Source organism: Mobula birostris, chromosome 20 (genome assembly GCF_030028105.1).
Source record: "Mobula birostris isolate sMobBir1 chromosome 20, sMobBir1.hap1, whole genome shotgun sequence".
Classification (NCBI taxonomy): domain Eukaryota; kingdom Metazoa; phylum Chordata; class Chondrichthyes; order Myliobatiformes; family Myliobatidae; genus Mobula; species Mobula birostris.
Genome location: NC_092389.1, coordinates 63,353,037 through 63,497,215, shown reverse-complemented (window position 1 = coordinate 63,497,215; position 144,179 = coordinate 63,353,037). Strand labels below are relative to the sequence as shown.

Genomic DNA, 144,179 nt, shown 5'->3' with positions numbered 1-144,179 from the left:
CTCCCTTCCTTTCCAGTCCTGAAGAAGGGTGTCGGTGTGAAACGCCGACTGTTCACCCCTCTCCACGTTGCTGCCGCCCCCCTGAGTTCCTCCAGCATTTTCCGTGTGTCGCTTTGCATTTCCGCATCTGCAGATGTCTCCTGTTTAAAAAAACGCGCATGCGTGGTCGCCGCGCTCAGACCCGAATACCGCGCATGCGCTGACTGGACGAGCGGCTCACAACGAATGGACGCAGGTAAGAGCACGCTCCGGGCGGGCTGTCAATCACCGGCGTCTGAAACGCGACCGAAGGACAATTACTGTGATTTCCAGCCACACTGGTACTGCACCCCACGACAGTCCTGGTCCTTTCCCCCTCTCTCAGCCCCACGATCCGTACCCAGGCCCCAGGGAACTTTCGACTCGGCGCCTCCGCCGCCAGTTTGGCGGCGCATGCGCATTCCTGCATCTTTCGATGGCTGATGGAGAGGTTTCTCATCGTGAGGGCTTCTGGGTAAAGAGGCAGCCATAGGCGACAGTTGTCCCCTACAGTCGAAGGAAATGCGAGTGGATATATCTCCCAAACACTGCCGAGCTCCAGCTATGTAAATCCGAGAATTATGAACTCGGAACAAAAATATAGTTCCCAGTTAATCCCGGTTGAAGAGTTTACCTTCCAGTCAGTGGGAATGTCAATTAGTGCTGTATGGAAATGAAACCTTCCGTCAGATTTAGTTCTCGCTGGATAAATAACGATATAAAACATCTTTGCCTCGATGACGAGTGATTTGGGGCTTTCACATCACAAAAGTGCTGCACTCCAATAAGAATAACCACTGCCCTCCACTTTATATTCATTGGCATTGCCATCGATGTGATCATCACTGTCAATCAGCTGGTGGGAGTCCATAGGACCATAAGACAAAGGAGAAGAAGTCGGCCATTCGGCCCATCGAGTCTGCTCCTCCATTTTATCATGAGCTGAGCCATTCTCCCATTTAGTCCCACTCCCCCGCCTTCTCACCATAACCTTTGATGCCCTGGCTACTGAGATACCTATCAATCTCTGCCTTGACTTGGCCTCCACTGCCGCCCGTGGCAACAAATTCCATAGGTTCACCACCCTCTGACTAAAAAAAAATTCTTCGCATTTCTGTTCCGAATGGGCGCCCTTCAATCTTTAAGTGATGCCGTCTTGTACTAAACTCCCCCATCATGGGAAACAACTTTGCCACATCCACTCTGTCCATGCCTTTCAACATTCGAAATGTTTCTATGAGGTCGCCCCTCATTCTTTAAACTCCAAGGAATACAGTCCAAGAGCGGACAACTTTACCAATTTCAATACAAGTTGGGGGTACTCAACTTGAGATATACCCCAGGATATTGTGGGAAGTGAGGGAGGAAATTGCTAAGCCTCTGGCGATGATCTTTGCATATCAATAGGGAGAGGAAAAGTACCAGAGGATTAAAAGACACTGTTCCCTTTTCAAGAAAGGGAGTAGAGATAAACCAGGAAATTACAGACCAGTGGTTCTTACTTCAGTGGAGGGCAAGTTGTTGGAGAAGCTCCTGAGAGGCAGGATTTATGAGCATTTGGAGAAGCTTCCTTTCTAACTCCTGGAAATCTCTTTTCAGGACCTCCTCCTTTGTCCTGTCTATGTCACTGGTACCAACATATACCAAGACAACTGGCTGCTCACCCTCCCCCTTCAGAATATTCAGCACCCGATCCGAGACATCCCGTCCTCTGGCACCTGGGAGGCAACACACCCTGCGGGTATCTCTGTCAGGCTCACAGAATCTCCTGTCTGTTCCCCTGACTATGGAATCCCCTATGACTACCGCATTCCTCTTCTCCTTCCTTCTCTCCTGCACAACAGCGCCAGGCTCAGTGCCAGAGACCCGGTCACCGTGGGCATCCCCCGTCAGGTCATCCCCCTCAACAGCATCCAGAACAAGATTTTGTTGCTGAGGGGGGCAGCCACAGGGGTGCTCTCCACTATCCGTGCATTTCCCTTCCCTCTCTTGACAGTGACCCAGTTTTCTGACCCCTGTAGCCTCGGGATGACTACCTCCCTGTAGCTCCTGTCTATCACCTCTTCACTTTCCCTGATAAGCAGTAGGTCATCAAGCTGCAGCTCCAGGTCCCTAACACGGTCTCTGAGGAGCTGCATCTCGGTGCACCTGGTGCAGATGTGGCCATCAGGGAGGCTGGAGGTCTCCCAGGATTCCCACATCTGACACCCTGAACAAAGCACTAACCCTGCAGGCATGCTATCTAATTCTACAGGAAAAATAAGTCAACTCACCCACTTACCTCGCCAAACAGATGAACTTTTTAAACCGTTAGCTGTGAGAGCCCTGCTGTTCCTGTCTGTCCAGGCCGATTCGCGAAGGGGGGGGGGGGAGAAAAAAAAAGAGTTGGTGTTTCGCTCTTGCCTCTTCCCGTTTACCGCCGAAGCCCGTTGAAGCCAAAGCCCTACACTCTGCTCCCACTCACTCCGCTGCCCGCTGTATAGGGTGGTCTCCTTTTTAAACTTTCCGTGCCGTCCTGTTGACGTCACGCGCCTGCGCAGTCTCGTCCTCCTTGCACTCGAAGAAGTTTTTTAAAAAAACTGTCTTCCTTCAGAATTCAGCTCCCACTATGCTCTGTAGTCCCGATCCAAAAGACAGCTGTTGGCAACAACCTGCCTTTTTAAACTCTCTGCGCTGTCCTGTTGACATCACGCACCTGCGCAGTCTCGTTCTCCTTGCACTCGAAGAAGTTTTTTTTAAAAAAACTGCCTTCCTTCAGAATTCAGCTCCCACGACGCTCTGTAGTGGATGCAAGGAATTAGTAAATCTCCAGGATCATACATGTAGTAACAAGTGCTCTTTGTAGTGTTGTGGAACACGGCCAGAACTTGAAATAATACCAAAGGACAGAGACGAATTCAGCCAAGTCACAGGTTGATTGAAGTCAGAAATAGCCCATTCTCACACAGACAGGAATACAGTCAGAGAATTTGATGGTCAGTCAGAATGTCTGCTCCGTGCCTTGTTCGAAGATGAGTGCATATAGAAACATAGAAATCTACAATATATTACAGGCCCTTCGGCCCACAGTGTTGTGCCGTCCATGTAACCTATTCTAGAAACTGCCTCGGATTTCCCAACCACATTGCACTCTGTTTTCCTGAGCTCCACGTACATATCTAACAGTCTCTCAAAAGACTCCATGGTATCTGCCTCTACCATCATCGCTGGCAGTGCATTCCATGCACCTACTACTCTCTGTGTGAAAAACCTACCTCTGACATCCCCTTTAACCCTACTTCCAACACCTTAAAACTACACCAATTCAGCCCTAGGAAAAAAGTCTCTGGCTATCCACACGATCAATACCTTTCATCATCTTATACACATCTGTCAGGGCACCTCTCATCCTCCGTCGCTCCAAAGTTCACTCAACCTATTCTCATAAGGCATGTTCTCCATTCCATGCAACATCCTTGTAAATCTCCTCTGCAGTCTTTCTATGGTATCCACATCCGTCCTGTAATGAGGTAACTGAACACAAGACTCTCAGTGGGTTTAAAGAAGGTCTTATATAGCTATAACATTACCTCACCGATCGTGAACTCAGTTCCATGGTTGATGAAGGCCTTCTTAACAACATTGTCAATCAGCGCTGCAGCTTTGAGTGTAAAATTGACATGGACCACAAGATCTCGCTGATTGTCCACCTTGCCAATAGTCCCAACATAATATTGTGTTCTGTCTTCAAATTTGATGTACCGAAATAAACCACAGCACACTTATCTGGGTTGAACTCCATCTGCCAGTTCTGCATCCTATCTGCATCCTGCTGTAACCTCTGGAGAACTGTCCAGACTCTTCACAACACCCTCAACTTTTGTGTCATCAGCACCCTTCTCCTTCCTCATCAAGATCATTTATAAACATCACAAAGAGAAGGAGTCTCAGAACACATCCCTGTGGAACACCACTGGTCACTGACCTCCATGCAGGATACAAACCATCTACAACCACCTTTGGCTTCTGTGGGCAAGCCAATTCTGGATCCACAAAGCAAGGTCTACTTGGATCCTTGCCTCATTACTTTCTGAATGAGCCTCACATGAGGAATCTTATCAAAAGTCTTACTGAAAACCATGTACACCACATCCAATGCTCTACATTAGCGGTCGCCAACCAGTCAATCACGATCGACCGGTCGATCTTTGAGACTTTCCCAGTAGATCCCGAAAAAAATAAATAAATACACAAATACATTATGCCTGATAAACCTTCCGACTCAAAAGCAGATTTCACCCCTAGAGCGCATAAGTGAGTCGTTTTTAACCCACACTTCGTTGCTTTCCCTGGTTTTTGTGTTTCTCTTTTTCCGCTGCGCAGTGCTGTGCGTCACGTGTGTGCTGACATCATGTGACTGTTGCTGCTGTCTGTCAAATTCCATGGAGCGTGGGAGAGTTTTGTTTATCCTGAACATAAACGAACAAACGGGCAAACTGTTCAATGGCAAAAGAATGCAACACGTGTGGGTAAAAATGACTCCCTTCTGCAGTCATGACTTCACTGAACTTTGATCAACTTTAATCAGTTTTGACTCTATTACGCTGCTATTTATATTACGTCAGTTACGCAGAAATTTGAGCAGTTGTACCACTCTTTCTTTCTTTTGAATTTTTTGCCTTAGATAGCGTGAATTCATGTTTAGCATTTCAGATAGTGTGCTAATAATTAGCATTAATTTTAGTTTTAACTGAAAAGTTAGCGCCTCTCTCTCTTTTGATTTAGCTGTTGTATTTTTTCAGCATAGCTTGTGCTGTATCAAAGTGACCAATTAGATTAGATAAGAGTGCAGACTGTCGCAAACATCAATATACGGCACTCACTGGTGATATCCTGCAAGTCGCTAGCTAGCATGGTGGAGGCTCCACGAAAGAAGGCAAAAACGTACAAATTCCATCCAGAATGGAAGAGGAATTTCTATTTACCTTGGTGAGAGACAAGTGTGTATGTGTGTTGTGCCACCAAACACCAGCGCTGACTAACAGAGGGAATCTGGAGCAGCACCACAACACCAATCACCAGAAATTTAAAGACACCTACCCCCCAAATAGAGCACTCTGTGTCAGGAAATTTGAGGAGCTGAAATCGGGGTTGAAGGCCCAGCAATCGTTTTTCACAAAACATGCTGCTCAAAGTAAGGATCGACAAGTGTTAAAGGACTTGTCACTCTGTGAATATTTTTCACTACAGTTTGATGAATCCCTGGATGTAATGCGAACAGCTCAGCTTGTTGTATTTGTCAGAACGGCTTTCCAGGATTTTACAACAAAGGATGACTTCCTGACTCTTTTGCAGTTAAAGGAGAGAACGAGAGGTGAGGATATTTACACTGAGTTTAAAAATACGTCCGTGAAAATGACATCCCCATTCATAAACTGGTGGCAATTACTACTGACGGGGCCCCAGCAACACGCGGTGTGTGTGTTGGTTTTATAGCACTGTGCCGCAATGACTCTGATTTTCCCAGCTTCCTGGATTATCACTGTGTGATTCAGCAGCAGGCCTTGGCTGGGAAGGTCGTGGACTTTTCTCATGTAATGACACTGGTGGTCAAACTGATTAACTTGATTCGAGCAAAAGCGCTTCAGCACCGCTTATTCAAGGTGTTATTGGCTGAGCTGGATGCCGCTTACCGAGACATAATTCTTCATGCTGATGTTCGGTGGCTGAGTCGCGGGAAAGTGCTGCAACGATTTGTTGACTTGCTGCCGAAGATGAAGACTTTTCTGTCAACAAGAAACAAGGAGCATGAGGAACTGTCCGATGATGCATGGCTACTGGATTTAAGGTTTCTGACAGACCTAATGGCTAAATTAAACGCACTTAACAACGAGCTCATGGGAAAAGACCCGACACCTTGCCCCACATGATAAGCCCAGTAAGTGTGTTTAAGGCCAAGCTCGGTGTTTGGATTTCAAATTTAAAGAACGGGAGACTGACACACTTTCCCAACTTGGAGAAAATGTTACAAGCCATCAAGGAAAAAAGTGCTTTTTGCCCTGAGCAGTACTGTGCTTACCTAGACCAACTCACAGTCGAGTTCGATCAGTATTTTGGAGAGTTAAACGTCATGAAAGATATTGCTGCATTTATTTCAAATCCATTTCTGCTGATCGATATAGAACAGATGGCAGCCAGATTCCAGCAAGTATCTGGTGTGCCAAGTGATATTGAAATGGAAACAATTGATTTGAAAAATGCCATCAATCAAGGGACAGTGACTTCCGGGGGCTTGTCAGCAGGGAGAAGTTTCCTTATCTCACCACGTGTGCACTAAAAGTCAGTGCCTACTTCGGGTCAACTTATCTGTGTGAAATTGCAGTTTCACAGATGAAAATTATTAAATCTAAGTACAGGAGCTGTCTTACTAACAGACGTCTCACAGACTGTCTCAGACTGGCTGTCTGTAGTTATGACCCAAATTTCAGGGGACTAGCAGAAAATGTTCAGCCCCAGTCATCACACTGAGTGCAACAGTCAATTTTTATTCATTTATTTTTTGCATTGAAATAAAATTAAATAATGAAACTTAGAATTAGAGGTATGAAGTATTGTAATATTGAATTGAATTGAATGATCTTTATTGTCATTATACATAGGTACAATTAAAGCAATACACATCAAAGTTGCTGGTGAACACAGCAGGCCAGGCAGCATCTCTAGGAAGAGGTACAGTCAACGTTTCGGATGGAGACCCTTCGTCTCGGCCTGAAACGTCGACTGTACCTCTTCCTAGAGATGCTGCCTGGCCTGCTGTGTTCACCAGCAACTTTGATGTGTGTTGCTTGAATTTCCAGCATCTGCAGAATTCCTCCTGTAGGTACAATGAAACTTTGTTTGGCTTCCTCTCAGGCAATTAAATAAATCGGTAGATAAAAAGAAGACAGTGATAGAAAAACAGTATTAAACAGATAAGTAGCAGAAAATAAGCTGCAGCAGCTCCAGAATATCACAGTAATGCACAAAGTGCTGTTAGTGCAAGTATTTGAGTCCTTGTGTGTGCACGTGTGTGCTCACAGTTTCAGTCATTGTTCTGTGGAGTGGTGTGATGGAGGCCACTGCTCTGGGATAGAAGCTGTTCTTCGGTCTATTTGTTCTGGCTTTTAGTGTCCTGAACCTTTTGCTGGACGGCAGTGGGTCACACAGGGAGTGGCCGGGGTGTGTGGTTTCTCTGGTTATGCTGATTGCTTTCCTCCTGAGTCTGCTGGAATAGATGGTGTCCAGTCCTGGGAGCTCCCTCCTGACAATTTGCTGGGCCGCCTTCACCACGCGATGCAGGTCTTGTCGCTCAGCGGCCGTGCAGCTGACATACCACACGGTGGCGCTGTTGGTCAGGACGGTTTCAATTGTGCTTCTGGAGAAGTTCAGCAACAGTTTCTGTGGGAGTTTGGCCTGTTTCAGCTTTCTGAGGAAAAAGAGTTTTTGTTGTGCCTTTTATACAAGCAGCGAGGTGTTGGTGGTCCATGTCAGCTGTTTTGACAACATGGTTTTCCACACTTTCCACTGCCTCTCCATGTATATGGAGGGGGGTGTGTACTCTGTCCTTCGATCTCCTGAAGTGAATGGTCATCTCTTTTGTTGTAGAAGTGTGAAGGACCAGGTCGTTGTCCTTACACCACTCCGTCAGATAGTCCACCTCAAGCCTGTAGGCTGTTTCATCCTCGTCCGAGATCAGACCAACCACTGTGGTATTGTCCGCAAATTTAATTATGGAGTTGGAGGTGTAGACGGGGGTGCAGTCATGTGTGAAGAGTGTGTAGAGCATACGGCTCAGCACACAGCCCTGCGGGGTGCCTATTTTTACGACAAGGGTGGTGGAGGTGTGCTGACCAATTCTGACTTGCTGTGGTCAATCTGTGAGAAAGTCCATGACCCATGATCACAGGGAGGAACCAAGGCCAAGAGTGTTCAGTTTGCTGACCAGTTTATGGGGGATGACTGTGTTAAATGCAGAACTGAAGTCCACAAATATCATCCTCACATAAGTGTTTGGTTTCTCTGAGTGAGTCAGAGCAATATGAAAGAAAGACTTTGATAACGTCCCACATAGGAGATTAGTGGGCAAAATTAGGGCACATGGTATTGGGGGTAGAGTACTGACATGGATTGAAAATTGGCTGGCTGACAGAAAACAAAGAGTAGCGATTAATGGTTCCTTTTTGGAATTGCAGGCGGTGACTAGTGGGGTACCACAGGGTTCAGTGCTGGGACTGCAGCTGTTTACAATATATATTAATGATTTAGCTGAGGGAATTGAAAGTAACATTAGCAAATTTGCCGATGACACAAAGCTGGGTGGCAGTGTGAAATGTGAGGAGGATGTTATGAGAATGCAGGGTGACTTGGACAGGCTGGGTGAGTGGGCAGATGCATGGCAGATGCAGTTTAATGTGGATAAATGTGAGGTTATCCACTTTGGTGGTAAGAACAGGAAGGCAGATTATTGTCTAAATGGAGTCAAGTTAGGAAAAGGGGAAGTACAACGAGATCTAGGTGTTCTTGTACATCAGTCACTGAAAGCAAGCATGCAAGTACAGCAGGCAGTGAAGAAAGCTAATGGCATGCTGGCCTTCATAACAAGGGGAATTGAGTACAAGAGCAAAGAGATCCTTCTGCAGCTGTACAGGGCCCTGGTGAGACCACACCTGGAGTACTGTGTGCAGTTTTGCTCTCCAAATTTGAGGAAGGACATTTTTGCTGCTGAGGGAGTGCAGCGTAGGTTCACAAGGTTAATTCCCGGGATGGCGGGACTGTCATATGTTGAAAGATTGGAGCGACTGGGCTTGTATACTCTGGAATTTAGAAGGCTGAGAGGGGATCTTATTGAAACATATAAGATTATTAAGGGATTGGACACGCTGGAGGCAGGAAGCATGTTCCCGTTGATGGGTGAGTCCAGAACCAGAGGCCACAGTTTAAGAATTAGGGGTAGGCCATTTAGAACGGAGTTGAGGAACAACTTTTTCACCCAGAGAGTGGTGGATATATGGAATGCTCTGCCCCAGAAGGCTGTGGAGGCCAAATCTCTGGATGCTTTCAAGAAAGAGATGGATAGAGCTGTTAAAGATAGTGGAATCAAAGGTTACGGGGATAAGGCAGGAACTGGATACTGATAATAGATGATCAGCCATGATCACAGTGAACGACGGTGCTGGCTCGAAGGGCCGAATGGCCTACTCCTGCACCTATTGTCTATTCTCTATTGTCGATATGGAGGGCTGTTGTGATTGCATCCTCTGTGGAGTGGTTTGCCCGGTAGGCAAACTGGTGTTTGTCCAGATCAGGTGGGATTATAGTCTTAATGTGTGAGAGCATGAGTCTCCCAAAGCACTTCATGTCTATGGGTGTCAGTGCTACAGGGCGATAGTCGTTCAAGCACTTCACAGCTGATTTGTTGGGCACTGGGATGATGCTGGAGGTTTTCAGGCATGTTGGAGCAACAGCTTGTTGCAGTGAGACGTTAAATATACTTGTAAACACCTCAGCAAACTGGTCGGCGCACGCTTTCAGTACCCGGCCGGGCACTCCATCTGGGCCAGCTGCCTTACTCGCATTCACTGTCCTCAGATTGGATCTCACCTGATGTTGCTTAAGGACCCGTGTGGACTCATCGTCAGGTGGGTGGATGAGTGGAGCAGCCTCCTCCCTCTGGGCGAAGAACTCGTTCAGGACATCAGGCAGTGTGGCGTCGTCATCTGGCAGCAGATTATTGGTTTTGTAGTCTGTCAGCGCCTTGATGCCTTTCCACACACTGCGGGGGTTGTTGTTATCAAACTGACTTTCCATGCGCAGTTTGTATTTGTGCTTTGCATCCCTGATGCCCCTGTGGAGATTCGCCCGTGCTTCACTGTGGGCTTGTTTGTCTCCTGACCTGAAGATTGCATCGTGCTCCCTGAGTAGTCCCTCACATCACTGTGAATCCATGGCTTCTGATTCGCAAACACCTTAACTGTCTTTTGTGTTATTCCGTTTTCTGTGCAAAACTTAATATTCTTAAAGAAAGACAGCCATGGCCTGTTTGATATGCAAGTTACAGTGTTTTCTTGGTTGAATTAATTTGACAATTTGACAAAAGCATTTTATGTAATTCAAACACAATTAGCCCAAATGAAAGGACTCAAGTTGGAAGTACAATCTGAGCTGTTTTTTCTCTGAATGATTTAGTAGGTCGATCTTGTCTTTAAGTAAGGCCGAGGTAGGGGATCTTGGTCTTAAAAAGGTTGGCGACCACTACTCTACATTCATCAGTGTGTTTGGTTACATTCTCAAAGAATTCAATCATGTTCATAAGGCACGATCTGCCCTAGATAGAGCCATGCTGACTATCCCACATCAGATTATGCTTCTCCAAATGCTCATAAATCCTGCCTCTCAGGAGCTTCTCCAACAACTTGCCCTCCACTGAAGTAAGAACCACTGGTCTGTAATTTCCTGGCTTGTCTCTACTCCTTTTCTTGAAAAGGAAACAATGTCTTCTAATCCTCTGGTACTTTTCCTCTCCCGATTGATGTGCAAAGATCATCGCCAGAGGCTCAGCAATTTCCTCTCTCACTTCCCACAGTAGCCTGGGGTATATCTCCAGTTGATACCCCCAAATTGAGTTGAAATTGGTAAAATTGTGACGCCAGAGCTCACATTCAGAGGAGATCATACAGAAACATGTAAAATTATGAAATGAATAGATAATATAGAGACAGGAAACTAGAGGACATTGCCTCAAGATTTGGGGGAAATTGGGATGGAGATGATGAGGAACTGCTTTACTTGGAGAGTGGTGAATCTGTAGATTTCTCTGCCCAATGAAGGAGTGGAGGCTACCTCAGTAAATATATTTGAGAAAAGGTTGGATAGGATTTGGCACAGTAGTGGGGTTAAGGGTTATGGGGAAAAGGCAGGTCGGTGGAGATGAGTCCATGGCCAGATCAGCCATGATCTTATTCAATGGCAGATCAGGCTCAAAGGGCCAGATGGCCGACTCCTGCTCCTATTTCTTATGTTCTCACCACAGACTGAAATCCCTCCTGAAATATTGTCCTTCACCCATTGATGTCTTTTGCAAATATTTTCACAGGTTTGAAATGGCAGAACACTTGTGTACGGAAATCTCAAACACAACAAAACATCAGTTTTGCTGACTCTGTCTGGATATTTAAGGAGCGACCAAATATTTTCTTTGCAACGCCAACACATTTGTTGTCGATCCTTGGAGATGAAGAAGTATCTCATCCCAGCTGGTAATTTATTCTGTCTCTGAAATGAAGTTTTCTGTTTTTACTCTGTGAAATTCACTGGAACCAGGAGCTGAGAACGCACCAGCATTTGTTCACTGGAGATCAGTTCTTCAACTGCATTGATCGTACAAGGCATTCAAACATCTGACTTTCTGAATTGCCAGAGAATTGTTCGCAGTGAGATATCATTCTTCTTCTCTCAGTGTGGGAAGAGATTCACTCACAGGCTACCCACAGACTCGCCAGTGAGTTCACAGTGTGGAGAGGCCATTCACCCGCTCTGTGTGAGGGAGGGGAACCACTCAGTCATCTAGTCTGAAGATACATCAGCAAGTTCACACCATAGTGAGATGCTCCACCTGTTCTGCAAGCGGAAGCCATTCTATTATTGATGCTAAAGGTATATCAGAAAATCCACCAGTGAGAGGACATTGACCACGCCACAGTGACACCAGCGAGTTCACACCGGGGAGAAGCCATTCGCCTGCTCTGAATGTGGGAAAGGGTTCACTCAATCATCTCAACTGAATGAACACCAGCTCGTTCACACTGAAAAGATGCCATTCACCTGCTCAGACTGTGGGAAGGGATTCACTCAATCGTCCACACTACATAGACACCAGCGAGTTCACACTGGGGAGAGGCCATTCACCTGCTCAGACTGTGGGAAGGGATTCATTCAGTCAAATCACCTGCTACAACATCTGTTAGTTCACACTGGGGAGAGACCATTCACCTGCTCAGACTGTGGGAAGGGATTCAATCAGCGTTCTCAGCTCCTGACACACCAGCGAGTTCACACTGGGGAGAGGCCATTCATCTGCTCAGACTGTGGGAAGGGATTCACTCACTCATCTGACCTACAGAGACATCAGCGAGTTCACACTGGGGAGAAGCCGTTCATTTGCTCTGAATGTGGAAACGGATTTGCTCGGTCATCTATACTGAAGTTACATCAGCGAGTTCACACTGGGGAGAAGCCGTTCACCTGCTCAGACTGTGGAAAGGGATTCACTCACTCGTCCGACCTGCAGAGACACCAGCGAGTTCACACTGGGGAGAAGCCATTCACATGCTCTGAATGTGGGAAGGGATTTGCTCGGTCATCTCGTCTCTTGAAACACCAGCAAATTCACACTGGGGAGAAATCATTCATCTGCTCTGAATGTGGGAAGGGATTCAATGATTCAGCCCACCTGAAGGTACATCAGTTTGTTCACACTGCAGAGAGACCATTCACCTGCTCAGACTGTGGGAAAGGATTCATTCGGCATTCTCAACTACTGACACACCAGTTAGATCACACTGGGGAGAAACCATTCACATGCTCTGAATGTGGGAAGGGATTCACCCATTCAGCTCAAATGAGGGAACATCAGCGAGTCCGCACTGGGGAATGGCCATTCACCTGCTCTGAATGTGGGAAAGGATTCACTTGGCCATCTGAACTGATTGAACATCAGCGAGTTCATACTGGGGAGAGGCCGTTCGTTTGCTCTGAATGTGGGAAAGGATTCATTCGGCGTTCTCACCTACTGACACACCAGCGAGTTCACACTGGAGAAAAGCCATTCACATGCTCTGAATGTGGGAAGGGATTTGCTCGGTCATCTCATCTCTTGAAACACCAGCAAATTCACACTGGGGAGAAACCATTCATCTGCTCGGAATGCGGGAAGGGATTCACCCATTCAGCTCAAATGAAGGTACATCAGTTTGTTCACACTGCAGAGAGACCGTTCACCTGCTCAGACTGTGGGAAAGGATTCATTTGGCATTCTCATCTACTGACACACCAGTTAGATCACACTGGGGAGAAACCATTCATCTGCTCTGAATGTGGGAAGGGATTCACCCATTCAGCTCAAATGAAGGAACATCAGCGAGTCCACACTGGGGAATGGCCATTCACCTGCTCTGAATGTGGGAAGGGATTCACCTGGCAATCTGAACTGATTGAACATCAGCGAATTCACACTGGGGAGAAACCGTTCATCTGCTCTGAATGTGGGAAGGGATTCGCCCGGTTATCTAATCTGAAGCAACATCAGAAACTTCACACTCGGGAGAGGCCATTCAAATGCTCTGAATGTGGGAAGGGTTTTGCTCGGTCATTTCAACTGAAGGTACACCAGCGAGTTCACACTGGGGAGAAACCTTTCAGCTGCTCTGAATGTGGGAAGGGATTCACTGAGTCATCCAAACTTGTGAGCCACTACCGAATTCATACTAGGGAGAAACTGTTCACCTGCTCAGATTGTGGGAAGGAATTCACTCGGTCATCTGAGTTTAAAATACATCAGCGAATTCACACTGGGGGATGCCACTGACCTGTTCTGAATGTGGGAAAGGATTCACTCAGACATCTCAATTAAGACTAGAAGATATAGGAGCAGAAGTCAGCCATTCGGCCTTTCGAGGCTGCTCCACCTTTCAATCATGGGCTGATCCGATTCTCCAGTCATCCCCACTCCCCTGCCTTCTTCCCAAACCCTTTGATGGCCTGGCTAATCAAGAACCCATCTCTCTCTGCCTTAAATGCACCGAATGACCTGGCCTCCACAGTTGCTTATGGCAATAAATTCCACAAATTTACCACCCTCTGAGTAAAGTAACTTCTCCTCATCTCTGTTCTAAATGGATGTCCTTTGATCCTGAAGTTGTGCGCTCTTGTCATAGACTCCCCTACCATGGGGAATAACTTTCCCATATCTACTCTGTTCAGAGCTTTTAACATTCAGAATGTTTCAATGAGATTCCCACCCCCCCCCGACCCCCACCATTCTCCTGAACTCCAGGGAATACAGCCCAAGAGAAGACAGATGCTTCTCGTATGGTAACCCTTTCATTCCTGGAGTCATTCTTGTGAATCTTCTCTGAACCCTCTCCAATGTCAGTATATCCATTCTAAAATAAGGAGCTCACTGCTCCCAATACTCCAAGTGTGGTCTCATGAGAGCCTTATAGAGCCTCAACATCACATCCCTGCTCTTATATTCTGTACCTCGAGAAATGAATGCCACCATTGCATTCGCCTTCTTCACCACCGACTCAGCCTGGAGGTTAACCTTTAGGGTATCCTGCACAAGGACTTCCAAGTTCCTTTCCAGCTCTGCATTTTGAATTCTCTCCCAATCTAAATAATCATCTGCCTGTTTATTTCTTTCACCAATATGCACGACCATACACTTTCCAACATTGTATTTCATTAACTACTTCTTGGCCCATTCCCTGAATCTATCTAAATCTCTCTGCCAGCGCTCTGTTTCCTAGCACTACCCGCTCCTCCACCTATCTTTGTATCGTCGGCAAATTTTTCCACAAATCCATTAATCCAACAGTCCAAGTCATTGACATACATCATAAAAAGCAGTGGTCTCAACATCGACCACAGTGGAACTCCAGTGGTAACCGGCAGCCAGCCGGAATAGGATCCCTTTATTCCCACTCTGTTTTCTGTTGATCAGCCAATGCTCCAACCATGGTAGTAAATTCCCTCTAATTCCATGAGATTTATCTTGCTAAGCAGTCTCATGTGCAGCATCTTTCAAAGGCCCCTGAAAATCCAAGTATACCACATCAACTACATCTCCTTTGTCCACCCAACTTGTAATTTCCACAAAGAATTGCAGTAGGTTAGTAAGGCAGGATTTTCCTTTCAGGAAACCACGCAGGCTTTGGCCTATCCTGTCATGTGCCTCCCAGTACTCCGTAATCTCATCCGTAACAATCGATTCCAGCAACTTCCCAACCACTGAAGTCAGGCTTTCAGGTTTGTAGTTTCTTTTCTGCTGCCTCCCACCCTTCTTAAATAGCGGAGTAACATTTGTAATTTTCCAGTCATCAGGTACTATGCCAGAATCTATCGATGCTTGAAAGATCTTTAGTAATGCGTACGAAATCTCTCCAGCTATTTCTTCAGAACCCGAAGGTGCATTCCATCAGGTCCAGGAGATTTATCCACCCTCAGACTTTTAACCTTTCTGAGCACCTTCTCAGTTGTAACTTTCACTGCATGTGCTTCACTTTCCTGACGCTCTTGAATGTCCGATATTCAGTACTGCAGATGTCTTCCACCGTGAAGAATCATGCAAAATACGCATTCAGTTCCTCTGCCATCTCTGTGTCTCCCATCACAATATCTCCCGTGTCATTTTCTATTGGTCGTATATCTATTCTCAACTCTCTTTTACCCAGTGGCAGCCATCCTTTAGCCAAGTCTCAGATTTGGCCACAACGTCATATTGCCAATCTAGCTGAATTTCAAGACCATCCACTTTATTTCTTATGCTGCGAGCATTCAAATACAGCACTGTGTGGTGCACCCTCTCCAAACCTGTCATGCTACGTTTTGGAGGACAGGAACCCCCGAACTTGCCGGAAAGTCTGAGGAATGGAAATGAAACTTAACTGAGAAGATGCTGGGACATGAAAATGCATTTTGGACCGATGAGGCTGATGTTTGTTACTCCAGGATTACTTACAACACTATTGGAGCGGCCAAGGATTCCCCTTTCTGAGAGAGGTCTCGCCGGTCATCCAGTATTGAATGAACTCCGCACGTATACACAGGGGAGAAACTGTACAACTGCTCAGACTGCGGGAAGGAATTCACTCAGTCATCTCAACTGAATGAACATCAGCGAGTTCACACTGGGTAGAAGCCGTTCACCTGTTCCAACTGGGAATGAATTCACACCTTCATCACGCCTGTCTACACACCAGACTGTTTTCAGCAGTGAGAGGACGTTGACCTGCTCAGACTGCGGGAAGGCATTCACACTGCAGAGACAGTGGTGGGTTCACACTATGGTGAGGGTGGTCACCTGCTCTGAATGTGGGATGGGTTTCAATCAGTCATTCATCCTTGTGTCACTCTGCTGGGCTTTGACCCATTGTTAATCGGAGAGATCAGAAGCTTGAGAGGACGGAATTCACTCAAGTTCGCCAGCTGAGCATTAAAGGCAGTGGTTTCAGGGCAGGTTATTTTTGAGCTTTCACCAGGGGCCAATCAACAGTCAGGCAGCAGCAAATGGAGTGGCCGATGCTGGACTGGGCAGAGTTGGAGTGGAGACTTTGAGGCTTTACCTCTTTGAGGGTTCAGTCAGGACAGCCTTCGCACAGAGAAGGCAACATTATACTGGAGGTGGAAGTGTTTTTGCCCCCTTCCTCACATTTGCTCAGTTAGAACAGTCAAGATGCCAGGCAGGATAGTGGAAAGCTCCTCTTGCTGGATGTGGGAAGGCAGGAGACCCTCCTGTGTCCCTGATAACTACACCTGTGAGAAGGGCATCCAGCTTCAGCTCCGAACAATCCACATTAACGAGTGGGATCTGGAAGTGGATGAACTCCAGGTCATTCGGGAGGCTGGAGGGGTGATAGGTCGGACATATAGAGAGGTAGTTGTAACCAGGCTGCACACCACAGGAAACTGAGTGACAGTTGCGAAGTGGAAAGGGGTGGGGGGACAGCAAGTGCAGTGTACCACTGTGTCCATCCCCCTGAACAACACATATATCACTTTGGTCACAGTTACAGATGGTAGGATAACCTGGCAAAGGAAGGTCACAGCAGGAGGGTCTCTGGCACTTAGTCTGGCTCTGAGACTGAGAAGGGGAGGGTGGAGAAGAGGCGAGCTGTGGTCATTGGTGAATCATTAGCTAAGGGAACTTACTGGATGTTCTGTTGGCGAGAATGAGATTCCAGGATGGTATGTAGCTTCCTGTGTGCTCCAGGTCTGGGTTATCTCCGGCCGAGCACTCAGCTTTGCTCAGGAGGGTGAACAGTGAAGGTCGTGATCCATATCATTGGTACCCATATGGGCTGGTAGAGTAACGAGGTTCTGCAGGAAGTGAGGTGCTAAGTTAAAGGGCAGCTCGTCCAGGGCTGTGACCACAGGTCTGTTATCTGTGCCACATGCCAAGAATAGGAAGATTATACAGTTTAACATGTGTCTAAGGATTTGGTGCAGGAGGGAGGGCATAATGTTATTGGATCATTTGAGCCCGCAAGGATTACTGTATGTACAGGAGTTTGCATTGGGGTAGAGGGGACATGGTTGCTGGAAGGTGAAGTGGGCGGACAGGTCTCTCTCTCTCTCTCAGACACACACAAACATTGGAGTGTGAGGGAGGGGACTGGGGAGGGATAAGGGGAATGAGGAGGATGGTGTTAGGGCTCATTCACAAAGTCTCAGACTCACCCAACCGTCCCCCTCTGGAATTGGTCCCATTCCCTACACCAGGCTGGGGGTGAGCATTGAGTTGCCTTGCCAACAAGAAACTGAATTGTTGATAGCATCTGGTTAACATCAGTAATAAATTTAAGTTGAACTTGAACATTGAAACGTATTGTTTTTAAAACTTGTACTGATGAGAAATAATCTCTGTGAAGGTCCAGGAGTGGAAAATCAACCGGTGTTCAGCTCCATTGCTCTATGCCAGACAAGAACCTCTATCTGAGTCTGTCCCATCTGTCTGTGCTTGACACGCCTCCCTCTAAAGTTTCCTTTTTCTGTACCTGTCCCAGTGTCTTTTATTTTCCTTCACAACCTCATTCTCCTGCCTGCACCCTTTAACCTTTGATGACTTTACTAATCAATGTATGTTTTATCCAAACAGGATGACTTGGCCTCTGAGCCGTCCGTGGCAATGAATTTCACAGGTCCCTCATCTGTCTAAATGCATGCTCTCTGGTATTTGACATTGTGACCCAGAAGATTAAAAGTGGCAGTTATCTACTCTATCGAGATCTTTCGTTATCTGATCAACTTCTATCAGGTCACCCTGAGCTCCTCCACTCCAGAGAAAACAGCCCAAGTTTATCCGAACTCTCCTTACACAGTAGGTTAGGATTCCAATCCACACAACATCCTGGTGAACCTGTTCTGCAATCTCCTCATTGCTGACCCAAGCACCAGTGGCGTAATGGACTTTAACTAAGTAAATAGTGAATTGTTGATTAATAAGGGTGTCAAAGGTGACTGGTAGAAGGCAGCAGCGTGGGGTTCAGAGGGGGCATCCAATAGCCGCGATCGAATGGTGGAGAAGACTCAATGGACGGAATGGGTATTTCAGTTTCTACTGAATTGATGTATAGTGTTGAGATGCGAAGTGGTGGGGAGTAAGGTGCGGGTGCAGGTAAGAGTGAGTGTCCAGGTAGGAGATGGTGTTAAGCACCTTTTCACCATGTCTGGTAACGAACAACAATTAACTCAGAGTGGATCAATCATAAGTGCTTTTATGTTTATTTGCAGCAAGGGAAGACTAGCACTGCCCAGGTGCTGGTAATAGCTTTATCAAAAAGAGACAATACCATCACCCCTTTGGACACAAGTTGAAGGACAGGGTGCATTCTGTTGTCTGCTGAATCAACGTTTGGCATTCTTCCAGTAACACAGCTGTGGTTCTGCACTCAAGTGCTCAGGTACCATCAGCATCATGTTGCACGAAGATTATTAGCAAAGCACTCCGATGCAATACAGGTTCCATTTTGTTACAGAAAGAAATGCCATTTTGGTACAACAAGTGAAGTACGTTTCCCTAGTGGTGGAGAAGCATTCCTTCACACCCCCTTACGTCACTCCCCATTTCTGTTCACACCTCCGATCCTTGTGGCCTTCACCCTCTGTGAAAACCCTTACATCACTCCCCATGTCTGTTCACACCTCCGACCCTTCACACCTCACCCTCTGTGAAAACCCTTACATCACTCCCCATTTCTGTTTACACCTCCGATCCTTCACACCTCGCCCTCTGTGAAAACCCTTACATCACTCCTCATTTCTGTTCACACCTCACCCTCTGTGAAAACCCTTATGTCACTCCCCATTTCTGTTTACACCTCCGATCCTGGCGGTGCTCACCATCTGTGAAAGCCCTTCTTACCCTACACCCATCGTCATTTTGTAACCCCGCCTGACCCCTACACCATTTACCATCCCTGTAAAGCCTCCACCATCCACACTGGCGCAATAGCTGACAGCTGACCTGAGAAGGACACCGACCGTGGCAGGTAGCAGGGCTCACAAAACACACTCACACCAGCTGACATTTTTTATAACCCGACCGATTTGCATGGTTATCTTGTCTAAACCGCTTCCTACCTTCCTATCTTTACCTTACCCCGGTCCCCCCACTGATCTCCGTCCTGAAACATATCCTTGCCAGCGAGGGAAGTTCTATACGCTCCCATTTACTTCCTCCCTCAGCTCCATTCTGGCTCAGAAACAGTCCTTCCAGGTGAGGCAACATTTCAAAATTGGGTAAGAATAGGATGATTCGGCAGATGAATGTGTGGCTGAGGAACTGGTGCAGGGGCATTGCATCAGATCTCTGGGTCATTGGGATCTCTCCTGGGGTTGCAATGATCTGTACAACAGGGACGGGTTGCATCTGAACCTGGCGGGGTCCAGTATGCTCGTGGGCAGGTTTGTTAGAGCTTGTGTTTAAAATAACTTGTCAGGGGGATGGGAACCGGAGTGTGAGTGCTGGGGATGAGGTAGCTGGTTGGCAACAGAGGTAGCGTGCAGTGAGAGTACTAGCAAGCACCATGCTGCCCTCATGTTATGAGAGACGGCACACCACACGATCAGCTTTATCTGTGCCTGCTCATGCTGTGTCTATGCCTGATACGAGAACCTACACACTGAATAGAAGCTTCCTTCACTGTGCTATCAGAATTTGGAACAGCCTTCCAGATGCTGTGGTTGGAAAGATCAGCGACGATGGGTTCCAAGCCTTCAAGAGTCAAGTGCACAAACACCTATCATCTCTGGGAGGGAAGGCACATGCTTCTTCATAAGATATGATGAAGGGGACCAGGATGGCAGTGCTTGGCTGTTGGCAGGTAGGGTTAATACCTGACTTTCAAGAGCACTTTGAGTTATGTTCCGGCTGGACTTAGTCCTTAAACTGCTAGAGAACAGTGCGTAAAGAACAGATACTGTTTTCTCCCAGTCGTGATTAGTTTTTAGTTCCAAGTGCTTCTGTCACGTTTTGTCACCCTGCAACCTTATTCTTCAATCTCTTTGAATAATGGAGGACAGCGGGTGTATAAATGTCTCTCTCCAGCAGACTTCATCATGACTCCAGTATTTCTACTATTTTTTTTAAATGTTTCTTAATTGTACATATGATTTTCTTGTGTTCTATCGCTGAGCAGCGGTGAACCATCTGATTGGCCTGTCAGAGCTCTCTTTGGGAACTAGTTGACTTGATCAGCGTTTCTGATCCTGGCTATTGTTCACGATCACACGTAATAAACAAAAATGCAGAGGCTGATATCAGGTGAAAATTGCAGTCAACGGAATGAGTTGCACCGTTAAAGTGAGACAACATCTATAAGGGTGATGAATGCAGGACTGAAGGAATGTGCGCAGTGTACAGAGTAACAGAGGTGAACTTGTAGCACAGTGTGATTTGAGTACATCTCCGTGTCGTGGCTGAAAGAAGATTACAACCCGGAGCTTAACGTCCAAGCAGACACGTTGTATCTAAAGGACAGGTAAGTAGGCAAAGGGGTGGGTGCCTCTGCTGGTAAATATGAAATCAAATCATTACAAAAAAAGGGGCGGCAAAGGATCAGAAGATGTAAAATCTCTGTAGGTAGAGCGAAGGATCATTAAGTGTAACAAGACCCTGCGAGGATTTATATGCAGACCTCCAACCGTTGTAAGGATGTGGTCTCCGAATTACAATTGGAGACAAAATGCATGCCAAGAGGGCTATGTTACGATAGTCATGGGGGATTACAATTAGGAAAATCAGGTTAGTGTTGATTACAGAGGGGAAAATTTGTAAAATGCCTACGAGATGTCAGTTGAACACGTTGGGGATCAGCTATTCTGGATTGTGTGTTGAGCGATGAACTGGAACTGAGTGCTGATGAAATCGCAGAGCACACTCGATGGGCCGAATGGCCTGATTGTGCTGTATCATGTGGAGTTCTGGTCTAACAAACCCCTGCAATGCTGAGTGACCAGAGTTCAGTCCTGGGTGTGAGGAACTGCTGCAATATCTGCAGAATCTGACATTAACAGTCCCTCGTCAACTTGCAACTAGATTTAGTCACCATCTGACAGTGACTGCAGGTCAGGGTAGGAGACAGGGGAGAGACTACATTTGCTGTCCCATCTGACAGTGGCTGTAGGTCAGGGTAGGAGACAGGGGGAGAGACTACATCTGCTGTCCCGTCTGACAGTGACTGCAGGTCAGGGTAGGAGACAGGGGGGGAGACTACATCTGCTGTCCCGTCTGACAGTGACTGCGGGTCAGGGTGGGAGACAGGGGGAGAGACTACATCTGCTGTCCCGTCTGACAGTGACTGCGGGTCAGGGTGGGAGACAGGGGGAGAGTCTACATCTGCTGTCCCGTCTGACAGTGACTGTGGGTCAGGGTGGGAGACAGGGGGAGAGACTACATCTGCTGTCCCGTCTGACAGTGACTGCAGGTCAGGGTAGGAGACAGGGGGAGAGACTACATCTGCTGTCCCGTCTGACAGTGACTGCGGGTCAGGGTGGGAGACAGGGGCAGAGACTACATCTGCTGTCCAGTCTGACAGTGACTGTAGGTCAGGGTAGGAGACAGGGGGAGAGACTACATCTGCTGTCCCGTCTGACAGTGACTGTAGGTCAGGGTAGGAGACAGGGGGAGAGACTACATCTGCTGTCCCGTCTGACAGTGACTGCGGGTCAGGGTGGGAGACAGGGGGAGAGACTACATCTGCTGTCCCGTCTGACAGTGACTGTAGGTCAGGGTAGGAGACGGGGAGAGACTACATCTGCTGACCCTGTCGGTATCAGCTCCAGGGTACTGAAGGCCTGTACGATCCTGTTCTCTGGTATTTTGCAGCACCATTACAATCTGAGACTGAGTCAGGAAAAGATAACGGTGCTGGGGAAGACTTCCTGCTTGGTTCCTTTACCCAATACGGTGACTCCATCTGGACTTAATGACAACAGACCAATTGCCCTCATGTGAGGAAGGTGATGCAGAGGCCAGTCCAGACTTACCTCGGACCCTCTACAGTTTCCCTACCAACCTCATGAGGGAGCGGATGATACCATCATCTCTCTGTTGCAGCGAGCTCACTCCCACCGGGATGATGCTGGTGGCATTGTGAGAGTCACTGTTTTTGATTTCTTTAATGCCTTCAATACAATCCAGCCACGTTGTCTGAACAAGGGTGGCCGTAGACAAATTCACTATCTCCTGGATTACTGCCTTCCTGACAGACAGACCCCAGTCTGTACCGCTGGGTGGTTCTCTGCCTGAGGTGGAGATGAGTGACACTGGAGCCCCACAAGGGACTGTCCTGTCTCCGTTTCTGTTCACACTGAACACCTCAGACTTTCAGTGCGACTCTGAGTCTGGCCACTTAAAGATGTTCCCTGATGGCTCTGCCGTAGTTGGGTGCATCAGAGATGGGCAGGACTCAGGGTACAGAGGGCTGGTTTAACAGGATTGTGGAATAGTGAGGGAAGAATCACCTGCTCCTGAACGTGGTCAAAACCAGAGAAATGGTGATAGATTTTAGGAGGGAGAGGACTGTGATGAGTCCTGTATACATTCTGGGAGAAGAAGTTGCGATGGTGAAGGAGGACAAATACTTGGGTGTTCGCCTCGGCGAGAGACATGACTGGAAAACCAACACCAAGACTGTTTAAAAGAAGGGGATGAGCAGACTCTATTTTCTAAGGAAGCCGAGATCCTTGAACACGTGAGGCAGGATTTCGCAGATCTTTTACCAGTCTGTTGTAGAGAGTGCAGTCTTCTTCGCTGCTTTACGTTGGGAAAGAATAATAAACTCATCAGAAAGGTTGGATCCATCCTTGGCCACAACCCGGACTCTTTCGAGTGAGTGGTGGAGTGGATGTCACTGATCAAACTGTTATCGATTATGGACAATCCGGAACATCCTCTCCATGACCTACTGAACAGGCAGCAAAGCCCCCGAACCCTTTTCAACAAACTCACTCAGCTCCGCCCTCACAAGGATCGTAACAAAAATCTTCTGTGACAGGTGAACACACATCATAGTTCAATAGTCTCTGCATTGTTGTTTCATACATTATTATTGCACTCTGATACAGTGTTATTGTGTATATTATTATTCTTCACTTTATTTTCAGTAAAGTCTGCCCGCTGCTTGCTGTGCTTTTAGATGTTGCTGCTGAAACGAATGAATTTCCCACTCGGAATCAATAGAGTATTAATTATTATTATTGTTATTATTCTCCAGCCCTTTATCTCTCAACAATCAACTTCCCAGCTCTTTACTTCACTCCTCCCCCTTTCCCGGTTTACCCTATCACCTCACCTGCCCCAGATTCTGACTCCCTCCCTTCCTTTCCAGTGCTGAAGAAGGGTCTGGGTCTGAAACGCCGATTGTTCACTTCTCTCCATAGTTGCTGTCTGCCTCCCTGACTTTCCTCCAGCATTTTCCGTCTGTTGTTTGGGATTTCGGCATCTGCAGATTAACTTCTGTTTGCTCACACGCGCATGCGCAGAGGTATGAGGTCATCCCAAATATCACGCATGCGCTAAGTAGACGAGAGGCTCACAAAGACCGGCCGCAGGTAGGAGGGGTCTCCGGTGGGGAATTAATCAGCGGCGTCTGAAACGTGATTGACGGGCTATTACTGTGAGCTCCTGGCGCACTGGTCCTGCACCCCAGCACAGTCCCGGTCCGTTCCCTCTTTCTCAGCCCCACGATCCGTACCCAGTGCCGCCAGGCTTTCGGCTAATGAGTGGTGGGCCGCCGCCGTTTCTGCGGCGCATGCGCATCGCTTTATTGTTCCGTGGCTGACAGACAGGTTTCTGGTTCGTGGGGCCTTCTGGGTAAATAGGCAGCCATGGATCACACCACCAAGCGTTGTTCCCCGACAGTCGAAGGAAATGGGAGCCAATGTATCTCCCAAACACTGCCGTGTTTCAGCTATGTAAATCCAAGGATTAGTAACTCGGAACAAAAATATAGTTCCCAGTTAATCTCGGTTAAAGAGTTCACCTTCCAGTCAGTGAAAATGTCAATTAGAGCTGTATGGAAATAAAACCTTCCGTCAGATTTAGTTCTCTCTGAGTGAATAACGATATGAAACACCTTTGCCTCGATGACAAGTGACTTGTGGCTTTTACATCACAAAAGTGCCGCACTCCAATGAGAATAGCCACTGCCCTCCACTTTATATTCATTGGCATTGCCATCGATGGGTTTATCAATCAGCTGGTGGAGGGTATCTGAGTAATTAGTAAATCTCCAGGATCATACATGTAAAAACAAGTGTTCTTTGTAGTCTTGTGGAACATGACTAGAACTTGAAATAATACCAAAGGCCAGAGACAAATTGAGCCAAGTCTTAGGTTGATTGAAGTCAGAAATAGCGCATTCTCACACAGGCAGGAATACAGTCAGAGAATTTGATGGTCAGTCAGAATGTCTGATCCGTTCCTTGTTCGAAGATGAGTGCATATAGAAACATAGAAATCTACAATATATTACAGGCCCTTCGGCCCACAGTGTTGTGCCGTCCATGTAACCTATTCTAGAAACTGCCTCGGATTTCCCAACCGCATTGCACTCTGTTTTCCTGAGCTCCATGTACATATCTAACAGTCTCTCAAAAGACTCCATGGTATCTGCCTCTACCATCATCGCTGGCAGTGCATTCCATGCACCTACTACTCTCTGTGTGAAAAACCTACCTCTGACATCCCCTTTAACCCTACTTCCAACACCTTAAAACTATGCTCCTCGTGTTTGCCAGTTCAGCCCTAGGGAAAAAGTCTCTGGCTATCCACACGATTAATGCCTTTCATCATCTTATACACATCTGTCAGGTCACCTTCCATCCTCCGTCGCTCCAAAGTTCACTCAACCTATTCTCATAAGGCATGTTCTCCATTCCATGTAACATCCTTGTAAATCTCCTCTGCAGTCTTTCTGTAGTATCCACATCCTTCCTGTAATGTGGTAACTGAACACAAGACTCTAAGTGGGTTTAAAGAAGGTCTTATATAGCTGTAACATTACCGATCTTGAACTCAGTTCCATGGTTGATGAAGGCCTTCTTAACAACATTGTCAATCAGCACTACAGCTTTGAGTGTAAATTTGACATGGACCACAAGATCTTGCTGATCCTCCACATTGCCAGTAGTCCCAACATAATATTGTGTTCTGTATTCAAATTTGATGTACCGAAATAAACCACAGCACACTTCTCTGGGCTGAACTCCATCTGCCAGTTCTGCATCCTATCTGCATCCTGCTGTAACCTCTGGAGAACTGTCCTCACTCTTCACAACACCCTCAACTTTTGTGTCATCAGCACCCTTCTCCTTCCTCATCAAGATCATTTATAAACATCACAAAGAGAAGGAGTCTCAGAATACATCCCTGTGGAACACCACTGGTCACCGTCCTCCATGCAGGATACAAACCATCTACAACCACCTTTGGCTTCTGTGGGCAAGCCAGTTCTGGATCCACAAAGCAAGGTCAACTTCGACCCTTGCCTCATTACTTTCTGAATGAGCTTCACATGAGGAACCTTATCAGAAGTCTCACTGAAAGCCATGTACACTACATCCAATGCTCTACATTCATCAGTGTGTTTTGTTACATCCTCAAAGAATTTAATCAGGTTCGTAAGGCATGATCTGCCCTTGACAGAGCCATGCTGACTATCCCACGTCAGATTATGCTTCTACAAATGCTCATAAATCCTGCCTCTCAGGAGCTTCTCCAACAACTTGCCCTGCACTGAAGTAAGAACCACTGGTCTGTAATTTTCTGGCTGATCTCTACACCCTTTTTTGAAAAGGGAAAAATGTCTTCGAACCCTCTGGTACTTTTCCTCTCCCTATTGATATGCAAAGATCATCGCCAGAGGCTCAGCAATTTCCTCCCTCACTTCCCACAGTATCCTGGGGTATATCTCAAGTTGAGTACCCCCAACTTGGGTTGAAATTGGTAAAATTGTGACGCCAGAGCTCACATTCAGAGGAAATCATACAGAAACATGTAAAATTATGGAAGGAATAGATAAGATAAAGGCAGGAAAGTTGTTTCCACTGGTAGATGAGACTAGAACTAGAGGACATTGCCTCAAGATTTGGGGGAAATTGGGATGGAGATGAGGAGGAACTGCGTTTCCCAGAGAGTGGTGGATCTGTGGATTTCTCTGCCCAATGAGGGAGTGGAGGCTTCCTCAGTAAATATATTTAAGACAAGATTGGACAGGTTTTTTCAAAGTAGGGGTATTAAGGGTTATGGGGAGAAGGCAGGTCGGTGGAGATGAGTCCATGGCCAGATCAGCCACGATCTTATTCAATGGCAGATCAGGCTCTAAGGGCCAGATGGCCGACTCCTGCTCCTATTTCTTTTGTTCTGATGTTCTCACCACAGACTAAAACCTCTCCTGAAATATTGTCCTTCACCAATTGATGTCTTTTGCAAATATTTTTACAGGTTTGAAATTGCAGAACACTTGTGTACAGGAATCTTAAACACAACAAAACATCAGTTTTTCTGTCTCTGTCTGGATATTTAAGGAGTAACCAAATATTTTCTTTGCAACGCCAACACATCTGTTGTCGATTCTTGGAGATGAAGAAGTATCTCATCCCAGCTGGTAAATGTATTCTGTCTCTGAAATGAAGTTTTCTGTTTTAACTCTGTGTAATTCACTGGAACCGGGAGCTGAGAACACACCAGCATTTGTTCACTGGAGATCAGTTCTCAACTGCATTGATTGTACAAGGCATTCAAACGTCTGACTTTCTGAATTGCCAGAGAATTGATCGTAGTGAGATATCATTCTCCTTCTCTCAGTGTGGGAAGAGATTCACTCACAGGCTACCCGCAGACACGCCAGTGAGTTCACAGTGGGGAGAGGCCATTCACCCGCTCTGTGTGAGGGAGGGGAACTACTCAGTCATCCAGTCTGAAGATACATCAGCAAGTTCACACCATAGTGAGATGCTCCACCTGTTCTGACTGTGGGAAGCACATTCTGTTATTGATGCTAAAGGTATATCAGAAAATTCACCAGTGAAAGGACATTGACCTGCTCGGACGGTGGGAAGGCATTCACACACTCAACCACAACACAGTGACACCAGTGAGTTCACACCGGGGAGAAGCCATTCACCTGCTCTGAATGTGGGAAAGGGTTCACTCAATCATCTCAACTGAATGAACACCAGTGAATTCACACAGAAAAGATGCCGTTCACCTGCTCAGACTGTGGGAAGGGCTTCACTCACTCCTCCAAACTACAGAGACACCAGCGAGTTCACACCGGGGAGAAGCCATTCACCTGCTCAGATTGTGGGAAGGGATTCGCTCAATCGTCCAACCTACAGACCCACCAGCGAGTTCACACTGGGGAGAAGCCATTCACCTGCTCAGACTGTGGGAAAAGATTCATTCAGTCAAATCACCTGCTACAACATCAGTTAGTTCACACTGGGGAGAGACCATTCACCTGCTCAGACTGTGGGAAGAGATTCCTTCAGTCATCTGACCTACTGACACACCAGCGAGTTCACACTGGGGAGAGGCCATTCACTTGCTCTAAATGTGGAAAGGTATTTGCTCGGTCATCTGTACTGAAGGAGCATCAGCGAATTCACACTGGGGAGAAGCCGTTCACTTGCTCTGAATGTGGAAAGGTATTTGCTCGGTCATCTCAGCTCTTGAGACACCAGCAAATCCACTCTGGAGTGAAACCATTCCTCTGCTCAGAATGTGGGAAGGGATTCACCAATGCAGCTCAGCTGAAAGATCATCAGTTTGTTCACACTGTGGAGAGGCCATTCACCTGCTCAGACTGTGGGAAAGGATTCACTCGGCGTTCTCGACTACTGACACACCAGTTAGACCACACTGGGGAGAAACCATTCATCTGCTCAGAATGTGGGAAGAGATTCACCCATTCCGCTCAACTGAAGGAACATCAGCGACTTCACACTGGGGAATGGCCATTCGCCTGCTCTGAATGTGGGAAGGGATTCACTTGGTCATCTCGACTGAAGGTGCATCAGCGAGTTCACACTGGGGAGAAACCTTTCAGCTGCTCTGAATGTGGGAAGGGATTCACTCAATCATCCAAACTTGTAAGCCACTACCGAATTCACACTGGGGAGAAACCGTTCACCTGCTCAGATTGTGGGAAGGAATTCACTCGGCATTCTGAGTTTAAAATACATCAGCAAATTCACACTGGGGGATGCCACTCTCCTGTTCTGAATGTGGGAAAGGATTCACTCAGTCAACTCAATTAAGACTATAAGATATAGGAGCAGAAGTCGGCCATTTGGCCTTTCGAGGCTGCTCCGCCATTCAGTCATGGACTGATCCAATTCTCCAGTCATCCCCACTCCCCTGCCTTCTCCCCATACCCTTTGATGCCCTGGCTAATCAAGAAACCATCTCTCTCTGTCTTAAATGCACCCAATGACTTGGCCTCCACAATTGCATGTGGCAACAAATTCCACAAATTTACCACCCTCTGACTAAAGTAAGTACTCCTCATCTCTTTTCTAAATGGATGTCCTTCGATCCTGAAGTTGTGCTCTCTTGTCCTAGATTCACCTACCATGGGAAATAACTTTTGCATATCTAATCTGTTCAGAGCTTTTAAAATTCAGAATGTTTCAGTGAGATTCCCCTCATGACCCCAGCCCCCATTCTCCTGAACTCCAGGGAATACAGCCCAAGGGAAGCCAGATGCTTCTGTTATGTGTAACGCGCTGTAAGGTTTCACTGCTAATGTAATGGCTTCTTTGTAATGTTCACTGCTGAAGTAACAGTTTCTCTGTAGCAGCAATGTTCGTGTTATGGCTGGCGATAACAGGACAGTGGGATGCATGTCAGCCAATCAGGATTTTGTTGCTCTGTTTCGTGAATCTGGGAGCGGTTGATTTTGTCAGAGAGAGAGATGGAGAGAGAAGACGCGAATGGAGAGATTTGCCAGACTGCCAGACAGGGTGGACTCGGAGCGCGGGTCCGAAGGGCAGTGATGATCGGAGGAGACCGATGGGGACCGATCGGCCTATCAGTGAGCTCCACTTTTGCGCACAGACTGTTTAATAAGATCGCACCCTTTTTTCAATTTTGTTTCTCTACTAACCATACAGTCAAAGTAAGAGTTATAAAGCTTAATCATTTAATCGCAAAGTGTGTTCTGTTTCTTATTTCTGGGCACTAATTTGTAACAGGGGACACATCGGGCAGCATCCATCCAAACGAGATTTCTTCAGTTTGGCCGGGCAGGGGGTTATCACCCCCTAGATTAAGCCGCTAGGCAAAGCGAGATTTACAATTGTGGGGGCTACGTTCGGGATTGATTCTGTTGGATGCTGTGTAATTACCCTGAGAAATGAACCAGTGGGGCAGATATTTGTACTCCGGATGAATTGTTAATTCCACTGTTAAGTTCTGTTGAAGTTGCGATTGTGAGCGGAGCCTTGATAAAATGGCGGATGCAGCTCTTGTTCTCATGCAGACCAGCGCTGAGGTAGCTGGCGGCGGAGATTTCAAAGACAGGGTTCTATCATTTCTGAGGAGTGAGGGGAAAGAGTGGTCGGAGTTGGAAGGTCTAATTAGTCCACGTCCCCTGGTGAAGAATGAGAATTCTGAGGTAGTAGCCGCCCTTACTTCTCTGGCGAATAAATGGAAAATTCAGATTCCAAGTCCCAGTTATGGCAGGCTCCACCTATTCTCTGGAATAACACCCACACCTAAAGGGGAGGAGGAGTATGAGACGTGGGCGGAACGGACCTCTCAGTTGTTAGATGAGTGGCAGTGCTCGGATGATGAAAAGTGACAGTGATTGGTTGAAAGTTTGAATGGGCGGGCCGTTGACGAGAGAGCTGTCAGGTTACATTATCCCGTAGCGACAGCTGTCAGTTATCAACAAGCACTGGGCAATGACTTTGATCCGACTGGAAGCCCAGTGGAGCTCCTGGTGGCGTTTCAAAGCATACGTCAGGAGAAGTGGGAGAAGGTTTCTGCTTTTATTTTACGGCTAGAGAGGCAGCTAAATTGCTTGCGGCACAGAGGGGTCATTCAGGCGGCTGAGGTGGATCGGTTAAGAATGGACCAGATAGCCATGACCCGATTGTGTGGGGTCTCTGACAGTCTCGTAAGACGCGTCCCCTCCATCTTTTGTTAAGCTGATCAGAGAGGTACGGGAAGAGGAGAACGCGGCGGAAGCACGGGAGGACTCAGTCAGCAGGGTACAGTCCTCGGTAGTGTCCCCTGCGGTGAAGTGACCACAGATAGCCTACCCCGGGGAGTGGTAGAAGAGATTGTGGCAGAGTTCAGATCGGAGATACGTCGGTTGTTATCAGCGGGTGTGACTCCCCCCCCCCCCATATGTTGGGGCTGTTGTGGGCGGGGGGGGGCGCTGCAGATTCCCCAAGGGGATGAACAGTGCGGAGGGCTGCTGGCAGCAGGTGTCACGCCAGAAGGAGAGTGAGCCCCCGGGTACCTCAGCAAGGAGAGTCGTTGGGGAAACCTAGAGGGGACCCAGTGAGGGGACGGCCTGGTGTCTCTGGGGGAACACGTTCCCAGCAATGTACCAAGGTACTCCCGAAAGTAAAAGACCCTATTCCTGAAGGCTTAGTGGGACCACACTCCAGTGTGTCGCTGCGGATAGAGAGTATTTACGCTAAAGCCATATTCGACACGGGATCGCAGGTCACGTTACTGTACCATTCGTTTTACAACCGGTATCTGAAGCATTTACCCTTGACACCATTCAGTGCACTGGAGATTTGGGGTCTCAGTGCTGGTGATTATCCATACGACGGTTACTTGTCAGTGAAACTGGAGTTCTCGGAGGCCGATGTGAGAGTGTCTGAGGGTCTTGATATAGAGGTGCTGGTTTCCCTGTTAAGAAAAGCTGCGTTTCAATTCTGGTGGGGACCAACATCCCTCTGGTGAGGAGGCTCATGGGGGCCTGTAAGGAGAAGGCGGGTGAGAGATTTTTGGGGACCCTGTCCGTGCTCCCAGTGTATCAAGATGATCTTGAGGAAGTGCGTGGCAGCATTGGGCTGGATACCAAATTTAAACGAGGGACCGTGTGGTTCACCCAGTCGAAACCAATGGTGGTATGGCCCGGGGAGGTAGCGAGAGTGATGGAGACCCACCATATTTCCCGGAATGCCTGAGGGAGAAACCCTCTTAGTGGACGCTCCGGAAGACCACGAGGGGGAGTGGGGATTTCCGGCTGGGCTACTGGTGATGCCCGAATTGCAGAAGCCCTCAGTTGTACAGCCGAGCAGAATGGCAGTAATCGTCAGGAACATTACGAAGAGGGAGGTCACCTTAAAGCGGGGGGTGCCCCTGGCGCATTTGTTCCCGGTGACGGTAATGTTTAGCGCCCCCGTGAGGCACGCCGGGGAGAAACTATTGGAAAAGCGGGGGAAGTTGACCGCTGAGTCATTCAACTTCGGGGACTCCCCGGTGCCGCCGGGTTGGAAGTGGAGGCTGGTAGAGAAGTTGTTGAAATTGGAAGGCGTATTTTCCATTGTCGAGTTTGATGTGGGTTGTTCCAAGAGCACGCGTCACATTATCCGGGTGACCGAGGACACCCCGTTTAGAGAGAGATCGCGGCGAGTAGTAGACATGGAAGACGTGCGGTAGCATTTGTGTAAGTTGAAGGAAGCTGGGATCATCACTGAGTCCCAAAGCCCCTGTGCGTCCCCAATAGTCGTGGCCTGGAAGAAGAACGGGAAGGTACGCATGTGTGTGGACTATAGGACTCTGCACAGGCGCACCGTCCCTGACCAGTATACGGTCCCGAGGCTCGAAGACACGCTGGCCTCTCTGAGTGGTGCGAAGTGGTTTAGTGTGCTGGATTTGCGGAGTGGATAGTACCAGATCCGCATGAGTGAGGCCGACAAATAGAAGATGGCACTTATATGTCCCCTGGTATTCTTCCAGTTCGAAAGGATGCCCCAGGGCATATCGGGAACCCCTACGAACTTCCAGCGGGTCATGGAGAAGACGGTTGGGTATATGAACTTGCTTGAGGTGTTCATGAATTTGGATGACCTCACAGTATTTGGATCCACCTTGGAAGAACACGAAGCGAGGCTACTGAAGGTGCTCGGCTGCCTGAAAGCTGCAGGGTTAAAACTTTCCCTGTCTGTTATCTAAGTCGGACACATAATCTCACAAATGGAGTAGCTGCGACCCGGCTAAGATAGAAGCGGTGTCCACCTGACCAAGGCCCCAGGGTTCTGTGGTTATTATCGGAGATTCCTGATGGAGTAGCTACAGACCCGGCTAAGAAGCGTGATCACTTGGCCAAGGCCCCTGACTGTGAGCGCCCTGCGCTCGTTCCTGGGGTTCTGTGGTTATTATCGGAGATTCCTGACGGGCCACGCCAAAGTGAGTCACCCCTTGAATCAGCTTCTGTGTGGTTACCCTCCCCTGGGGAAGAAAGGGAGGGGAGGAGGGACAGGAGGGTGGAGAATATCTAAACCCGTCAGAGACTTTTGGACAGAGGTGGATGATTTCAGCCTGAAGCACCGGCCGGGGAGCCGGAACATTGATGCGGATGCTTTGTCCCGACACATGAGGACTGGACAGGGACGAGGAGTGGGAGAGCGCTCCTGCCCCTGGGGTGACAGGTGCATGAGGGACTGGACAGGGACGAGGAGGGGGACAGCGCTCCTGCCCCTGGGGTGACAGGTACATGAGGGACTGGACAGGGACGAGGAGGGGGAGAGAGCGCTCCTGCCCCTGGGGTGACGGCCCTGTGTCAGTTTGCCATCACCGTGAAGGCAGAGGAAAAGGAGCGGCCGGATCGAGCAACGGATCAATGGGCGGCTTCCGATGACGTCATTCCCCAGGTTCACTGTGACCTCACTGCTGCCGGAATTGAGTTCTGGGGAAGTGGCGGCTGCTCAGCGGGATGACCCGGGCAGTGGCACTATCTGGTCCGCGGTAGAAAATTGAGACACGGCTCAGACAGAGAAGAGAAAACAAGCTTCGGTGCCTCCATTACTGAAAGAGTGGCCTCGACTGCAGTTGAAGAGCCAGATCTTATCCCGGGTCACGTCATGACCGGTCCGACCCGGCGTTGCCAGCTGGTTCTGTCCGAGAAGTATCGGAGGATTGCTTTGAAGTCACTTCATGATGATTCTGAATATCTGGGGGTGAAGAAGACCGATGGATTGCTCAGCGACCGGTTTTGCCTGCCCCGAATGAAGTCGGAGGTTGAAGAATACTGCAAGTCGTGCATTCGCTGCATACGCCGGAAGACACTGCCTACGCGGGCAGCTCCTTTGTCCCACTTACAGAGTGCAGGGCCCCTGGACCTGGTGTGTGTGGAGTTCCTGTCCATAGAACCCGATGCCAGCAACACGGCGAATGTCTTAGTCATCACTGACCACTACACCAGATATGCTCAGACTTTTCCTACCGAGGACCAGAGGGCGACTACGGTGGCAAAAGTGTTATGGGAGAAGTATTTCGTTCATGATGGCCTTCCCAGGCGGATACATAGTGACCAGGGATGGTACTTCGAGCGCAGACTCATCTATGAGTCACTGCGCATGCTTGGAGTTGAGAAGTCGAGGCCCACGCCCTATCATTCGCAGGGCGATCCCCAGCCTGAGGGGTTTAACCTGATCTTGTTTGACATGCTCGGTACCCTGGAGGTCAGCAAGAAGAGCAGGTGGAGTCAACATATTGAGCATCTGGTTCATTGTTACAACTGTACACGAAATGAAGTTACTGAGTACTCGCCATATTATCTGATGTTTGGGCCTGAGGCGACGTTGCTCATTGACCTTTGTTTTGGGACTGACGAGGATGAATTATCACCGAAGACTTTTCTGAAGTATGTGTCTGATTATAGGAGAGAGCTGAAAAGGGCTTATGAATTAGCCGGGGTCGCGGCTGCCAAGCAGTATTGAGGAAATAAGAGGAGGTATGATCAAAAAGTGAAGTTCTCCCAACTCCTGCCGGCAGACAGAGTCTTCATAAGCACAAGTTGGCTGACCGCTGGGTGGCCACACCCTATGTGGTGGAGAGTCAGATGCCAAACCTACAAGTTTTCCGGGTGAGACCAGAGGAGGGGAAGGGGCCCGTCAAGATTCTCCATCGGAACCACCTGCTGCCCCTGGGACAAGAGGTGCGGGTTGACCCAGAGCCCGACTTGGAGGATACACCTAGTAAGAGGACTCTGCGAAAACGCGGGGCGACTGCAGGGCCCACAGCGGGAGAGGCTGGGGGGCGGGGGGGGGCACCCATGAGAGGGATACTGTTTCGAGGGATGAGGATCTGAATGTGTGGCATATGCTGCCTTTCGCGAACTCCCCATTCATTGAGGCAGAGACTCCTGGCCCTGCTCCCACTGTGTCAGGTTAAGTGGGGTGACGGGCGGGGTGGGGGGAGAGGTTGATATCTGTGGGCAGCCTGGGTTACAGCGGGACCCTGAAGGAGAGGAAGCAGGGCCTGGACACGTGACAGTGGGCTCCGAGTTGCAGAGGGACACGAGTGATAGATAGGTCGAGGGAGGACTCACCAGGTGGACCAGAAGTATCACCAGTAGTGTCTGAGCCTGAAGAGTTAAGTGAGGTGGTACGGATGTCTCAGAGAATTAGGAGACCACCGGATAGGTTGGCCAATGTTGCGTCAGGGGAACAGCGCGTGATCTCTACCGTTTAAGGAGCTATGCCACTGCCTTTTGCACCTGGCTTGGGCTTTGTGTTTTGCAGGAAGGGTTGGCGAATTATTTCAACGTCATGAGGACAGGAATAAATTCGGTGGGGGGACAGTTTATCGCGCTTTAAGAATTCACTGCTAATGTAATGTCTTCTCTGTAATGTTTCACTGCTAAGCCGAATGAAATGGCTGTTCTGTGTATGTTCACTGCTGAGGTAATGGTTTCTCCGTAGCAGCAATGTTTGGGTTATGGCTGGAGATAACAGGACTCTGGTATGCATGTTAGCCAATCAGGAGATTGTTGCTCTGTCTTGGGAATCTGGACGGAGATTTTTCCCGGTTTTTTTTGGTCGAGGAGAGACGAAGAGGGAAGACGCGTGTGGAGAGAGCTGGTAGATTACCGGACGGGGTGGACTGCGATCTGAGAGCCCGACGGTCAGCGATGGTGGAAGAATGGGGACTGAATGAGCTGCAACGTGTACTTTTGACTTTTCCTTGAAACGGGCTCTCTTTGACTTTTATTACTAACCCTATATTCAGATTAAGATTCATAAAGTACAACCATGTAATTGCATAGGATGCACTGTCTGATATTTTGCGTTGGGGGTTTGTGACTGGGCGGTACATTACACGGCATCCACGCAAACGTGATTTCTCACTTTGGCGGGGCCAGAAGTTGTTTTCCCCTAGGCGTTCACGAACTTGCCGATGATTTCTCACTTTGGCGGGGCCAGAAGTTGTTTTCCCCTAGACGTTCACGAACTTGAGGGTTGCAGATGATCCGAGCTTCCTTCAGATTTCACAAATGCTGCCGAACGTCTTCCACCTCTGCAGGGGCCAGTCGCCGCGACGTTTATCTCAATGAGGGTGATCTGGGTCACCCGGAGAGTGTGGCGAGTGTTCGTGGAACAACCCACATCGAACTCACCAGTAGAAAAGATACCTTCCAGTTTCAACATCTTCTGTATCAGCTTCCTCTTCCAACCCACAGGTACCGGGGATTCCCAAAGGTGAATGACTCAGCATTCACCTTTCCCTCCTTTCGAACAGAGTTTCTCCCTGGCTCGTCTCGCAGGGGCAGTAGACATTCCCGTTACCGAGAAGAGGTGCGCCGGGTCATCCCCCGCTTGAAGGTGACCTTCCTCTTCATTGTGTCCCTGACAGTCACTGCCATCCTGTTCACCTGTGGAACCGAGGGCTTCTGCAGTTCAGGTCTCACCAGCACCCCAGCAGGTCAGCCTGACTTCTCTTCGTGGTCTTCCGGAGCATCCACCAAGAGGGCCTCGGCCTCAGGCATTCTGGGAATTAGGGGTTTCCCATCACTCTCGCTACTTACCCAGGCCGTCACACGATTGTTTTTGACCGGATGAACCACACAGTCTCTCGTCTAAGCTCATTACCCGGCCCAGAGCGGCCACGCAGTTCGAAACCCCTGGTAAATTGACAATGTTTTCTCAAAGCTCTCTCCGTGCAGCCTTGCATTAGCCTCCGCACAATAGGAGTGTTTGTCCCCACAAGAATTGAAAGTCGCCCTGATGAACAGGTCCGGACAAACTAGCGGTAATGTGCAAGGACCTCAGCCGCTCCCACATCTGTCTCCGAGAACTCCAACTTCAATGACAAATAATCACCCCTCACTAAGCCCCCAGATCTCTAGTGCACTGAGTGGCGTTGATGGTAAATGCGTCAAATACAGCAAGGTGACCTCCGAGCCTGTGTCAGGTGTGGGTCGAGCGTAAATACCCTCTAGCCGTAAAGATTCACTGGAGCTGGACCCCACTAAGCCTTCAGGACTAGTTTATTTTTGCCTCAGGGTGTTCCTTGATATATTTCTGGGAACGCGTTCCCCCGAGACGCCACACTATTCCCTCACTAGGTCTCTTCTAAGTTTCCCGACGCCTCTCTCTCGCTTAGGTACCTGGGGGCTCACTCTCTTCGAGGTTTCCCGTCATTGATACTCCCGCCTGAAGTGTCCCTCCACCACAGTTAAAACAGAAAATACCGGCCGCTGTCCTCGGGGGACTCCGGCCACCAGCAGCGCTCTGCATAGTCCGTCCCTTAAGGTGGTCAGCCTCGCTATCAGCTCTATCGTTTGGGGGGGGGGGGAGCGCACCCACAGATGACAACTGGGACATCTGAATTCTCAACTCTGCCATGTGGTCCCTTACCCCTCCCCGGGGTAGGCTATCAATGGTCACTTCAGCGCAGGGGACTACGACCGAGGACGGTACAGCTCCACCCCAACACCACCATGGCTCCGAAGCATTATCCTCCTCTCTGACTTCTCTGATCAGCTCAACAAGCAACGGAGTGGGGAGCGACTTACCAGAGAGCCGGAGACCACTAGCGTTTGTGTCCTGTGACTGTGCGCCTCTCGCTATTTGAGCCTATCTTAACTGATTCACCTCCGCTGTTTTGAATGGTCCGTCTGCGCCACAAGCAACCCAGCTGTATCTCAAGTCGAAAAATATAGACAGAAAGTTTCTCTCCCTTATCCTGAAACATTTTCTAAGTTCCTAAGTTCCATCGGGCTTCCCGTTGTGCCAAACACATTTTCTATAGCGCTTAAATGTAGCGCGTAGAAGTGGCTAACGGGCTCAGTGTGTTTACAGATCTCACCACGTCAGCAGCCGGCCCCCTCAAACTTTCAACCAATCGCTGTCTTTCTACGTCATCACGGCACTGCCACTCACCCAGCATCTGAGCGGTCCGCTCTGCCCGAGTCCGATACTTCTCTTCCCCCTCGAGTGTGGGCCTCGCTCCTGAGAACATTCTCGGCTTTTGATAGCGAGGCTCTGCTGCTCTAACGGTGTTTAAAGTTCGAATTAACAACTCGTCCGGGTACGAATGTTTCCCCCAGTCAATACTCACATATTCGGTACCGGTAACCGTGTGGATTCGCACCAGTGATCAACCCCTGCAGCATCCACAGCCTCACACCGTAATCATTTTACCGGACAGTAGTTTAGCACAGACTTAAACACACAACCCACTGGATCAATGCTCAGGGCTATCACACAACATCCAACGAAATCGATCCCCGACGAGACCCCGACGATGAAACACTCTGGTTTCGTCGGCTGCGAAAGTCCGGGGAAGACACTGGACTAGAATAAGTAGCGCCAGACTCGCGAGACCGAGATGGCTTCCAGCCCCGGACCCCAGTTTGTGTGGATGTGTGTAATTTGCTACCCGTCACAAATTAGTGCCACGAAATGACGGACAGTACCCTGCATACGATTAAAGGAAGTATATTTATGAATCTGAACTTAACTAAAGGGTTAGTAAAGAAAAACAAATAGAAATGTACACAAGTTGGAGCTCAAAGTTTCACCATATTCACTGATTATAAATCGATCTCGGCCCCTGGCTTCGTCGAATCCCGGTCCCACACTGGGTCAAATCCTACGACCTGTTCTATCCAGCGTCTTCTTTCTCCATCTCCCCCCGAAAAAAGCCCCAGGCCCGACCTCAGTGTTCAACAGAAAGGAAAACGTCCCCAAAGTTCTCCCATCCTAATTGGATGCCACACATTCCTCAACATCCCTTATCTTCAGCAATAAGCCAGACAGGCTGAAAGCAAAACAGACTGCTCTTACCGAACTGCTGAATGAAATACATACAGTATAACAGTGAAGATATGAACCAGGGAATTAAATTGGTTTCATTAGATCTGTTCTTTATTATGGCTGTGGGGCTTATAGATCAGCTTCATTTTCAACTCTAAACTACTTGAATGTGACAGAAAAACAGGCTTTAAGATTGTATGGTGGTGCAGTAAGGTCGTCTCCTGTTTCGGTTTTACTGGCTGAAATGGCAGAACTGTTATCAGAATTGCAGATATTGCAGTTATGCTAGCATAGGATTAATTTGAGGAGGCAGAGAAATGATCTTCCGGTTAAAGTTGTGTTCGAGGACTATTGGGAACATTATACGCAAAGTGTTTTCCTGTTTAGGTGGCTGGGACCTAATCAGGCTGGGAAGATGGGATTGTTGGATTATGCAATATACCGCACTGTCACGTTCTCTGAAACGCCACTTTGTTCTGTCTGTGACTACTTGATTTTAGGTCTCACATTTTAATAAAGTACAAGGACTCTGTTATGCCTGAGGATCTGCTGGTTCATCAAAATATTAAAGACAATTATTTTGATATGTTAACCATTGTTGCAGAGGAATCAAAAGGCAATTTAACTGGGGATGATGGTGTTTGTTGTGCCCGGATTAAAGGTAACGATAAAGAAACAGCTTACCGACCATTTATGTGTAAAAACTGCAGAATATGTGGCCATCATTCTAGACCTACAGTGTTTGGAGGAAATTCGTCCATGTAAAGTTGTAATTTGTTCAGATGTTGTTTTCGGTTTTGATGAATTTTAAAACGGATCGGTCAGTCTGGGACTAGCTGGACACTAGCAGTCGGTCAGAGTTACTGTTGGAAACTCATCAAACATTATTTCATACGCAAAGTATTGGATTATACATTTTCTTCTGAGGGGTCTCCACACATGGAGGTACTGAAGGGAATGAGCGGGTTGACTGTTTAGTCACAAAAGCTGTTAAGAGTTCGACTGTGGATAAAGACCTTCCACGTTGCAAATCAGAACCTGTTTCAGGGTTTGCAGGGTTAAGAATGAGGGGTTTATGGGAAATCTAGTGGGACACTGGGCACAAGGGGAGGCACCTTTACAGATATCGAACAGTGTTGGGTTCATGGGAGAAGTGGCTACAAACAAGAAGGGAAGGAATTATAGTGATACGACCTGAATTGGCCATACTATAAAGAATTATTCCCTACGTTGTGTTTGAAAACTTCATACTGGGCTGTGTAGATTTTGTCATTATGAAGCATTTCAACACACACTGTTTCAGGGTGAAGCTGATCAAGTAGATGGAAATCAAATGCAGATTTAATTACAATCGTTGAGGGTGGATATCTTTCATTTTAGTTGTGGGAATGAGTTTAACTCGATTCACTCTATTGGATTTCATTTTGTACAATCTATAGGATTTTTTTTTGGGGGGGGTAATTTAGCTTTCATTAGAAAAAAAATAAGTACGAGGGTTTTATTTCCCATTTCTCTGCACCATATTCCAGTCCAGTTAGTGGCGGGAATGCGCATTAAGTCGGAGCGTCAACCGACATGTATCCAAAGCCCGCCCCATTCATTCATGTTAGACAATCATTTAAAAGCTAGGCGGAAACTGGTGTGTTTGACATTGGATTAGCCAACCAGCATAAGACTAGAACTCCCGCTGTCTTGTGGTAAAGTCGGACTGTGAGGTTGGTGGGCGGGATTGGGGATAGATGGGCATATCCATAGACCAATCAGTTGGTGGCATTCCAGTGTAGTTCGTTGACTGATATCTGACGAGTCCAGGACAGTGTTTTGACCCTCCCCAGAAACAGACTATCCTAATGTTCCAGACTTGCCAGACGATGGGACAGTCAGTCCCGGAATAACAACTCGGAGATCAGGCAGTGAATATGAGGAGCTGGCGTCCCGACTGCAGAAATTGTGGCCACCTCCGTCTTGTGCTCAGGACGCGGTTTTATTCATGAATTGAAGCACGGAGGGGACAGAATATTTCACCGCACTAATTATCTGCTCCCTGAATTTTGACCGAGTCACCGCGTAAATAAATGTGTTTGTGCAGCAGTTGAAATCACTCAGCAAAATCCCGACGTAGTTAAAGATCCATTCAGAATCATTGAAATTGAATCTTTTCCCTAAGACCTGATAATACATGACATTTACAACCAGTGTCATCCACAGGAGGATGAAGCTGCCGGAGAGGGTGAAGAGTAAAACCACAGACCTCCTCCTGCTCTCCATCTCCGGGTCACTGCGGTTCTCCCCCTTGCTCTGACCCTTCAGCCCCTTACGGACCCGACTGGCCACTAAAATGTGCCTGACGGTCAGAGCGTTGAGCAGCAGGATCACTGTGAAAGGAAGGAATGGATTTAAAACTGTATCAAGCCAGTCATATACTACCCAGCCGGGGTCAGCGAAATACCTGTCCATGAGTACACAGAACCAAGGTATATTGTCGATTATCATGCTGGGTTCCCGTGTGAAGAACCGGGGGATGTTTTTTCAGACAAGACAGTACGCCGGTTGTTGTCAGAACCACAGCCGCAGTTTTCCCGGTGCAATATTTTGTTTTCAGTTTCTGGCAGCAAATGGCGACAAACCGATCAAAGGTGAAAGTGACGGTGAACCAGACAGAACAGTCTGTGGCTGTGCACTTCAGTACATCGATAACACTGCACACAGGCGTGATGTCCAGAAAATTCATCGGGAAGTAATACTCATTGATTTGAGACAAAATGACCTCGGTGACGATGGTCAGTAGATCGGCCGCTGCCATGGCCACCAGGTAGCGAGTGGTGCAGGTAGAGAGGCCGCACTTTCCCCGGGGCAGGATCACAATCGCCACTAAATTCACTGTGTGTGGGGGAGGCGGGAGGGGCGGGAGAGGGGGTGAAAGACGGGGACGGGGGAGGGAGAGAGAGACACTGAGCATTACTGAACACGTTCCTCAAGGAATAGGGTTTCAGCTAAAGGTCAGGAGTGCTGGAGTCTGTGAACGGCTGCTAATCTAACATCAGACACGGGTCACACTGTCTCTGACCTGCCTTCTTCAGTGCGGAGATAAGACAATGTGTGCAGAATCGTCGGGGATAAAATCGATCTGCATGAACAACAACGATCGGTGCTGATCCCGATTCCAGTCGCTGACGGGGCCGGTTTCACTGATTTAACCGTGACTGACCAGGTCTCCGGAAACTCAGTATCTGATGGGGCCGAGAAGGGAGACACAGGGGAGCAACACAGACAAAATACTGGAGGGCTCAGTAGGTCAGGCAGCAAACATGGAATTGAACAAGCTTTGGTGTTGTGCCGAGACTGTTCTACAGGACGAAGCGGTGCCCCAGTTTACGACGCGTCTCAGAGGGAAAGCAGGAACAACTTAGTAACCTGAGACTGAGTGGCTCCGTTAATGGATTAATTCCGCAGCGCAGTTCAATTCGATAACTATCGTCAGCAGATCCGTGGACAGTGGTTCAGGTGATCAGACCCAATTATTGACCGACAGGCAGTGAGATCCGACTGTGACAGACTCCACAGGGAGACATGAAATACAGGACCAGGGGTTCTCTCTGATCAATAACTCAGAAACAGTGAACTTCACAATGTAAACCCATCCCAGTCACAGCTTACGGGAGAGCTTCCTGTCCCCACACCGACACAACTCCGGATAAGGTGGCATTGAAGGCAAGAGCAACGTCCGAGTCGATCCCGTGAGTTAGATGACAGACAGGAGTTTAGTTCCGCTTGTCATTAAATATGAAATGTCAGAGTGTTGAACTGACAGGATCAATATCTCTGACGGATATTTGTATAATTATCATCAAGTTAGAAGCTTGTCAAATGATCATAAACAGATTCACATGGGTTAACGCACAGAAATACCAAACATGAATTGTTCTGCTCACTCACCAGGAGCTCCAATGACGGCAATGGACACGTACAATATTTTCTGCACACTGTAGTAACTATTCAACATTGCAGACGTTTTCTCTGTCCAGTGATTTGTCTCCCTGTGCTACAGGCGATCTCTCGGAATGAAATGTTAAGCCAGCACATACCTGGGGTTTTTAATACCACTTAGCGACTCCTCAGGAACACATTTCAACAGAGTTAAAAATAACTGTTTTTAAATTATTTACAAACCAATTTCGTCAGGCAGGTGCAATCTCTGTGGTGACAGATTGCGATTAAAGAATTAACTGATATAATGTTTGTACTATTCGTGTGCATTAGTTTGTGCCAAAATGTGACTGAACCTTCCGCGATGCCTTATCAATTAAATGTGCTTCCACAGTAGGTATGTACTGTAATAGAGCCATTTGAGAGACACAGAATATTGAAGTAAATTATGTATTAATAGCTTGTGAAATTGTATTGAATCACCTACTGTTACTATTCACCTTGAGACTATAAACGCGTGGAATAATTTGTGCTTGGGGGACTCTAAGGAAGGGATCTGTTTGTGATGATGCATAAACACTTTCATATCCACAAAACCCTCCAACATCGTCAGTGACTCAGTCACAGTCAGAACATTTCCGTGCTCACCAGGACCCACCCTTAACCCTAATACATGGCCATAAAGCTCAGCAGTCTAGTAGGGGGTTGAGTCTGTTTTAATCATATCACCACCTGTGTGTTAAGGAACACTGCGGAGAGCTGGAGAGGCGGATAAGGAACTGCCGTTCTGTGTAGCGTGTTTCCGTGTCTCTGTGTGGATCAACCCATTGTTTCTGCCTGACCCGGCCTGCCTCTACACGTATCCATAGACATCCAGTTCAATTTATCCCCTCGGTTCAGTCCCTTCCCCTCTGTCTCCGTAAACTGCACATGCTCCCGACCTCTCGTTTCAAACACTTCACAAAATGGCTGCCTGAACCATAAAAATCAAGAACAGAGGTCAAAATTCAAATTGCATTCATTATTAATCTATGTACAAATGAAACAACCTTGAGATTCGTCAGAGCTCCAAATCAGCAGACACACTTGCATATTGGATCACCTCAGAGCAAAATCATTTCAAATAGTTCACAAAACGGCCGTCTCCATCTTAGAAAATAGCAAGAACAAACTTCAACTTTCAAAATGCATTTATTAGTATTATCTCTAAACAAAACAAGTCTGATAGTCGTCACACCTCCAAATCCTCAGAACCCTGAAATACATACACACCCCGAATGTACGCTCCAAAACCACCGAACCCCCAAAATCCGTATGCACCCTGAAATCCGCCGGCATTCCCAAATCTCTCCACACACTCAAATGTGCTCCGAAATCCGTGTGCATCTCTGAGTTAATGTTTGCCCCCAATCCGCATGCACCCCCAACATTAGCTGGCAAACACCCATTCCTGTCCACATTCCCAAATCCATGTACATCCCCCATATTCTCCAAAACACTCCTAAATGAGCGCATATTCTCAAATCCGTCTGCACCCCCGAATCCTTTGCGCATCCGAACCCACTGATTCTCCCACATGCACATTAGCCTATCCCAGCAAAAGAATCATTTCAAACAGTTCACAGAATGGCTGCTTCCATTTTAAAAAGTACAGATGGTAAAGTTCGTATCGCGTTTAACTATAAACGAAACAACCTGGAGATTCGAAACACCTCCAAATCCAACAGCTCCTCAAAGTCATTGTTCACCCCCGAATCCGTCAACACACCCAACTCTCCATATATCTGCAAATCAGTGTACACCCATAAATCTCTGCTCACCGGAAAACCCTCATTCAACTTTCAAATGAGTGTGCACCCCAAAGCAACTGACACCCCCAAAATACCTGTGTACTCACACATTCGCTGGCAAACTCCGAAATATTCGCACATCCCCAAATCCTGGGGGTGGGGGGGGGTGGGTTGTAGGAGAAGATGGTGGCGCGACGCAGCGCCCGCGGCCGCTCCGAATGATATCGTATGTGTTAACTAGGGGCCGTGCACAATCCTGATTTGATGGAGACAGACGTGAAGAAGCACGGATGAATACCTGGAGAAACTTCTGAAATGCCTGCTTCGTTGCCGCTGCTACTGTGCGATCGAGAATCTCCGGAGGTGAAGGCCCCAAATCCTTGGCTTTGCCTATTGCCTGTTGCCGGGGCCGGGGTCGAAGCGCTCGGCAGAGATGGGTTTCGGTGCTCGGTGTCGGAGGGCTGGTCGGAAGCTCGGAGTTTTCGGACGGACTCAAGAGTCGGCTGTGGTCGGGTGCTTCCAGGATGCTGCATCGGCAAGTTTGCGGCGCTGGAAGCTCATGGCAGGAAGAGTTTTTTGTCTTCCTTCTACCGTCTGCGAGAGATGATGGGACTTTCGAGAGACTATGAGACTGTTTTTTTAACCATGCCCATGGTCTGTTCTTCATTAAATTACGGTATTGCGTTGCACTGCTGTAGCTATATGTTATAATTATGTGGTTTTTGTCACCTTTTCAGTCGGTTTGTCTTGTGTTTCTGTGATGTCATTATGGAGGAACAATGTATCATTTCTTAATGAATGCATTACTCGATGACAGTAAAAGAGGACTGCGTGTCCTCATAATCTAATAATATAATCTAACCCCAAATCAGGGGTACACCTACACATTAGAACCATAGGACCATAGAACACTACAGCTCAGAAAACAGGCCATTCGGCCCTTCTAGTCTGTGCTGAAACTTTATTCCGCTAGTACCATTGACCTGCACCCAGTCCATGACACTCTAGACCTCTCCCACCCATGTATCTATCCAATTTATTCTTAAAACTTAAGAGTGAGCCCTCCTTTACCACGTCAGATGGCAGCTCGTTCCACACTCACAGCACGCTCTGAGTGAAGAAGTTCCTCCTAATGTTCCCCCTAAACCTTTCCCCTTTCACCTTAAAGCCATGTCCTCTCGTAGGTATCTCTCCTTATCTAAGTGGAAAGAGCCTTCTCGCATTTATCTATCTTTACCCCTCATCATTTTGTAAACCTCTATCAAATCTCCCCTCATTCTTCCACGCTCCAAGGAATAAGGTCCTAACCGGTTCAATCTTTCCCTGTAACTCAACTCCTGAAGACACGGCAACATCCTAGTAAATCCTCTCTGCACTCTTTCAATCTTACTGTAGTTAGGTGATCAGAACTGCACACAATACTCTAAATTTGGCCTCACCAATGTCTTATACAACCTTACCATAAGATCCCAACTCCTATACTCAGAACTTTGATTTGTGAATGCCAGGATGCCAAAAGCCTTCTTTACAACCCTGTCTACGTGTGAAACGACTTTCAGGGAATTATGTATCTGAACTCCCAGATCCCTTTGTTCCTCCGCACTCCTCAGTGCCCTACCATTTACTTTGTATGTCCAACCTTGATTGTCCTTCCAAAATGCAACACCTCACACTTGTCTGCATTAAATTCCATCTGCCATTTTCTGGCCCATTTTTCCAGTTGGTCCAGATCCCTCTGCAACCTTTGAAAGCCTTGCTCGCTGTCCAAAACCTCCAATCTTAGTGTCATCAGCAAACTTGCTGATCCAAATTTATCACATTATTATCTAGATCATTGATATAGACAACAAACAACAATGGTCCCAGCACAGATCCCTGAGGCACACCACTAGTCACAGGCCTCCAGTCTGAGAAGCAATCATCCACTACCACTCTCTGTCTTCTCCCACACAGCCAATTTTGAATCCAGTTTACAACCTCTCCATGGATACCTAGTGTCTGAACATTCTGATCTAACCTCCCATGTGAGACCTTGTCAAAAGCCTTAGTAAAGTCCACGTAGACATCATCCATAGCCTTTCCTTCATCTACCTTCTTGGTAACCTCCTCGGGAAACTCTGCAAGAATCGTTAAACACAATCTACCACGCATACAGCCAGCTGACTATAGTTAATCGGATCTTGGCTGTTCAAATACTTGTATATCCGATCTCTCAGAACACCTTCCAGTAATTTACCTGCTACCGATGTCAGGCTCACTGGCCTGTAATTACCTGCTTTACTTTTGGAGCCTCTTTTAAACAACGGAACAACATGAGCTACCCTCCAAACCTTCGGCACCATACCCGTGGCTGAGGACATCTTAAATATTTCTGCCAGGGCCCCTGCAATTTCTACACTAATCTCTCTCAAGGTCCGAGGAAATATCAGGCCCCAGGGATTTATCTACCTTTATTCGCCGTAAGGCAGAAAACACCTCCTTCTCTTAAAAATCTCTAAATGTTTTATTACACTGCTGCTTGTTTCCCGTCCTTCCACCTACACTATGCCAGTTTCCAGAGTAAATACTAATGCAAAAGAAAATGTTTAAGATCTCTCCCGTCTCGTGAGGCTCCACACATAGACGGCCACTAAGGGGACAGATTTTGTCCCTTACTATCCTTCTACTCTTAATGTACTTGTAGAAACCTTTAGAGTTTACCTTCACATTATCTGCCAGAGCAACCTCATGTCTCCTTTTTGCATTTCTGATCTCCCTCTTTAGTATTTTCTTACATTTTCTATATTCTGCAAGTACCTCATCTGTTCCTTGTTGCCAATACCTGCTATATACCTCTCTCTTTTACTTAACCAGATCGACAACATCCCTTGAAAACTAAGATTCCCTATGTCTGTTAACTTTGTCTTTAATCCTGGCAGGAACATGCAAACTCTGCAATCCCAAAATTTCGCCTTTGAATGCCTAGAATAAATACTAAACACATCCTTGCCATAAAACAGCTTTTTCCCAATCCACTCTTCCTAGATCTGTTCTCAACTCCTCAAATTTAGCCCCTTTCCAGTTTAGAACCTTAACTCGTGAACCAGGCTTATCCTTATCCATAATTAACTTGAAACTAATGACATTATGGTCACTAGACCCAAAATTTTTGCCTACACATACTTCTGACCTGTCTAGTTCCCTAATAGGAGATCAAGTATTGCATCCTCTCTCGTTGGTAACTCTATATATTGATTTAGAAAACTTTCCTGAACACATTTGACAAACACCACGCCATCTAACCCTTTCACAGTATGGGAATCCCAGTCAATATGTGGAAAGTTAAAATCCCCTACTATTACAACCTTCTGTTTCTTACATCGGTCTGCTATCTCTCTACAGATTTGCTCCTCCAATTCTCTCTGACTATTGGGCGGTCTATAATACAACCCTATTAGTGTGGTCACATTTTTCCCGTTCCTCAGCTCCACCCATATGGCCTCTGTAGACAAGCCCTCCGGGCTGTCCTGTATACGCACAGCTGTGATATTCTCCCTGACTAGTAATGCCACTCCTCCCCCTTTCATCCCTCCCCCTCTGTCACCTCTGAAACAACGGAACCCCGGAGCATTAAGCTATTAGTCCTGCCCCTCTTGCGACCATGTCTCACTAATGGCAATAATGTCGTAATCCCACGTGTCAATCCACACCCTAAACTAATCTATTTTACCTACAATACTCCTTACATTAAAATAGATGCACCTGAGAGCACTTCTATCACGTACAAACCTTTGAATACTGTCTATATATGCAGTCCTCGCATGACCTTTATCCTCCTCCACCTCACTATCTGCTCTAACACTATCTGCTCCAACACCCTTCCCCTACAAATCTAGTTTAAACCCCTCTGAGCAGAACTAGCAAACCTACCCGCAAGGATGTTCGGCCCCCTCCAGTTCAGGTGCAAACCGTCCCGTCGTAACAGGTCCCACCATCCCTAGAACAAAGCCCAATTGTCTGCAAACATGAAGCTCTCCCTCCTGCACCATCTCCTTAGCCACGTATTTAGCTGCATTATCTTTCTATTTCTAACCTCACTAGCACGTGGCACGGGTAGCAATCATGAGTTTGCAACCCTGGAGGTCCTAACCTTCAACTTTGCACCTAGCTCCCTATACTGTACTCTCTTTGCAAGACCTCATCCTCCTGCCTATCCACGTCATTGCTCACTACATGGACCACGACATTTGGCTGCTCACCCTCCCTCCTGAGGGTACTGAGATCGCGATACGAAATATCGCGGACCCTGGCACCAGGGAGGCAACAGAACATCCGGGATTCTCGATCTCTCCCACAGAACCGCTTATCTGTCCCCCTAACTATGGAATCCCCTATTACTACTGCTCTCCTCTTTTCCCTCCTTCCTTTCTGAGCTGAGGGTCCAGTCTCGGTGCCAGAGACGTGACCACTACATGCCCCTGGTGGGTCGTCCCCACCAACAGTATCCAAACTGTATACTTATTATTGATGGGAACGGTCACAGGGGTGCTCTGCTCATTCTGTCTACTCCTCTTCCCTTTCCTGACAGTCACCCAGCTTCATGCCTCATGACTTTTAGGGGTGACTATCTCCCTTAAAATCCAGTCTATTTCTTCCCCTGCCTCACGAATGACCCGAAGTTCATCCAGCCCCAGTTCCAATTCCCTAATTCGGTTTGTCAAGAGCTGCAGCTGGGTGCACCTTTTACAGGTGTAGTCATCAGGGACATTTGTGCTGTCACTGACTTCCCACATACTGCATACGGAGCACTCGATTGTCCTAATTGCTGCCACCATTACCTACTCCTAAGTTACTTTAATTAATTAAAGGAACTTGGAGAGGATGCAGTGGGGATTAGGGATGTGGTTGTATGGGAGAGGCTGCAGAATGGTTTCGGGTGTGATTGTACTGGAGAAGGTGCAGAGGGAATTGGAATGTGATTGTATAGGACAAAGTGATTGGGATGCGATTGTCTTGTACACAGTGCAGAGGGGATCAGGCGTGTGATTATACTGAAGAACATCAAGTCAAGTCAAGTCACGTTTTATTGTCATTGAGACCATAACTGCTGGTACAGTACACGGTACAAACGAAACAAAGTTTTTCAGGACAATGTTGCTACATGAACAATACAAAAATTACACTGAACTACATAAAAAAAACACAAAACTACACTAGACTACAGATCTACCCAGGACTGCATAAAGTGCACAAAACAGTGCAGACATTACAATAAATAATAAACAAGACTATATGCATAGTAGAGGGCAGTAGGTTGGTTTCAGTCCAGGCTCTGGGTATTGAGAAGTTTGTTGAGTTCGGGGAAGCTGTTACATGGTCTGGTCGTGAGACCCCGAATATTTCGGTGCCTTTTGCCAGAAGGCAGAAGGGAGAAGAGCTCGTATGAGGGGTGCATGGGGTCCTTCATAATGCTGTTTGCTTTACGGATGCAGCGTGTGGTGTAAATGTCTCTAATGGTGGGAAGAGAGACCCCGATGATCTTCTCAGCTGACATCTCTATCCGTTGCAGGGTCCTCCGACCAGAGATGGTGCAATTTCGGAACCAGGCAGTGATGCAGCTGCTCAGGATGCTCTCAATACAACCTCTGTAGAATGTGGTGAGGGTCGGGGGTGGGAGATGGACTTTTCTCAGCCTTCGCAGAAAGTAGAGACGGGGGTATTAGGAGTGTGGTTTTATCAGTTAAGTTCCAGAAGGGATGGGGTTTGTGATTGTACTGGCGACGGTGCATGAGGGATTGTTTGTGATTGTACAGCAGAGAGTACATAGGGATATTGGAATGTAATTGCATAGGACAAAGTACAGAGGCGATTGGGGTGTTGTTGCATGGTAAACAGTGTAGAGCGCATTGAGTGCGTGATTATGTTGCAGAAGGTGCCGAGGGGAATTTGGTTGTCGTTGTATGGGTTAGGGTCCAGAGGATACTGGGGTTGTGATTGATAAGTCTGTGGTCTAAGGTAGAAGGAGTAAATTTTAGGAAACCAAGCACATTTGTGTTTAACATAGTCCCCTCCTACATGTACTCACATAGTCCTGCTGTCGTGCAGCACACGGGTCTCTTCTTTGCACGAGTGGTCCGCAGCAGGGCTGATGGACAGGTTCGTGGCCTAAGGTGCAGCTCGCCTTACATGCACCTGCAGTTCAACTCTATGAGTAAAAATGCAGAAAGGAAGTTAATAACGTCTTCTTCTACCATAGGCCACCATCTTATCAATCACCCCTGCCGTGGACCACTTCTGGAGGTCCACGACGCCGACTTCTACAAAGAAGGGATCCGTACGCTGCACGACCGCTGGAATAAGTGTGTAACTGTAGGAAAAAAAAAAATAAATGTGCTAGATTTTCTAAAATGGACGCCTTCTACCATAGGCCACGAACTTATCAATCACCCCTTGTTTTGGAGAGAATGCAGAGAGGATTGCGGGTGTGACTACATTGGAGAGAGGGCAGAGGTGATTAGGAGAGTAATTTAATTGAAGAGCATGCTCAGGTTATTGGGATGTGATAATATTGGAGAGGGTATGGAAGAGATAGGGTGTTGTTGTAATGGAGTGGATGCAGAGGTGTTTGGGATGTGATTGTATTGCACAAAGCGCAAAAGGGGACTGAGCGTGAGATTACGTTGGAGAGGACGCCGAGGGGATTGTGGGTGTGATTGCACTGCAGACGATAACGAGGGCATTAATGAAGTGGTTCTATGGGAGAGGGTAGAATGGATGGGGATGTGATTGTACTGGAGAAGTTGGAGAAAGAATTGGAATGTAATTGTCCAGGACAAAGTGCAGAGGGTATCATATCGGGAGTGTCAGTATTGTAGAGAGGTTGTTGACGGGATTTTGGATGTGATTATATTGGAGGGTGCCGAAGGTATTGAGGTGTGTCTGTATTTCAAAGAATGCAAAGGTGATTGTCTATGATTGTATTTGAGAGAGTGCAGAGGGGATTGTCTGTGATTGTATTTGAGATAGAGCAGAGGGGATTGTCTGTGATTGTATTTCAGAGAGTTCAGAGGGGATTTGCAGTTATTGTATTTGAGAGAGTGCAGAGGGGATTGTCTGTGATTGTATTTGACACAGTTCAGAAGGGATTGGCAGTGATTGTATTTGAGAGAGTGCAGAGGGGATTGAGTGTGATTGTATTTGAGAGAGTTCAGAGGGAATGTGGGATATGATTGTACTGGAGATAGTGCAGGGACGTTTGAGGATGAGTTTGCATTGAAAAGGTTGCAGAGGCCAACTGAGTGGATTAGTAATGGAGACGATGAGAGGGATTTGTAGATCTGGTTGTTCTGGCTATGGTACAGGGTTAATAAACTAGAGCGTGGGGTTATCCACATACTTGCGAAATATAAAGGCGAGGACTATGTTATAATCTGAGAGTTAATTCCAATATTGCCGTTGCAGAGTATCAATATCCTTCTGAAGTGTTTTGTCTCTGTTGTACCGAAAAGATTAATATAAATCCTCCCGGAAGGGGGAGAGGATGGCAGCGCCACAGCAGCGCGCGCGGCCACTTCGGTGATGATGCCTGTTATCTGTCAAGTAGGGGACGGTGCACAATTCTGATTTGATGGAGACAGACGTGAGCGTACGGAGGAACATCTGGAAAACTTCTGAAATGCCCGCTTCGCTGCCGCTGCTACTGTGTGGTAACCGGAATCTCCGGAGCTGAAGGCCCCGAAATCCTCGGCTTTGCGTGTTTCAGCAGCCGGGGTGAGGTCGAAGGCGTCGGCAGAGGATGGCGCTCGGGAGGCTGTATCGGAGAGTCTGGTCGGAAGCTCGGAGTTTTCGGACGGATGGACTCAGTGTCGGCTGTGGTCGGCTGCTTCCAAAGTATCGGCAAGTTGACGGTGCCTGGAGGTTTATGGCAGGGAGTTTCTCCCTTTTGCCTCCTGTTATCGGGGACTAGGGAGTCGATCGACTCGGGACTTTGAGACTTTTTTTTTACTGTGCCCATGGACTTTTTTCATCAAATTATGGTATTGCTTTGCACTGCTGTAACTATATGTTATAATTATGTGGTTCTGTTAGTGTTAGTCTTGGTCTGTCCTGTTTTCTGTGAGATCACTCCAGAGAAACATTATATCATTTCTTAATCTATGTATGTATTTCTAAATGACAATAAAAGAGGACTGAGTGTTCTCATAATCTAAAAAAAAAAATCATATCGGGTATACTCATTTACAAAGCACATTTCATGGTCGGTGTTGAACAGATCAGGCGGATGAACCGACCTGGAATAGCTGTGAGGACTGGGATGTTACCGCCGTGACAGAAACACGACTGAGCGAAGGGCAGGACCGAGAGATGACTATTCAGCGATATTGGTACTACAGTTGTGTCACTAGGATAGAGGTTCAGCCGAGCGAGAGAGGTGTAATATCAGCATTTAGAAATGACATTTTGGCGATAACGTCCTGTGAGGCCATATGGGCAGAACGTAGAAGCAGGGCACTCAAAGGTACTCTACTATATGCTCCAATAGTCAGCGGGAATGACTACTGGGAGACCATGCGGTGAATCGCTCCATGGAACTATATGAAATACTCCAGTTGTCCCCGTGAACGAAATGTTACCGTCCAGTTTATCGCAACTTCTCCGAATCTTAATCGTTTCGATTTGGGTGCCTCTCATTCTACAAAAGTTGCAAGCAGTAAAGTCCCTGCCAGGCCAGACCTTTTGTGTTACCCAGGCCACTTGTCTTGGCAACATCCTGTCAAAACTCTTTCCAGTTTAAACACGTGTCTCTCTCCTTCACACAAACAACCACAAACACAGACACACAAATACACACACATGCACACTTCGCAACACCCCCACCTCCACGCACACACACATACAGCACAAACTCCCAGCTTGTCCATATCTTGGCTGCTCCTAATGTCACAGAGCGGCCAGCCACTGGAACAACCCGCGTGGGAAAAACACCTGGGAGATTATGCGGTGACTCAGAGTAGCTGGAGGCAGAAATGGCTTGTGCTCAGGACGCGACTTTATTAATTAAATAAAGCACATAAGTGACCGGATATTTCACTGCGCTAATCACCTGCTCCCTGAATTTCGACTGAGTCACCGCGTAAATAAACGTGTTTGTGCAGCAGCTGAAATTCCTCAGCAAATACCCGACGAGGTGAAAGATCCATTCAGAATCAGTAAAATCGAATCCTTTTCCTGCGACCTGATAATATATGACATTTACAACGTATGTCATCCACAGAAGGATGAAGCTGCCGGAGAGGGTGAAGAGTAAAACCACAGACCTCCTCCTGCTCTCCATCTCCGGGTCACTGCGGTTCTCCCCTTTGCTCTGACCCTTCAGCCCCTTACGGACCCGACTGGCCACTAAAATGTGTCTGACTGTCAGAGCGTTCAACAGCAGAATTATGCCGAAAGGGAGGAATGGAGTTAAAACCGTATCTAGCCGATCGTATCCCACCCACCCTGGGTCAGTGAAGACACGGTCCCTGTATGCACAGAACCACGGTACATTGTCGATGATCTCTCTGGATTCTAACGTGAAGTACCGTGGCACGTTTTTCAGACAGAACACTACGCCGGTTGTTGTCAGAACCACAGCCGCAGTTTTCCCGGTGCAATATTTTGTTTTCAGCTTCTGGCAGCAAATGGCGACAAACCGATCAAAGGTGAAAGTGACGGTGAACCACATAGAACAGTCTGCGGCTGTGAACCTCAGGACTTCGATAACCGTGCAGACAGGGGTAATATTCAGAAAACTCCACGTTAAGTAATACAGTTTGATTTGAAGACAAATGACCTCGGTGACAATGGTCAGGAGATCGGCCGCTGCCATCGCCACCAAGTAGCGAGTGGTGCAGGTAGAGAGGCCGCACTTTCCCCGGGACAGGATCACAATCGCCGCTGAATTCACTGAAGAGAGAGAGAGAGAGAGAGACAGACAGATAGACAGAGAGAGAGAGAGAGAGACAGACAGACAGATAGACAGAGAAAGAGAGAGAGAGAGAGACAGAGAGAGAGAGAGACAGAGAGAGAGAGAGAGACAGAGAGAGAGAGAGACAGAGAGAGAGAGAGAGAGAAGACATACGGCATTAGTGAACACGTTCTCCGGGAATTAACACAGGTTCGGGTTTCAGATAAATGTCGGTAGTGCTAGAGTCGCTGAACGGCTTCCGCTCAAAAATCACTGGTCACACTGTAGTCTTCTTCAGTGTTAGGAATAGACGAATTGTGCCGAATCATCGGAGATTAAAACCGAGCTACATGAGCACCAACAATTGTTTCTAACCCAATTCCAGTCGCTGGTGGGGCCGGTTTCATTGATTTAACAGTGACTGGCCAGGCCTCTGGAAAGTCAGCATCTGAGTTGGCCGAGAAGGGATACAGAGGGGAGCAAAGCTCACAAAATGCTGTCGGACCTCAGCGGGTCAGGCAGCATTCATAAACTTTAACACACTCAGCTTTTCGAGCCGAAACCCTTCTTCAGGGTGAAGTGGTGACTCAGTTTACGACGAGTCTCATAGTGAATGTTGAGACATCTTAGTAACAAAAGGTATATTTAATGGATTAACTCTACAGCTCAGTACAATTCGATGACACAGTTCAATCCATTGACCCTATTTCAGTTGATCGGACACAATTATTGACTCTGAGACCCTACAGGGAGACGTTAGTACAGAAGCAGGTGCAGGTTCACACCGATCAACAACTCAGAACTAGTGACACAATGTGAAACTCTCCCAGTAACACGCTCCCGGAGAGCTACCTATCCCTAGCACTGGTACAAATTTGGACAAGATGCTATTAAAATCCCCCCCATCAGGCCTTCCCAGAGCACCGCCTGTCCCAAACACTGATACAACTCTGGGCAAAGTCCCACTGAATTCCACCCCCCCACCCCCACCCCAGGCACACCGTCCCAAAGGGCTACCCTTTCCCGGTACAGGTAAACTCTGGAAAAGGGCAGATTAAAGGTCACGTGTTCACTCTGATCAATAACTCAGAAACAGTCAAACACACGATGTAAAACTCTCCCAGTCACACATTGCCGGAGGGTTGCACGCCGCAGCACTGGTACCACTCCATGCAACGCGTCGTTTCAGGCAAGAACAACGTCGGAGTCGATCCCTTGAGTTACGGTCTTATGGTGTGAGAGCTGAGGTATAAATATAGCTTCATTTAACATTAATGTGAAAAATAAAGATGTTCAATTGACGGGATCGTTATCACTGAAGTATATTGGTCCAATGAGCATCAAGTTGGAAGCTGGTAAAATAATCTCACACATGTTCACCCAAGTTAACACACAGAATACAAAACATAAATTCTCTGGTCACTCACCGAGAACTCCAACGACGGCAATGAACACGTACAATGATCGTTGCACACTCAGATACCTATCAAACATTGAAGACATTTTCTCTGTCTAGTTATTTGTCCCCTGTACTATAGGCGATCTCTCGGAATAAAATGTTGAGGCAGCACATGTCTGGGGTTTTTAATACCATTTAACGACTCCACAGGGACTGATTTCAACACAGTTAAGAATAAAGATTTTTAAATTATTTACAAACCGATTACAGTATGTCAAACAGGTCCCAGTGTGACAGCTTATGACTAATTTAGCGAATTATTTGTGAAACTACGGACAATGAACATTGTGATGTGACTGATGGCTGTAAATTATGAGTAGCATTCATCCAGCATAGAGGACATTGCTTCAATCGCCATTTGACCCAGCTCTCCACTTCATCTTCTGTCGGTACGGCTTTCATCCATCGGTTTATGCGATCATCTGAGTGTTAAACGGTGCTCCAATCTTATGCTGCACCAATTGTGATCGCAGCTCATCTCACTACAACCTTATCTCTCACGTCTGATTACCAGCAACTATCATCAGCTTGTTCGTGTAAGACGTACCAAACTTGTCACTGGGTCAAAAATATGTCAACGTCCATTGAGATACACATATGGTCTCAGAAAATAAAATTCGCTGCCCTCTGTTTGTCTGTCAGCCACATAGAACAGGGAAAGGTAAAGCGCAGGAACAGACCCTCCAGCCCACAGTGTCCGAGCCAACCATGACACCACATTCAATGGAACCGACACAAGATGCGTCGTCCTGCACTCCTTGCAGTCCATGTGTCAACCCTCACAACGGTAATTAGAGTTCTCAGATTTCAGAAGATCTTAGACCATTTGTGATAGTTAACTTGTCCTACAAAGCTCTCTGTACCTTCAGAAGTGTCACATAAATTATATGTGCGTCCAATGCAAATATGCACTTCAAATAAACCAGTAGTCGAACACAGCTGATTGAAGTAAAATATGTCGTTGTAGTTTAGGGGACCCTACTGAGAGGGTCTTCAACAAAATGCCTGTTTGTGGTTGTAAATAAGACCATAAGCTCAGAAGACCATCCCATAAAGCAGCAAAATTGGGACGCTTAGGCATATAAAATATCCTCTCCACATTCACTCTATCGAAGCCATCTACTATTCGATAAATTTCAATGAGGTACGCCTCATTCCTCTGAATTCCAGTGAATACAGGCCCAGAGCCAACATATGTTTATACTTTATAATTTATGTTTCTGATGTGATCAGCCATTCAATCCTGGTCTCATTTTCCTGAACCCACTTTCAATCTTCTCCAGTTTCACTATCTCCTCCCAAAGATAAAGGCCCAAACTGCTCACAATACTCCAAGTGAGGCCGCACATGTGCTTTATACATTTTCAGTATTTCACCCTTTCGTTTTATACTCTAGTCCTCCTGAAATGAATGCCAATATTGCATTTGCCTTCTCACCACAGACTCAACATTTAAATGAGTTATTATGCAATCCTGCACAAGGACTCTCAAGTCCCCTTGTTCCTCGTTTTTTGTTTTTTGTTTGTCTTCTCTCCATTCATAAACTAGACAACACTTTAATGTCCTCCATCGAAGTGCAAGACCGTTCACATTCCGGCACGGAGGTCCATCTGCCATTTATTTGCCAATTCAATGAACCTGTGTCCTTGGGTAGCCTCTACATTTCCGCAAAACTACCTGCCCCTCCACTTATCTTCATATCGTCGGCAAGCATTGCAACAAAACCATGAATTCGATCATTCAAGTTATGGACAAATAAAATAAAAATGATCGGTCGCAACACAGACCCTTGTGGAACTCCACTACTCACCGGAAGTCAACCAGAAAAGGCTCCCCTCATTCGCACTCTTTACCTCCTACAAATCAGTCACTGCTTTGTCCATGCAAAGATATTTCCTGTCATACCACGAGTTCCTGGCTTTATGCGTGGCACCTTGAAAAAGGCATGCTATAATCTAAGAGCACTACCGCTTCTCTATTGTCTACCCTGCTTGCTATTTCTTCATGTGTGTGTGTGTGTGTGTGTGTGTGTGTGTGTGTGTGTAAGTCTTCATATGTAAGTGTGTGTGCGTCTGTGTGTGTGTGTCTTTGTGTGTGTGTGTGTGTGTGTGTGTAAGTCTTTATATGTATGTGTGTGTGTGCGTGTGTGTGTGTGTGTGTGTGTGTGTGTGTGTGTGTGTGCGCGCCCGTCTTTTTCTGTATGATTAGACATATGACAACACTCCTTGTAAAATATTAACATTTTGAATCATATTTAGAGTTTAGGCCACTCTTAATTCCTTATGGAAGATGACTGGAGTAATGCTTACTCTAACACCTGATCCTTCTATTTATGGCCAAAATCGTTGTTAAAATCTCCGCTCTCAGGAAGTACCACAACAGGAATTACAAACAAATGGTACTTACTAAGATAAGGGTAATGGGAAAAAATGTGGTGTTTAGTGTGGTAGTGCTGGCTGAAGAATAGGTGATATTTGGCGGGGGGAGGGGGAATATGATGGGTATGGCTTTGTTTTTAAGCAGTTCCCGGCATGTTCCAACAATGGAACGGGAATTGCAGGTGTCCCAGGGAACTGCCAGACGGGTTAAAGATAAAACACATACCAGGAATTTTGCAGGTCATAACACCCCCCATCAGAAAGTTTGTTCTGCGGCAACCTAAAGCTACCCCAATAATGCATGCAATATGTTGAATAAAAAACATAGAACGCCAGGTACACCTTCGTCCTCGGAAGAGCTTCTGCAAGCACATTGTTCCTTCCACAAATTTGGCAAAAAGGTGGATCACAACCCTGCAGGAATAAACTCCACCGCATTAACCGCTGATTCGTATTCCTGTTTCTGCAGAGAGAGACCAGAGGTTAATGAGTGCATACTCAATGAGTGGAGAATTGGAAGAAATATAGACATCAAATGATTCAGGGCAAGAATAAGGGCTAACGCCTCCCTCTCTTTTGCGTAGTAGTGTTTCATACAGACCTCAAGTTTCTTATAGAAATAGCACCCAGGATGCTCCACCCCTATTAAATCAACTGAGAGGAGCACAAACATCCCTAGCATAAGCAACAAAGGACCGGCTGAAATCAGGAGTTGCTACAGAGGGAGCAAAACTCAACAATGCCTTCTCTATGATGCTGGCAACGACTTCCACCTCAGCCCCGATAAAGCAAACTTGACATGATGTGCAACTTTACCCAGGTAGGTAACTGTAGTCTGCTCAAATTCACACTTGGAGAGCATCAGTATTAATTCCGCACCGTTCACCAACTGAACACCTCTTCCAGCTGGGATTCATTCCAAAAGCCATGACTTTGTTCTGGCAAAAATCACCAGGATTCGGAAAAGCAGAAATCTCATGGCCGCTGTGTTAATGGCACTTGGGTTGCCTAGTCAATACAATCGTCTAGACGAGGACTATGACAGGAGTCAAGCTTAGTTTTTGCATTCATCTTACTTCCTTTCATGGGAGATGGCGCTTAATAGGGTTCACCCAGTGGCGTTTAATGTGGTTTACCCTGTGCAGATGTTACCCACAGCAATATTATGCTGAAGCACATTAGTACAGGATGGAATATCAGGGAAGAGGGCCGAATTCTGATGATTCCCTTTAAGACGCCAGAGCGCTTTTGAGGGTTCAGTTAAGAGAGCTGAGTGACCAAATCAGCCGGTATTTTGGAATTTCATAATATACCACGAATAATCAGTTTAGAAATGGAAGCACATTTCTCTCATCACCAGCAGATGGAGACCTCAACACTGGGCTGAGAGGCGGCAGATGGAGCTCCACCGTGCGGCACAGAGCGTTTATAACCAATTTTAAAGTATCAAAAGGTTAATATGACAATGACGGGTCTTACAGTTATGATTTGGAGTCTTTACTAAGTTGCATTACTGCACCACACGGAACCAATAATGGAGGCAGGACAAGCATTTGGCCTCCTGGAGAAAGCACTCCGATCACACCTAGTATATTATCTTTACCTGAGCTGCCTTCAAACTTTCCCTTGCCAGTTTATATGCCCCACTACGCTTAAAGCGAAACTTGGACAGATAATCTAAAAGGTTAGCAGGAGAAGGTTCGTCACCCAGATATTTCTCTCCCATTCGTTTCAAAGACCCTCTCACAGCGTGACCAAACACGAGCTCAAATGGACTGAATCCGAGGGATTCCTGAGCCACAACCCTTTAACTTAGAGTTCCTTTCCCTTAACCTCGCTAATCAAATCGGGTTCACTGCAATAAACTCAATCCAGAATATCAGATCGCCCAGTGAGCTTAACCACGAGCTGCTCGAAAAATATATCTAATCGGCACTCGAAACATAGAAACACAGAAAACCTACAGCACATACAGGCCCTTCGGCCCACAAAGTTGTGCCGAACATGTCCTTACATTAGAAATTACCTAGGGTTACCCATAGCCCTTCATTTTTCTCAGCTCCGTGTACCTGTCCAGGATTTTCTTAAAAGGCCCAATCGTATCAGCCTCCACCACTGTCCCCGCAGCCCATTTCACGCACTAACCACTCTCTGCGTAAAAATAAAATTCTCCTGACATCTCCTCTGTACCTATTTCTGAGCACCTAAAACTATGCCCTGTTGTGCTAGCCATTTCAGCCCTTGGGGAAAAAAAAGCCTCTGTCTATGCACACGCTCAATGCCTCTCATCATCTTAAACACATCTATCAGGTCACCTCTCATCCTCTTCGCTCCAAGGCTATGACTATGAAAAGGCCAAGTTCAGTCAATCTATTCTCATAAGGCATGCTCCCCAATAGTGAGGTGACCAGAACTGAACGCAGAACTCCAAGTGGGGTCTGACCAGGGTCCGATATAGTTACAAAAGTACCTCATGGCTCCTCAAACCAATGCCAGGATTGATCAAGGCCAATACAGTGTATGCTTTCTGAACCACAGAGACAACCTGCGCAGCAGCTTTGAGTGTCCTATGGACTCGGACCCAAAGATCTCTCTGATCCTCCACACTGCCAAGAGTTTTACCATTAATCCTATATTCTGCCATCATATGTGACCTTCCAAAATGAACCACCTCACACTTATTTGTGTTGAACTCCATCTGCCACCTCTCAGCCTAGTTTTGCATCCTATCAATGTCCCGTTGTAAACTCTGACAGCCCTCCACACAATCCACAACACCCCCAACCTTAGTGTCATTAGTAAATTTACTAACCCATTGCTCGATTTCTTCATCCAGGTCATTTATAAAAATCACGAAGAGCAGGGATCCCAGAACAGACCCCCGAGACACCACACTGGTGACCGACCTCCATGCGAATCTGATCCATCGACAAGCAGTCTTTGCCGTCTGTGGGCAAGCCAGTTCTGGATTCACAAGGGAATGTCCTCTTGGATCCCATACCCCCTTATTTTCTCAATAAGTCCTGCATGAGGTACCTTGTCAAATGCCGAGCTGAAATCCGTATTGGCTACATCTACTGCTCTACTTTCAATAAGGCTTTTTTTTAAGACGGCGGAAGCCCTTTTGTCAAGTTTGAAATGATCTTGGTTTAGTCCACATCTGCTTTTGCGCGCCGATTTGGAGGTACGCTAGGCCTTTCGGAATGTGGCAGTGCGTTGTCGAATATGGGGTGCGTATCGTTGGGTGCACACATACTTGGGGGTGTCGGTGGATTTGCAGTAGTGTCAAATTTCAAAGTTATTTCATTTATAGATACTTTGATAATACATGCACTCTCAGGGAACTTTATTCTTACTAATTTTCTAAAGTGGAGGCAGCTACTTGGTGAATTGTTTGGAATAATTCTTGGTCTGGGATAATGTGATGTGCATGAGAGGGTTAGTGGTTTTGGGGTGTGCACGGACTGAGGGATGTGCACAGAGCTTGTGGTATGTACGCGAATTTGGGTTTTTACACCGACGTATACAGGGACTTGAGGGCTTCTGCCAATTTGGAGGTGTGTCAGATCTCAAGGTTGTTTTCATTTATTGATTCTCCTAGTAAACAATGACATCAAGTCGTTAGAAAGCGAGCAGAAGATGTTGAATCCTTACGGGTTGAGTTAAGAATCTACAAGTGTAAGAGGACCAGGACGGATAGTAACAGAGGCACGCAAAAGTTTTGGCAACTCTGGTCAAAATTTCTGTAACTGTGAATATCTAAGTGAGTAAAGGATGACCTGATTTCCAACAGCATAAAGTTAAAATGACATGTTTATTTAATATTTTCAGCAAGATTACTTATTATATTTCGATCATTCACATTTTCAAAATAACAAAAAAAAAAGGAAATTGGACCCGAAGCAAAAGTTTGGACATCCCGCGTGGTCAGTACTTAGTAACACCCCCTTTGGCAAATATCACAGCTTGTAAACGTTTCTTGTAAGTCAGCTAATAGTCTTTCAATTCTTGTTTGGGGGATTTTCGTCCCTTCTTCCTTGCAAAAGACTTCGAATTCTATGATTTTTAGGTGTATTTGGGATTATTATCCTGTTGTAGAATCCATCCCCTTTTCATCTTCAGCTGTTTTACAGACGGTGTGATATTTGCCTCCAGAATTTTCTGGTATTTAATTGAATGTATTATTCCCTCTACCAGTGAAGTATTCCCCATGCCACTGGCTGCAGCACAAGCCCAAAGCATGATCAATCCATCCGCGTGTTTAACAGTTAGAGAGGTGTTCTTTTCGTGAAATTTGTGCACCCTATTTATCCAAACATACCTTTGCTCATTGCAGCCAAAAAGTTCTATTTTAACTTCATCAGTCCACAGGAATTGTTTCCAAAATGCATCAGGCTTGTTTAGATGTTCCTTTGCAAACTTCTGACGCTGAATTTTGTGGTGAGGACGCAGGAGAGGTTTTCTTCTGATGACCCTTCCATGAAGGTCATATTTGTGCAGGTGTCGTTGCACAGCAGAACAGTGCAACACCAATCCAGAGTCAGCTAAATCTTCCGGAAGGTCTTTTGCAGTCAAACAGAGGTTTTGATCTGCTGTTCCAGCAATCCTACGAGCAGTTCTCTCGGAAAGCTTTCTTGGTCTTCGATTCCTCAACTTGACCTCCACCGTTCCTGTTAACTCCCATTTCTTAATTACATTACAAACTGAGGAACGGTTACCTGAAAACGCTTTGCTATCTTCTTTTAGCTTTCTCCTGCTTTGTGGGCATCAATTATTTTAATTTTCAGACTGCCAGACAGCTGCTTAGAGGAACCCATGGCTGCTGATAGTTGGGACAAGGTTTGAGGAGTCAGGGTATTTGTAAAGTTTTGAAATTTGTATAACTTGGCTTTTCCTAACGATTATTGTGAACAACCGTAGCCCTAACAAGGCAATTAAGGTCTGAGACTTGTTAAACGTTATCTGAGAGCTCAAATCTCTTGGGGTGCCCAAACCTTTGCATGCCACCTGTCTGATGTAATCAATTGGTAAATAATTTAAACACTTCTATTTTTAAATCTGTTGAAATCTGTCCCTGTGGCGTTGCTAAATGGTATTAAAACCCCAGGCATGTGTACCTCGACATTTTATTCATAGAGATTTCCTGTACCACAGGAGGACAGATCACTGGACAGAGGGAGTATCTGCTATGTTGTGTTACATAGCTCAAGGAGATCTTGTGACTTTCTTGTGAGAATGATGTAATGGTCTTTTGGAGGTCACCTGATGTAATTTTCCCGCCGATGTGAGGTCACGTGATGACATGTTCACCACGGGTATAAAAGAGAAGACCTCAGATGACGCAGTTAGTTATTATTTTTTTTTAGTTTTCCAGTTCGAACGTCAATGAGATACTCGGCTGAGCTGTGTATTTGCAGTACGACGCAGTGTTGATTTAAAACGGAGTTTTATGTTCTAACATAAGAAATAGAAGTCTGAACCAGCAGTTTGACAATCGCTGCTAGGTTTGTTAATGTATCTTTTCAGTAACATTGGAGAGTGAAGACTTCATCGAAGTACAGGATATGAAGGATTAAGAGAAGTCGGGGATATTTGGCAGCTTAATAAAGAACCTACCTTATTGAGTTTTCCTTGAAGAAGTAGCGACCTGTATCGAATTTAACTCTTGCCAAAAGAGAAAGGAAGTTCATGGGAGGTGCTCTCTAGAAATGAGGGTCAGTTGTTAAAAGCCGTTTTTTCTTTTTCCTTCATCGTGAATCCTTTGGACAGAACCAGCAGGAGGTCGTGTCTATGAAGAAATCCTTTTCCAGAGAAGTCTCTCCCAAATGAATGTATAAATCTGTTAGACCTCCGAATTTACCATTCTAAGAATTGTATTTGACTTTACCACTTTAAGAACTGTTTTTGCATTTATCTTTTTAAGAATCAGTTCCGAGTGACGAGTCGTTGAACGGCCGCATAATGGTTAACTTCCGGTTAAGGTTTTCGTTTGTATTTTATTGTTTATCCGTTTTTAATAAATGTTTAGCTGTTTTTATATAACCTGACTCGATTGATATTCATTGTTGCCGGTTACGTAACATAATTTGTGGGGGCTCGTCCGGGATCTTGTTCCAAAATTTTTGAGTTTAAGTGCTGTTAATTGCCATTCTGATTTGAGATAGTGAGGTGGAGGAGGTTAAAGGTCATGCTCTCAGGTGCATCTATTTTAATGTAAGGAGTATTGCAGGTAAAGCAGATTAGTTTAGGGCGTGGATTGACACGTGGGATTACGACATTATTGCCATTAGTGAGACATGGTCGCAAGAGGGTCAGGACTAATAGCTTAATGCTCCGGGGTTCCGTTGTTTCAGAGGTGACAGAGGGGGAGGGATGAAAGGGGGAGGAGTGGCATTACTAGTCAGGGAGAATATCACAGCTGTGCGTATACAGGACAGCCCGGAGGGCTTGTCTACAGAGGCCATATGGGTGGAGCTGAGGAACGGGAAAGGTGTGACCACACTAATAGGGTTGTATTATAGACCGCCCAATAGTCAGAGAGAATTAGAGGAGCAAATCTGTAGAGAGATAGCAGACCGATGTAAGAAACAGAAGGTTGTAATGGTAGGGGATTTTAACTTTCCACATATTGACTGGGATTCCCATACTGCGAAAGGGTTAGATGGCGTGGTGTTTGTCAAATGTGTTCAGGAAAGTTTTCTAACTCAATATATAAAGGTACCAACGAGAGAGGATGCAATACTTGATCTCCTATTAGAGAACCAGACAGGTCAGGTGACAGAAGTCTGTGTAGGCGAACATTTTGGGTCTAGTGACCATAATGTCATTAGTTTCAAGTTAATTATGGATAAGGATATGTGTCGTCCTCGAGTTGAGTTCCTAAATTGGAGAAGGGCCAATTTTGTGGAAATGGGAAAGGATCTCGGAAGAGTGGATTGGGATAAGTTGTTTTCTGGCAAGGATGTGTTCAGTAAGTGTAAGGTCTTCAAAGACAAAATCTTTAGAGTACAGAGTTGGCATGTTCTTGCCAGGATTAAAGGCAAAGTCAACAGGCATAGTGTGAGGGGATCCTGAAGTACCCCTTTTAACTGTGCTTTTGAAAAGAGAGAGAAACGAAGATTAACGGTTGGGCTGTCACTTTAAGGAACTGTTTAACTGTTAGATTTCTGCTGCGGTTGGAGACAGCACCGAGTAGCTTGTAAGTTGCTATGGTGACCGAAGGCAGGTTGTTGACACTTTCTTCAAGGACTTTTTGCCTGCTTGCATTTCTTCACAGAGAGAGGAAGGAGGAATTATTTGAATGACAGGTGGTACCCAGTACAGTGAAATAAATAGGAGGTCAGATGATACAGACCTCAGACACATGTTTGGACACTGAATGAGTACTGTTGTGCCCGCCGGAAAAGTGGGTTTTGGAGGATCGATCGGGATCGAGCAGTGGAAAGAGGAAAAGGGCTGACTGGTGGGGAGTTGTCCATGTGTCCACCCTCGCCTGGGGGATAGCTCCATCACAGAAAACCGGTCCCCTTTGTTAAAGTCACAGTCGGTGACTTTTAAAGGATTTCGAAGGACTACGAGAAGACCGATGGCGTCAGCTCACCTGAAGACTCAAATCTCTCCCCCTCTCTCTCTCCATCGCTACTCAACTCAATACCATGAACTGAACTGAACTGAGCTGAACTGAACTTTACTCATCATCGTGAGACTGTATCTTTTACCCCTGGACTTAAAGAAGCTTGGTTTTTCATACATATATTTCCACACTTACTGATTTACTTACTTATATATATAATCATTGCTAACCTGTTTGATCTATTTACGATTAAATTACTGTATTGCGTACTTACTAATAAATATTATTAGTTTATAGCAATACTGGACTCCAAAGTGTCTCGTTATGGGGTTGGTGACCATAGGGAATCTTAGTTTTCAAGGGATATTGGCGATCTGGTTAGTTAAAAGAGAGAGGTGTATAGCAGGTATACGGAACAAGGAACACATGTGGTGGTTTTGGCCGATAATGTGAAGGTAAACCCAAAGACATTCTGCAAGTATATATAGAGCAAAACGATATTAAGGGACAAAATTACTGTCCGGAATTTTATAAATCACTACTTAATTTGTTTCCGAATTTGAATGAGTTTTCACTAATCTGGGGTGGGGATCTTAATACTTGTTTATCCCCTTCTATGGATCGTTAGGCTCTTTTACGGACCTTACCTAATAAATCTGCAACCTTGATTAACTCATTCCTTTCAGAATCTGGGTCGACGGACTTTTGGCGATTTTTGCATCCTCAGGAAAAAAGACCTTTTTTTTCCACATGTTCACCGTTCCTATTCAAGAATTGATTTGTTTTTATTGATTCTCGTCTTATTTCTTCAGTGGTTAAATGTGAATACGACTCTATAATCATTTCGGATCCTGCTCCACTTAAGCTTGCTATTAAAATTCAGGCCAATACATAAAATAATAGACAATGGCGTTTTAATTCGCTGTTGCTTCAGGACTCGGATTTTGTTAACTTTATGAATGAACAGATTGATCTCTTTTTTTACAATTAACTATACAGAAGATATTTCTATGAACATCCTTTGGGATTCCTTTAAAGCTTTTATTCGTGGTCAGATTATATCGTATTCTGCTGCTCCGTAGAAGAGGTTGAAGCAGGAGGAGCTGGTTATTGTGGACAAGATTAAGGGAATTGATAAGAAATACGCTACAGCTCCCTCTGAGAAGTTGTATAAACAAAGAACTGAACTTCAAATGGAACATAGTTTATTACTTTCGTCCTCGATTGCAAATCAATTAATGAAAATAAGAAGCGAATTTTATGTACACAGTGACAAAGTTTGTAAACTGTTGGCTAATCAGTTGAAGACTAATTATACTAAATTTCAAATTAATCAGATTTATAATCCAAAACATCAATTGATATTTGATCAAGCTGAGATTAATCAAGCCTTTTTTTGATTTTTATTCTTCCTTCTACCAATCAGAATCTCCACGAGACTCTAAATATATGCGTGACTTTTTAGATAACCTAGATTTTCCTAAGATATCAGAGGATACATCCTTTACGTTAGACACTCCATTTGCCACTGATGAGATTAAGAATGTTATTCTCTCTATGAACCCGGGGAAAGCTCCTGTCCCTGATGGGTTTACCGTGGAATTTTATATATTTTTTGCATCCTCATTCATCCCCTGGTTATTTAGGGTTCTGGAGGCCTCATTAAAACTTGGTAAACTTCCCGAATGCTCTTATAGAGCATCGATCTCTTTAATATTAAAGAAGAATAAAGATCCTGTTCAATGTGCATCTTATAGGCCAATATCCTTATTAAATGTTGATTCTATTTTTTTTTCTAAATTATTAGCAAGCAGATTAGAAAAAAAAGTACTTCCTTATATTATTTCGGAAGATCAAACAGGCTTTATTAAAGGTCGTTATTCTTTTTATAACATTCGTACTTTGTTAAACATTGTCTACACGCCCTCTCAGAATGATCCTGAATGTGTTATTTCCTTAGATGCCGAAAAAGCTTTTGATAGAGTTGAACGGTCTTACTTATTTACGGTGCTTGAAAGGTTTAATTTTAGCTCTAAATTCATATCCTGGATCAAATTGTTATATCACTCTCCTATGGCCTCAGTTCGTACTAATTCTTTAAGCTCACCTTTTTTCCCTCTTTCTCGAGGTACCAGACAAGGTTGTTCTCTCAGCCCATTATTATTTGATATTGTATTAGAACCTCTTGCAATTGCTATTCGGCAATCTCCAAATATTATTGGGATAACTCGGGGCTTAAAATCCCATAAATTACCACTTTATGCTGATGACTTACTCATATATATTTCCAATCCTCAAAAGTCTATCCCTGCTATTTTAGAACTATTAGCACAATTTAGTTTCTTTTCTGGTTACAAGTTAAATCTTAGTAAGAATGAACTTTTCCCGATTAATAATGAACTTTCCTTGTATCAGAATTTTCCGTTTAAATTGATTAATAAGTTTTTTTTATATATTCGGGGATTAAAATTACCGGCAAACATGTAGATTTATTTAAGACTAATTTCTTACCTTTAATTTATTATATTATTCAACTTTCATTTAAATGGTCTCCACTTTATTTAACTTTGATTGGTCGCATTAATGCGGTTAAGATGTTTATTCTGCCAAAATTTTTATATGTATTTCAAGCACTATCGATTTTTATTCCCAAATCTTTTTTCGACAAAGTTGACTCTAAAATTTCCTCATTTATTTGGCAGAATAAAAATCCTAAACTGGGTAAAATTCATCTACAGAAAGCTAAGAGAGATGGAGGTTTTGCATTACCCAATCTTAGGTTCTATTATTGGGCAATTAATATTCGACACATGAAATTTTGGTTACTTGACCAAGAGACACTATCCATTCCTAAATGGGTAGTTTTGGAATTACAATCTGCTCAAGGTTTTGCACTTGGCTCCATTTTAGGTTCTTCCCTTCCTTTTGATTTGAAACGTCATAAACAATTTGTAACCTGGTAGTTAAATATACCTTACGTATTTGGTTTCAATTTCGAAGACTTTTTGATCTTAATCAATTTGTGCCTGCGATTCCTAATTTTAGGCAACTTATTTTTCCCCCCTTCTATCACGGACCATGCTTTCCAAATTTAGAAGACTAAGGGTATTTTACGGTTCTTGAATTTATTTTTAGATGGTTCCCTCTTGTCTTTTGAGCAATTATCCAATAATTATAATTTATAAAAAATACATTTCTATAAATATCTCCAAGTTAGAAATTTCCTTAGTATTATACTTCCTTCTTTTCCAATGTTACCTCCCACAGATATTTTAGATACTATAATTAACCTTAATCCATGTCAGAAAGGTGCAACGGCTATTATTTATAATACTATTATGAAATTTAGGAAAGCTCCATTTGAGAAAATCAGGTCAGATTGGGAAAAGGAATTAGGCTTTATTATTTCGGCCGATGACTGAGTGCATATTTTACAATTAGTTAACACTTCCTCTATTTGTTCTAAACACTCCCTTATTCAATTTAAAGTTGTTCACCGAGCACATATGTCCAAAGATAAATTAGCTTGTTTTTATTCTCATATTAACCGTCTTTGTGACAGATGTCATCGGGAGATAGCATCCCTAACTCATATGTTTTGGTCCTGACCTACTCTGGAAATTTTTGGAGAGATATTTTTAATATTATTTCAAAGGTATTGAATATAGATATCTCTCCCCATCCTATTACTGCTATCTTTGGATTACCTGAAATTTCCAGTAGTCTTTCTCCCTCAGCCCGTAGAATGATTGCATTTCTTACTTTAATGGCGAAAAGATGTAGTTTACAACTATGGAAGGAGACTAATATCCCAACTACTTCTTTTGGTTTTCCCAGACGATATTATGGTTAAATTTGGAGAAAATTAGAAGCAATCTTTATGATTCTTCAGCTAAATTTGAACAGAACTGGAGACCTTTTATTCAACATTGTCATTTAGTGTATTTTTTTTCTCTTTCTAGGTCTTTATTTACATTCTCTTCTCGCTTTTTAACTGTTTTCCTATTGGAGGTCGGGTTTGAGGACGCGATAGTTTTAAGTTGTTTAACTCTACATGATTCCTAGTTAGCCCATTGTTTTACTTTGCTTTTTTTTAGATTATTTGCACGGTGTTTTTTTTTTTGTTTTATTTTGTTTTTTTTTGTTTTTTTTTTCTTTTTACTATTGATATATATGAAAATTAGTACACTATTATATTACCCTGTCAGTTTATATCTAAACTGCCCTGTTTGCCATAATTTTTTCTATGTATTAATATTTCTTGTAATGTTATATTCCAAAAGTGTATTAGTGCCTATATGGTTTACCTTTTGTGTACTAATTCAATAAAAAAGATTTAAAAAGAAAAGAAAAGAACACTTGCCTTTATTGGATCTTGCTCTTCCTTTCACAAGCCATCGGGATCGTGGGGGTGTGGCCAGGGGTACTCGGGCTGCGTCTCGGGACTGGCAGACCACAGTACGCGTGTTTGCAACACTGTGTGTCCGACAGAGTGATCAGCAGCACTGGGGCTCCACAGGGGACTGTCTTGTCTCCCTTTCTGTTCACCATTTACACGTCGGACTTCAACTACTGCACAGAGTCTTGTCATATTCAGAAGTTTTCTGATGACTCTGCCATAGTTGGATGCGTCAGCAAGGGAGATGAGGCTGAGTACAGGGCTACGGTAGGGAACTTTGTCACATGTGTGAGCAGAATTATCTGCAGCTTAATGTGAAAAAGACTAAGGAGTTGGTGGTAGACCTGAGTAGAACTAAGGTACCGGTGACCCTGTTTCCATCCAGGGGGTCAGCGTGGACATGGTGGAGGATATCAAATACCTGGGGATACGAATTGACAATAAACTGGACTGGTCAAAGAACACTGAAGTTGTCTACAAGAAGGATCAGAGCCGTCTCTATTTCCTGAGGAGACTGAGGTCCTTTAACATCAGCCGGACGATGCTGAGGATGTTCTATGAGTCTGTGGTGGCCAGTGCTATCATGTTTGCTGTTGTGTGCTGGGGCAGCAGGCTGAGGGTAGCAGACACCAACAGAATCAACAAACTCATTCGTAAGGCCAGTGATGTTGTGGGGATGGAACTGGACTCTCTGACGGTGGTGTCTGAAAAGAGGATGCTGTCCAAATTGCATGCCATCTTGGACAATGTCTCCCATCCACTACATAATGTACTGGTTGGGCACAGGCGTACATTCAGCCAGAGACTCGTTCCACCGAGATGCAACACAGAGCGTCATAGGAAGTCATTGCTGCCTGAGGCCATCAAACTTTACAGCTCCTCCCTTGGAGGGTCAGACACCCTGAGCCGTAGGCTGGTCCTGGACTTATTTCCTGGCATAATTTACATAGTACCATTTAATTATTTATGGTTTTATTACTATTTAATTATTTATAGTGCAACTGTAACGAAAATCAATTTCCCCCGGTATCAATAAAGTATGACTATGACTATGACTATGACTCAGTTTCGTGGGTATGTGTGCCCCGTTGGACGTTAGGATTAGGTGTGAAGGTAGGGGTGGTCGATGTATATGTGCGGCTGGCAGGAATAAGTTTGTGGGGCTCTGGCGGATAGGGTAGTGTAGTAGCTGTGAGTTTGCTGGGGGAGGCGTGTTTCGTGGCAAGGACTAATCGGTCTGCGCTTCTGTTTAGTGAGGGGGTGTTTCCCCGTACCTGAGGATTAGGTTTCAGGATAGGGCTGGTGGATGTATCTGTGGGTCTGGGAGAGATAAGGTTGGGTGAGTTTAGTGTGGTGAGGTGTGTGGGGGTATGGCGGATAGGATAGTGAGGTGGAGCCACTTTAATCTGGCTCTTGCCTTTCGTTATCGTGGTCCGACACCACTTCGCAATGACCCGGGTGTTTACTAGGACACATCATCACTTACGCAACCTGGGGTCATCAGGTGTTTCGGGTGTTTACATGTGTTTATCCCATGGACCAAGATAGGGGTACGGTTAGGGTGAGCAAGGCTCACAAGGCAATGCTGCCTCTCCGTAATCACAATTCAGTTCAATTTACTTGTCGTTCAACCAGATATGGATACAGCCAAACGAGGCAGCTTTACTCGAGGATCAAGGTGTAAAGACACGTTTCTAACAGTCCCACTCAGTAAGTAGACACAAGATCACAATCACGTAATAAGAGTTCTGAGCCCCGATTGTGCGGTGTGATGCATACAAGTCAAAATCACATATAATATGTCAGAGAAAATACAACTATACTGTATAAATGAAGTTCAGATCCCCTCCAGCGCACAGATAAAATGTATTAACTGATCCTTGCCACCAATTTGACAAATCCGTGGCTTTGAGTCCAAGTCCACGCATATATAACACATATAGTTCATTATAAACACGAACAGAGGAATATATCTACCTGTAGCCCAGATCCCTCAGCCCATTTTCAATCATAAGTCGGCACAGCTGCGCTACGCCGCCTCCGGTAGAGGCCTCTCCTCCGGCGGCTGAAAAGCAGGCGAACCCACAGACTGAGGCCTGACTCCACCGAGTGCCAGTAAATTATCTGCAGACAGCGACAGACTTCTCTTGTTGGCCACGTTTATGTCATTTTCCCTTTAGAATACTTCTTCCTCCTTGACATGCATTTACCCTGGACCTTCTGAATGGCTTCCAGAAATCCAGCTATTGCTGCTCTGCCGACAACTCTGCCAGTATTCTTTATCAATCAATTCCGGCCAGCTGTTCTCTCATAGAAAAACATAGAAAACTTACAGCACAATACAGGCCCTTCGGCCCACAATGCTCTGCCGAATATATACTTACTTTAGAAATTACTTGGGTTATCCTTCGCCTTCTACTTTTTAAAGCTCCATACACCTATCATATCCGCCTCCGACACGATCGCTGGCAGCCCATTCCACGCACTCACCGCTCTGCGTGAAAACCTTGCCCCTGACATCTCCTCTGTACCTAACTGCAACTTGTTTCTGTGTACTCTTCTATAATACCAATAAACCTGACTTTAGTTTCTGCTTCGCAAATGTCAGGGTGAATTCGATCATATAATGATCACTTGCCCTGAAAGCTTCTTCTACCTCGTGGGCGCAACCACAAACGGCTGTTCAAAGTCATTATTGAAGTTCCCTGTCTTTAAAACCAACACCGATTTGATTTTCCCGATCTACCCATACTGAAATCCCCCATGACTTTTGTAACATTGTCCTTTTTGTTTACCTTTTCTACATTCCGTTGTTGTTTGTAGATCACGTCATTACTTCAGTTTGGGATTCTGTATATACAGTAAATCATCAAGGTTTTTATTACCCTTGTTGTTCCCAGTTCTATCCACAATGAATCACCTCTTTCTCACCCTATGTCACCTTTTTCCAATGACTTGATTTCATTTTTTTGCCAACACATGAACTCTCCCCCACCTGCTTTCCTGCCTGTCCTTTCAATAGAACGTGTATGCTACAAGTTCATCTGCCTCATTCCGTATACTGTTTGTGTTCATATTTAACACCTTAAGTCCTAGATTCTTCTTTCTTGATTTTGTCTGTTTACTTTGCAACTCACCCTATTGACTGCAATTTTGCCCGATTGTCCGGCTGCCCTTCCTAGGAGTCTCGCTACACACCCTTGGTTTGTAAACCGACCACCTCATGCCCAGCGCCATCCATCCTGTATATATACCCCTGTCAAGTTAGTTCAAACCCACCGGAGCAACTCTAACCAACCTGCCTGCAAAGACTTTCCACACCGCTCCGGTTCAAGTGTCACAGGACCCTTTGGTACAAGTCGTACCTTCCCCAGAACAGACCCAAATGATCCGTAAATCTTAGCCGCTGCTCCCAGTATCAGTTCCTTAACCATGCATTCGCCTGCCAAATCATCCTGTTCTTCCCCTCACAGGCGCGTGGCGCAAAGAGCAGTTCAGAGATTACTACCCAGGAGGGCCTGTTTTTTTTTTTAACTTGCTAACTAGCATCCTAAAATCTCTATTCAGGCCCACCTCACCTTCACTGCCCGTGTCATTGGTGCAATCCTCACCTTTGAGAATGCCATGGACTTGATCAGAGACATCTGTGATCCTAGCACCAGGAAGTCAACAGGCTATGCAATGTCTCTGTCTCTCTCTCGCCCACAGAACCTCATCTCTGCTGTTATGTTATGTTATGTTATGTTATGTTACGTTATGTTACGTTATGTTACGTTATGTTACGTTATGTTTTGCTATTATGTGGAATCTCCATTCCACACTGCAGTGCTCTCTCCTTTTCTGAAAAGCAGCACCAGACTCTGTGCAAGACCCGGTCATCGTGCCCCGCCCCCCACCGTATTAGGTGAACCCTCTCATTGCTATCTGAACTTATATACTTACTATTGAGGGAATGTCCACAGGCGTACGCAGCCCTGGTTGTGCATCACCCAGTTCGTTACCTGTCTCCCGCAGTTTGGGTATAAACGGCCACCCTGCAGCTCCTGCCAATCACATCCTCATTCCCCCGTATGAGTCAAAGGTCATCGAGCTGCAGCTCCAGTTCCTCGCTACCTTACTTCAGGAGGAATTGCTCGGTTCACCTATCGCAGAGTTGTCAATGTGAGAGAGCAGAGTTCTTCCAGTCTTCACACATCCCTCACGCAGAAGAAATCATTGCTCCTGCAGACATTCTCGTTGAACTATTATGCCCTAAGAGATGGGTAATGAACAAATAAGAACAGAAGGCGTGAAACGTACTTTACATCACCCAAGCCTGATGAACAGAGGCCACTCTAAAAATGGCACACTCAAGAAATGGCCGCTCCGTGTGCACTAGAGTTATTTTTATTGGCTGTTTCTAATGAATCCCTCTCGCTGATTGGTTCTTTATCAATTCAGAGAAACTGCCGCAATGCTCTGCTTCTTCAATGTCGGCTGCGGTTCTGATTGAAATGTTGTACGAGATTTGATTGTCCAAATCAGGATGCAAGCGGTATGTATACTGTTGTAAAGGAGTGATGGCCGCAGGTGTACTCTGCACTGGCTGTTTGACTCCTTCCACCTTCCTGCCACTCAGTTTCCTATGCTTTGCTCCTTGAGTGTGAATAACTCTCTCTATGCAATGTCGATCTCCCCATTAGCCTCCACTGATCCGGAGTTCATCCATATCCAGTTCAGGTCTCTGAACGTGGAGTATTAGAAGCTGCAGCTGGATGCACATGTGGCAGGTGAATTTGTCAGGGATAATGGAGATCTCCCTGCCTTCCCACATCCCGTGTGAAAAGCATTCCACTATCCTGTCTGGCATCTGTACCACTCTAAATATGCACTTATGAAGAAGCATCCTACTCCTGTTCCAAAAGCTTCGCAATTTTTGCTGCATTTTAGGTTTTTGCTTTTCCGTCTCTTGTCAGCTACAGTTCGCTTCTCTTACTTTGAGAGTGTTCTTCAGCTTTAGGATATACCGATCCTACGTTTCCGAATTGCCTCCAGACCAGTACCAGCATTGTCCAGCTCCACTCTCGTGTCTCTGTAATTCGCTTCACTCGACTGTAATACCGAGATATCTGACTTTACCTTGTCCCACTCAAACTGCAAGGTGAAGTCCATCATATTATGATCACTGGTATCTACTTGTATATCAACAACTCCATCCTCAGCGCCATCACTCCGGATTCCATGCCCCTGCCGAAATAAAACATCAGCAAGCAGCTCCCCAGATTCTGCACGCAGGGATATGGGGCTCCATCAGGCTCAGGTGTAACATGGGACTGCAGGCACAGGAGCAGAGGGTCATCACTTCCACAGATATCCTGGACCCAGGAACTGGACGGAGACTCGCTCAGTGCTTCCCCTTGGGCCCACTGGTAGTGTTCCACTCCACCTGCTCCACCTCGCGTAACAGAGGCAGGATCAGTGTTTGGGAAAGCGGATCTGGACAGGGCGTCGGAGGTGACTGGTTCCAAACTCAGTTCCGACTTAGATCTCCCTTGAGTTCGGTACATCAGCCGAAGCCGCAGGAGGTCGTGGCCGACTCGGGTTTCTATGCGGCATCAAAGGCGGGGTCCCCGGGATACAGCCTTGACGTGAAAAGGCAGGACGGAAGGGTGAAAGGGAATCCCTGGGAACGTTGATGAGGTCAGATATCCAGCTCCAAGCTCATGATTGCAAGGGCCAGAGGATTTAACCCTTGCCATCAACCCGCCCCACTCGGCGGAGCTGCTACTGGGGCCCATATACCCTCTGTAGGTGTGACACCCGCAGGGAAAGAAAAGAAGATAGCCGGATAGGAAGTGTCGAGAGAGGCGGCGGGTAGATTCAAATGGGAGAATGGGGAGTCACCGAAACGGCCATTCGAGATGTGTGACCGTCTTCCCCAAAGTTTAACCCACCCACAACACTGGTGCCCCTGAATGGTGTGGTTCCCTCAAATGAGCTAGTGCCAACTGGAGACCAGGATCCTGCGGCTGGGCGAGTTAAACCAGAGAGCATTATGTGTGACCCTGGCGATGGATACACTGACAGTAGCTGTTGGCATTTCGGGGAACCAGTCTGATCCTGGTACTGATGGGCAGAGATGTCTCAGAGCCAGCTGGTGCCAGACAAGGACCCTTTCTCTATTGCGGGAGGTCTCAGTGCTAATGTGTACCATGTATACCCGACAATGTGACCTGGAGGTTAGTGACTGGGCTCTGTACAGTGCCAGCACAGTAACTCCGAGTAATGCTGAGCTCAGCCTGGAGCTGAAGCATGGCCGCTTCCTACTGACAATACAACACCTTATATTCTATCCAGGTCGCCTTCAGGTTTCCCCTTCGTGTAGAGAAATTTGCTTTTCACCTCTTCCCCACTCTGAGCTTTTACTTCTTCTCATCTGCATATTACTATCCTCTGGGTCACCTCCTCCTTCCACCCTCCTCTCATCACAGATTCTATCTTCAGCCCTTGACATTTCCCACCTACCTGGATTCACCTATCACCTTCCAGCTAGCCCTTCCCCCACCTTTTTTTTATTCTGGCATCTTCCCCCTTCCTTTTCAGTACTGAAGAAAGGTCTCGGTCCGAAACGCCGTCTATTTATTCTTTTCCGTAGATGCTGCCTGAGCTGCTAAGTTCCTCCAGTGTTCTGTATGAGTTGCTTTGGATTCCTAGCATTGCAGACGCTCTCTTGTTTATGATAAAATGCGCATGCGTAAGGATTGCAGACGGTTCCGTATCGTCGCGCATGCGCTTAGTGGACAACCGGCTGTTGGAAAATCGGCAACAGGTAAGAACGGGACCCCGGACGGGAGTATCATCGGTACCGGTGTCCGAACCGCGACTGAGGGAGAATTACTGTGAGCTCAGGACAGACCGTGGCTCCGCAGCCCGGGACGGTCACGGTTTATTATCCCATGATGCCCGTGCCGATCACTGAAGTTGTTGGCGCCGTTTATCTGCCGCATGCGCATAGTTGAGTGTGTGACGGACTGATGGCGTCCTTGTTCGTTGGGGTTTCTGAGCAATGAGGCAGCCATTGTTCACACCAGCAGCCATTTCACCGCCAGTCGAAAAGATGCGTTTGGAGTCGCAGAGGAGGGAATGGGTGCAGGCTGGTCTCTCAGACACTGCTGACCTCCGGATATCTCGATCTAAGGAGCAGGAACTTGGAACAGAAACGGAGTTGAAAAGTTCAAAGTAAAATTTACGTAAAACATCCCTCCACACCCCCGATCCCCCTAGCCACAAGGGCCATATCTAACTCCCTCTTAAATATAGCCAATGAACCGGCCTCAACTGTTCCCTGTGGCAGAGAATTCCACAGATTCAGCACCCTCTGTGTGAAGAAGTTTTTCCTAATCTCAGTTCTAAAAGGCTTCCCCTTTATCCTCAAACTGTGACCCCTCGTTCTGGACTTCCCCAACATTGGGAACAATCTTCCTGCATCTAGCCTGTCCAATCCCTTTCGGATTTTATACGTTTCAATCAGATCCTCCTTCAATCTTCTAAATTCCAACGAGTACAAGCCCAGTTCATCCAGTCTTTCTTCATATGAAAGTCCTGCCATCCCAGGAATCAATCTGGTGAACCTTCTTTGTACTCTCTCTATGGCAAGGATGTCTTTCCTCAGATTAGGGGACCAAAACTGCACACAATACTCCAGATGTGGTCTCACCAAAGCCTTGTACAACTGCAGTAGTACCTCCCTGCTCCTGTACTCAAATCCTCTTGCTATAAATGCCAGTATACCATTCGCCTTTTTCACCGCCTGCTGTACCTGCATGCCCACTTTCAATGACTGGTGTATAATGACACCCAGGTCTCGTTGCACCTCCACTTTTCCTAATCGGCCACCATTCAGATAATAATCTGTTTTCCTATTTTTGCCACCAAAGTGGATAACTTCACATTTATCCGCATTAAATTGCATCTGCCATGAATTTGCCCACTCACCCAACCTATCCTAGTCACCCTGCATCCTCTTAGCATCCTCCTCACAGCTAACACTGCCGCCCAGCTTCGTGTCATCCGCAAACTTGGAGATGCTGCATTTAATTCCCTCATCCAAGTCATTAATATATATTGTAAACAACTGGATTCCCAGCACTAAGCCTTGCGGTACCCCACTAGTCACTGCCTGCCATTCTGAAAAGGTCCCGTTTATTCCCACTCTTTGCCTCCTGTCTGCTAACCAATTCTCTATCCACATCAATACCTTACCCCCAATACCGTATTCCTTAAGTTTGCACACTAATCTCCTGTGTGGGACCTTGTCAAAAGCCTTTTGAAAATCCAAATATACCACATCCACTGGTTCTCCCCTATCCACTCTACTAGCTACATCCTCAAAAAATTCTATGAGATTCGTCAGACATGGTTTTCCTTTCACAAATCCATGCTGACTTTGTCCGATGATTTCACCGCTTTCCAAATGTTCAGTTATCACATCTTTGATAACTGACTCTAGCAGTTTCCCCACCACCGATGTTAGGCTAACCGGTCTATAATTCCCTGGTCTCTCTCTCCCTTTTTTAAAAAGTGGGGTTACATTGGCCACCCTCCAATCCTCAGGAACTAGTCCAGAATCTAAAGAGTTTTGAAAAATTATCACTAATGCATCCACTATATCTTGGGCTACTTCCTTAAGCACTCTGGGATGCAGACCATCTGGCCCTGGGGATTTATCTGCCTTCAATCCCTTCAATTTACCTAACACCACTTCCCTACTAACATGTATTTCGCTCAGTTCCTCCATCTCACTGGACCCTCTGTCCCCTACTATTTCTGGAAGATTATTTATGTCCTCCTTAGTGAAGACAGAACCAAAGTAATTATTCAATTGATCTGCCATGTCCTTGTTCCCCATAACCAATTCACCTGTTTCTGTCTGTAGGGGACCTATATTTGCCTTTCCCAGTCTTTTCCTTTTTACATATCTATAAAAGCTTTTACAGTCAATTTTTATGTTCCCTGCCAGATTTCTGTCATAAATCCTTTTTCCCCTTCCTAGTTAAGCCCTTTGTCCTCCTCTGCTGAACTCTGAATTTCTCCCAGTCCTCAGGTGAGCCACTTTTTCTGGCTAATTTGTATGCTTCTTCTTTGGAATTGATACTATCCTTAATTTCTCTTGTCAGCCACGGGTGCACTACCTTCCTTGATTTATTCTTTTGCCAAACTTTCATTTTGAATACGGAAAGGTCCTTTTCATTTTCCACACAATATATCCTAATCATAGTTTTTTTTTTTAGTGTAGAATGAAATCTCTCCAAGGCTCCTTGTGATTCTGGATGATAGGCTGAGGAAACAATCTGTCTTGCTCCCAGTTTATAAACTACCTGCTGAAACAACCCCGACGTAAAATTACTACCTTGATCTGATTGTATTTCCTTAGGCAACCCAAAATAAGTAAATAATTTCATAAGAGCCTTTGTCACAGTTTTGGCTGTTATATTCCTAAGTACAGCCTCTTGAAATTTGGACGCTGTGCACTTAATAGTTAATAAATATTGATGTCCAGTTTTAGTTTTTGGCAAAGGACCGACACAGTCTACAATGGTTTTTCAGAACGTCTCACCAACTACAAGAATTGGTTGCAGTGGGGCCACTGGAGTAACTTGATTAGGTTTACCCACAATTTGACACGTATGACACGTTCTACAAAATGTCGCCACATCTTGACTTAAACTAAGCCAATAAAAATGTTCAGAAACTTTGTTCATAGCTTTCTTTACACCTAAATGACCACCCAAAGGAATACTCTGAGCCATAGTTAAAATCTCATTTCGGTAAACTTTAGGAACTACTATCTGATGATTATCTTCCCATTTCTCACTAGCAGGAATTGTAGGCGATCTCCACTTTCTCATTAATACCCCCTTTTCCAAACGAAAATGGCAATTGCCAGCACTTAAACACAAAATCGGAACGTCCCGGACATCCCACAGTTTATGTTACGTAACCGGCAACAATGAATATCAATCGAGACAGGTTATATAAAAACAACCAAACATTTATTAAACACAGATAAACGATAAGGTAAAAAAAACACAAACGAAAACTTTAACCGGAAGTTAACCACTATGCAACCGTTCACCAACTCGTCATTCTGCACTGGTTCTTAAAACGTTAAGTGCGAAAACAGTTCTTAAAGCAATAAAGTCAAATATAGTTCTTGAAGCGATAAATTCGGAAGTCCAACAGATTTATACGTTCAATTCGGAGAGACTTCTCTGGAGAAGGATTTCTTCATAGACGCGACTTTCCTGCTGGTCCTGTCCACAGGATTCACGATGCTGAAAATAAACAGTTTAAAACAACTGACCTTATTCCTTTGGAGAGAGAGCACACCTTCGCATGAACTGTTTGCTCTTTTTGGCAAGAGTTATCCCGGATGCAGGTCGCTACTCCTCCAACGAAGACTCACGAAAGGTTGATCCTTTATTAAACTGTCAAACGATGCCTACTCCTCTCGATCCTTCGGTCCTGTACCTCGATAAATTCTTCACTCTCCCTTCTACTGTTGAAATTGGGTAAATCAACACATCTAGCAAAAATTTCCAGTCCAATAATATGTTATCTTACAACAGAACGCACAACCGTTTTAAAAATGGATCTGCGTCACAAAAACAAACACGCAACAGACACGGTAACACAGCACGTTCTACCTGGAAATCTACAAACTAAAAACCAACTGCGTCACCTGGGTCGACCCTTATATACCCATGGTGCACATGTCATCATGTGATCTCACATCAGCGGGAAAATCCCATCAGGTGACCTCCAAAAAACCATTACATCATTCTCACAATAAAAAAAACACACAGATCTCCTTGAGAATGTAACACATTGCATAAGAGAAATGGGCTCTGGAAGAAAATCACTGATTAATAATGAAGTAGCTAGGTGTTTGTTGGATTTATATAGGCAAAAGAAGTATCATGTTACAATATTTTACTTAATAAAATAACTAAAGTGATCAGCTGTTTGCATTTGTTGTTTTTGCAATGCGCTTAAATTTTATAAAAGTAATATTTTTTTTTGAAACACACTATGTGTATGTCAGGATAAGAATGTGGTGGAAGGTATGGTAACCTATGACTACGTATGCAATGTCCTTATTTTTGGAAATTAGGAAATGGCCACCCTATCTCCAGGCTTTCTAGGCAAAATCATTCCTTGTCCTTTGCAATCTTTCAGCACTGAAGGTGGTTTAAAAAAAAATGAATATTGCTGTGTATCCATCAAGGGCACTTAAATTATCCTCGTCATTCCTTTTCCTTTTTGACTGCATTTACAACATCCTTGATCATACAATGTTCTTAGATCTGGATTCCTGTCTTTCCCACTCATATAAACCATTTGAAATTTGAACCAATCAGTTGTTAGTAACTCCCACAGGTCAGGTGTGACTTACAGCTGCTCCCGGTCTCTGCTCTCCCCAGCTCCTACCTAACGTACTTCTCATAAGCTTGCAACACACACGCAAAACGCTGGAGGAACTTAGCATCTAGGGAGAATAGTCAGCTGTCAACATTTTGTGCAGAGGCACTTTAACAAGACTGGAAAAAACAAATGAGAGGTCTGGAGAAGAAGGTGCTGGACGGTGAGCAGGAAGTACGAGGCGATAGGTGATCATTACCTTGTCCTTAGTTTAGCAAAATTCTCCAAGATTGAGCCCTTCTTTGAGGATGACTGTTATCAAAATGGTCCCCACTGAAATTCATCAATTGTAATTTCCATGGCCCAGCACAAGGTTTATTAAGTTTGACCAATGCATCTGCCTTTACCATCAACCCGAGCAGTAAACTCGATTCATTTTCTGTGTTTAAAAGTTATCCTCAAACATCCCCCTCCCATCCCCGCACACACTTTGTCCATTCACCTTAAAATTGTGCCTCCTTGTTTTAGCGACTTTCCATTTCGGAAACATTCTCTGGATCTCCACTCATTTGATGCCTCCTATCATTTTGTATCCCTCCATCAAGTTCCCTCTCATCCTACTTCCTGCCAAAGAGAGAAGCCCTATCTTACTCCACCCCTCATCACAAGATACTTCCTGTGAAGTCATAAACATGTTGTTGTGGGCATGCACAGTAAATACAAACAAACACAAGGGAATCAATGAAATCTGCACACATCAAAGACTGGCAAAACACCAATGCAGAAAAGACAACAAAACGAATAAATTGTGTAAGTAAACGTAAAATAACGAACAGTAACTATCAAAAACATGAGCTGCGGATTCACTGAATGTGAGTTCATTGTTGTGCTGAGTGACATTATCCCCTCTGCTTCAAAGGCCTGATCGTTGAGGGGTAAGAACTATTCCTGAACCTGGTGCTGCGGGGCCTGAGGCTCCTGTAACTCCTTCTTGATGACGGCATGGAGAAGAAAGCATCGCCTGGATGATGGGGTCCTTGCTGATGGATGCTGCTTCCTGCGACAGCTCTCCTTGTAGATGTGTTCAGTGGTGAGGATGGCTTTACCTGTGATGGGCTGGTTCTATTGTTATTGCATTCAAGGGCATTGGTGTTTCTAAACCAGTCCAGTCAGGCTATTCTCCACTATAGATCTTGCAAATTGGAGCACACAGCATTCAAGGCTCTCCTTTGTCAGCTCTCTGTTCCAGCCTGAGAGATGCCCGGTGGGATTGAGGGGATGGACCGTGTTCATGATCAGGGTTGTACAGTTCTCTATCCTTGAAGTGCTGGGGTTGTTCTGGTGTTTAACGGTGGAGTACAGTGCTGGGTGTGTACAGGACCGTGTGCTCACTGCACAGTGCTGTGAGTTTTATTGTTTTGTGTCCTGATAGTGAAGGTCTAGATATTGTAAAGTTCATTGTCCCTGTAGTCAAATGTTGATTATTCTTGTGCAGTCACATGTGCAGGATGCGCTTATACCAGAGACAGACCTTTCTGTTCCCCTGCAGTACGGGTTAGATGTTGTTAAGATCTCTGTTCTTACAGTACGGTGCTGACAGTTTAAACATCATATTTAACTGAAAGTGGTCTGTGCCCCCCCAAAAGACTAAATCCCCCAAATGATTAACCCATCTGAGTTGTTTGAGAGACCCAACAGCACCTCCTCTTTAGTATCAACACGCTGGAGAATATTACCATACCGCCTTTCTCGTCACGGTTTCCTCCTTGTACACTGAGTGAACACCAGTATTCATTTACTACCTCACATGCTAACTCTGCCTCCGGGCGTAAACTCCCACCTTTGTCCTTGAGTGGTCCTATCCTCTCCCCACTCCACTGTTCTTTCTGTGTATGCATAAGATGCCTTGGGATTTCCATTGATCCTCCTGAATGAGGACATTTCCTGGTCACTCTTCACTCTCCGGATTCACTGTGTGACTTCTTTCTTGCTCCCTGTATGTTCCTCCAAGACCCTGTCCAATTTCATCATCCTCGTCCTTGCACATGACTCCTCTTACATTTTTAAACAAATACAATATTCCTCATCACCCTAAGTTCCTGACCATCCCTGTCCCTCTCTACCCTCCTCACAGGGACAGGGAACTAATAAATTCTGACCGGCTGGGCTGTACGTGACTCTCACATGTCAGACAACAGCTAACATCAGCTCCATGCAGTAACAACCAGTAACATCAGCTCCCAGACTACTCTCTATGACACCTGCCCAATTCTTCCACAAACTTACATTCATCCACCTTCAGGTCCAGTCTCATCCTTAATCAATAACCAGCTGAAACCCTTCGGAATTATAATCCTTAGATCTTTCCCAGTGGAGTTCCAGACATCTCGCTAGGCTCATTTACCAATACTATGTCAAGTATGTCCCCTCCCTGGTGGATCATCTACATACTCTCTCCGGAAACGTTCCTGAGCACAACGAACAAATAATGCTCATCTAAGTATCAGGCAGTAAGGAAGTCTCAGTCATTCTGGGGAGACTATTTACCAACTACAGCTACTCTGTTGTTTTCACATCAGCCCATAACCTGCTGACATATCTGTCCCTCTCTCTTACTGTCTATCGGGAGGCCCGCACTATAATCCCATCACAGTGATTGCATCTTTCTTATTCCTCAGTTCTACCTGCATTGTCTGACTGGATGAGCCTTCGGGATAACCTCAACCTTGTGACATTGTGCCTGATCAGCAACATAGCTCCCCACCCTCATTTACCTCCCTCTGCACTGTCTGAATCACATGAATCCTGGAATGTTTCGATACCAGTCCTGCTCTTCTCTCGACCAGATCTCTGTAATGGATGAATCACGGTGACATGTACTAATCCAGGCTCTCAGGACATCTGCTTTCACTGTTGTACACCCTGCTCTGAAATAAACGCACTCCTGCCCTCCGGTGCCACTGTGCTCATCAGCCTGGCCGTATCTTGACTTCCTGTTAGGGTTTCTCGACCTCATCTCTACCTTCCGCTCATTGCAACTTACTGACCTGTAGCTCTGGATCCCAACACCCCCTCCATATGCCACATGATAAAAATCATCATCGTGTCTCCTGCAAGCCTCCCTGTGAGAATATTACATCCCCTTCACTGTAACCCATCCTCCTGACACCAGTCCCGCTTATCCTGGAAGAGGGACCAGTGATCTTATTTCCTGATGCTCTCCCTCCTGCACCAGATAATTAGCCACATATTTAAGTGTACCAACTTAGTATATCTTATATCGCAAGCATGTGGCATCTGAAGGAATCCTGTAATCACCACGCAAGAGTTCCTATTTCCTAACTTTCTGCCCAACTCCCTTAATTCTCTTTGCAAAACATTGTCTCTCTGTTATTAGTTCTAATAAGAATCACAACCTCCGACTGCTCACCCTGCCCTTTCAGAATGGCCCGAACTGTCTCAGAGACATCCTTGGTCATGGTCTGATGAAGGTAACGCACCACCCTGCAGTCTCACTCATTTCCACAGATACTCCTGTCTGTGTTCCCCGCTAAAATGTTTGCTACATCTGATTCATACCTTTCCATCCCATGTATTTAGGTGCTTTCTCATCGCCTGTTTGTAATGAACATTATTTTAAAAATCATTTATTGTATTCTTCTTTGATTCAGCTCAGGCAATTTACTGATGCATTCGCAAACAAAGGAGACTGCACACGTGTTTAAACCAGGCAATTTGTTAGAACTCATAGTATTTTAATACAGAACAAAAAAAAACTAATGTCTACAGTAGTAGCTGTACATAATTCAAAATAATACTTATCATCCACTAAACCAGCCGATCTCAGTGACAGAGTGGAACCACAGATCCGGCAATGCCACACAGACTGTTCTATCTATCTATCTATCTATCTATCTATCTATCTATCTATCTATCTATCTCCCTCTTCCTCACCCTCTTCCTCTCCCTCTCTCTGTCTCTCTCTCTCTCTCTCTCTCTCCCTACCTCGCTCACGAAGTCTTAGTCGCTTCAATCTCTCTCTCTCTCTCTCATTCTATTTTCTCTGCCTCTACTAAACTCCCATTCCATCGCGCTCACTCTCACGACGTCTTCCTCGCAACCTCTCCCTCACGGTCACTCTAGCGTCGTCTCCGTGGTGCTCTCTCCCTCACGGTCACTCTAGCGTCGTCTCCGTGGCGCCCTCTTCCTCAGGTGCTGTCGTGCGCGCCCTTTCCTCGCGATGTCTCATTCACTCTGTCCTTCGCACAAAACAGGAAAAGAGTAAACAGTTAACAGGACTCTGGTGAAGAATCTTGACGCGAAGCGCTGACAGTTTATTCTTTTCCATAAATGCTGCTTGGCCTGCTGAGTTCTTCCAGCTTTCTGTGTGAAGAAAAGAGTAGACAGTCGACGTTTCGTGGCGAGACCCTTCATCAGGATCTGATTTTGTGTGTGTTGTTGTGTATTTCGTGCGAATGCAGATTCTCTCGTATTTGTTTTGTTACTCTGTTCATCACATTGTTTCCATTTACCGACAAGTGAGGGGATAGAATAGGGAGCATGAAGGCAGCTGACTTGTCATATTTTACAACATTTATTTCTAATGTTTAATGAGTTTCAAAATCCGATTCAATGGGTATTTCACCACATTCTTCATTTCCTCTCGGAATTTGCTCTGAGTCAGGGCGTAAATACACGTGTTGGTGCAGGAACTGAGAACGTGCAGCATTTCCGCTGTCTGTCCCGTGATGTAACGGGGATCCGTAGCAAGATAAAAGAAAACCTTTGAAATCCGTTGATAGATGGAAAATACCACCCTTGTTCCCCACAACAGTATGAAACTACCGGTTATACTGAAGAGCAAAACAATGGATTTGCGTCGGTTCTCCATCTCCCGGTCCTTGTCATTCTCTTCACTCTTTTGTCCCCGGAGCCCCCTGCGGGATCGACTGGCCGCTAGAATCCGCCTGACAGTCAGGATATTGAACAGTAAAATCAGAAAGAATGGGACACAAGGGTTTAAAATTAGGTGAAACATCTCAATTGCCGCCCATGAGGGAGAGTTTGTGAAGCTCGGTGTAAGAACACAACCCCTGGGAACACCATCAATTATTTGTCCAGGTCCGTATGCAAAGCCCCAGGGGACAGTCTCCAAACCGGCCAGCACACTCACTGTCCCGATAACCACAGCCGCCGTTCTCCCGGTGCAATATTTTGTTTTCAGCTTCTCACAGCAAATCGCCACAAATCGATCGAAGGTGAAAGCGACAGTCAGCCAGACTGAGATCACAGTGCTCGCATTCATCAACCATAGAATGACTCTGCACACAGGAGTGATGAACAGGATCGATCGGGGAAGATAAATCGGAGCAGTCCAGCTCAGCAGCGGATGCGAGATAACGACCAGGAGATCGGCCGCTGCCATTCCGACCAGGTAGCGAGTGACACATTTGGAGAGACCGCACTTTCCCCGGGACAGGATCACAATCGCCACCACGTTCGCTGGAAGAGAGACGGGAACAGCAAGTTGAGAAAATACTGAGCAGAAGCCAATGCGGCAGTCTGAGGGGATCCTGTAATATTTCCACTTTATTGTTGTATTTAACGGTGGGAAGATTGAGAGAGGGCTCAATTGAAAGCTGGCGGAGAGAGAGAAGGAGTTCATACTGTAAAATAATATCAATATTGTCTGAATATAGATTCCTTACTGATGAACGAAATGTGAAGAGACACGGAAAGATAAAACTGGGTAACTACCTCCTCAGGGTCAATACTGGATGGAACATTTTCTGCCGGCCCTTTCCGCGTCTAGTCCTGATGAAATGAATAAACCCGGACGCTGATGGCGGGATTCTTCCGTTCGTCCATTAGCAACTTCCATGGCGATCCTGGTCAGCGACAGAACAGCCGAAGGACGGAACGAAAACAGGAAATGCTGAAAACACTCACCCAGGCGAAACAGAATATGTGGGAAACAGTTAAAGTATCTCTCCGCAGGATTGTTCTGAGAGAGTCCCCGGACACGAGTGTTAACTGGTTTCTGTTCCCATAAAAGCTGCTTGGGGCTCAGTGTTTCCAGCATTCCCAGAGTTTGTTTCCTGTTCCAGCATTTACCACCTCACTGACTTTACAACAGAACACTGACTGATTCGAACAGATACTGCGCAGACTGACACAACCTCACAGACAGACATGACGCGTCCCACTGAACCCATCACAGGGAAGCAAGAGAGAGGAATTCAACGTCCAGCAGCGAACTCGATGCCGTAGTCAGATGTCTGTAACGGTGTCAGATGTAGATATAATAGAATACATTTCACAGTATTGATAACTATGAAGCAAGCGTCGGTTGTGTTAATTGACAGCATCGACTTCACTGTGTTGTCCATCATCTGCTTTCTCTTCAGTCATATCGCAGACATTTACTAAAAATCCATTGGATTGATTGGTGCTCCGAAGTGGACAATCACTCACATTCAAATGCAGACGATCAATTGGCATAAGCTCGGCCGGCTGTATAAACACAATATTTGCAAATGCATCTCATTATGAAACACAAACCGCTGGAAGAACGCTGCCTGACCCGCTCAGTCTCACAGAAAGTGGCTGATTGGCTGATTTCCTGCAGTGGTTTGCTTTTAGATAGAAATCCCAGCATCTGTAGTCCCGGTGTTTCCACTCCATTCCTGAAATGCGGAATACCGGGACAGGAATGTGAGAGTTTAAACCAGCGGTAGAATCAATCACGTCATTGGGATTAAACTTTAACATCCACCCACGGCAGCTGACACTGCGGCTTACCGGCAATTCCAAAGGCAGAAATAAATGGATAGTAAACGCCTTGTATTCGCCAGATGACTGGATACACCATTCCAGTGAGCAGCTGTGATCTGTGTTGCTCCTGTACTCCCAGCTCCGGCAGACAGCTGATGCATTCCACGCGGCCCTGATTTATACAGAGGATCTGTCTCCGGAGACGCGGGTATACACCTCACCAACTTTCTCAGTTACAGACCTTTGAACAAACACTTTAATTCAATACCATTGTCTCTATTGTAAATATTGCGGCGATTGGAGACAAATGCATCAAAATTCTTTGGCATTTCCTCAGCATTGTCTCTGGTGGAAATGGGCCGGTAGATTTACTTTCAAAGACTGAGCTTTGTCACGAAGCAGCTACACTTACAGATTTCATCTTTTTGTTGGCTAATTATTCATCTCTGAACGGAAACCAGCGACACTGACCGATCCCTACCTCTGACCCTGCAGTTTCCCATTTTGAACCGTCCTTCAGTCCTTCAGCTTCTTCCTGGTGACACTCACAAACACACACACACACACACACACACACACACACACACACACACACACACACACACACACACAGACACACACACACACACACACACACACAGTCACACACACACACACAGAGAAACAATTGCACAAATGTATTTCTATGTTATAGTGACTGTCCTATTGTACATAGTGTTTATTGTAAGTCACTATAAATTGCACATTGCAAATTTAGACAGAGAAAAAAACAAAGATTTGTACTTCTCATGTATATAAAGCCTGTACGTAATGAAGTCAATACAATTTGAAATACACAAACAGAGAATCGAAAAAAGATACAATAGAGAGACCGAGATCAGGGTGGAAACGGTAAAATGAACATGTTGCTAATGCACAAACACAAGATAATCTGAAGATGTTGGAAATCCGGGTCAACACAAGGAACTCTGCTGAGTTCCTCCAGCATTTTGTGTGTCATGTTGCTGATGTAACAGTCTGATGTTTGCCGATGTATGAGCATCATGAATCTGTCAAAGTTCAAAAGAAATTGAGAAGAAATATTTACTATGCAGAGGAATGGGCAGACGGTTAAATAATACAGAAAAAAAACTGGAAATTGAGGATGAATAGGTGAAGCGTGGCTGGAAATGAACGAGATAAAGACAACCATGAAATAAAATGTAAGAAGTAAGATAGCGAGGGAGAGAGAAACCGCTAGGCAAAGTGACAAATAGATAGGTGATACAGTGTGAGTGTGTGGGAGTCATTCTGTACCTATCAGTCTCCGATACAGTGTGAGTGTGTGGGAGTCATTCTGTACCTATCAGTCTCCGATACAGTGTGAGTGTGTGGGAGTCATTCTGTACCTATCAATCTAATCTACAATGTGAAAGTACAGAGTTCAGTCTCTACCTGCCAGTCTTTGCTGCAGTGTGAGAGTGTGGAGTTCATTCCATACCTGTCGGTCTCCGATACAGTGTGAGAGCGCCGATTTCATTCTGTACCTGTCAGTCTGTGCTACAGTGTGAGAGTGTGGAGTTCATTTTGTACCTGTCAGTCTCCGATAAAGGGCGAGAGTGTGGAGTTCATTCTGTACCTGTCAGTCTCCGATACAGTGTGGGATGTGGGGTTCATTACGTACCTGTCAGCAAATGCTACAGTGTGGGAGTGTGGAGTTCATTTTGTACCTGTCAGTCTATGCTGCAGTGTGAGAGTGCAGAGTTCATTCTGTACCTGTCAGTCTCCGATACAGTGCGAGACTGTGGAGTACATTATGTACCCGTCAGTCTATGCTACAGTATGAGAGTGTGGTGAAAATTGTGTACTTGTCAGTCTTGGATACAGTGTGCGAGTGTGGCTTTGATTCTGTACCTCTACAGTGTGAGAGTGCAGTGTTCATGCGGTAGGCATGCTGTATAATCCCGTCACAGTGATCGCACCTTTCTTATTCCTGAGTTCTACACACATTGATTTACTGGGTGAGTCTCCGGGATGACCTCCATCTTGTGACGTTGTGCCTGATCAGCAACGCAGCTCCCCACCCTCATTTACCTCCCTCTGCACTGTCTGAATCACATGAATCCTGGAGTGTTTCGATACCAGTCCTGCCTTTCTCCCAACCAGACCTGTGTAACGGATGAAGGACGGTGCCATGTACTAATCCAGGCGCTACGTACATCTGATTTCACTGTTCTACATGCTGCTCTGAAATAAACTCACTTCTGCCCTCCGGTGCCACTGTGCTCATTAACGTGCCCATCTTGACTTCTCTTTAGGGTTCCTCGACTTCATCTGTACTTTCCGCTCAATGTTACTTACTGAGCTGTCGCTCTGGATCCCAACACCCCCTCCACTAGTCACATGATAAAAATCATCAGGGTGTCTCCAGAAAGCTTCCCTGTGAGAATATTACGTTCCCTTCACTGTAACCCATCCTCCTGACACCAGTCCCACCTATGCTGGAAGAGGGACCAATGATCTGTCTTCCTGATGCCCTGTCTCCTGAACCAGATTGTTAGCCACACATTTAAGTGTACCAACTTACCATATCTTACCTCGCAAGCATGTGACACCTGAAAGAATCCTGCAATCACCACCCGAGAGTTCATATTTTCCTAACTTTCTGCCCAACTCCGTACATTCTCTTTGCAAAAACTTGTCTCTCTGTTGTTAGTTCTGATAAGGAGCACAACCTCTGGCTGCTCACCGGGCCTTTTCAGAATGGCCTGTACATTCTCAGAGACATCTTTGGCCCTGGAGTGGTTAGGGTAACACACCATCCTGCAATCTCACTCATTTGCACACATACTCCTGTCTGTGCCCCCGCTGGAATGTTTGCTACATGTGATTCATAGATTTCCATCCTGTGCTTTATGTGCTTTCTAATAACCCGTTTGTAATGAACATTGTTTAAAAATTCATTCATTGTATTCTTCTTTGATTCAGCTCAGGCAATTCACTGATGCATTCGCAAACAAAGGAGACTCCACACGTATTGAAACTCGCAATTTGTTAAAACACGTCGGATTTTAAATTTTAGAACTAACAAAATAACTAATGTCTAAAGTAGTAGCTGTATATAATTAAAAATAATGCTTATCATCCTCTAAAGAAGCCAATCGCAGTGATAGAGCGGAACCACAAATCCGGCAATGAATGTCACACCGTTGTTTTCCATCTCTCTCTCCCTCTCCCTCTCCCCCCCTCTCTCTCTCTCACTCTCTCTCTCCCCCCCCACTCTCTCTCTCTCTCTCTCTCACTCTCTCTCTCCCTCTCTCCCCCCTCTCTCTCTCTCCCTCTCTCTCTCTCCCACTCTCTCTCTCTGTCTCTCTCTCTCCCTCTCCCTCTCCCTCTCTCTCTCTCATTTTATTTCCTCTGCCTCTCTCACACGCCCATTCCCTCGCGCTCACTCTCGCGACATCTTCCTCGCGCCCTGTCCCTCGCGCGCTCTCCCGCGCGCCCTCTCTCTCACGTGCTCTCCGTCGCGCTCTCTCCCTCGCGCCCTCTCCCCCGCGCGCTCTCCCCCGCGCGCTCTCCCTCGCGCGCTCTCCCTCGCGCCCTCTCCCTCACGCGCTCTCCCTCACGCGCTCTCCCGCGCGCCCTTTCCTTGCGATGTCTCATTCTCTCTCACGTCCGCGCCCTGAGTCCTCGCGCTCCCTCCTGCTCGCGCTCACTTTCTCCATCTCTCTATCTCTCACAGAGAGACAAGTGACGGTGACGGGACTTTGCCTTCAATTGTAAAACAGGAAAATAACAGGGTGAAGGAATGGAAATGTTATAATGGGAGCAGGAGTGGTTGATAGAGACGAAAATATACTCCACGATCAGGCGGTTTTGTCAGAACCGGGCAGCAGTTTCGCCCCAAGCCTCAATTTAACAGGACGGGACATGAGGCGCAAAAGAGATTTCTCTGGTGAGGCCAGTGATCAGCAGTAAACAGATTTATTTCACTCTAAAGCAACACACAAGATGGAAAACAGTAAACAGTTAACAGGACTCTGATCAGCGGACTCGTCATAAAGAAGTTGACATTCTACTCTTCTCCATCGCTGCTGCCTGGCCTGCTGAGTTCCTCCAGCTTTCTGTGTGAGGAACAGAGTAAACAGTCGACGTTTCGTGGCGAGACCCTTCACCAGGATCTGATTTTGTGCGTGTTGCTTTGTATTTTGAGCGAATGCAGAATCTCTCGTGTTTGTTCTGTTACTCTGTTCATCGCATTGTTTGCATTTACACACAACTGGAGGGAGAGAATAGGGAACATAAAGGCAGCTGAATTGTAATACTTTACAGTATTTATTTTTCATGTTTTATGAATTTAAAAATCCGGTTTAGCCAAAAAAAGCCATTGAAATCCGTTTATAGACAGAAAATATCACCCGTGTTCCCCACAACAGTATGAAACTACCGGTTATGCTGAAGAGCAAAACGATGGATTTGCGTCGGTTCTCCATCTCCCGGTCCTTGTCATTCTCTCCACTCTTTTGTCCCCGGAGCCCCCTGCGGGCTCGACTGGCCGCTAGAATCCGCCTGACAGTCAGAATATTGAACAGTAAAATCAGAAAGAATGGGAGACAAGGGGTTAAAATGAGATGAAACATATCAAATGCCGCCCATGAGGGAGAGTTTGTGAAGCTCGGTGTATAAACACAATCCCAGGGAGCACCATTAATTATTTCTCGAGGCCCAAATACAAAGCCGGCTGGGACAGTCTCCAAACCGGCCAGCACACTCACTGTCCCGATAACCACAGCCGCCGTTCTCTCGGTGCAATATCTTGTTTTCAGCTTCTCACAGCAAATCGCCACAAATCGATCGACGGTGAAAGCGACAGTCAGCCAGACTGAGGTCGCAGTGCTCGCAGAAATCAACCATTGATCGAGTCTGCACACAGGAGTAATGAGCAGGAATGATCGGGGAAAATAAATCAGAGCAGTCCAGTTCAGCAGCGGATGCGAGATAACGACCAGGAGATCGGCCGCTGCCATTCCCACCAGGTAGCGACTGACACATTTGGAGAGACCGCACTTTCCCCGGGACAGGATCACAATCGCCACCAATTTCGCTGGAAGAGAGACAGGAACAGCAAGTTGAGAAAATACTGAGCAGAAGCCAATGCGGCAGTTTGATGGGATCCTGTGATATTTCCACTTTATTGTTACATTTAGCGGCGGGAGCGTCGAGAGAGGGCGCAGAGCTGGCGGGGACAGAGAAGGAGTTTACACAGTAAAATAAAGTCAATATGGTCTGAATACGGTTCCCTCACTGATTTCCTCAATGTGAAGTGACAGCGGAGAGCTAAATCTGGGTAACTACCTCCTCAGGGCCAATACTTGATGGAACAATTTCTACCGGCACCTTCCGCGTCTCGTCTGGCTGAAATGAATAAATCCGGACGCTGATGGCGGGATTCTTCCATTAGACAATCAACAACTTCCATGGCGATCCCTGTCAGCGACAGAACAGCCGAAAGACGGAATAAAAACAGGAAATGCTGGAAACACTCATCCAGACGAAACAAAATATGTGGAAATTAGTTAAAGTATCTCTCTTTCAGAACTGTTGTCAGAGAGACCCCTGACACAAGTGTTAACCGGTTTCTCTTCCCATACAAGCTGCTTGGGACTCCGTGTTTCCAGCATTCCCGAGTTTGCTTCCTATTCCGGAACCTCACTGACTTTACAACAGAACATGGACTGATTCCAACAGATGCAGCGCAGCCTGACACAACCTCACAGACAGACATGACGCCTCCCATTGAATCCGGCACAGGGAAGCGGGGAGAGGAATTCAAACTCGCTGCCGCAGTCAGATGTCCGGAACCGTGTCAGATGTAGATATATTATAAAACATTTCACAGTATTGATAACTATGAGGCGCCACGGCGGGTGTGTTAATTGACTCAGCATCGACTTCATTGTGCTGTCCATCACCTGCTTTATATTCAGTCATATCGCAGACATTTACTAAAAATCCACGACAGTTTCGTGTTACAACCCGGAACTCCTCACAGTTGCTAAAGTGTTACTGCAGTCGATGGATTGATTGGTGCTCCTAAGTAGACAATCACTCACATTCAAATGCAGACGATCAATTGGCATAAGCTCCGCGGGCTGTATAAACACAATATCTGCAAGTGAAGTGCAGCTTCGACAAGACCAAAAGCAGAGAGCCGAACATCCCATTATTAATCACAAACCGCTGGAGGAACGCTGCCTGACCCGCTCAGTCCCACAGAAACTGGCTGATTCGCTGAATTCCTGCAGCGGTTTGTTTTTAGATCCAAATCCCAGCATCTATAGCCCCGGTGTTTCAACCCCGCTCCTGAAATGCGAAATACCGGGACAGGAATGTGAGAGTTTAAACCGGCGGTAGAATCAATCAATATCACTGGGATTGAACTTCAACATCCACCCACGGCAGCTGACACCGCGGCTTACCGGGAATTCCAAAGGCAGAAATAAAAGGATAGTAAATGTCTTCTATCCGCCAGATGATCGGATACATCATTTCAGTGTGAATCTGTGATTTCTGTTGCTCCTGCATTCACAGCTCCGGCAGACAGCTGATGCATTCCAAGCGGCCCTGATTTATAGAGAGGATCTGTCTCCAGAGACACGGTTATACACCTCACTAACTTTAGTTACAGTTGCTTGAACAAACACTTTAATTCAATACCATTGACTATTTTGTATCTATTGGGGCGAATGGAGGCAATTAGTTCAAAATTCTTTGGCGTTTTCTCAGCAGCGTCTCTGGTGGAATTTGGCCGGTAGATTTACTTTCAAAGGCTGAGCTTTGTCACGAAGCAGCTACACGTACAGATTTCATCTTTTTGTTGGCTAATTATTCATCTCTGAACGGAGACCAGCGACACTGACCGATCCCTACCTCTGTCTCAGCAGTTTCCCATTTTGAACTGTTCTACAGTCCTTCAGCTTCTTCCTGGTCACACACACACACACACACACAGACACACACACAGACACACACACAGACACACACACACAATTGCACAAATGTATTTCTATGTTACAGTGAGTCTTGTTGTACATTCTTTTTATTATAAGTTACTATAAATTTCACATTGCACATTTAGACAGAGACATAACGTAAATATTTTTACTTCTCATGTATATGAAGGATGTAAGTAATGAAGTCAACACAATTGGAAATACACAAACACAGATTTGAACAAAGATACAATAGAGAGACCGAGATCAGGATGGAAACGGAAAACTGAGCACGTTGCTAGTGTACAAACACGCGAACATCTGAAGATGTTGGCAATCCAGGGTAACACTAGGAACTCTGCTGAGTTCCTCCAGCATTTTGTGTGGCACGTTGCTAATGTAACAGTCTTTAATGGGTATCTCAAATCTGTCAAAGGTCAAAAGAAATCGAGAATAAATATTTCAGTCTGTAAAGGAATGGGCAGGCTGTTAAATTATCCAAAAAAATGATACTGGAAATTGGCAGATGAACCGATGCATGTCGGCTGGAAATGAACGAGAGAAAGACAAGCGTGAGGTAAATTGTCAGGAGAGAGGGGAGAGAGAGAGAGGGAGGCAAGAGAGGGAGAGAGAGGGGGAAGAGAAAGGGAAGAGAGAAGAGGGAGAGGGAGGGGAAGAGAAAGGGAGAGAGAGAGTAAGAGGGGAGAGGAAGAGAGGGAGGGAACAGGGAGGAGGAAGGGGAGAGAGAGAGGGAGGGGGAAAGAGGGAGGGGGAGGGAGAGAGGGAGGGGGTGTCGAGGGAGGGGGAGGGAGAGAGGGAGGTGGAAAGAGGGAGGGATGTCGAGGGAGGGGGAGGGAGAGAGGGAGGGGAGAGAGGGAGAGGAGAGAGAGAGAGAGAGATAGAGGCGGGGGGGAGAAGCCGATTGGCAAACTGATGGATTAATTTTGAATTAGCTGTTGGCATCCTACTCACCTCTACCTTTAATGATTCTGAACACTTCCATCATATCTCCTCTGATTATCTGTCAACTTAGGCCAAACAGATTTAATTCTTTCAATCTTTCTGCATAGCTCACACCCTGCAGCCCTGCAATGAGGGTAGTCACCCTTCTCTGATCTCTTTCCAGTGCCTTCACATCCCTTACTAAATATAGAGATCAGAATTGTACACAGTTCTCAAGTCGTGGTCTCACAAATGCATGAAACAGCTTAAGGAGACGTTCCTAGCTCTGAACTCCTCTGAGCGCATTATATAGCCCGACATTATATCAGCCTTCCGAATTGCTTCAGTGCATTGCCTAGATGTTGATAGTGATGTCTTGCAGGAGACTCAAATCCTTCCCATGCAATGCACTCTCTTACTCAAGACTCCCATTGTATATTTATATCTAATACTTCTACTTCCTATATGTAGTATTTTACATTTACTTACATTACATTTCACCCGTCATTTATCTGCCCACATCAGGATTTTGTTTAGATCTATCTGCATCGATTCTGCTGCTTGAATATTATTAGCCCATCTCTCTAATTTTGTGTCATCTGCAAACGTAACGAGTTTATTAGTTCTGTGCTTATCCAAAACTGATTCTTGCGGAACCCCACTTTTAACATCCTCCGGGAGTGAAAATGATCCTCTCTCCATAACTCTTTCCTTTCTGCTTTTAAGCCAATTCTACACACATTGACATCCCATACCCTGAATCGCTACCTCCTGTAATTTGAATATTAACCGCTTCTCGGGTACCTTTCCAAAATCCTTCTGAAGCCCAAGTAAATGATATCACCTCTTTATTGTTATCATAGTTTTTAGTTCCTTCTTCATAGACCTACAATATATTGGTCAAACATTATTTACCCTTTCTGACCCCATGCTGCCTTTCTGCCAACAGAAGACCATAACAATATAAGACATAGGAGCATAACTAGGCCATTTGGCCCATCGAGTCTGCTCCAACATTCAATGCTGACTCATCCTTTCTTTCGCCTGTTCAATCCCATTTCCAGGTCGTTTCCCCATCAGCTTTGATGCCGTGGCCAATCGAGAACCTATCAATCTCTGCCTTAGATACACCCAACGACCTGGACTCCACAGCTGCACTTGAAAGAAATTCCACAAATTCACCACCCTCTGGCTAAGGAAACATTTCCACATCTCTGTTTTGCATTGACTCCCCACTATCCTGAGTCTGTGCCCTCTTGTCTAGGACTCTCCCACCATGGGAAACATCCTTTCCACGTCCACTCTGTCTCTGCCTTTCAACACTCGAAAGGTTTCAATGAGAACGTCTCTCTCCTTCTAAATTCCAGTGAGTACAGACCTAGAGTCATCAAGTGTTCTTCGTATGATAACCCTTTCATTCCTGGAATCATCCTTGTGAACCTCCTCTGGACCCTCTCCAATGCCAGCACATCGTTTCTGAGACGAGGAGCACAAAACTATACACAATACTCAAGGTGAGGTCTCAGCATCACATCCCTGCTCCAGTATTCTCCACCTCTGAAATGAATGCTAACATTGCATTTGTCTACCTCACCACCAACTCAATCTCCAAATTAACATTTAGGGTGCCGCGCACAATGGCTCCAAAGTCCCTTTGCCTCTCAGATTTTTAAATTTTCTCCCCTTTTCGAAAATAGTCTGCACATTTATCACCACCACCAAAATGCATGACGGTGCATTTTCCAACATTATATTTAATTTGCCAGTTCCTTGCCCTTTCTGCTAATCTAAGCGCTTCTGCATCCTGCCTGTTTCTTCAACACTACCTGCCCCTCCAACGTTCTTCAAATCATCTGCAAACTTGGCAACTGATCCATCGATTTCATCATCTGAATCATTTATATACAGCAAAATGTAGTGGTCCCAGCACCAATCCCTGGGGACACCACTAGTCACTGGCAGTCATCCAGACAAGGTTCCTTTTATTCCCACTTGCTGCATCCCTGTTCTTGTCAGATAGTTTTCCAACTCGGTCTTCATTAATGTTACCCTTATCTTACCCACGATACGCGTTAAGCTTACTGGTAAGTAGTTAAAAGGGTCAGTGCTGTCACCCCTCTTATATACGAGGAAAGATTTGGGCCATTTCAAGTCCTTAAAGACTTCATCAATCTTCACAGAGTTTTGAAAAATTCTTATTTTGTGTTTGTATTTTTAATCATAGACTTCTTTAAGTACCCTTGGATATATGTTATCCGACACTGAGATTTCTTAACTTTCAACCATTTCAGCTGAAGCAGGGCTTACTTACTAAGATCTCTGAATCAGCTTAGGCAACTTTATTTTTAACATCTTTGCAGGTGAACACTTTAGAAAAATAAGAGGTAAGAGTATCCGTTATGTCCTTCTCTGCATAACTTAACACCCCACTGTTATTTCTAATGCACTTAAATTTCTATTTATCATTTCTTTTATGACTGAAGTATTGACAAAATCTCTTGTGGTCAATCTTAATATTATCAGCAATATCCTTCTCAACCTGTCTTCGTCAATCTGAATTTCCCACTTTACTACAGCTCTCATATTATCATATGCCCTATGGTTAGAATGTATTACTTCTTTTTTCTGGATTCCTTAATTAGTTGTCTTAACTTCAATATTTTTATAAATCTTTGCTCATCCATGTAGTTGATCTATTGTTTTATTTTTGCATCTCCTGACCTTGGGTATGAACATTACCTGCACTACATGTATTACCTATTTAAATCGATCCCATTGTCCCTCGACTGACAAATTGTTGAGCAGCTTTCTTCCAGTTTGCCTTCTGAGGTCTTTGCCGCATCTGCACAAAGTTTTTGTTTGTGAAATTCAATCAAAGGGCTTTAGTTTTTACTCCCCCAAAGTACTTCGAGACTTACAATGTTATGATCACTTGTTCCTGAACGTTTAACAACTTCCGTACAGAAAATTGTCTCTTGAATGTCATAGAATATCAGATCGAGTCAGTCCTCCCCTCTTGTTGGTGTATTAGCATACTGGGTCAAAAAATAATGCACTGTATTGTGGTAGTACAAGTCGAAACAAGAACAAAATATTAGAACAATGTATAACAGCTGCAGAGAAAGGTATATCAGAAGGTGCAAGATTATTCTGTCGCAGATTGTGAGGCAAATAATTCATCGTACAGTGCCAGTCTTATAACAATGCGATAAATGTTGTCATTCAGCCCCGTGGTACGTGATTTCTGAATGATTCCTGGGTCTTTGCAATGTAATTCAGACCATGGCCATGAACTTGGGCTCTCACTGGGAAGGACATCACTGTCATGGATATGGCCCTGACCCTGACCATTGTAAGTCCCCTGTCTCACATCGTCTCTTCTCTTCGGTTACTCATGTACACAAATGACAGTATCTTACAGCCAGTGAACGCCTTTGGTCTCTGGAAGGAAACCGGTACGGTCACCTCCTACTTACACCAGCCAAGACTTAGCCTCTGGGCCTCACCTTTGTGATCTTCAATATCTAGAGAGTAGCAGATTTTTAAGCAAGTTTCAGAGACAGTCAGCCTGAGTCAACAAATACTTTTTGGACATTTCTACCTGTACCTGATTCTACGAATTTCAAAACGAGATGAGGAAGTCCTGGTGGTTCCCCCGTGGCAGGGAAGGGTACAGTCAGGCAGTGAGATAGAGACAGTTTACTCACTGGTTAGTGGAGAATGGCAGGAGATACTGCGGCCACAAAAGAGACACAAGGATGGCGTGTTGCCTCAAGGGTGCTAGCGTCCAGTGCGTTTAGGTGCAGCTGCAGAATATTGTCAAGGGGAAGACTGAAAATCCGGAGGTCCTGGTGCACACTGTCACCGATGTCACTGTCAAAAAATGAGATGGGATCCTACATATTGAGTGTATAGAGCTAGGAAAGAGGCCTCTTTCCTTCCGTCATCCATGTACACATCGCACTGCATTTTGTGGCCAATGAACACACCATCCAACTTACCTTTGGTCACTGAAAGGAAACCGGAACAGTCAGAAATAAAGTATAATTCCAGTTCCACCCAGAGCTCCTCCCCAGACCCAGGACAGGACACAATGGTAGTACCGCAATTTGTGAGTATAATCACGTTTCCAGTAAAATATCCCCACCCAGCCACAATTTGACAATTCCACTGGTCCTGGGATCGCTGAAAGTTGCTCCCGGAATCAGGCACTGGCTCCAGCTGCTCCTCATCCTCGACCAAACTTGAACTCAGTCTCTGCAGGACATATCTGGCCCTGACCCTATCCACGATAACTCCGCTGAGTCCTCCTGTCTCCCATGTACTCTAAGGACTAACTCACGGCCAGCGAATGCACCATGCAGCTCGCGTTTGGTCTCTGGAGGAAAACCGGTATGGTCACTTTCCATGTGTCAGTCAGACCGAGTGCACAAACACATTTCGTAACCTTTGCCTGCACCTGATTCCATTAATTCCTTTAAGTTCAAAATGAGATGAAGAAACCCTGGTGGTTCCCCTGTGGCAGGGAAGGGTAAGGTCAGGCAGTGCATGAGTGACAGGGGACTTGATAATTAGGGGTACAAAGAGCAGATACTGTGGCTGCAAAAGAGACTCCAGGATGCTGTGTTGCCTCCCGGGTGCTTGGGTCCAGATGTATCAGAGCGGCTGCAGGATATTCTCAAAGAGAAGAATGAACAGCCAGAGGTGGTGGAGCATATTAGCACCAATGTCTTAGTCAAAAAAAAAAAAAAATGAAGAAGTTCTACAGACTGAGTATATAGAGTTAGGATAGAAGATGAAGAGAAGGACCACCAAGGTGGTAATTTCTGGATTACTCCCGGTGCCATGGGCTTGTGCATGTAGGAACACGATGATGGCACAAATGAATGAGCGACAGAGGAGATGGTGCAGGGGGCAGGGTTCCAAGCTTGGATCATTTGAACCTTTTTCTGGGCAAGGGGTGACCTTTCGAAGAGGGACCTGTTGTACTTGAACTAGAAGGGGAGTAGTATGCTGGCCGGGAGGTTTGCTAATACTACTCAGCAGGGTTTAAACTCGTTTTGCAGGGGGCGGGAAATCGGAACACCAGGTCAGTAAGTGAAGGATTAGACATGAAGGTAGACTTCAGTGAACGAATGGACAGGAAAAATCAAATTAACAGGTATGATGAGACATATAGTTTGAATGTTGTGTACTTGAATGTCAGGGATATTATGGGTAAATGTGATGAACACAAAACACGGATCAGTACATGGAACTGTAATGTGGTGTCCATTACAGAGACTTGGTTGAGAAATGGACAGGGACACGTGAGTAATCTACCAGGTTTTTGACGTTTTTGAAAAACTAGAGAAGGAGGTAAAAGAGGTGTGAGTTGGACTACTAATCAGGGACAATTTCACAGCTACGCACAGGGGAGACACTGTGGAGGGTTCAGACGCTGAGTCCATTTGAAGAGAACTGAAGAACAGGAAGTGTGTTATCAGAGGAATGGGATTATACTACTACCTGGTGTTGGGTGATGAGTCTATTCAGGAACCTACCCACTCAATGGGTGAGCAGCTAGGTGACTGAGACCACAACTCCCTCACTTTCAAGGTAGCTATAGATAATGATGAGATATTTTTAATAGGAGATGGGCAAATTAGGAGGGCATTAGGCAGGAACTAAGAAGGGTTAATCGGAAATAACTTTTATTCTGGTGAATCCACATCAGACATGGGGAGAGTGTTGAAAGATTAATTGCACAGAGTACAGGAAATGTATCTTCCTGTTAGAACGAAGGGCAGGGATGGAAATAGAAGAGAAACTTGGATGCCCACAGAAGTGAAGAATTTAGTCAAGAATAAAAAGGAAATGTACGTCAAGTTTTGAAAGTTAGGATCAAATGGAGTAGTTGAATGTTATACAGAATCAGGAAAGGAACTAAAGAAGGAATTTACAAAAGCCAAAAGGGGCCATGAATAGTCCTTGGCAAGTTGAATCAAGGTGAATCCCAAGGCAATCTATACATATATCAAGACAAGATGTTATCTGGGGAGAGGGTAGGATCCCTCTAGGACAAAGAGGGGAACATTTGCTCAGATCCAGAGAATGTGACTGAAATACATAATAAGTACTTTGCTTCAGTATTTACCAAAGGGACGAAATGTGGACTAGTGGAGAGTGCTGCGTATATAAATATGTTATGGAGTTTGGAGGTCAAGGAGGAGGAAGTAGTGGGTCTTCTTATGAGTATTAAGGTAAATTACATCGTGGCGTCTGATGGGATTTACCCAGGATTCTGAGTGAAGCAAAAGACGAGATAGCTTTGGCCTTGACCAGTAGCGTCATATCTTTCCTAGGCACAGACGAGTACCCAGAGGACGGGTGAGTCGCGAATGTTAAACCTGTATGTAAGAAGGGAACAAGGGAAAATGCAGAGAACTGTAGACCGGTAGATCTCACGTCAGTTGTACAAAAAACAGCCGGCGAAACTTCCTCGAGATTGGGTATATGAGCTTTTGGAAGCAAGGGCCTAATGAGGGAGAGTCTTCCTGTGCGGCAGGTCCCATCTTCATAACTTGATTAAGTTTTCTGACAAAGTGACGAAAGACACAGATGCAGGTAGAGCTGATGATGTCGTGTACATGGATTTTACTAAAGCATTTAACAAAGTCCATCTTGAATAAATAAAGAGTTTGAAGAGACTTATTCGAGCTGGCGGTCTGTAGTTCGTGGTGTTCTGCAAGGATCTGTGCTGGGAGCTCTCCTGTTTAAATGATCGGGATGAAAATGTGGATGGGTGGTTTGATACGTTTTTGAATGATATCAAGAGTGGTGCAGTTGTGGATAGTGAAGATGATTATATTGGGTTAGATAAGATTATGAGGACGCCCAGTCCTCGTTTATTGTCATTTAGAAATGCATGCATTAAAACATGATACAATGTTCCTCCAGAAAGATATCATAGAAACATAGGACAAACCAAGACTAAAACTAACAAAACCACATAATTATAACATATAGTTACAACAGTGCACAGCAATACCGTAATTTGATAAAGAGCAGACTATGGGCACGGTAAAAAAAAGTCTCAAGTCCCGATAGCCCCACCATCTCACGCAGACGGTAGAAGGGAGAAACTCTCCCTGCCTCCAAGCGCCGCAAACTTAACGATGCATTGGAAGCACCCGACTGCAGCCGACTCTGAGTCCGTCCGAAAATTTCGAGCCTCCGACCAGACCTCCGACTCCCAGCACCGAGCACCAAGCACCATCTCTGCCGAGCGTTTCGACCTTGTTGCATTTGATCCCAGAGTTTTTCTGTAACTATCCTTGTGACAGCTGAGCTGACTGAGTCTGTTTGAAGGAGGCTGGGGACTCCGCTGCCTATTCAGTTGGTCATGGAGAGGATGTGACAGGTTGTCTGTAATCTATAATAGTTTGCTTAATAACCTCATGTCCACCACTAACTCAATAGACTCCGGGTTACACACATCAAAGTTGCTGGTGAACGCAGCAGACCAGGCAGCATCTCTAGGAAGAGGTACAGGCGACGTTTCGGGCCGAGACCCTTCGTCAGGACGTCGACTGTACCTCTTCCTAGAGATGTTGCCTGGCCTGCTGCGTTCACCAGCAATTTTTATGTGTGTTGCTTGAAATTCCAACATCTGCAGATTTCCTCGTGTTTGAGAATCCGTGTTGTTGCCAAGGACAGATCCATTCTTTTTGATGAGTTTATTTAGTCTTTTTGCATCACAGACACCGATGCTGCTCCCCCAACATAAAACAAGAAAGAAGACTGCACTCGCTACAACTGACTGGTAAAAGGACTCCAACATCCTGCTGCACACTTTGAAGTATCACGGCTTCCTCAGAAAATAGAGTCTGCTGATCCCCCGCTTGTAAACAGCCTTGGGGTTGGTTTTCCAGTCAAGTCTGCTGTCGAGGTGAACACCCAAATATTTGTACTCCTCCACCACCGCAACCTCTTCTCGCAGAATGCATACAAGAATCGTCACCGTCCTCTTCCACCTAAAACCAATCACCATTTCCCTGGTTTTGGCCACGTTCAGGGGCAGGCGATTCCTCCTGCGCTATTCCAGAATCCTCTCCACCAGCCCTCTGTGCTCTGACTCCTGTCTATTCCTGATACACCAACGACCGCAGAGTCATCAGAGAACTTCTGCAAGTGGCCAGACTCAGAGTTGCACTGAAAGTCTGAGGTGTTCAGTGTGAACAGAAACGGAGACAGGACAGTCCCTTTTGGGGCTCCGTTGTCACTCACCACTATCTCAAACAAAGAAATGCCCAGGAGTACAAACTGGGGTCTATCGGTCAGGTAGTCAGTAAGCCAGGAGATAGTGGATTTTTCTACCTCCATCCCTTGCAGCTGCTCGCTCAGAGGAAGTGATTGAATTATGTTGAAGGCACCACCAGTATCAGCCAGGAATGGGTGAGCTCGCTGCCACGGGTAGGTGACGGCACCATTCACTTCCGCAGGAGGCTGCTTGGCAAAATGTAGACGGTCCAATGAAGGTGGGAGGAGAAGATGGTGGCGCGACACAGCGCGCACGGCTTCTCCGGTGAATGATATCTGTATTTGTTAAGTAGGGTACCGTTCACAATTCTGATTTGATGGAGACAGACGTGAGAGCACGGAGGAACATCTGGAGAAACTTCTGAAATGCCCACTTCGCTGCCGCTGCTATTGTGTGGTCCGGAATCTCCGGAGGAGAAGGCCTCTGAGTCCTCGGCTTTGCTTGTTTTGGCGGCCGGGACAAGGTCGAAGGCGCTCAGCAGTGGATGGCTCTCGGGAGGCTGTATTGGAGGGGCTGGTTGGAGGTTCGAAGTTTTCGGACGGGCTCAGAGTCGGCTGTGGTCGGGTGATTCCAATGCATCGGCAGTTCTCGGTGCCTGGAAGTTCACGGCAGGGAAAGTTTCTCCTTTTTTGCCACCTGCTATCGGGGACTGTCGGAGTCGATCGGGAATTGAGACTTCTTTTAACCGTGCCCATGGTCTGTTCTTTATCAAACTATGGTATTGCTTTGCACTGCTATAACTATATGTTATAATTATGTGGATTTTCTCAGTGCTAGTCTTTGGTTTGTCCTTTTTGTTGTGATATCACTCTGGAGGAACATTGTACCATTTCTTAATGCATGCATTTCTAAATGACAATAAACGAGGACTGATTGTCCTCATAATCTAATCATACGTGGGGCACTGGTGGTGGACCTAAATGAAAGACACAGACACTGAAGTACTAGGAACGGGACTAGGATGCAGGACCTGGGCTAGGACATGAACAAGAAACAGGGAAACCGGACGAGAAACTATGAACTTAGCACCTGGGCTTGACTCTGAACCAGAAACTGGACAAGGACCCAGAACCTGGGTCTTGCCTCGGGCTCGGGCCCAGAACCAGGCAAGGACATGACATGACAACAGGACTGGAGGCTGGGGTCTTGAGGCTGGAGCTTGGAGACAGGCTGGGGTCTTGGGTCTTGAGGCTGCAGGCTGGGGTCTTGGGTCTTGAGATGCGAAGGCTGATAACTCGGAGGCTGATAACTCGGAGACAGACTGGCAACTGTACATCAACATAGAGCCGGGACTTATCCTTTGAAAAGCTGGGACGCGGGTTTAACACGACACCAATATGAAACTGGACAGAACATAGACATAGATCCGGGACTCAACACCAAGTTGGGACAGGTCCCTCCGTCGGGTAACGGCAAAACGGCTGGACTTACCCAACAGAGGCAAAGACAAGACAAGACAGTCTCCCTCCCCCCCACTCCAGGGTAACAGCAGAACGGCCTGACTTACCCCACGGAGGCGAGGACAAGACAAGACAGATCCCCCCACAGGGCAACAGCAGAACGGCCTGACTTACCCCACGGAGGCGAGGACAAGACGAGACAGATCCCCCCGCAGGGCAACAGCAGAACGGCCTCACTTACCCCACGGAGGCGAGGACAAGAAGAGACAAACGCCAAGGAACGACAGACAATTGCATCTCTGCATTGGGGTTGCTCCGAGTCGCAGTTATGGCCAGCAACCTAGGCTGGCTATGGAAACAGCCGGATCCCTACCTAGCTCGGAGCAGCTGACGGCCACTCAGCTGGCCCAGAGAATCTTGACAAGACAAACTAGCAGCTCACACTCGACCCAAGGCCACTTATATTCCAAGCCCCAAGATGGGAATCAGGTGCCTATGATTCACTCAATCAAACAAGGGACCCGGAGTCCTGAGTCCACGGACCGGACGGTGAACCGGAATGCGGACTTCATGGACCGGACCATGACAATAACCTACTCGAGGAACTCTAGACGTACCATACCACATAACCCTTTAATTTTCTAAGCTCCATGTACCTATCTAAAACCCTTATTGTATTTGGCTCTACCACTGTCGCTGGCAGTGTATTCCACACAGCCACCATTCTTTGTGTAAAAAACTTACCTCTGACATCTCCCATGCAACTACTTGCAAGCACCTTAAAACGATGCCCCCTCGTGTGAGCCATTTCCGTTCTGGGAAAAAGCCTCTGGCTATCCTCACTATCAATGCCTTTCATTGCCTTACACACTTGTATGAATTTCCTGTATGATTTTTTCCAGGCTGAATAAGACGATGAGTTCACTGTGGTTTTGACTTTCTTCAGGGCTCCGGACTAAGTGGTTAAGCTCCTTCTTCCCCGCTCTTTTCAACGTTTTCTGTCACTTTCACTCATTTCAAAGGACTGTGCCACAGACAGCTGGGTTGGTGCAATGCGCCTCTAAGGTCTGACAGCAGACTAGCGAGTGAATCTTCGATGGAGCAGAGTCAGAAACCAACGAGTTGCCAGCACCAGTCAGGGCTCTGGGGCTCCAGAAAGAGATAGGGTCTGGAGTTTACGAGGAGGAAGATGAATCAGACCAGCATGATGTGGCTACAAATGAAAGATGAGAAACATCTGGAAGCTGATTGATTTTTTTTTAAAAGTGGTTAATTTCTGGAAAATACTGGAGAAAATCAACAGATGTGGAACAAATGTGGAGAGCAAATGGCGGGGGGTTTCGGCACCGACTGAGTCCGGGCACCGTGGCCCGCAGTCCCGGGACAGTCCCTCTCTTTCAGCCCCACGGGCCCCAGGGAGCTTCCGGCTGCTGGGGGAATGGGAGCCGATGGTCCCGGCTGTGATGCTGCGGTCCCGTCTCCCGGATGGTAGCAGCTGCCACATCCTGTGGTTGGGGTGACTCCGCTCCCCAATGATCCTACGGATCCTTTTCACACAATAATGTAAATATCCTGGACAGTGAGAGGTTCACATCTACAGATGGGCTGGGCTGTCCGCACCACTCTCTGCAGAGTCCTGCGACTGAGGGAAGTACAGTTCCCACTGTTGTGACTTTTTCACCGCACACCACGTATGTACGGATCAGGTAATTATGATATTGTAGCCATTACTGGGAGTTGGTTGCACCCAGCAGTCTGAGGGATTTAGAGGAACAAATTTGTAGTGAGATCGCAGACTATGACAAGAAACAAAAGTTGAGATGGTAATGATTTTAAATTTCCATATATTGACGAGGACTCCCATACTGTAAAAGGACTAGATGGGGTAGAGTTTGTCAAATGTGCCCTTAATCAGTATGTAGAATTTCCGACGTAGAAGTGTGCAATAAGCTATTAGGAAATAATCCAGCGCTAGTGACAGAAATTAGTGTATGGGAACACTTTGTAGCTAGTGATCATAATGCCATGAGATTCCAAGTAAATATAGAAAGAGAGTGGTCTGGACCACGGTTTGAGATTCTAAGTTGGAGAAAGGTCAATTTTGATGGTGTCAGAAAGGATCTGACAAGTGTGGATTGGGACAGGCTGTTTTCTGGCAAAGGAGTACTTGGTAAGTGGGAGGCCTTCGGAAGTGAAATTTTGTGTGTGTAGAGTTTGTATGTGCCTTCCAAAAATAAAAGTTGAATGGTAACTGGTGCAGGGAACCTTGGATTTCGAGCGATATTAAGGCCCTGAATATGTTGTTCCTCCAAATGCCTCAGGCTGTTGGGTGCAACCAAGACTCATTAATGACTACAATATCATAATTCCACGCCCTGAGCTCATCTGACTTTCTGTTGGATTTTAAAAGCTTCCCAGTATTTTTTGCTTTATGATTTGCCCTCTCTTTGGCTTTTATGTTGGCTTTGGCTTCTGTTTCTTTCTTTTTCAATCTTTTCATTGGTTTCATAATAATAAACATAATATAGTATTGATACAAAGTTATTGGGATCACATTGTTGTACTTAACATATTTAAATATACACCCAGTTGACACACAGGTATTAAACCTCCCAATTATAAAGGATGCAAATATAATATAATATACAAATTTTTTTTAAATATATCGTGAAAAAGGAAAGAAAAATAAATCCTCTCCCAAAAAAAAAAACAACCTAAACAGTGTTAACCAACTAAACTAAAAAAAAAGACCTGGGCTGTTGTGAAGCATTAAAAAAAAGAACCACTAATGTCGTTGACTCCGCTCCTCTCAACATGCATTAAAAAGAGAGAGAACAGGATTGGAAAAGGTCAGATTACATCATATGGAAGTGTTGAATAAATGGCCTCCAAGCCTTTTTGAATTTAATAGAGGGATCATAAATAACACTCCTAATTTTTTCTAAGTTTAAACACAACATTGTTTGAGCGAACCAATGAAATGTGGTGGGAGGATTGATCTCATTCCAATTCAGCAAAATGGATCTTCTAGCCATTAATGTAAGAAATGCAACCGTCCGATGAGCTGAAGAGGTTAAAAGATTTGGTTCTATCATTGGTAAACCAAAAATTGCAGTAATAGGGTGGGGTTGTAAATCAATACTCAAAACAGTTGAGATAATATCAAAGATATCTTTCCAGTATTTTTTTAAAAGAGGACATGACCAAAACATATGAGTTAAAGAAGCTATCTCAGAGTGACATCTATCACACACAGGATTTATATGAGAGTCATAATGAGCTAATTTATCCTTAGACATATGAGCCCTATGCACTACTTTAAACTGTATCAATGCATGTTCAGCACATATAGAGGATGAATTAACTAATTGAAGAATTTTTTTCCCATTTTTCAATCAGTAAAGTAATCTTAAGTTCCCTTTCCCAATCAGTCTTAACTTTATTAGATACGTCTGGATGTATTTTCATAATTATATTGCAAATAGTTGCAATTACACCTTTCTGAAAAGGATTTAAATCTAATTTTTTTTCCAAAATATCCATTGAATATAAATTCGGGAAGGTAGGAGAAACAGTATTTAAGAAGTTTCTAATCTGTAAATTTCTTAAAAAGATGGGATCGAGGCAAGCTGTATTTGTTAGATAATTGTTCAAAGGACATGAAACAATTATCCAAAAATAGATCACAATATTGTACTATACCTTTAGTTTTCCAAGCCAGATATGCTTGGTCCATAATGGAGGGTTGAAAGAAAAAAATAGATATACCATGACTTGCTAGAATAAATTGATTCAACCCAAAAGATTTTCAAAATTGAAACCATATTCATAAAGTATATTTCACTATTAGGTTATCCATTTGTTTATACAATTTAGAAAGAGTAAAGGGAAGCGAAGTGCCTAAAATAGAACCCAATGGAAACCCTTGTAAAGAATTACATTCAAGATTTTTGACAGAAAATACTCTGCAGATGCTGGGGTCAAAGCAACACTCACAACACGCTGGAGGGACTCAGCAGGTCGGGCAGCATCCGTGGAAACGAACAGTCAAGATTTACCCAATGTGGACTTGCAGTTACATCCAAGTCCCATAACCAAATTTTAAATATCGAATATTAATTGCCCAATAGTAAAATCTAAAATTCGACAATGACAAACCCTGTTCCTTTTTAGATTTCTGTAAGTATCTTTTACCTAACCTAGGATTTTTATTCTGCCATATATATGAAGCAATTTTGGAATTAACATTATCAAAAAAGGATTTCGGAATAAAAATTGGCACCGCTTGAAATAAATATAAAAATTTAGGTAAAATAACCATCTTAATAGCATTGATCTGACCGATCAATGACAGAGACATTGGTGGCCATTTAGTAAACAAAAGTTTATTCTGATCAATTAAAGGTAAGAAATTAGCCTTAAGTAAATCCTTATGCCTTTTTGTAATTTTAACCTCTAAATATGTAAAAAAATCAGTATCCAATTTAAATGACAAACATCCATGAATTGGAACCTGCATATTTAGGGGAAATAGTTCACTCTTATTAAGGTTCAGTTTATAACCAGAAAAATTACTAAACTGAGCCAACAAAGATAAAATAGTAGGAACAGATTTCTCAGGATTAAATGTATAATAACAAATCGTTTGCATATAATAACTTGTGTATTTCATTCCCACGTGTAATACCAAAAATGTTTGGTGAGACTCGGATAGCAATTGCTTAAGGTTCAAGGGGAATATCAAATAATAATGGACCAAGAGGACATCCCTGCCTAGTACTCCGAGATAAGCAAAAAAAGGGAGATCTTTGAATGTTAGTACAAACGGAAGCTACAGGGGTATGATATATCAATTTAATCCAAGATATAAATATTGGACTAAAATGAAATTTCTCAAGCACAATAAATAGATATGGCCATTCAACTCTGTCAAAAGCTTTCTCAGCATCTAATGAAATAACACATTCTGGAGTACTAAGTGAAGGAGTATAAATAATATGCATTAACCTCCTAATATTAAAAGATGAATAATGGTTTTTAATAAATCCAGTTAGGTCCACAGAAATAATTTGAGGTAATACCTTCTCTAACCTAGTTGCTAATACTTCAGAAAAAATCTTAGAATCTACATTCAGGAGAGATTTCGGTCTGTATGATGCACAATCAGTAGGATCTTTATTCTTTTTAAGAATTAAAGAAACAGAAGCTCCATAAGATGATTGCAGTAATTTACCTAATCTGATTGCTTCTTTAAAAACTCTAGACAACAGAGGAGAAAGAATAGATGAAAATAACTTTAAAAATTCCACTGTAAAACCATCTGGACCAGGTGCTTTGCCGGAATTCATTGAGGAAATAACAGCTGTTATTTTTTCATCCGTAATATGAGTTTCTAATGTTAAACATTCTTTGGGTGATAATTTCGGAAAATTCAATTTCCTTAAAAAGTCCTGCATAGTGTTGGGATGGTGAGGAAATTCGGAATGGTATAAGGAGGTATAAGATTTGTTTATCTCATCATGATTAACTGTCACGGTGTCATCATGTTTGTGAATCTTAATGATTTGATCTTTAACCGAAGCAGTTTTCAATTGATGAGCTAATAATTACCCGATTTGTCACTGTGTATATAAAACTCATTTCTAGTTTTCATTAATTGATTTTCAATCGGGGATGTTAACAATAAGCTGTGTTCCATTTGAAGTTTGACTCTGTTTATAAAGCTCCTTACTGGGAGCAATAGAATATTCCTTATCAATTTCTTAAATTTTATCAACCAACAAAATACGTTTAATACGTTTTTACAAACCAACAGAATCAGAAATAACCTGTGCACGGATAGATGCTTTAAAAGTCTCCCATGTTGTCCCGTTGGAGATTTCTTCTGTAATATTAGTGGAAAAGAAGAGATCAATCTGCTCTTTCATAAACTTAACAAAATCCGGGTCTTGAAGCAAATTAGAATTAAATCGCCATTCTCTAATACCAGGAGAAGTATCCATTAACTTGCTGGGGCTTTGGCTTCTTATTTCAGCCATGGTTGTGTCCTGCTGCCTTTGGAGTGCTTCACTGGTGTGTCTCTACCATGCAGCTCCCGAACTGCTCCCAGAAACTCCAGCCTTTGTTGCTCCACTGACATTCCTGCCAGCTTCCCCTTCCAGTCAAGTTTGGCCAGCTTCTCTGTCAAAGAAGCATGGAGAAGTTCAGTCCAGGAACAGGCCGTTTGTCCCGTCTAGACAGTGCTGAAAACAATTAAGCTGTCCAATGCAACGACCGGGACCACAGCCCTCCATACCCCAACCATCCAGGTACCAATCCAAACTTCCCTAAAATGGTGACATCGAGCTCACATGCACCATTTGTGCTGGCATCTCATTCCACACTCTCATAATCAATTCAGTGAAGAGGTTTTCCACGCAGTCCCGTTAAATTTTCAATAACTGGGGAAGCCACTTACCCATGACCTCTGGTTGTCGTCCTGCCCAACATCAGTGGAAAAAGCCTGCTTGCATTTACCCTATCTATACTCTCATAATTGTGTATCCTTCCAACAAATCCTCAAAGCAATGTATAGTTTCCTTGTTTATGCTTAGAGCCTTTTTTCGGTGTATAAGATGATGAGGGGCATTAATTGTGTGGATAGCCAGACACTTTTCCCAGGGCTGAAATGGCTAACACGAGGGGCATAGATTTAAGGTGCTTGGAAATAGATACCGAGGGGATGTCAGGGATAAGTTTTTTACACAGAGAGTGGTGGGTGCGTGGAATGCACTGCCAGCGGCGGTGGTGGAGGCAGATACAATAGGGTCTTTTAACAGCCTCTCAGATAGGTACCTGGAGCTGAGAGAAATAGAGGGGGATGTGCTAGGGAAATTCCAGGCCGTTTCTAGAGTAAGTTGGCACAACATTGTCAGCTGAATGGCCTGGAGTATGCTGTAGATTTCTAAGTTCTATGTTGAACAGCGAAATAACTTTGCCTATCCTACAATCCTCTGATAACTCCCCTGTCACTAAGTGTGATTTAATTATCTCTGCTAGGGCCCCGACAATTTCTGCACTTGCCTCCCATTGGGTCCGAGGGAGCACCTTGTCATGCCCTGGAGATTTATCCACCCTAATCTGCCTCAGGATAGCAAACATCTCCTCTTCTTTAATCTGTACAGAGTCCACGATGTTAATGCTGCTTTTCCACACTCCCATAGACCTTGTGTCCATCTCCTGAGTAAATAGAGATGAAAACAATATTTAAGATCTTCCCATCTGCTCTGGTTCCACATCTGGATTGCCATTCTGGTCTTCCAGAGGACCAACTTTGTACCTTGGAATCCTTTTGCTCTTAATATAACTCCAGAATCTCTGAGGATTATTCTTCATCTTTTCTGCGAGGGCAAACTCATGCCTTCTTTTAGCCATCCTGATTTATTTCTTATTTGTTCTCTTGCATTTCTTATACTCCACAGATTGGAGATGGCAGAAATGCCTTATTTTTTTTAAGAGACAGGAAGAGCATCAGAGAATTTGATGGTCATTCCAGATACCAGCATTGTGCCCAGTTAGAAGATGATTTCTCTCTCCAACTTGGGTTAAACTTCACTGTAACAGTGAGATGCCAGATCACACCTTGACAACTGAAGTGATCTCATCTGAAATGTTGTTCTTCACTTATTGATGGATTTTATATATCTTTTTTCAGGTTAAAAATGACAAGGAATTTATCTCCGGGAATCTCGAACACAACACGCCAGTTTTGCTGTCTCTGTGCATGTCTGTAAGAAGTGGAGGAAGGGATTCACTCGATCATCTGACTGACTGGCATGCCTGTCAGTCTACACAGGGGAGAGGCTGTTCAGCTTTTCAGACTGTGGGGATTCAAGGTCATCTCATGAAGATACATGAGCAAGTTCACACTGGGACAAGGCCGTTCACCTTGTCCTGTGGGTGAGAAGGGATTCAGTCGGTCTTCCCACCTGTGGACACACCAGTCAGTTCACACTGGGCAGAGGCTGGTCATCTGCTGAATTTGTGGGAAAGGATTCACTCGGTCATCTGACCTAATGGCTCACCAGCGATTTCACACCGGGGAGCGGCCGTTCACCTGCTCAGTCTGTGGGAAGGGATTCACTTGGTCATCTAAACTGAAGGTACATCAGCGAGTTCACACTGGGGAGAGGCCATTCACCTGCTCAGACTGTGGGAAGGGATTCACTTTATCATCCCAACTGAAGGTACATCAGCGAGTTCACACTGGGGAGAGGCCGTTCACCTGCTCAGTCTGTGGGAAGGGATTCACTCAGTCATCTCAACTGAAGGTACATCAGCGAGTTCATACTGGGGAGAGGCCGTTCACCTGCTTAGTCTGTGGGAAGGGATTCACTTTGTCATCTCAGCTACTGAGACACCAGTCAGTTCACACTGGGGAGAGGCCATTCACCTGCTCCGAGTGTGGGAAAGGATTCACTCAGTCGTCCACTCTAATGGCACACTGGTCAGTTCACACTGGGGAGAGGCCGTTCACCTGCTCAGACTGTGGAAAAGGATTCATTAAGTCATCTCTACTGAAGGTACATCAGCGAGTTCACACTGGGGAGAGGCCATTCAACTGCTCAGACTGTGGGAAGGGATTCATTTTGTCATCTCAGCTGAAAGTACATCAGCGAGTTCACACTGGGGAGAGGCCATTCACCTGCTCAGACTGTGGGAAGGGATTCATTTCGTCAGCTCAAGTTAAGGTACATCAGCGAGTTCACACTGGGGAGAGACCGTTCACCTGCTCAGACTGTGGGAAGGGATTCATTTTGTCATCCCAACTGAAGGCACATCAGAGAGTTCACACCGAGGAGAGGCCATTCACCTGCTCAGACTGTGGGAAGGGATTCACACGTTTAGCTCGTCTACTGACACACCAGTCAGTTCACTCTGGGGAGAAGCCATTCACCTGCTCAGTCTGTGGGAAGGGATTCACTCAACCATCTCAACTGAAGGTACATCAGCGAGTTCACACCGGGGAGAGGCCCTTCACCTGCTCAGTCTGTGGGAAGGGATTCACTTTGTCATCTCAGCTACTGAGACACCAGTCAGTTCACACTGGGGAGAGGCCGTTCACCTGCTCCGAGTGTGGGAAAGGATTCACTCAGTCGTCCACTCTAATGGCACACTGGTCAGTTCACACTGGGGAGAGGCCGTTCACCTGCTCAGACTGTGGGAAAGGATTCATTAAGTCATCTCCACTGAAGATACATCAGCGAGTTCACACAGGGGAGAGGCCATTCACCTGCTCAGTCTGTGGGAAGGGATTCATTAAGTCATCTCTACTGAAGGTACATCAGCGAGTTCACACTGGGGAGAGGCCGTTCACCTGCTCAAAGTGTGGGAAAGGATTCACTCAGTCATCCCACCTACAAGCACACTGGTCAGTTCACAGTGGGGAGAGGCCGTTCACCTGCTTAGAGTGTGGGGAGGGATACATTCTATTATCTCAACTACAGAGACACCAGCGAGTTCACACCGGGTAGAGGCCGATTACCTGCTCAGAAGAGAGCAGGAAGAAATTCTCTCAGCCAAATCAACCAAATGTGCATCATTGATTTCACACTGGGAAGAGGCCATTCACCTGCTGTGAATGTGGTGAAGGATTCATTCAGTTATCTATCCTTATGACACACTACCAGGTTCACACTGGGGAGAGGCCATTCACCTGCTCTGAATGTGGGAAGGGATTCGCTCAGTCATCTAACCTTATGTAACTCTCGCTTCGGCTAGCAGCTTAATGTAGGGGCTGATAGCCCCCCAGCCCGGCCAAACGTAAGAAATCTCAATTAACAAACAGTACACAATATGTGATTAAACAACTGAGCTTTAGAATTCGTACTTTGACTGTAGGGTTAGTGAAGTAAACAAAGAAAAAGAAAAAGGGGCCACTCTCTTCATTCGCATTTTCTCATCTCTCCCCAGCAAAAGACCACGAAAATTTCTCTTCCAGACTCACACAGAAGAACAACATTTCTGTCATTGAATAGCCCTGCATTCCAAAACCCTGTTATCTCTAGTCGTAACCTAAACATTGCTGCTGGAGAGAAACTGTTACCTCAGCAGTGAAACATTGCAGAGAGGCAAACCTTACGGCATGTTACACTTGTGACACACTACCGGGTTCACACTGGGGAGGAAGTTTCAATAAGCTGCGTGCTGGATATTTATCCATCCCCATTGCAGAATGCAATTTCCACAGTGACTGTTGGTGCTGAACTCTGCAATTATTGCTGCTGGTCACCACACCCAGTTCTGCACCCTGGTCACTGGGCACGGGAGGAGTTTCTTCTGCTGCACATTCACGTTTAATGGGACTGGAGTTTAATATTCTGGATCTGAGACAAACAAATCAGTGTATTTTAAACTCTGTCTTTGTACTTAGTGAATTTATTTCATTTTAAAATCTTTTTATTGTTTATTATTGAGATCAACAAAAAATACATTAATCAAGTCAACATGTCAATATGCACAATGAGGAATTAAATTACCAAATAACTGATTAACAAAGCTAAACAATATATCAACAATAAAAAAAAGTGTTAAGAATATTTTTTTTTTGAAAAAAGAAGGAAATTAAGAACCCCTACTAACTAAAACAAAAAAAACCTTGCTAACAAAAAAATAAACAAAAAGAGAAAAGAAACCATTGGGAGCCTGACCGCGGAGCTGTACACCATACAAGCTTCCATAAAAGAAAAACATCAATCCACCAACTCAAATCTATTGAAACAAGAATCAGAAGGAAACCATCTTAATTAACTCAAATCCGATGTAGCGGGCAAAAGAACCCCACCTTTTCTCAAAGTCAAATTGAGGATCAAAAGTTCTACTTCTGATTTTCTCCAAACTGAGACATAACATCACCTGAGAGAACCATTGTATCAAAGTGGAAGCAGAGACATCTTTCCATTTTAATAAAATAGCCCTTCTGGCCAATAATGTAACAAATGCAATTACATGTTGGTCTGATATAGAAATACCATGAATATATTGAGGGATTATACCAAAAAAACTGTCAATTTATTAGGTTGTAATTTAATTTCTAAAGCTTTAGAAATTGTAGAGAAAATGGAAATTACTTCAACCTTCATTAAGTGATCCTACTTTTTTTCTTTGGAGGAATAAAGGAGTCTATTCCTTCATGGATCTGTTCCAAGAAGGCCGATTGATGTGTTTTGAGAAATTAGTAACTAAATACTCTCTCGTATTCACTTTTTTTTTTTTTGCAATATCTTATGGTCAGACATTTCTTACAAGTATATTTAAGTAATTTTCCATATATACAGGATTCTGATCTGTTAGACATTATTTTGAAAATGAATCCTTTTGTGAAAGTTTTATTGGCAAAATTAATAATTTACTGTTACAACAGTATAATTACCCTTCACTTAAGATTAAGCAAGATTGGGAAAGAGAGCTTAACATGACCTTGCTAACAGAGAATTTTGAAGTTGGTTAACTCTTCTTTGATTTGTGCCAGTCACCGTTTAATTCAATTTAAAATTGTACATTGTTACTATTTGACAAAGGAGAGACTGTCTAAAGTGTTTCTTAATGTTGATAATCAGTGTGATAGATGTAAAACTGAGACAGCAATATTGACACATATGTTTTGGTCGTATTCTGTATTGAAACAGTTTTGGAAATCTTAGTGAATTTATACCACACCTAGTGTATAGTAGAGAGTCAACTCAGGCCGGCTGGACCCTGCCAGTGATTCAGCTCCACAAAAGTCCTTTTAAATCCTCCCCTGTTGTTCATCTCTCACTCTCCCTGTGGTGATGAGTTCCAAACAGTCACCGCTCTGTGGGTGAAGAGGTTTCCCTTGAATGTTCTGCAGACTGAAGAAGTCAAGCTGACTGCAGTTCTGTCTGAGATGTTCTTCGCCCCTCAAATCTCTGGGCTGAGGAAGAATGACATTGGGAGTTAACTTCCTCGTTCAGGGCTCATTCCCACATTATGGGTCATTTTCCCTGCTTCTAAAGGCTTGTTAGAAAACACGTCCTCTAAAGATTGAAAGCAGAATGGGAAACCATTAGCTGGATGCTCAATGGAGCAGGGTCAGAAACCAGAGGTGGGTCTGCACAGGGCAGAGTTTGGGGCTCTGGACGATGTTCTGTGATTTTTCTTTCATGTGTGTTATTTCTGTTCCTCCTTCTGTCCAAGTTCGTGTTAATCTCAGTGGGATTGAGTGTAAATAGTCTTTTCTAAAGTAGTCATTTCAGTTCTTATTTATCTTTGTAAACCTTACAGATTGAAATGTGACCAAGATACTTTCATTAAAAAAGTCAATGTCGGTATTGATGGAAGTGTTTATTGCTTTTGTTGTATTTGGTAACTATTGAGCTCTGTTTGGCAGGTTTTTTTGAGCCTTGAACTAAATTTTGTGAAAAGTTTTCCTTATTTCGCACTACTTCCTATTTTCTATGCCTGTTGATATTCCAGATACGTGAGTATCAAGTCCCAATGAAGGGTCTTGCCCATAATGTTGATTCCCATTCATAGATGCTGCCTGACATGCTGAGCTCCTCCAGCGCTTTGTGTGTAGTTCTCTAGATTTCTAGCATCTGCAGGTCCACTTGTCTCCCAGATGCTTATATGTTTCTTGAAAGAACAAGCTAGCAGTGGGGTTGTGTGGCTCTGTTGGTAAAATATTAAATAAAATCATTAAAAACAGGTGGCATGGGGTTGGAAGGTGTAGAATCTGTGGATAGAATTATGGAACAGAAAATGTAAAAAAAAAATCTGTGACAGGAAATGTATATTGACATCCAAACATAGAACATAGAACACTGAAGCACATTACAGGCCCTTTGGCCCACAATGTTGTGCCGACCCTCAAACCCTGCCTCCCATAAACCCCCCCCCCACCTTAAATTCCTCCACATACCTGTCTAGAACTTCACTAGTGTATCTGCCTCCACCACTGACTCAGGCAGTGCACCAACCACTCTCTGAGTAAAAAATCTTCCTCTAATATCCCCCTTGAACTTCCCAACCCTTACCTTAAAGCCACGTCCTCTTGTATCGAGCAGTGGTGCCCTGGGGAAGAGGCACTGGCTATCCACTCTATCTATTCCTCTTATTATCTTGTACACCTCTATCATGTCTCCTCTCATCCTCCTTCTCTCCAAAGAGTAAAGCTCTAGCTCCCTTAATCTCTGATCTTAATGCATACTCTCTAAACCAGGCAGCATCCTGGTAAATCTCCTCTGTACCCCTTTCCAATGCTTCCACATCCTTCCTATAGTGAGGTGACCAGAACTGGACACAATACTCCAAGTGTGGCCTAACCAGAGTTTTATAGAGCTGCATCATTACATCACGACTCTTAAACTCTATCCCTCGACTTATGAAAGCTAACACCCCATAAGCTCTCTTAACTACTCTATCCACCTGTGAGGCAACGTTCAGGGATCTCTGAACATGTACCCCGAGATCCCTCTGCTCCTCCACACTACCAAGTATCCTGCCATTTACTTTGTACTCTGCCTTGGAGTTTGTCCTTCCAAAGTGTACCACCTCACACTTCTCCGGGTTGAACTCCATCTGCCACTCCTCAGCCCACCTCTACATCCTATCAATGTCTCTCTGCAATCTTTGACAATCCTCTACACCAACCTTTGTGTCATCTGCAGACTTGCCAACCCACCCTTCTACCCCCACATCCAGGTCATTAATAAAAGTCACGAAAAGTAGAGGTCCCAGAACAGATCCTTGTGGGACACCACTAGTCACAATCCTCCAATCTGAATGTACTCCCTCCACCACGTCATTCTGCCTTATGTAGGCAAGCCAATTCTGAATCCCCCTGGCCAAACTTCCCTGGATCCCATGCCTTCTGACTTTCTGAATAAGCCTACCATGTGGAACCTTGTCAAATGCCTTACTAAAATCCATATAGATCACGTCCACTGCACTACCCTCTTCTATATGCCTGGTCGCCTCCTGATAGAACTCTATCAGGCTTGTTAGACACAATCTGCCCTTCACAAAGCCATGCCGACTGTCCCTGATTAGACCATGATTCTCTAAATGCACATAAATCCTATCTCTAAGAATCTTTTTCAACAGCTTTCCCACCACAGACGTAAGGCTCACTGGTCTATAATTACCCGGACTATCCCTACTACCTTTTTTGAACAAGGGGACAACATTCGCCTCCTTCCAATCCTCCGGTACCATTCCCCTGGACAACGAGGACATAAAGATCCTAGCCAGAGGCTCAGCAATCTCTTCCATCGCCTGGTGGAGCAGCCTGGGGAATATTCCATCGGGTCCCGGGGACTTATACGTCCTAATGTATTTTAAGAACTGCAACACCTCCTCTCCTTTAATATCAACATGCTCCAGAACATCAACCTCACTCATATTGTCCTCTCCATTATCAAGTTCCCTCTCACTGGTAAATACCAAAGAGGAGTATTCATTGAGGACCTCACTCACTTCCAGAGCCTCCAGGCTGTGTACTACCAAATGGTAGTAAGCATGTGGGCCACAAAGTACAATGGGAGACAGAAAATGCGGGCCAAAAGGGCAATGTTACAATAGTCATGGGGGGTTGTCATCCAAGTGAACAGGAGAATTAGTGTGTTGTTGTTCTCAAGAAGAGGAATTCCTAGAATGCCTGCAATATGGTTTTTTAGAGCAGCTTGTGGTTAAGCCCACTTGGGGATCAGCTATTCTGCATTGGGTGTTGTAATGAACCAGAATTAATCAGGTCACTTAAATTCAAAGAACCCTTAGGAGCAAGTGATCTTAATGTGATCAAATTCACCCTGACATTAGAGAAGGAGAAGCTGAAGTCAGATATGGAATAAAGGGAATTAGAGAGGCATGATAGAAAAATTGGTCAAAATTGATTTCAAAAGAACACAGGCAGGGATGAAAACAGAGCAGTAATGGCTGGAAGTTCTGGAAGCAATTCGGAAAGCACAGGATATACACATCACAAAGAGAATGTAGTATTCTAAAGGTAAGGTGACAAAGCCATGACTGATAAGAGAAACAAAAGACAACATAAAAACCAAAGAGAGGGCACAGAGCAAAAACTACTAGGAAGTTAGTGGGTTGGGAAGCTTTTAGAAACCAACAGAATGCAACTAAAATAACTAAGAAGGAAAAGGTGGAATTCATAGGTGAGCTAGCCAGTAATATTAAGAGGATACCAAATTTTTCTTCAGGTACATATAGTGTAAAAGAGAGGCGGAAGTGGGAAATGATGCTGGAGAGGTAGTAATGAGGTGGGGGTGCAAGGTGATGGCAGATAAACTGAATAAGTATTGTACATCACTCTTATCTGGCTTAGACGATAGACAATAGGTACGGGAGAAGCTCGCAAGAAGGACAGCCGGAGACCTTTTCTCCCAGTGCAGAAATGGCTAATATGAGAGGGCATCATTTTCAGGTGACTGGAGAGAAGTACAGGAGGACATCATATGTAAGAATTTTTGTTAAGCAGAGTGGTGCGTGGAACACACTGCCGGGGTAGTGGTAGAGGCAGATACATTGGGGACATTAAAGGAATTTTTAGATAGGCACATGGATTTTAGAAAAGTAGAGGCCGATCTAGGAGGGAGTGTTTGGGCCGAACGACCTGTACTGTGCTGTAGTGTTCCATTAGGCTGTTTTTAGTTACTGACTTTCCAGAATCCATACTTCATTACCAGTGCCAGATTTTACTGCACATCCATCATTGCCCCAAAGAAAGTGACAGTGAATGAGTCCTGAACAACCGCACTTCTTCTGGTTCAGGATCTCCGCACTCCTGATGGGGACGGCGTTCCAGGAGTCAGACCCAGCCTCCACAATGACAGAATGGCCATATCTTTTCAATTAAAATAAAGTGCTGGCAATACCTGGCACTTCGGTCAGCCTTCTGCAGAGAAACAGAGCAAATGTGTCAGGTTAATGGCTCTTCCTTAGAACTGATGAAAGATCACTGCCATAATTAAGAATCACATCACATCTGAATCATTAACTGCTTCTTTCTCTACAGAATGCTGCATTACCACATAATCCCTTTCAGTATTTTATGCTTCTTTTTTCCCCAGATTTCCACCATTTTTTCTCCTTGGAGATGTAGTAAGTGGTACAAACCATAGGTTGGAGAATGTTGTTAAACGCTGGATGGAACTGCACAAATTTAGCCAAATACGGAATATTCAGAATTATTTCCAGTATTTGGCTTAAGGCATACGGCAGAAAGGCCGTGGGATGTCTGAAAGAAGTTCGTAGTCACTGGAGTGTACTCACATTCTCCCCTGATTATCGCCGATTTCTTAATGGAACCAGTTCTAGTCAATAAGCTTTCGTTACCAATGAAGTCCAGCCAGATGGTTAGATTAATTTATGTGGAAATAATCCATTGCCACATGCCAGCATTGTCCGAGGTGCAACCCTACCCCGTCCCTTTCGTCCAACTCTCCGGCATCCCTCTCCCCCCACCAACTCAACCACGCATCGTCCCTCACTCCCCCATTTACAACCCTCCCCTTCGTCCCACTCCCGCGCCATCGCTTCCATCCGACGTTCCGATCCACACTGCTCCCGTTTCCGGAGGCCCCCCTCCCCAGTCACCTGCCCCGGCACAAACTTCGCTTCTCCGGCGACAACGATCCCGATCGAGTTACGTCCCCCACTCCGACACCTACCGTTACGTCATTACGCTGCACTGACGTAAGACGCCAGAGCCGGGGGGCGGGGGGCGGGGGGCGGGCGGAATAGCCCGACAGGAATTCTCAGCGGAGAGGAGGAGGAGTCACACAAACAAGCTCCGCCTCTCTCATTGGGTTGGTGCAATATCAGCTATTTTACATTATCAGCCAGATTCCGAAAGAGGTTTCTCTGCAGGGGAGAAAAAGACAACATATGCCAAAGACTGAGAGGAATTGCACCAAATCTGCTTCAAAAGTTGAAGAGAAGTAGGATAAGCAGGCGTTGTGTAGACAGTCGGTCTAACTTAATGGAGTGAACACTAGCAGGATCCGAATGGGTCCAGCGAATGCAAGCATTGCTTCTCGGCCTTTTGGCTGTAATCGAGTGCGATTGGAAGCCGCAGAAGAGATTTCGCGTTGTTGCAGAGGCGGTTTGGGATTGAGCCAATTCCGGTAACGACCGCGATGTGGAGGATGGCCGCAGAGACCAGCGCATCGGCTCCTGATCCGGAAATCCCGAACACTATCAGGGTGATAGTGCGAGACCGGAACGGGGGAACCCGCTACACCAGGGTGACCTTCACCCGGAAGGTCCTGACGGACTGCTGTGGATTTACCCCCAGGGACCTTTATTGCCTACAGGACTTCCCCGGCTTCTTCGATGTCACCTTCCGGCACGCCGCAGGATGGCAGAGGCTGCTCCAGCAATTTCGAGAGAAGGGGAGCGAGGAACCGCTTTCGCTGCTGAAAGCACAACCCCTCTTTGATGTCGCCGCCACCCAGCAGGAAAAATAAAAATAAATAAACGAATTAATTAAAATAAATAATAAAAAAATAAAAATATTCGTTCTTATCAATGCAAACACGAGCGAATCTGCAAATTCCAGCAACACACATACAAAAACGCTGGTGAACGCAACAGGCCAGGCAGCATCTCTAGGAAGCTGAAGAAGTAGATGACGGGGTAAGGAGATCTCACAGAATCAGGAGACCACTCGATAGGCTGGCCTATGTAGCACCGGGGGAAGAGACTGTGGCACCTGTCGCCTTGGTGAGCTGTGTCACTGCCGTTTACACCTGGATTGGACTTCGTGCTTTGTATGAAGGGGTGGAAAATTATCACAATGAGGACATGACTAATCTTGGTGCGGGGGGCGGGGAGGAGAGTGAAATGGTCTTTCTGCAGGAGCAGTGTCTGGGTGATGGTGAGAGATAACGGGTGTTTTGGAAAGTGAGCCGTCCGATGACGGGAGTGTGTTTCGTGCCGTGTGCCTGACACCAGAGTGACATCTTCATTTGGCGGGAGATGAAGAGAGAAGACGCCGGACCGGAGTCATGATCCGACAAAGCCGGGGAGATCGAAGGAGGATCAGCGAAGGGGAAACCGTGAGCTCCAACTTGTGCACATTAGACTGTTTCATTAATATGGGCCCCTTTTGTTTTTTTCTTGCTTTTTTCTTTACTAACCCTTCAGTCAAATTCAGATTTATAAAGCTAATTCCTTTAATTGTGTATGGTGTCCAGTCTGTTATTTCGTGGTATTGATTTGTATCAGGGAAACAAATCACGCAGCATCCACCCAAACAGGGGGTCTCGGGTGAGCTCACACCTCAATCTCACACGTTTGGCGGGGCCAGAGATGGTCTTCCCCAGACTTAGGTAGCCGAACAGAACCTGGGTGTTTCACCGTCATCTCCCTGTTGCAGCGAGCTCACTCCCACTGGGATGATGGTGGTGGCATTCTCAGAGTCACATTTTTTAAAATGTCTCTGGTGCCTTTAATGTCATGGTTCCGTTTGGCTGTTCCGCTTCAACACTCCTTTCTCCCTGATTATGCCCTAATTTCAGCCATTAGATTTTCAATTGCTGCTAGTTTGCTTAATTAGGGTACCTCTGGTTTGCATCAGAGACTGTGAAATCAGTACGATGGTGTCACTATCATAGGCTGCCAGTTTGTTGGTCCATTCTCGTATAATACTTCGTTCTCTTGTGCGATTAGAACCGTTAGTTCTAAGTTCAGCTCTAGTTTTCAGATAGTCCCTGTAGATCCCGTTTCCTTGTCAAGATTCCTCCGGTTTGGTGTTCTACGTTCACGTCTACGCCAGCATCCCCAACTCAGTCGGCGTGCCGATGTCCCGCACTTGGGTTCTCCTCAGTCGCCCCGGGCAACATTTAATTCAATCCAGGCACGTCATCTGCGCAAGGAGCTGCAAAGGATGGGTGTAGATAAATTCACTATCTCCTGGATTACTGCCTTCCTGACTGATAGACCCCAATTTGTACCGCTGGGTGGTTCTGTGCCTGAGGTGGAGGTGAGTGACACCGGAGCCCCACAAGGGACTGTCCTTTCTCCGTTTCTGTTCACACTGACACCTCAGACTTTCAGTGCAACTCTGAGTCTGGCCACTTGCAGAAGTTCTCTGATGACTCTGCGGTAGTTGGTGTATCAGAGATGGACAGGAGTTGGAGCACAGAGGACTGGTGGACAGGTTTGTGGAATAGTGAGGGAGGAATCACCTGCTCCTGAATGTGGCCAAAACCAGGGAAAAGGTGATTGATTTTAGGAGGAAGAGGAGAGTGACGAGGCCTGTATACGTTCTGGGAGAAGACGTTGCGGTGGTGGAGGAGTACAGCATTGGGGTTTCACCTCGGCAACAGATATGATTGGAAAAGCAACAACAAAGCTGTTTACAAGAAGGGGATGAGCAGGCTCCATTTTCTAAGGAAGCTGAGATCCTTGAATGTGTGAGGCAGGATATTGGAGATTTTTTACCAGTCTGTTGTAGCGAGTGCAGTCTTCTTTGCGGATTTATGTTGGGGGAGCAGCATCGGTGCTGGTGATGCAAAACGACAAAATAAACTCATCAAAAAGGCTGGAACCGTCCTTGGCCACAACCGGGGCTCTTTCGAGTTAGTTGTGGGGAGGAGGACACGAAACAAATGGTCATCCATTACGGACAATCGGGCACATTCTGTCCACGACATACTGCATCGGCAGCGGAGCACCCTTTCAAACAGACTCACTCAGCGCCGCTGTCACAAGGATCATTACAGAAGATCTTTCCCATCAAATATAATAACCATATACAACAGTTCATCTGCTAATCTGCCACCACAGCTCTAAACTGCGAATTAAATTTGCGACGACATTACATTGATTGGCCTAACATCAAACAATAATGAGGTGGCCTACAAGGAAGAAGTCATCTCTCTGACACAGTGGTGTCAAGAAAACAACCTCTCCCTCAATGTCAAAAAATCAAGGGAGCTGGCTGTGAATTACAGGAGGAAGGGAGACGAGTAACCCCTATTGACATCAATGGATCTGGGGTTGGAAGGTAAACAGCTTTAAGTTCCTCGGGATCCGTATCACCGAGGACCCCATGTGGTCTGTACACAGAAGCTGTGCGGTGAAAAAGGCACAACAGCGCCTCTTTGACCTCAGATGGTTGAGGAAATTTGGTGTCGGCCCCCAAATCCTTAGAACTGTCTACAGGGGCACAACTAAGAGCATCCTGACTGGCTGCATCAATGCCTGGTATGGGAACTGTACCTCCCTTAATCGAAGAATTCTGCAGAGAGTGGTGCGCGCAGCCCAGCGCATCTGGAGTTGTGAACTTCCCACGATTCAGGGAATTTACAAAGACAGGTGTGTAGATCACCGGGCACCCGAGTCTCCACAATCACAATGTGTTCCAGCTGCTACCATCGGGGCAACGCATCCCCAGCACAAAAGCCAGGACCAACGGGCTCCGGGACAGCTTCTTCCGCCAGGAATCAGACTGCTTAACTCACGCTGATTTGAGTGTATTTCTATGTTACATTGACTGTTCTGTTTATTATAAATTACTATGATTGCCTATTTGAGTTTACTCCACATGTATGTGAAAGATGTAAGAAATAAAGTCCATTAAATACATCTTTCTGCGACAGAAAGTTCAGTAGTCTCTGCAAAATTGTTTCATACGTTATAATTGCACATTGGTACCGTATTATTCTGTATATAATTATTCTCAACTTTACTTTTAGTAAAGTCTGCACACTGCTAAGTGTGATTTTAAATTTAGCTGCTGTGACAAAAGAATTTCCCACTCGGGATCAATGAAGTATTTATTATTATTCTCCAGCCCTGTATCTCTTTCACCAGTGAACTTCACACCTCTTGACTTTAGTCCCCCCCCGCCCCACACACACATTCTGACTCCCTCCCTTCCTTTCCAGTCCTGAAGAAGGGTGTCGGTGTGAAACGCCGACTGTTCACCCCTCTCCACGTTGCTGCCGCCCCCCTGAGTTCCTCCAGCATTTTCCGTGTGTCGCTTTGCATTTCCGCATCTGCAGATGTCTCCTGTTTAAAAAAACGCGCATGCGTGGTCGCCGCGCTCAGACCCGAATACCGCGCATGCGCTGACTGGACGAGCGGCTCACAACGAATGGACGCAGGTAAGAGCACGCTCCGGGCGGGCTGTCAATCACCGGCGTCTGAAACGCGACCGAAGGACAATTACTGTGATTTCCAGCCACACTGGTACTGCACCCCACGACAGTCCTGGTCCTTTCCCCCTCTCTCAGCCCCACGATCCGTACCCAGGCCCCAGGGAACTTTCGACTCGGCGCCTCCGCCGCCAGTTTGGCGGCGCATGCGCATTCCTGCATCTTTCGATGGCTGATGGAGAGGTTTCTCATCGTGAGGGCTTCTGGGTAAAGAGGCAGCCATAGGCGACAGTTGTCCCCTACAGTCGAAGGAAATGCGAGTGGATATATCTCCCAAACACTGCCGAGCTCCAGCTATGTAAATCCGAGAATTATGAACTCGGAACAAAAATATAGTTCCCAGTTAATCCCGGTTGAAGAGTTTACCTTCCAGTCAGTGGGAATGTCAATTAGTGCTGTATGGAAATGAAACCTTCCGTCAGATTTAGTTCTCGCTGGATAAATAACGATATAAAACATCTTTGCCTCGATGACGAGTGATTTGGGGCTTTCACATCACAAAAGTGCTGCACTCCAATAAGAATAACCACTGCCCTCCACTTTATATTCATTGGCATTGCCATCGATGTGATCATCACTGTCAATCAGCTGGTGGGAGTCCATAGGACCATAAGACAAAGGAGAAGAAGTCGGCCATTCGGCCCATCGAGTCTGCTCCTCCATTTTATCATGAGCTGAGCCATTCTCCCATTTAGTCCCACTCCCCCGCCTTCTCACCATAACCTTTGATGCCCTGGCTACTGAGATACCTATCAATCTCTGCCTTGACTTGGCCTCCACTGCCGCCCGTGGCAACAAATTCCATAGGTTCACCACCCTCTGACTAAAAAAAAATTCTTCGCATTTCTGTTCCGAATGGGCGCCCTTCAATCTTTAAGTGATGCCGTCTTGTACTAAACTCCCCCATCATGGGAAACAACTTTGCCACATCCACTCTGTCCATGCCTTTCAACATTCGAAATGTTTCTATGAGGTCGCCCCTCATTCTTTAAACTCCAAGGAATACAGTCCAAGAGCGGACAACTTTACCAATTTCAATACAAGTTGGGGGTACTCAACTTGAGATATACCCCAGGATATTGTGGGAAGTGAGGGAGGAAATTGCTAAGCCTCTGGCGATGATCTTTGCATATCAATAGGGAGAGGAAAAGTACCAGAGGATTAAAAGACACTGTTCCCTTTTCAAGAAAGGGAGTAGAGATAAACCAGGAAATTACAGACCAGTGGTTCTTACTTCAGTGGAGGGCAAGTTGTTGGAGAAGCTCCTGAGAGGCAGGATTTATGAGCATTTGGAGAAGCTTCCTTTCTAACTCCTGGAAATCTCTTTTCAGGACCTCCTCCTTTGTCCTGTCTATGTCACTGGTACCAACATATACCAAGACAACTGGCTGCTCACCCTCCCCCTTCAGAATATTCAGCACCCGATCCGAGACATCCCGTCCTCTGGCACCTGGGAGGCAACACACCCTGCGGGTATCTCTGTCAGGCTCACAGAATCTCCTGTCTGTTCCCCTGACTATGGAATCCCCTATGACTACCGCATTCCTCTTCTCCTTCCTTCTCTCCTGCACAACAGCGCCAGGCTCAGTGCCAGAGACCCGGTCACCGTGGGCATCCCCCGTCAGGTCATCCCCCTCAACAGCATCCAGAACAAGATTTTGTTGCTGAGGGGGGCAGCCACAGGGGTGCTCTCCACTATCCGTGCATTTCCCTTCCCTCTCTTGACAGTGACCCAGTTTTCTGACCCCTGTAGCCTCGGGATGACTACCTCCCTGTAGCTCCTGTCTATCACCTCTTCACTTTCCCTGATAAGCAGTAGGTCATCAAGCTGCAGCTCCAGGTCCCTAACACGGTCTCTGAGGAGCTGCATCTCGGTGCACCTGGTGCAGATGTGGCCATCAGGGAGGCTGGAGGTCTCCCAGGATTCCCACATCTGACACCCTGAACAAAGCACTAACCCTGCAGGCATGCTATCTAATTCTACAGGAAAAATAAGTCAACTCACCCACTTACCTCGCCAAACAGATGAACTTTTTAAACCGTTAGCTGTGAGAGCCCTGCTGTTCCTGTCTGTCCAGGCCGATTCGCGAAGGGGGGGGGGGAGAAAAAAAAAGAGTTGGTGTTTCGCTCTTGCCTCTTCCCGTTTACCGCCGAAGCCCGTTGAAGCCAAAGCCCTACACTCTGCTCCCACTCACTCCGCTGCCCGCTGTATAGGGTGGTCTCCTTTTTAAACTTTCCGTGCCGTCCTGTTGACGTCACGCGCCTGCGCAGTCTCGTCCTCCTTGCACTCGAAGAAGTTTTTTAAAAAAACTGTCTTCCTTCAGAATTCAGCTCCCACTATGCTCTGTAGTCCCGATCCAAAAGACAGCTGTTGGCAACAACCTGCCTTTTTAAACTCTCTGCGCTGTCCTGTTGACATCACGCACCTGCGCAGTCTCGTTCTCCTTGCACTCGAAGAAGTTTTTTTTAAAAAAACTGCCTTCCTTCAGAATTCAGCTCCCACGACGCTCTGTAGTGGATGCAAGGAATTAGTAAATCTCCAGGATCATACATGTAGTAACAAGTGCTCTTTGTAGTGTTGTGGAACACGGCCAGAACTTGAAATAATACCAAAGGACAGAGACGAATTCAGCCAAGTCACAGGTTGATTGAAGTCAGAAATAGCCCATTCTCACACAGACAGGAATACAGTCAGAGAATTTGATGGTCAGTCAGAATGTCTGCTCCGTGCCTTGTTCGAAGATGAGTGCATATAGAAACATAGAAATCTACAATATATTACAGGCCCTTTGGCCCACAGTGTTGTGCCGTCCATGTAACCTATTCTAGAAACTGCCTCGGATTTCCCAACCACATTGCACTCTGTTTTCCTGAGCTCCACGTACATATCTAACAGTCTCTCAAAAGACTCCATGGTATCTGCCTCTACCATCATCGCTGGCAGTGCATTCCATGCACCTACTACTCTCTGTGTGAAAAACCTACCTCTGACATCCCCTTTAACCCTACTTCCAACACCTTAAAACTACACCAATTCAGCCCTAGGAAAAAAGTCTCTGGCTATCCACACGATCAATACCTTTCATCATCTTATACACATCTGTCAGGGCACCTCTCATCCTCCGTCGCTCCAAAGTTCACTCAACCTATTCTCATAAGGCATGTTCTCCATTCCATGCAACATCCTTGTAAATCTCCTCTGCAGTCTTTCTATGGTATCCACATCCGTCCTGTAATGAGGTAACTGAACACAAGACTCTCAGTGGGTTTAAAGAAGGTCTTATATAGCTATAACATTACCTCACCGATCGTGAACTCAGTTCCATGGTTGATGAAGGCCTTCTTAACAACATTGTCAATCAGCGCTGCAGCTTTGAGTGTAAAATTGACATGGACCACAAGATCTCGCTGATTGTCCACCTTGCCAATAGTCCCAACATAATATTGTGTTCTGTCTTCAAATTTGATGTACCGAAATAAACCACAGCACACTTATCTGGGTTGAACTCCATCTGCCAGTTCTGCATCCTATCTGCATCCTGCTGTAACCTCTGGAGAACTGTCCAGACTCTTCACAACACCCTCAACTTTTGTGTCATCAGCACCCTTCTCCTTCCTCATCAAGATCATTTATAAACATCACAAAGAGAAGGAGTCTCAGAACACATCCCTGTGGAACACCACTGGTCACTGACCTCCATGCAGGATACAAACCATCTACAACCACCTTTGGCTTCTGTGGGCAAGCCAATTCTGGATCCACAAAGCAAGGTCAACTTCGATCCTTGCCTCGTTACTTTCTGAATGAGCCTCTCATGAGGAATTTTATCAGAAGTCTTACTGAAAACCATGTACACCACATCCAATGCTCTACATTAGTGGTCGCCAACCAGTCAATCACGATCGACCGGTTGATCTTTGAGACTTTCCCAGTAGATCCTGAAAAAAAATGAAAAATAAATACACAAATACATTATCCTTGATAAACCTTCCGATGCAAAAGCAGATTTCACCCCTAGAGCGCATAAGTGAGTCGTTTTTAACCCACACTTCGTTCCATTCCCTGGTTTTTGTGTTTCTCTTTTTCCGCTGCGCAGTGCTGTGCGTCACGTGTGTGCTGACATCATGTGACTATTGCTGCTGTCTGTCAAATTCCATGGAGCGTGGGAGAGTTTCCTTTATCCTGAACATAAACGAACAAACGAGCAAACTGTCCAATGGCAAAAGAATGCAACACGTGTGGGTAAAAATGACTCCCTTCTGCAGTCATGACTTCACTGAACTTTGATCAACTTTAATCAGTTTTGACTCTATTACGCTGCTATTTATATTACGTCAGTTACGCAGAAATTTGATCAGTTGTACCACTCTTTCTTTCTTTTGAATTTTTTGCCTTTGATAGCGTGAATTCATGTTTAGCATTTCAGATAGTGTGCTAATAATTAGCATTAATTTTAGTTTTAACTGAAAAGTTAGCGCCTCTCTCTCTTTTGATTTAGCTGTTGTATTTTTTCAGCATAGCTTGTGCTGCATCAAAGTGACCAATTAGATTAGATAAGAGTGCAGACTGTCGCAAACATCAATATACGGCACTCACTGGTGATATCCTGCAAGTCGCTAGCTAGCATGGTGGAGGCTCCACGAAAGAAGGCAAAAACGTACAAATTCCATCCAGAATGGAAGAGGAATTTCTATTTACCTTGGTGAGAGACAAGTGTGTATGTATGTTGTGCCACCAAACACCAGCGCTGACTAACAGAGGGAATCTGGAGCAGCACCACAACACCAACCTCCAGAAATTTAAAGACACCTACCCCCCAAATAGAGCACTCTGTGTCAGGAAATTTGAGGAGCTGAAATCGGGGTTGAAGGCCCAGCAATCGTTTTTCACAAAACATGCTGCTCAAAGTAAGGATCGACAAGTGTTAAAGGACTTGTCACTCTGTGAATATTTTTCACTACAGTTTGATGAATCCCTGGATGTAATGCGAACAGCTCAGCTTGTTGTATTTGTCAGAATGGCTTTCCAGGATTTTACAACAAAGGATGACTTCCTGACTCTTTTGCAGTTAAAGGAGAGAACGAGAGGTGAGGATATTTACACTGAGTTTAAAAAAAATATCTCCGTGAAAATGACATCCCCATTCATAAACGGGTGGCAATTACTACTGACGGGGCCCCAGCAACACGCGGTGTGTGTGTTGGTTTTATAGCACTGTGCCGTAATGACTCTGATTTTCCCAGCTTCCTGGATTATCACTGTGTGATTCAGCAGCAGGCCTTGGCTGGGAAGGTGGTGGACTTTTCTCATGTAATGACACTGGTGGTCAAACTGATTAACTTGATTCGAGCAAAAGCGCTTCAGCACCGCTTATTCAAGGTGTTATTGGCTGAGCTGGATGCCGCTTACGGAGACATAATTCTTCATGCTGATGTTCGGTGGCTGAGTCGCGGGAAAGTGCTGCAACGATTTGTTGACTAGCTGCCTAAGATGAAGACTTTTCTGTCAACAAGAAACCAGGAGCATGAGGAACTGTCCGATGATACATGGCTACTGGATTTAAGGTTTCTGACAGACCTAATGGCTAAATTAAACGCACTTAACAATGAGCTCATGGGAAAAGACCCGACACCTTGCCCCACATGATAAGCCCAGTAAGTGTGTTTAAGGCCAAGCTCGGTGTTTGGATTTCAACTTTAAAGAACGGGAGACTGACACACTTTCCCAACTTGGAGAAAATGTTACAAGCCATCAAGGGAAAAAGTGCTTTTTGCCCTGAGCAGTACTGTGCTTACCTAGACCAACTCGCAGTCGAGTTCGATCAGTATTTTGGAGAGTTAAACGTCATGAAAGATATTGCTGCATTTATTTCAAATCCATTTCTGCTGATCGATATAGAACAGATGGTAGCCAGATTCCAGCAAGTATCTGGTGTGCCAAGTGATATTGAAATGGAAACAATTGATTTGAAAAATGCCATCAATCAAGGGACAGTGACTTCCGGGGGCTTGTCAGCAGGGAGAAGTTTCCTTATCTCACCACATGTGCACTAAAAGTCAGTGCCTACTTCGGGTCAACTTATCTGTGTGAAATTGCAGTTTCACAGATGAAAATTATTAAATCTAAGTACAGGAGCTGTCTTACTAACAGACATCTCACAGACTGTCTCAGACTGGCTGTCTGTAGTTATGACCCAAATTTCAGGGTACTAGCAGAAAATGTTCAGCCCCAGTCATCACACTGAGTGCAACAGTCAATTTTTATTCATTTATTTTTTGCATTGAAATAAAATTAAATAATGAAACTTAGAATTAGAGGTATGAAGTATTGTAATATTGAATTGAATTGAATGATCTTTATTGTCATTATACATAGGTACAATTAAAGCAACACACATCAAAGTTGCTGGTGAACACAGCAGGCCAGGCGGCATCTCTAGGAAGAGGTACAGTCAACGTTTCGGACGGAGACCCTTCGTCTCGGCCTGAAACGTCGACTGTACCTCTTCCTAGAGATGCTACCTGGCCTGCTGCGTTCTCCATTAACTTTGATGTGTGTTGCTTGAATTTCCAGCATCTGCAGAATTCCTCGTGTAGGTACAATTAAACTCTGTTTGGCTTCCTCTCAGGCAATTAAATAAATCGGTAGATAAAAAGAAGACAGTGATATAAAAACAGTATTAAACAGATAAGTAGCAGAAAATAAGCTGCAGCAGCACCAGAATATCACAGTAATGCACAAAGTGCTGTTAGTGCAAGTATTTGAGTCCTTGTGTGTGCACGTGTGTGCTCACAGTTTCAGTCATTGTTCTGTGGAGTGGTGTGATGGAGGCCACAGCTCTGGGATAGAAGCTGTTCTTCGGTCTATTTGTTCTGGCTTTTAGTGTCCTGAACCTTTTGCTGGACGACAGTGGGTCACACAGGGAGTGGCCGGGGTGTGTGGTGTCTCTGGTTATGCTGATTGCTTTCCTCCTGAGTCTGCTGGAATAGATGGTGTCCAGTCCTGGGTGCTCCCTCCTGACAATTCGCTGGGCCGCCTTCACCACGCGATGCAGGTCTTGTCGCTCAGCGGCCGTGCAGCTGACATACCAGACGGTGGCGCTGCTGGTCAGGACGGTTTCAATTGTGCTTCTGGAGAAGTTCAGCAACAGTTTCTGTGGGAGTTTGGCCTGTTTCAGCTTTCTGAGGAAAAAGCCTTTTATACAAGCAGCGAGGTGTTGGTGGTCCATGTCAGCTGTTTTGACAACATGGTTTTCCACACTTTCCACTGCCTCTCCATGTATATGGAAGGGGGTGTGTACTCTGTTCTTCGATCTCCTGAAGTGAATGGTCATCTCTTTTGTTGTAGAAGTGTGAAGGACCAGGTCGTTGTCCTTACACCACTCCGTCAGATGGTCCACCTCAAGCCTGTAGGCTGTTTCATCCTCGTCCGAAATCAGGCCAACCACTGTGGTATCGTCCACAAATTTAATTATGGAGTTGGAGGTGTAGATGGGAGTTCAGTCATGTGTGAAGAGTGTGTAGAGCATACGGCTCAGCACACAGCCCTGCGGGGTGCCTATTTTTATGATGAGGGTGTTGGAGGTGTGCTGGCCGATTCTGACTTGCTGTGGTCGGTCTGTGAGAAAGTCCATGACCCATGAGCACAGGGAGGAACCAAGGCCAAGAGTGTTCAGTTTGCTGACCAGTTTATGGGGGATGACTGTGTTAAATGCAGAACTGAAGTCCACAAATATCATCCTCACATAAGTGTTTGGTTTCTCTAAGTGAGTCAGCAATATGAAAGAAAGCCTTTGATAACGTCTAACATAGGAGATTAGTGGGCAAAATTAGGGCACATGGTATTGGGAGCAGAATACTGACATGGATTGAAAATTGGCTGGCTGACAGAAAACAAAGAGCAGCGATTAATGGTTCCCTTTTGGAATTGCAGGCGGTGACTAGTGGGGTACCGCAGGGTTCAGTGCTGGGACTGCAGCTGTTTACAATATATATTAATGATTTAGCTGAGGGAATTGAAAGTAACATTAGCAAATTTGCTGATGACACAAAGCTGGGTGGCAGTATGAAATGTGAGGAGGATGTTATGAGAATGCAGGGTGACTTGGACAGGCTGGGTGAGTGGGCAGATGCATGGCAGATGCAGTTTAATGTGGATAAATGTGAGGTTATCCACTTTGGTGGTAAGAACGGGAAGGCAGATTATTATCTAAATGGAGTCAAGTTAGGAAAAGGGGAAGTAAAATGAGATCTAGGTGTTCTTGTACATCAGTCACTGAAAGCAAGCATGCAAGTACAGCAGGCAGTGAAGAAAGCTAATGGCATGCTGGCCTTCATAACAAGGGGAATTGAGTATAAGAGAAAAGAGGTCCTTCTGCAGCTGTAGAGGGCTCTGGTGAGACCACACCTGGAGTACTCTGTGCAGTTTTACTCTCCAAATTTGAGGAAGGACATTCTTGCTATTGAGGGAGTGCAGCGTAGGTTCACAAGGTTAATTCCCGGGATGGCAGGAGTGTCAGATGTCGAAAGATTGGAGCGACTGGGCTTGTATACTCTGGAATTTAGAAGACTGAGAGGGGATCTTATTGAAACATATAAGATTATTAAGGGATTGGACACGCTGGAGGCAGGAAGCATGTTCCCGCCGATGGGTGAGTCCAGAACCAGAGGCCACAGTTTAAGAATTAGGGATAGGCCATTTAGAACGGAGTTGAGGAACAACTTTTTCACCCAGAGAGTGGTGGATATATGGAATGCTCCGCCCCAGAAGGCTGTGGAGGCCAAGTCTCTGGATGCTTTCAAGAAAGAGATGGATAGAGCTGTTAAAGATAGTGGAATCAAAGGTTACGGGGATAAGGCAGGAACTGGATACTGATTATGGATGATCAGCCATGATCACAGTGAATGATGGTGCTGGTTCGAAGGGCCGAATGGCCTACTCCTGCACCTATTGTCTATTGTCAATATGGAGGGCTGTTGTGATTGCATCCTCTGTGGAGTGGTTTGCCCGGTAGGCAATGTGGTGTTTGTCCAGATCAGGTGGGATTATAGTCTTAATGTGTGAGAGCACAAGTCTCCCAAAGCACTTCATGTCTATGGGTGTCAGCGCTACAGGGCGATAGTCGTTCAGGCACTTCACAGCTGATTTGTTGGGCACTGGGATGATGCTGGATGTTTTCAGGCATGTGGGAACAACAGCTTGTTGCAGTGAGAGGTTAAATATACTTGTAAACACCTCAGCAAACTGGTCGGCACACGCTTTCAGTACCCGGCCGGGCACTCCGTCTGGGCCAGCTGCCTGACTCGCATTCACTGTCCTCAGGCTGGATCTCACCCGATGTTGCTTAAGGACCCGTGTGGACTCATCGTCAGGTGGGTGGATGAGTGGAGCAGCCTCCTCCCTCTGGGCGAAGAACTCGTTCAGGACATCAGGCAGTGTGGCGTCGTCATCTGGCAGCAGATTATTGGTTTTGTAGTCTGTCAGCGCCTTGATGCCTTTCCACACACTGCGGGGGTTGTTGTTATCAAACTGACTTTCCATGCGCAGTTTGTATTTGTGCTTTGCATCCCTGATGCCCCTGTGGAGATTCGCCCGTGCTTCACTGTGGGCTTGTTTGTCTCCTGACCTGAAGGCAGCATCGTGCTCCCTGAGTAGTCCCTCACATCACTGTTAATCCATGGCTTCTGATTCGGAAACACCTGAACTGTGTTTTGTGTTATTCCGTTTTCTGTGCAAAACTTAATATTCTTAAAGAAAGACAGCTATGGCCTGTTTGATATGCTAGTTACAGTGTTTTCTTGGTGGAATTAATTTGACAGTTTGACAAAAGCATTTTGTGTAATTCAAACACAATTAGCCCAAATGAAAGGACTCAAATTGGAAGTACAATCTGAGCTGTTTTTTCTCTGAATGATTTAGTAGGTCGATCTTGTCTTTAAGTAAGGCCGAGGTAGGGGATCTTGGTCTTAAAAAGGTTGGCAACCACTACTCTACATTCATCAGTGTGTTTGGTTACATTCTCAAAGAATTCAATCATGTTCATAAGGCACGATCTGCCCTAGACAGAGCCATGCTGACTATCCCACATCAGATTATGCTTCTCCAAATGCTCATAAATCCTGCCTCTCAGGAGCTTCTCCAACAACTTGCCCTCCACTGAAGTAAGAACCACTGGTCTGTAACTTCCTGGCTTATCTCTACTCCCTTTCTTGAAAAGGGAACAGTGTCTTTTAATCCTCTAGTACTTTTCCTCTCCCTATTGATATGCAAAGATCATCGCCAGAGGCTCAGCAATTTCCTCTCTCACTTCCCACAGTAGCCTGGGGTATATCTCCAGTTGATACCCCCAAATTGAGTTGAAATCGGTAAAATTGTGACGCCAGAGCTCACATTCAGAGGAGATCATATAGAAACATGTGAAATTATGAAATGAATAGATAATATAGAGGCAGGAAACTAGAGGACATTGCCTCAAGATTTGGGGGAAATTGGGATGGAGGTGAGGAGGAACTGTTTTACTGGGAGAGTGGTGAATCTGTAGATTTCTCTGCCCAATGAAGGAGTGGAGGCTACCTCAGTAAATATATTTGAGAAAAGGTTGGATAGGATTTGGCACAGTAGTGGGGTTAAGGGTTATGGGGAAAAGGCAGGTCGGTGGAGATGAGTCCATGGCCAGATCGGCCATGATCTTATTCAATGGCAGATCAGGCTCAAAGGGCCAGATGGCCGACTCCTGCTCCTATTTCTTATGTTCTCACCACAGACTGAAATCTCTCCTGAAATATTGTCCTTCACCCATTGATGTCTTTTGCAAATATTTTCACAGGTTTGAAATGGCAGAACACTTGTGTACGGAAATCTCAAACACAACAACACATCAGTTTTGCTGACTCTGTCTGGATATTTAAGGAGGGACCAAATATTTTCTTTGCAACGCCAACACATCTGTTGTCGGTCCTTGGAGATGAAGAAGTATCTCATCCCAGCTGGTAATTTATTCTGTCTCTGAAATGAAGTTTTCTGTTTTTACTCTGTGAAATTCACTGGAACCAGGAGCTGAGAACACACCAGCATTTGTTCACTGGAGATCAGTTCTTCAACTGCATTGATCGTACAAGGCATTCAAACATCTGACTTTCTGAATTGCCAGAGAATTGTTCGCAGTGAGATATCATTCTTCTTCTCTCAGTGTGGGAAGAGATTCACTCACAGGCTACCCACAGACTCGCCAGTGAGTTCACAGTGTGGAGAGGCCATTCACCCGCTCTGTGTGAGGGAGGGGAACCACTCAGTCATCTAGTCTGAAGATACATCAGCAAGTTCACACCATAGTGAGATGCTCCACCTGTTCTGCAAGCGGAAGCCATTCTGTTATTGATGCTAAAGGTATATCAGAAAATTCACCAGTGACAGGACATTGACCACGCCACAGTGACACCAGCGAGTTCACACCGGGGAGAAGCCATTCGCCTGCTCTGAATGTGGGAAAGGGTTCACTCAATCATCTCAACTGAATGAACACCAGCTCGTTCACACTGAAAAGATGCCGTTCACCTGCTCAGACTGTGGGAAGGGATTCACTCAATCGTCCACACTACATAGACACCAGCGAGTTCACACTGGGGAGAGGCCATTCACCTGCTCAGACTGTGGGAAGGGATTCATTCAGTCAAATCACCTGCTACAACATCAGTTAGTTCACACTGGGGAGAGACCATTCACCTGCTCAGACTGTGGGAAGGGATTCAATCAGCGTTCTCAGCTCCTGACACACCAGCGAGTTCACACTGGGGAGAGGCCATTCATCTGCTCAGACTGTGGGAAGGGATTCACTCACTCATCTGACCTACAGAGACATCAGCGAGTTCACACTGGGGAGAAGCCGTTCATTTGCTCTGAATGTGGAAACGGATTTGCTCGGTCATCTATACTGAAGTTACATCAGCGAGTTCACACTGGGGAGAAGCCGTTCACCTGCTCAGACTGTGGAAAGGGATTCACTCACTCGTCCGACCTACAGAGACACCAGCGAGTTCACACTGGGGAGAAGCCATTCACATGCTCTGAATGTGGGAAGGGATTTGCTCGGTCATCTCGTCTCTTGAAACACCAGCAAATTCACACTGGGGAGAAATCATTCATCTGCTCTGAATGTGGGAAGGGATTCAATGATTCAGCTCACCTGAAGGTACATCAGTTTGTTCACACTGCGGAGAGACCATTCACCTGCTCAGACTGTGGGAAAGGATTCATTTGGCATTCTCAACTACTGACACACCAGTTAGATCACACTGGGGAGAAACCATTCACATGCTCTGAATGTGGGAAGGGATTCACCCATTCAGCTCAAATGAGGGAACATCAGCGAGTCCACACTGGGGAATGGCCATTCACCTGCTCTGAATGTGGGAAAGGATTCACTTGGCCATCTGAACTGATTGAACATCAGCGAGTTCATACTGGGGAGAGGCCGTTCGTTTGCTCTGAATGTGGGAAAGGATTCATTCGGCGTTCTCACCTACTGACACACCAGCGAGTTCACACTGGAGAAAAGCCATTCACATGCTCTGAATGTGGGAAGGGATTTGCTCGGTCATCTCATCTCTTGAAACACCAGCAAATTCACACTGGGGAGAAACCATTCATCTGCTCGGAATGCGGGAAGGGATTCAATGATTCAGCTCACCTGAAGGTACATCAGTTTGTTCACACTGCAGAGAGACCATTCACCTGCTCAGACTGTGGGAAAGGATTCATTTGGCATTCACATCTACTGACACACCAGTTAGATCACACTGGGGAGAAACCATTCATCTGCTCTGAATGTGGGAAGGGATTCACCCATTCAGCTCAAATGAAGGAACATCAGCGAGTCCACACTGGGGAATGGCCGTTCGCCTGCTCTGAATGTGGGAAGGGATTCACTTGGCAATCTGAACTGATTGAACATCAGCGAATTCACACTGGGGAGAAACCATTCATCTGCTCTGAATGTGGGAAGGGATTCGCCCGGTTATCTAATCTGAAGCAACATCAGAAACTTCACACTCGGGAGAGGCCATTCAAATGCTCTGAATGTGGGAAGGGTTTTGCTCGGTCATTTCAACTGAAGGTACACCAGCGAGTTCACACTGGGGAGAAACCTTTCAGCTGCTCTGAATGTGGGAAGGGATTCACTGAGTCATCCAAACTTGTGAGCCACTACCGAATTCACACTAGGGAGAAACTGTTCACCTGCTCAGACTGTGGGAAGGAATTCACTCGGTCATCTGAGTTTAAAATACATCAGCGAATTCACACTGGGGGATGCCACTGACCTGTTCTGAATGTGGGAAAGGATTCACTCAGACATCTCAATTAAGACTAGAAGATATAGGAGCAGAAGTCAGCCATTCGGCCTTTCGAGGCTGCTCCACCTTTCAATCATGGGCTGATCCGATTCTCCAGTCATCCCCACTCCCCTGCCTTCTTCCCAAACCCTTTGATGTCTTGGCTAATCAAGAACCCATCTCTCTCTGCCTTAAATGCACCGAATGACTTGGCCTCCACAGTTGCTTATGGCAATAAATTCCACAAATTTACCACCCTCTGAGTAAAGTAACTTCTCCTCATCTCTGTTCTAAATGGATGTCCTTTGATCCTGAAGTTGTGCACTCTTGTCATAGACTCCCCTACCATGGGGAATAACTTTCCCATATCTACTCTGTTCAGAGCTTTTAACATTCAGAATGTTTCAATGAGTTTCCCCCCCCCCCCCCCGACCCCCACCATTCTCCTGAACTCCAGGGAATACAGCCCAAGAGAAGACAGGTGCTTCTCGTATGGTAACCCTTTCATTCCTGGAGTCATTCTTGTGAATCTTCTCTGAACCCTCTCCAATGTCAGTATATCCATTCTAAAATAAGGAGCTCACTGCTCCCAATACTCCAAGTGTGGTCTCATGAGAGCCTTATAGAGCCTCAACATCACATCCCTGCTCTTATATTCTGTACCTCGAGAAATGAATGCCACCATTGCATTCGCCTTCTTCACCACCGACTCAGCCTGGAGGTTAACCTTTAGGGTATCCTGCACAAGGACTTCCAAGTTCCTTTCCAGCTCTGCATTTTGAATTCTCTCCCAATCTAAATAATCATCTGCCTGTTTATTTCTTTCACCAATATGCATGACCATACACTTTCCAACATTGTATTTCATTAACTACTTCTTGGCCCATTCCCTGAAACTATCTAAATCTCTCTGCCAGCACTCTGTTTCCTCAGCACTACCCGCTCCTCCACCTATCTTTGTATCGTCGGCAAATTTTTCCACAAATCCATTAATTCAACAGTCCAAGTCATTGACATACATCATAAAAAGCAGTGGTCTCAACATCGACCACAGTGGAACTCCAGTGGTAACCGGCAGCCAGCCAGAATAGGATCCCTTTATTCCCACTCTGTTTTCTGTTGATCAGCCAATGCTCCAACCATGGTAGTAAATTCCCTCTAATTCCATGAGATTTATCTTGCTAAGCAGCCTCATGTGCAGCATCTTTCAAAGGCCCCTGAAAATCCAAGTATACCACATCAACTACATCTCCTTTGTCCACCCAACTTGTAATTTCCGCAAAGAATTGCAGTAGGTTAGTAAGGCAGGATTTTCCTTTCAGGAAACCACGCAGGCTTTGGCCTATCTTGTCATGTGCCTCCCAGTACTCCGTAATCTCATCCATAACAATCGATTCCAGCAACTTCCCAACCACTGAAGTCAGGCTTTCAGGTCTGTAGTTTCTTTTCTGCTGCCTCCCACCCTTCTTAAATAGCGGAGTAACATTTGTAATTTTCCAGTCATCAGGTACTATGCCAGAATCTATCGATTCTTGAAAGATCTTTAGTAATCCCTACGAAATCTCTCCAGCTATTTCCTTCAGAACCCGAAGGTGCATTCCATCAGGTCCAGGAGATTTATCCACCCTCAGACCTTTAACCTTTCTGAGCACCTTCTCAGTTGTAACTTTCACTGCATGTGCTTCACTTTCCTGACGCTCTTGAATGTCCGATATTCAGTACTGCAGATGTCTTCCACCGTGAAGAATCATGCAAAATACGCATTCAGTTCCTCTGCCATCTCTGTGTCTCCCATCACAATATCTCCCGTGTCATTTTCTATTGGTCGTATATCTATTCTCAACTCTCTTTTACCCAGTGGCAGCCATCCTTTAGCCAAGTCTCAGATTTGGCCACAACGTCATATTGCCAATCTAGCTGAATTTCAAGACCATCCACTTTATTTCTTATGCTGCGAGCATTCAAATACAGCACTGTGTGGTGCACCCTCTCCAAACCTGTCATGCTACGTTTTGGAGGACAGGAACCCCCGAACTTGCCGGAAAGTCTGAGGAATGGAAATGAAACTTAACTGAGAAGATGCTGGGACATGAAAATGCATTTTGGACCGATGAGGCTGATGTTTGTTACTCCAGGATTACTTACAAAACTGTTGGAGCGACCAAGGATACCCCTTTCTGAGAGAGGTCTCGCCGGTCATCCAGTATTGAATGAACTCCGCACGTATACACAGGGGAGAAACTGTACAACTGCTCAGACTGCGGGAAGGAATTCACTCAGTCATCTCAACTGAATGAACGTCAGCGAGTTCACACTGGGTAGAAGCCGTTCATCTGTTCCAACTGGGAATGAATTCACACTTTCAACTCGCCTGACTACACACCAGACTGTTTTCAGCAGTGAGAGGACGTTGACCTGCTCAGACTGTGGGAAGGCATTCACACACTCATCCACACTGCAGAGACAGTGGCGGGTTCACACTGTGGTGAGGGTGGTCACCTGCTCTGAATGTGGGATGGGTTTCAATCAGTCATTCATCCTTGTGTCACCCTGCCGGGCTTTGACGCATTGTTAATCGGAGAGATCAGAAGCTTGAGAGGACGGAATTCACTCAAGTTCGCCAGCTGAGCATTAAAGGCAGTGGTTTCAGGGCAGGTTATTTTTGAGCTTTCACCAGGGGCCAATCAACAGTCAGGCAGCAGCAAATGGAGTGACCGATGCTGGACTGGGCAGAGTTGGAGTGGAGACTTTGAGGCTTTACCTCTTTGAGGGTTCAGTCAGGACAGCCTTCGCACAGAGAAGGCAACATTATACTGGAGGTGGAAGTTTTTTTGCCCCCTTCCTCACATTTGCTCAGTTAGAACAGTCAAGATGCCAGGCAGGATAGTGGAAAGCTCCTCTTGCGGGATGTGGGAAGGCAGGAGACCCTCCTGTGTCCCTGATAACTACACCTGTGAGAAGGGCATCCAGCTTCAGCTCCGAACAATCCACATTAACGAGTGGGATCTGGAAGTGGATGAACTCCAGGTCATTCGGGAGGCTGGAGGGGTGATAGGTCGGACATATAGAGAGGTAGTTGTAACCAGGCTGCACACCACAGGAAACTGAGTGACAGTTGCGAAGTGAAAAGGGGTGGGGGGACAGCAAGTGCAGTGTACCCCTGTGTCCATCCCCCTGAACAACACATATATCACTTTTGTCACAGTTAGAGATGGTGGGATAACCTGGCAAAGGAAGGTCACAGCAGGAGGCTCTCTGGCACTTAGTCTGGCTCTGAGACTGAGAAGGGGAGGGTGGAGAAGAGGCGAGCTGTGGTCATTGGTGAATCATTAGCTAAGGGAACTTACTGGATGTTCTGTTGGCGAGAATGAGATTCCAGGATGGTATGTAGCTTCCTGTGTGCTCCAGGTCTGGGTTATCTCCGGCCGAGCACTCAGCTTTGCTCAGGAGGGTGAACAGTGAAGGTCGTGATCCATATCATTGGTACCCATATGGGCTGGTAGAGTAACGAGGTTCTGCAGGAAGTGAGGTGCTAAGTTAAAGGGCAGCTCGTCCAGGGCTGTGACCACAGGTCTGTTATCTGTGCCACATGCCAAGAATAGGAAGATTATACAGTTTAACATGTGTCTAAGGATTTGGTGCAGGAGGGAGGGCATAATGTTATTGGATCATTTGAGCCCGCAAGGATTACTGTATGTACAGGAGTTTGCATTAGGGTAGAGGGGACATGGTTGCTGGAAGGTGAAGTGGGCGGACAGGTCTCTCTCTCTCTCTCAGACACACACAAACATATGCAGTGGAGTGTGAGGGAGGGGACTGGGGAGGGATAAGGGGAATGAGGAGGATGGTGTTAGGGCTCATTCACAAAGTCTCAGACTCACCCAACCGTC

The 144,179-nt window shown here is 45.6% G+C and overlaps 2 protein-coding genes and 1 pseudogene across 2 annotated transcripts; 2 read left to right on the top strand and 1 right to left on the bottom strand.

Annotated features, from left to right (window-relative positions):
- The first annotated feature begins 176 nt into the window (after positions 1 to 176).
- On the top strand, positions 177 to 17,980 carry LOC140185262 (uncharacterized). The gene is made up of 2 exons (XM_072238654.1): positions 177 to 235; positions 11,129 to 17,980. The coding sequence occupies exon 2, from the start codon at positions 11,846 to 11,848 to the stop codon at positions 13,616 to 13,618; it is 1,773 nt and encodes a 590-aa protein (XP_072094755.1). The 5' UTR covers positions 177 to 235; positions 11,129 to 11,845; the 3' UTR covers positions 13,619 to 17,980.
- Positions 17,981 to 27,140: 9,160 nt separating this feature from the next.
- LOC140185039 (uncharacterized) lies at positions 27,141 to 140,276 on the top strand. The gene is made up of 15 exons (XM_072238260.1): positions 27,141 to 28,572; positions 32,576 to 32,692; positions 33,092 to 33,243; positions 33,801 to 33,983; positions 35,967 to 36,208; positions 75,270 to 75,643; positions 75,977 to 76,097; positions 76,742 to 76,803; positions 114,019 to 115,293; positions 122,896 to 123,251; positions 127,039 to 127,167; positions 132,205 to 132,418; positions 133,951 to 134,067; positions 136,283 to 136,432; positions 138,402 to 140,276. The coding sequence occupies exons 1-15, from the start codon at positions 27,514 to 27,516 to the stop codon at positions 140,274 to 140,276; spliced, it is 6,426 nt and encodes a 2,141-aa protein (XP_072094361.1). The 5' UTR covers positions 27,141 to 27,513.
- LOC140185349 (probable G-protein coupled receptor 139) lies at positions 40,516 to 41,347 on the bottom strand (annotated as a pseudogene).
- Positions 140,277 to 144,179: the final 3,903 nt, after the last annotated feature.

Excerpts from the sequence above, each read along its gene's own strand:
- LOC140185262 (XM_072238654.1), top strand. The coding sequence starts at position 11,846 with ATGCCATTCACCTGCTCAGACTGTGGGAAGGGATTCACTCAATCGTCC.
- LOC140185039 (XM_072238260.1), top strand. The coding sequence starts at position 27,514 with ATGCCGTTCACCTGCTCAGACTGTGGGAAGGGCTTCACTCACTCCTCC. Across the intron at positions 75,644-75,976 it reads TGAAAAGGCAGGACGGAAGG|TGCCAACTGGAGACCAGGAT; the intron begins GTGAAAGGGAAT and ends CAAATGAGCTAG. Across the intron at positions 76,804-114,018 it reads TGTTGGAAAATCGGCAACAG|CGAGTTCACACTGGGGAGAG; the intron begins GTAAGAACGGGA and ends AAGGTACATCAG.